This window comes from Macaca nemestrina, chromosome 3 (assembly GCF_043159975.1).
Source record: "Macaca nemestrina isolate mMacNem1 chromosome 3, mMacNem.hap1, whole genome shotgun sequence".
Lineage (NCBI taxonomy): Eukaryota > Metazoa > Chordata > Mammalia > Primates > Cercopithecidae > Macaca > Macaca nemestrina.
The window spans coordinates 81,381,978-81,526,156 of record NC_092127.1 but is presented as its reverse complement, the minus strand read 5'-3'; the positions used below and the strand labels follow the sequence as shown (position 1 = coordinate 81,526,156).

The 144,179-nt window shown below is 38.4% G+C and overlaps 1 protein-coding gene across 2 annotated transcripts; it reads right to left on the bottom strand.

The window, feature by feature from the left end:
• Positions 1-39,911: 39,911 nt before the first annotated feature.
• LOC105486294 (3'-phosphoadenosine 5'-phosphosulfate synthase 1) lies at positions 39,912-143,840 on the bottom strand. 2 transcript variants are annotated; one of them, XM_011749114.2, is made up of 12 exons: positions 143,686-143,840; positions 124,710-124,824; positions 117,308-117,543; positions 110,585-110,723; positions 105,870-105,988; positions 89,709-89,822; positions 86,640-86,751; positions 84,515-84,720; positions 83,314-83,449; positions 74,540-74,808; positions 57,942-58,171; positions 39,912-40,631 (listed from the first exon to the last, which is right to left on the bottom strand). In XM_011749114.2, the coding sequence occupies exons 1-12, from the start codon at positions 143,743-143,745 to the stop codon at positions 40,493-40,495; spliced, it is 1,875 nt and encodes a 624-aa protein (XP_011747416.1). In that variant the 5' UTR covers positions 143,746-143,840; the 3' UTR covers positions 39,912-40,492. The 2 variants fall into 2 exon arrangements, with proteins under 2 accessions (XP_011747416.1, XP_070949327.1); XM_071093226.1 differs by lacking the exon at positions 143,686-143,840 and adding an exon at positions 143,413-143,539.
• Between the last annotated feature and the right edge of the window lie 339 nt (positions 143,841-144,179).

Here is a 144,179-nt window from a genome sequence, read left to right as displayed (position 1 = left end):
GTCTTCAGAGGGCGCATGGCCATGCCAACACCTTGATTCAGACTTCTGGCCTCCAGAACTATAAGAGAATACATTTCTGTTTTAAACCACCAAGTTTATAATAAGTTGTTAATGTATCACTAAGAAACCAATACAGCACTTAAGATATAACTTGGCTGAATGTAAAAACACTTATCTCTCATTCTTCTTGAGTTCTCCAGAGTGTTGCTCAACTGTTACCTTATTTTGATAAATCTGATATCAATTTAATTTTTTAATAATTTGGACCTGAGGATCTTGAATTAGTCTTTAGAATTTAGACTAGAATTTATTTAGAATTTAGACTAGAGTTATTTAAACTTTACTAGAGTTTATTATTTCAAATCAGTTTTCCCAGGTTCACCACAGGCCCTTTCAATATTTAGTTTTAAGTTATCCCTCATTTTTATAAAGTTTTCTTGGATTACAGCTTTAAATATTAGTTCTATTTCATTGTTATTTCATTTTAGTTTTTCAGCAACTCCAATTATACTTAAAATTGGATTTTCATTGACTTTTTAATTTAATCACCCTTTACTTTCTTTTTTTCTATCATTTTCTCTTAGCTGTTTTTCTGTCTTCTTAAAGTGCCTCTTATTGAATTGCCATCTGAGTCTACTCCCCATTGGGTACCTTGCTATTTAATCTTCATTTCTGAGATAGTTTTTACCCCTTTAATTTATTTCCCAATTTCAATCAACCCTCATTACATTTCTCACTTTTTTAAAACAATTTCTGTTATTATTATTTGAATTTTTATGCTAAGTTCATTTTTATAATAGTTCCAAATGTTTACTCAATTATATTAAATTCACTGTAGAGTATGATTCAGTTTACTGATTAATTCTTTGGTGAGAATTTTCATCAGCTGAAGTACTTTATTTTCATTTTCTATTTTCTTTTTATAGTACCATTTATGGAGTTAGTCTGATTTTTCTGTGTTAGACATAAGAATTTCTAGTTCAATATCACCCTCTTCCATCATAATAGTGAATCACAGTTTCTATAATGAATAATATTAGTTGTTGGGAGTGTTAAACCAACTTTAGCCTAAAGTTGTCTCCTTACTTTTTAAGTAAGGACTTTTTTCTTAAGTTCTGCCTAAATGTTTTTCTGTACATCATGAACTATAACAAGTGGAGGTGTAAACAGACCATAGCCTACACTTGTGCCAATCACTGAGTTTTGGCCAATCAAATGTAGCCAACTGTTCAAACCATGTTCAAATAAGGTAAACATCAAGTTGTAACCAGTCTGGCTGTTTCTTTACCTCACTTTCCTGTTCTATACATCACTTCCTTTTTCTGTCCATAAATCTTCTTATACCACGTTGCTGTGCTGGAGTCTTTGAGCCTACTCTGGCTCAGATGGCTGCCCAATTCACAAGTCATTCGTTACTCAATTAAACTCCTTTAAATTTAATTTGGCTGAAGTTTTTCTATCAGGAGGAAGGGAAGAGCTGGTGTGTCTCATTTTTCTTTTCATTTATGTATTATTCTTAATTTTCTCCTTACTGCTTTATTTTCCTTCCATGTTACTTCTCCAGAGGAAAATCTCTTTTTCTATGTACCTGCTTTTCCCCCAAAAGGAATGCTTCTCTTAGCCTGCAACCTCCAGTTTCACTCACATTCCAGACTCCCCTTTGTAGCTGGTGCTGTGAACTAAGTCCCAGACCTCAATTTAATAAGTTAGGACTTTTTTGTATGGTAGATTTTTGTTTTGTTTTTTTTATTTAATCTATGCTACATCTACGGCCTCCATGTTCCTCTCTCCCACCATGGGCACCCATAGACCAGCTGAAGCAGTGGGAACTGCAATGGTAACTCCATTTAAATTTGGTGATTAGGTTTTGACATATAAATCTGGTAGGACACAAACTTTGAAACCATAACAGTACTCATTCTCAGCTATCACTATTATATATTTAGGATACTCAACTCTAGCTCTCATTCCTATAGCACCTACAACCTAAACTTCTCTTCTACTGCAGATGTCAAAATCCCAGACCCCAGCCATTTAAACCTTCATCTACTTCCTGTAACTCCATCATCCAATTTAATTTCATCTCCCACACACCCCTTTAATTTTGTGGATTTCTTTTGATTCTGGCTTGACTATGTGTCAAAAAATGTTATATTTTATAATAATGATAATAATAAATTATAAAAGATTTATAGCACTTTTCATAGCATCCATTTGAAACCCAAGATAATTGTCTTTTCCATCCATATCTGGTAAGAAATTCCCTGAAGCAGCACTTAGGACTTAGCTTGAAAGTTGCCCAGTGGAATTATAATCTGTACAAACTCTGAGCGTGTGTCTGGCCCCTGTCTTTCCCGTTCTTTTTGAATAATCCCTTTGCAATACCCTAGAATAGTCTAAGTTCCAAAGGAGTAGGTGAAACTCTTGACAGCTGCACGGGGGATTAGGGGGAACCCTCTCACTCCCACATGTGTGTAGAATCAGCTTAAGTACTTTCAATATTCTTGTTTATACTATAATTTTGGCTGACTATACAAAAAGCACTTTAAGAAAGAGAAGTTCACACTCACATTCCCTTTAGAGAAATTATTTTAGCTTTTTTGAAACATGAAAACAAGTCATTTGCACCAAATAATTGATAAAAATAAATTGGCATCAAACGGAAGGTAAGAAAAAAAGAGAGAGTAGAGAAAGGAAAAGACCACTTCCAACATACTACAGTGTAAGTATCAGAGAAAAGGTATCATATCTATTTTGGTCAACAAACTTCACTGTAAAACCTTTTTCTTAAGCCTATTGATCAAAATCAGTCAGGTTGCCAGATAAAAAAGAAACCTACTATGAATAATGTGGAGAAGAAAAAGAGGCATCAAAAAAAACAGCGCTAGCACTGGGCAAAAGATAAGGGAAAAGATGATGCTGGAGGCCAGGGGTCTGAAGGAAACAAACATTGGAGCTATTGTAATAGGGATGCATAAAGTGAAATGCAAAATAATAAGAAAACTATCACAAAATATGCTTGGATTTTTTTGTGTGAAATCTAGTAAAAAGACTGAGTTTTGCATCAAAGCTTACACAAAGCTAAAACTAATCCCATGTAGATAGGGAGAAATTTCTACATCTTGGTTATGGTAGAAATTGAGTCTCTTAAAAGGTTATAATAGACATTGTGTCTTGATACAATAAAAATTTTAACATATGCAGTGGGAGGAAATAAATGTTTTATGCAAGAAAAGATGAAAAATCTAGAAAACAACATTACAAAATGTTGCTGTTATTGTGCTTAACCAGGGCCTCTTTTCATAGTTCCCCCAGTGGCTTCAGCTAGGGATATTGGCCCTGAGACACTTTTGATAGGTATTGAAACTATTGGTTCCATCTCCTGGGACCACCATCAGTAGGAATAGAATTAATCCTTGCTAATCAGCCAAGCATTGTATTGCCTTAAGCAGTACAGGTGGCCACATCTAGATGAAATGCAGAAATCACATATCCCTTCTATTCCTGTGTGTTCTTGCCTAGTAATCTGTAATTCTCCTGGCTATAAACTGTTCCTTCCTAGCAACAACATACCATAATTTCCCTGGCCATTCTTATTCATTAATACCAGCTGCTTAGCTGTGCCTGAAGGCATCAGAAGAAATATGTGTAGATGGTTTTACCATATGGTTGTTAAAAGCTGATAAAGCCCTTTCATGTAAAGCTGGGGTTGGCCAGACACCATATGCATGAAACAAAGGCCAGCAATATGAAATGAGGATCAAGGCTTGCTACAAAAGAAGAGTTCTTTTCTCTTTTTCACTTCTGACTTATGATCTTCTTTGTACCAAGGCATTAAGAATAACTACAAATATCTAAAGCACTTTCACCACTGTGAATTTACAAGTTGTGTTTCGCAGATCACACTTTATTGAAAGCATTGAAAATAAAGGCACAGGGTATGATAAATCAATAAAAATGAAATCTGTTACAAAGTTGTTTCAGGTTAACGGTCTGACAAGTAGACACTGTTCTGATCACAGTAAGGGTACTGGACTTTATGCTGAGGCCAATGGGAAGCAATGGAAATAGGGGAGTGACTTGATCAGGTACACATCTTCAAACCGTCACTCTGGCAATAGATGGAAAATGTACTAAAGAGGAGGAAGAATGGATGAGTTGCTGATGGTCTGGGCTAGACAGTAGCTGTGAGGATGGAGAAACATTGCAATCCTCTGAAGTGTGGGAACAACACATTTCATGTCAGTTCCCAGGCACTGATTTCTCAGTTCTGCCAAACATCTCCAACCCTGAAACCACAGCCATTATTCATCTCATTCTCTGTCCTAAAATGGCCCTGCCAGGTACCAGCCACCATGGCTACTGATAATAAAAAGACCAGAGCCTCAGCTGCAGCTGCCAGAGCGAATGGAACTAAAGCAGATGAAGGCAAGGCCTAAAGGAACAGGATTATGATACTTACTGTAGGATCAGAACAGAGATGACAGCAGCAGAGAGGAAAGGAATCCATGGAACAAAGAATCAGCAGGGCACCAGTAGCCGCTTAATCTGTTCCCCAAACAGTGACAAGAAGAGCATTCCTTTGATCATTGTACACCAAGGAAGCCCTACACAGCCAGATTTCCTCCTGCAAAATAGGTCTTAAAGCCTTATTGAATTTGATTATCTGAAAAACACTCTCTGTTATAAAGATCTAAGAAACAAAGTACAAAAAAAAAAAAAAAAATCAACAATCAAAACAATCCAAAAAGCTTCTTTGGGAAGCCATTTAAGTGTGGCAGCTGGATATAGGACCAATCCCAAGACTAAGTGAAGACTTTCCATTTGATGAAAGAGCTAACCCTGCATATCATGCAGAGACCTAGACTCAGGCCATCTCATGGTATTCTGTGAACATTATTGATTAACATTGAATGGCAAGACAAAATTATGAACAGCAGTCCTGTAATTCAGTCAACCTTTAAGGGTAGAAGCAATGTTCACCTGTATATAATTCTCTTGGACAAGACAGGTGGAAGCTGGCTGACAACAGGAAATCTATACAGATGCTTGAAAGTTAAAACACGTTGATGTTAAACTGAAAAAATATTTTAGTATAATGAAGCACAAATCAGATGAGCACACCTATCTGTACAGCAACATGAAAAATGCAGATACACCCAGCTTATGCACTGCTTATAGAAACTGATGAGTTTTTGTTAACATGGGATTATTAATTATTTTTGTAAGAAAAAAATCAGCATGATGCTGAATGTTACAGTATCAAAAAAAGTTTAATTAAAAAACAAACCCAATCACTTAAGCTTCCCTAACTAAACAAGAAATCTAAACAATCATTACATATTCAGAAATAAAGCAGCACCTATATGCATGCAGTATGGAGAGAACTTCTAGCTAGAATTTAATGTTCTCAGTCATTTAAGAACCATGAAAATAACCACATCAAACGGTATTTGCTTTTCTAATGAAAGTCAATCCTAGGTTAAGTTCCTCCTCAAGTTGAAATTCCCCAGTACAGTTTAGACAATACCAAAAGCATTATATTTTCTTGTCATTTCTTGGTCTCAAGACAGGAAATTAAAATTATTGGTCAGGTATAGGCATGTGTTTTTACATTTTCACTGATTGCAATTAGCAAATGTGTCACTCTACAGAGTAGCTGTGGAAAACAAAAAATAGCCACAAATGTTCTGAATTTCTTCCCATCCATTCCACTTCCTTTTAAATCTATGCAGGCTAATTGCATGAATCAATAGATCATAGAAGGAGTGACACTGGGCTAGTCTTTATGTCTAAAGGACATGGAAACTTCCTGAGATTGCCATGCTGTGAGAAACCTCAAGCTAGTCATGTGTAGATGCTCACTGAAGAGAGAGGTACCTGGCTAATCCCTAGCTATTCCAGTCAAACCAGCCCATGCACATGACATGGAATAAAAAACTATTTGGACATCAGTTCAATTGACCTATCAGATGATGCCATCCTCATTTGACATGTGACTGCAACCACATGAGGGAGCCTAGGTGAGAATTGCTCAGCTAGAGAAGTACACTCAACCCACAGAATCATGAATAATAACAATAAATTGCTATTTTAAGCCATTAAGTTTGGGACAATTTGTTATAGTAATAAATAGCAAGAATGGGTCAAGCACGGTGGTTCACATCTGTAATCCCAGCACTTTGGGAGGCCATGGCGAGTGGATCACGTGAGGTCAGGAGTTCGAGGCCAGCCTGACCAACATGGAGAAACCCCGTGTCTACTAAAAATACAAAAAAATTAGCCAGACGTGGTGGCGCTGCCTGTAATCTCAGCTGCTTGTGAGGCTGTGGCAGGAGAATCACTTGAACCCAGGAGGCAAAGGTTGTGGTGAGCCGAGATCATGCCATTGCACTCCAGCCTGGGCAAAAAGAGCAAAACTCTGTCCCAAAAATAAATAAATAAATTTTAAGAATGATAGCATTTTTCCAAAATCTCAGGGCAATTTTCAGAGTTAAATTCTAAACTGTTTTCACCTTAAGGTGATGTGTTATAAGTGTAAGCTGTTTTATGTCAGCTTCAGGGTAGCCATAAAGCAAAAGCCTATGAAAGATATACAAAATATAGAAAGAAAAAAATCAAAGCCTACTACTACTACAGAAAGACCATCAAACCAGAAAGGAAGAAAACAAGACAGGAAGAAGAAAATGAAAGATCTACAGAACAACTAGACAACAATTAACAAAATGGTAGGAGTAAGTCTACACCTATCAAAAACAACCTTGAATATAAATGGATTAAATTATCTAATTAAAAGATATAAAATGGCTGAATTGATTTTTTAAGACCATGACCTAACTATATTCTGCCTATAAGAGACTCACATCACCTGTAAGGACACACAGACAACATGCTCCTCAATGACCACTGGGTCAACAGAAAAATTAAGATGTAAATTTAAAAATGCTTTGAAGCAAAGAAAAATGTAAACAGAAGATACCACAACGTATGGGATACAGCAAAAGCAGTACTAAGAGGAATGTTTATAGCAATAAACATCTATGTCAAAAAAGTAGAAAGATTTTAAATAAAAAATCTAATAATGTAACTCAAGGAACTAGAAAAGCAAGAATAAATCAAATCCAAAATTAGTAGAAGGAAAAAAATAACAAAGATTAGAGTAGAAATAAATAAAATGGAGGCAAAGAATAAAAAAAGTCAACAAAATGAAAAGTTAGTTTCTTGAAAATATAAATAAAATCAAGAAGCCTTTATCTAAAGAAAAAAGAGAGAAGAATAAGTAAAATCAGAGACGAAAAAGGAGATATTACAGCTGATACCACAGAAATACAAAAGATCACTAGAGACCATTATAAACAACTATAGCCAACAAATTGAAAAACCTAAAAGAAAGAGATAAATTCCCGGACACATACAACATACCACGTCTGAATTGTAAAAAAATAGAAAACCTGACCAGATCAATAAGAAGTAACAAGATTGAATCAGGAATAAAAAAAAAATCTCACAATGATGAAAAGCCCAGGAACAGCTGGTTTCACTGCTGAATTCTGCCAAACTTCCTTTAATGAAGAACTAGTACCAATCCTTCTCAAACTATTCCAAAAAAAATTGAAGGGGAGAGAATTTATTCTAACTTGTACTACAAGGCCAACATTACCCTAATATCAAAATTAGACAAAAACACAACAAAAAAAGAAAATTACAGGCCAATATTCTTGATAAACGTAGATGCAAAAATCCTTAACAAAATACTAGCAAAGTGGATCGAACAGCCCATCAAAAGGATGATAAACCATGATCAGGTCAAGGAGGATTTATCCTAGGAATGTGGGGATGGTTTAACATATACAAATTAATAAACATAGATCACATCAACAGAATAAAGGACAAAAACCATATGAGAATCATAGTAGATGGAGAAATGTATTTGTTAAAAATTCAACATCTCTTCATGACAAAAACTATCAACAAATTAGGCATAGAAGGAACATACTTCAAAACAATAAAGGCTATATATGACAGACTCACAACTAACATGATACTAAATGGTGAAAAGTTGAAAGCCCTTCTGCTAAGATTTGGAACAAAAAAGGCTGCCCACTTTCACCACTTGTATTCAGTACAGTTCTTGAAGTCCTAGTCAGAGCAATTAGGCAAGAGAATAAAATAAAGGGCATCCAAACTGGAAAGGAAGTCAAATTGCTGCTGTTTGCAGATGACATAATCTTATATTTAGAAAAACCCAAAGAGTCCACCAAAAATCTGCTAGAACTTATAAATGAATTCAGCAAAGTTGCAGGATACAAAATCAGCATACAAAAATCAGTAGCATTTTTATATGCCAGTAGTGAACAATCTGAAAAAGAAATCAAGAAAGCAATCCCATTTATGATAGCTATAAAATAAATAAAGTGCCTAGGAATAAATGTAACCAAAGAGGTGAAAGATTTCTACAATGAAAACTGTAAAACATTGATGAAACAGATTGAAGAGGCCACCAAAATTTTTTTTAATCCTATGTTCATAGATTGCAACAACTAATATTGCTAAAATATCCATAACGCCCAAAGCAATCCACAGATTCAATGCAATTACTATTAAAACACCAATGATTCTCTTAGCAGAAATAGAAACAAATCCTAAAATTTGTATAGAACTTGAATAGCCAAGCAATCCTAAGCAAAAAGAATAAAGCTGGAGGCATCACACTACATGACTTCAAAATGTACTACAAAGCTATAATAACCAAATCAGCATGGTGCTGGTATAAAAGTAGACACACAGACCAATGGAACAGAATAGAAAATGCAGAAATAAATCCACGCATTTACAGCTAACTGATTTTCAACAAAGGAGTCAAGAACATATGTTGGAGAAAGAACAGTCTCTTCAATCAGCAGTGCTGGGAAAACTGGATATCCATATGCAGAAGAATGGAACTAGACCCCTATCTTTCACCATATACAAAAATCAACTCAAAATGGATCTGGAACTATAAAACTGCTAGAAGAAAATGGAAAATGCTTCACAATTGGTCTGGGAAGAGATTTTTTTTTTTTAGTATGACCTCAAAAGGACACACAACAAAAGGAAAAAGAGACAGATTGGAGTATATTGAATTTGAATGCTTCTGGACAGCAAAGGAAACTATCAATAGAGGAAAGAGACAATCTACATAATGGGAGAAAATATTTGCAAACTATACATCCAACAAAGGATTAATATCCAGAATATATTAATATGAAGAAATCATCCTTACCTAGCAGGGGAGATGTGATGATCAAACTACATAAGAAACTCAAACAACTTTCAACAGAAAAAAAAAAAAAATCTGATTTTTTAAATGGGACAATGATCTGAATACGAATTTCTCTAAAGAAGACACACAAATGGGCAGCACGTATACGAAAACATGCTCAACATAACTAATTATCAGGAAAATGAAAATAAAAACCACAATGAGATATAATCTCACCCAAGTTAAAATAGCTATTATCAAAAAGACAACAAAAAAAACAATGAAGATGTGGATAAAGGGAAACACTCCTACATTGCTAATGTATATTAGTGCAGCAACTATGTAAGACTGTATGGAGGTTCCTCAAAAAACTACAAAGAGAACTACCACATGACCCAGCAATCCCACTACTGGCATATATCAAAAGTAAAGGAAATCAGTACGTCAAAGAGATCTCTGCACTCCCATGTGTATTGCAGCTCTATTCACAATAACCAAGATATGGAATCATCCTAAGTGTCCATCAACAAATGAATGGATAAAGAAAATGTGGAATATATACACAATGAAATACAATTTAGCCCTAAAACAGAACCAAATTCTGTCATTCACAGGAACATGGGTGAAACTGGAGGACATTATATAGGGAAATATGTCAAGCACAGAAAGACAAATGCCACATGTTCTCACTCATATGTGGAAGCTAAAAGAGTTGATCACATAGAAACAGAGAGTAGAGTAATATAATAGTTACCAGAGCCTGGGAGGGTAGAGCTAGAGAGAGACTGGTTAATGGATATAAAATTTTAGTTAGATAAGAGGAATAAGTTTTCACGTTCTATAGGTTTTTAGGGTGACTACAGTTAACAATAATGTATCGTATATTTCAACATAGCTAGAAGAAAGGATTTTGAATGTTCACAATGCAAATAAATGGTAAATATTTGAGATGATGGATATCCCATTTACCCCGATTTGATCATTACACATTGTATGCATGTATCAAAATAGCACATATACCCCATAAAGATGTACAATTATTATATATAAATTAAAAATTTTAAATAAATAATAATGGGTTTAATTCTACAGAACTCAGTGTGAAATAGAGTAGCCCCTAGCCACATGCAGCTATATAAATTTGAATGAATTAAATTTAAATTATATTCAAAATTCAATTTCTCAGTCACACTGGCCACATTTTCAGTGCCCAGCAGCCACAGTGGCTAAAGATCACCATATCATGCAAAACAGATTATAGAATATTTTATCACAGAAAGCTTTATCAGATAGTGCTTTTATAGACCAACCCAGAGCTCTGTCCATGCTTCTCTGTAAAAGAATGAGGCTGAGAGGGAACATTTGGACAATGTATTCTGTCTTCTTAAGCATAAAACTAATTCAAAGCAGAGTACTAAGACATATATGTAACTGAACTGAGGAAAGAAATGAGAAAGTAGGTGTGGAATTTAAACAAAGCTGGTAAAACCTGTCCAGGCAGATTTTTTTAAGCACAAGTCCTAAAAAGTAAAACCTTTTTGATAATTATATTCCTCCAGCAGTAACTGATCTCATTTTGTCACTGAATATGGGAAAGATTCTTAAAAGAAAAAATCATCTCAAGCTTAACCTTGCAAACCAGGGGCAAGCATGCTGCTGTAATTGAATAGGACATTATGCAGAATTCATAAAGGCTTTTGCCTGACAGAGAATCATTAAGATAAATCAACTGGAAAAGAACGAGGTCTGATACCTTGGCATGGATCCATAAAAAATGTTGCTTTTCATTATGAGATTCCCTTTGTTTCTTGTGGGAATTGTGAATCTACATGGGTGTATATGTATATGTCTACACAGGAGAGCTACAGAAAGAGAATACACAAACCAGTTAAGAATCTGCACATATATGGGTATACCTTTAGAAAGAGGATATACTTAAGATGTCATCTTTTTAAAGGCCTTCTAGACACCTTGATGGGTTTTTTGTTTTTGTTTTTAGGTAAAGACCAAACAACAGAATTTCCAAAGTGATAGCTTTCTAATGACACTTAAGATGGGAATCAAGTTTAAGTGTGAGGTGAAGATTTATGACACACGAGAATATAAGATAAAAGGTATTTCATTTTCTCTTGCATGGTCCAAAAAAAATTCCTGTTTCTGCCTCCCCCTAGTATTTTTTGTCCTCAAGAATGCCATTTATGCTCATATAACAACAAACCTCAGCCACCAAAGACCTCTATGAGGGCAGCTTTCTCACTCTTTATTTTTTGATAAGAAGGGAAGGGTACACTTACAACTACATTTCTAGATTTTCTATGAAAAACATAATTATCTGTAGGACACCTCTGAGACCCGTTGGACAATGTGACTATCAGAACTAAATCCAGAGAGATATCTTTTCCAACATAAACACCTTAAAAGGCTATAATTATCCATATTTTCCAAGGAAAGCCACCTTTAATTTTCTAAAATAATATTACATTTGCTCCATGGGCAGGGAATGGAGGAAAAGACCATGATGAAGGCCTGAACTCCCATCTCAAGAGCCTCAGAAACAGGGCATTGTGTCCAATTCCTCACAATAATTAGTTAAACACACATCTTTCAATGCCATGGGAATCTAATCTCTAAGGATCTTTCTATTTTCTGTTTCTATGCAGAGGACTAGTTCCTGCAACAACCAAAGCATGCCAGCTAACAGCAAGTGTGGTACTCCAGTTACTTTAGGAAATGAGGTGAATGAAATGATCTTAGGTATAGGCTACAAAGGCCTTTTTATGGTTCTAGTTGAACATACAAATACCATATCCATATACTCCAATCTTTCCTTTTTTTTTTCTTCTCTCACCTATATTGAAATTAGAAGAGATATCTATGATAGCGAGAATTGCCCTGAAGCTAAAAAATAATTTTTGAAATACCTTTTAGCTTAAACCAGTCATGGAAAATTTCAAGCCGAAAGATTAAATTTGGAGAAAGTTACTAGCAGATGAGGACTAGGTCTATAATAAAAACCACATTGCAGACACTATCACATATGAGTCATTACTAAAAATGTTGTTTTATGTATATCTATATAGTAAGCTATTCATATGGTATGCTACAAGTTTATTGAGATGAGATCTAGACAATATTTTGAAAATGTTCAGTAATGTTTGCAAAGCATTTTAACGTTCATAAAAGAAAGACACTATTCTTCCCTGTAGAAGATATTCAATACGAATTTGGCACATTGAATTAAATTTAGATTTTATTATATTAGATTTTGGGATAGCCTTACCGGTGCTAATACTAAAGTTACCTTTTCTAACTACAAAGAAAAATTGATTTCCTTAGATAGTGCCAGCAAAATCCTGGAGATTAAAGTGGGCATATTTAATTTGAAAGCAATTTTTTAATTTAATAAATTATTTATGTACAAATACATGTTGTTGATAGCAAACTACTATAAAAGACAAAGTATCCATCTACATTTAGAGAATGTAGCCTTCTACTTTGTGTGTCTGAAACTTAAACTCATCTCCCTGATCTTCAATAAGGGGGAGCACTAAGAGGAGGATGATGGGACAGTGAGGGCTGGTCATCAAAATACTTTTCACTCGGCGTTACCATCCCAAATGACTAAGGCAGAGCCCTTTGCATCTAATGTAGAGACTCTTAATATAAGCCAGACACAGGAAAGGGTCCTAACACTCCAAAGCATATAAGCACCATGAACACGGGGATTTTTGTACATTTATTTATTGCTATATCCTCAACAACTATAATAGTGGCTAACATCTTATTGGTGCATTATTTATTACATTCTCCCAGGAATAATTAAGTAATACCAACATTATCATTTCACTAGGAAAGGAGCAGAGTTAAAGTTATTTTAACAGAAAGCATTTCCTTTCCTCTTGTACAAGGATATTGGCAATTCCCTTCAGCCAAAGACCACCAAGAACATCCTTGTAGCATGATGGAATTATTGATTTGTTGCAAGGAGAAAGCATGTTTATCACGAAGGACATGGGTCTTCTGATTAAGAGGGCACTTGAAAGTACAGGATTTGGGCTCAGGGTAAGTAGTTTTGAAGAGAGTTTAAGGATGTGAGACTTTGCTGAGGGTTGGGTGCTTTCAGGAAGTGAGTGGAATTTTATATTTGAGAATCTTAATGATTCTTAGCTGGAAAAATTGGAAGAAAGTAGAGGCAAAGTTGCACTGATAACGAAGTAGCAGTCCCTCATAATAAGGAGAGGAGGACATTTGGTCACTTCTCATTTTGAAAGATGTTCTTGTTCTCAAAGCATGATTCCAGAGCGGTCCTGTTTTTGTCTTGCTCCCTCATGGTCCCAGAGCAGCTTTATCTGGCATTGGTGTTCTGTGACACTGTCCATGCTCCACAGGAGAATTCCACAATCTGGCTGTAAGTACTAAGCCAGCTCCTCACCACGGGAAGGCTTAGCTGAGAGGAGGCCAGCTCTCAGGTGTGTAAGGCCATGTATCTAAATATTTCAAGTTAAAAATCAACCTAACTGTTAAATGAAGTATGTTTTATCCTCTTACTTTTACAAATATGTTCATAACAGCAAGACTGAAGAGGCTATGTAAAGCTATGGTTTTTAAATGAATGAAAGTTGGCAAAATATTTTAAAAGACAATTTAATTACTATTTTGCATATTTGGATATTCTGTTGATGAGTCCGTGATGTTTGTATGACTAATAAAAGAAATTGTGTATTTTTCATAATTTTTTTTGCCTACAACTCAGAAAAATCACTAATTATGTTGTTAGAGTGAAAATTTCTACATAATTTTGTTCTACTGACAATAGTGATCTAATACATTTAAAATAAAATATATGGTATTCACTATATATAAAATACGGATATATTTTCACCGAAAAGAAAAAAGAAAATTAAAATTATATATATTTCCAAAAACAATGATTTTCCTCTACTATATTCCATATTATAAAAATGAAAGGGCAAAATAAATATTACCATTAAATATCAAAATATCAAGTAAAATTATGTAAAGAAAACTAAAATCTAATTTAATATTTTAAAAACATGTGTAAATCTATTAAATATATTTATGAAAGTCAAACTGATACAGGAAAGGGACAGGGACAGGGAAGTGCTGGGAGGAGAAGAGTGGTGTCCCTGGTGAGGGCTCCAGCCTTGGGCCTGTTCCCACAGACCTAGGTGAGGACAGCCACACCTGTTTTCCTGCCCAAGTGTTGCATTTTCCAAGACCACCCTGGCCCGCCACGCCCCCCATCCTGTGCCTATAAAAACCCCCCGAGACTGTACTGGGCACGCACACAAGCAGCTGGACGTGGAGAGGAACACACCAGCAGAAGGGCACACAGGTGGCTGGACGTCGTGGCTGGAGAGGAGCAGAGGAGTGGAAGAACACACCAACAGGCACCGGCAGACGCCGTCAGGCCATTGATCAGCGGAACCACACAGACGCCGAGGGGAATTTGGCTGGAGTAGTCGGAGGACTTCAGCCACTGAGCAGCCCAACTCCAGGGGCTGGTCCACACATCTTACTCCACACATCTTCTGGTCCCCCATCCATCCGCTGAGAGCTACTTCCACCACTCAAGAAAGCCTTGCACTCATTCTCTAAGCCCACGTGTGATCCTATTTTTCCGGTACACCAAGGCAAGAACCCCAGAATACAGAAAGCCCTCTGTCTTTGCGGTAAGGACACAAGCTGCCTACAGATGGCAAAACTAAAAGAGCACACTATAACATGCCCACTGGGGCTTCAGGAGCTGTCAATTTTCACCCCTAGATGCTGCCGTGGGGGCAAAGTTCATGCTCCCCGCAACCTGCCTGTCTGCCTGCTCCCACTAGGGGTTTTGAGCAGCAGGGCACTGAAGAAGCAAGCCACACCCCCATCACATGCTCTGTGAGGGGGACAAGGGAACTTTTGCCATGTCAAAACCACGCATGATTCTGGCATTCGCTGTCCACCGAGTTGCCAATGCAAAGAATTGCTATCACCCTTCACCAGTATTACATCTAGACCTACATATCTAAAATGTAAGTGATAGGAAATGTAATATTGAAAAACACACCTCAGCAACCATGTACAAACTGTGGAAAATACTTTGCTTTTTTCATAAGTATCTCTAGATCCACAAATTGAAACATGAAGAGAAGAACACAGACTCTCAGCACTACTGGGAAATGATATTTCATGATGCAAGAAGCTATTGCACTTAGGCTCTCTGAGAGGAAGAGTTTGATGAGTTAATTAATTTGTCTTTTTCTCTTACTTATGCACTTTTGCCATTCAAATCCTTTTTGCTTCCTGAGGTACTTTACATCTTCAATATTGGCAGCAGTACAATCAACATCACACATGGCATATTCACCTTTTGTTCAAGGACAGTGGGAAAGCAATGTGAGAAGCATTTCTCTGGGGCCTGAAGAGTGTTAGTCAGGAGGGCAGTTGTTTATGGCCATAGGTCATGCTGCAATTGCATTGAGCTCCAGAAATCAAGGGATGGAGGTACCCATGCACTCTTTAAAAATTTTACATTTTGTGTATATATTTGTGATAAACAGGGTCCCCCAAAGCATACGGCTCGATGCAGGGTCCCCTCTTGCTCATACCATTGGGATCTTCCTCTTCTCTTTCAAAACCAGCCAAGTTTGACCAAAGGAGAGTATTCGTGAGTACCTGGCCAAAGCCAAAGCCATTGGAGTTTGCAAACTCCTGTAACAATGGGAGAAGTTTCTCAGAGGAAAGAAAACATATCAGGATTTGGGGACTGGAAGTAGAAGTCCCCAGAAAGAGGAGCAGGGATGAAAGAGAAAGAAAGCCCATTTAGGTTACTCTGCTTTCAAATGCCTAAATCAGTAAGGCATTATGTAGCACAGGGGAACGCAATGTTATAGGCATGGTTCCCTCTTCACTGAGCTGCTCTTTTTGAGGTACATCTGACCTTTTAGTAAATAACTTTTCACATCCGCCTTATAGATGGTTAGATGTTTGATATGGGGAAGTTAGAAAGTATTGGTAATAGAAAGGTAATGACCCCATTCTGGGAGACTCTGATGGAGATTGAGGACAGTTGTTGGAGAGGTTTTCACTGGTCATTAACCATAGCAAAGGGACCACAGACACAGATTAAATTCCCTGAGTTACACCGCCCCCACCGGCCCCCATAATCTATTAGCAGGAAACTCCATATGAGATAGTCCTAACCCAAGTCACTCTTGAAAGTTTCTTTAAAATATGTAATATCAACTTGTTTGCAACTGAGAACCCCAGATCCACCCCATTCCTTCCAAATATGTAAAATTTTACATTCCTAGGGGCCATATTTTTGACATTGTGGACAGCCAAGCTTGGGAAGTAGCTTCATCTACTAGAGATAAGGTTCATCAAGCAACATTGGCCTCATAACCTCCACTCCCCCTAGATCTCCATAATCTTTTTTTATTCATTTTAGGAAGATTTAACACATGGATTCTATGTGTCAGGCATTGTGATCATCTGTTGAAGTTACCTGATATGACAGTCTTCAGCCTTAAGTAGTTTAGGAGAGTCTGTCAAAAATACTATTCCTTCTATATTAAAATAATCCACTGTTTAAAACCATAGAGTAACTTAGATCTCTGGCCTTACAGGAAGCATCACTATCTATTATAATCTTTAAAAAATTGCATTAAGTGGAAGGGAAAACTATTTTAAATCATCTTGGTGTTATTGTAATAATTTATGAATTGGGGAAATTTATTCATGTATAATGATATTTCATCCTATCAAACTACTGGGTGGTTGTTGACATTGGTTGGAGGCTTTTTTGCCATGGACATGCAGATACTAACCTCAGGTAACTCCTGTGTTTGAACCTTTAGTCTTCATGGATCGATGTATTAGTCAGGGTTCCCCAGAGAAACAGAACCAACAGGACATGTTTGTGCTTTATTTCAATCTACCAACACTGGGAAATGTGATTTGTTGATGTTTGTATGCTACCATCAGTCAAATAGAGGTTTGTCCCTGAAAACCTATGTAAAATGCCATACAGCAACAGTTCCTGGTTCCATCTTTCCTCCTCAGAGTTATGTATCTAATTCTCCTCAGATACCCAAAGATGAACAAAAATACTAAAATCTCAAGACACACTGTTCCTATTTTGTGAGTAGGCTGAAGGACTCTGGGAATTAAGGAAAATGGAAGTAGAGGAAGAACTAACTCCATTATGAAATAGCACCTGCATGTCTGCAATGTAAAAATGACTGCTCCTACAAACCACCTAATGACTGTAAACATACCAATACTGGAATTTAATCAATTAATGACTATACAATTAAAATGAGTCATCTACAATCATAGCCCTCAGAACAGCTCACTGGCTAATGTTTTATGGTGGAATGTCTTTTGATATTTAGTATGCAGCTTTCATAAAATACATGTATCTTTCAGCACAAATTATTTTGGCTGATGTTTACCTAGGAAGACTTTATATTTATATCTCTAAATCTTACTACAACATATTAAATAATGTAGTCAAATTCAGTGAGTCCAAATACAACTGTTAAAATGTCAGACCTCACACGGACTTTTTTAAAAGCTGAAGAGTGCCAAAAGAGGGAAAATGCAATATATTACTGCATGCAAAGCAATTGCTTATTAACCACTACTCTTATTGTTTGGTGATCAGAAAGTCATACTGTAAGTACTTTAGCATCTATTGCTTGTATATATAAGTAATATGCATAATTACTGCTTTAGTTCCATTTAAGAAAACGGGTGGAATGGGAGTGCTACCGCATACTTTTATTTTCTATTTAAAGTAATGGGGAATGAGTTACAAGTTAGCATTTGTTTCACAGAACATGTACGATTCAGAAACAAAATACTGATGAGCAATTTGCCAGCTACGTGCAACAAAAATGAATCTTACAAATGGAAAATCAAACATGAGAACTCAGACAAAAGAACACATATGGTATGACTGCATTTATATAAAGTTTTAAAAGCAGACAAAACCAAACTCTAGTATTTAGGGATATATGCTTCAATGGTAAAACTATAAATAAAAGCAAGGAAGCAAATTCCAAAAAAACAAGATTGTGGTTTCCTTTGCAAGGAAAGAATGAAATAGTGATTGGGAGGGTGCATTAAGAGCACGTCTGGAGCAATGGTAATGTATGTAAATTGGTATTTGTTTTGTAATAAATGAGAAATGAACTATGCTTGTATGTATACAGTTTTCTGTTTATGTTCTTTATTGCATAATGTAAATGTTGGGAAAAATAATTTGTGGATATAGTTAGATGTCAAGAGTCTGTTTTAAGAAGGCTAATTCTCTGATGCACTAATTCCACCTTTACGAATCTACCTTATAGACATAATCTCTTTAAAAAAAAGTCTTATCCCTCGAGGCGGGGCGGGGGCAAGATGGCTGACTAGAAACACCTGCAGTTGGAGGCTCCCACTGAGAAGAAAGAAAACGACTAGTGAATCCTAAACCGGCAACTGAGGTATCCAGGTTCTCTCATTGGGACTTACTAGACACTTGGCTCAACACATGGACAGCGAGAAAAAGCAGAGCGAGTTATGGCTCACCAGGGAGCAGCATGGGACAAGAGGAGCTCCCATCCCCAGTCAAGGTAGGCAGTGAGTGTGTTACTCCACCCGGGAAACTATGCTTTTTCCATGCATCTGTGCAACCTGTGGATCAGGAGATCCCCTTGTGAGCCCATGCCACCAGGGCCTTGGATCCCAAGCCCACAGCTGTGCAGATTCTCAGCCGCCACTTTGCTGGAAACTGCCTAAGATTACCGAGCCTGCGGGGAGGGGCGGCCATCATCACTGCGGCTGACAGCTGCTTAAGACGACTGAGCTCCCGGGGGAGGTGCGGCAGCCATCACTGCAGCTCCAGTCTGCCATTTTCCCTGCTGGTGCCAGGGAGATTGGGTGGTTTGGACCCAGGAGGAATTCTCCACAGCACAGCAGCTGTGGTATATCATGGCCAAACTACCTTTTTAGGCCAGACCCTGATCCATCCCTCCTCACTGGGTGGGGCCTCCCTATGGGAATTTCAGCAACTCCAGCCAGGGGTTTATAGACAGAACTCTGATCTCCCTGGGATGAAGCCCCTGTGGGAAGGGGCAGCCGCCATCTCCATTAATCAACAGACTTAAATCTTTCCCTCTGCTGGCTCTGAGGGGTCTGGGCTGTCCCCGACTAGTGAGATGCCAACCTAGTGCAGCGCACCCCCTCTGCCAAAGGGCAGCCAGAGTGCTTCATGAAGTGAGTCCCTGATCCCATGCCTCTTGACTGGCTGAGACCCCACCAACAGAAGTCACCAGACACATTATACAGAGGTATTCCTGCTAGCATCAGGTTGGTGCCCCTCTGGGACAGAGCTGCCAGAGGAAGGAGCAGGCAGTCATCTTTGCTGTTCTGTAGCTTCCAGACACCTCTAGGTGCAGCATGGACCCAGGTGAATAGGGTTTGGAGTGGACCCCCAGCAAGCTGCAGCAACCCTACAGAAGAGGGGCCTTACTGTTAAAAGAAAAACAAACAAACAGAAAGCAGCAACAAAAACAGCACCAACAAAAAAGTCTCCACAAAAACCCCATCCATAGGTCAGCAGCCTCAAAGATTGAAGCTAGATTAACTCATGAAGATGAGAAAGAATCAATGAAAAAATGCTGAAAACTCAAAAAGCCAGAGTGCCTCTTCTCCTCCAAATGACTGCAACACCTCTCTAGCAAAGGCACAGAACTAGGCTGAGGCTGAGATGAACTGACAGAAATAGGCTTCAGAAGGTAGTTAATGAAATTCACTGAGCTAAAAGAGCATGTTCTAACCCAAAGCAGAGAAGCTAAGAACATGATAAAACATTATAGGAGCCATTAACCAGAATAAGAAGTTTAGAGAGGAACATACATGACCTAATGGAGCCAAAAAACACAACACGAGAACTTCACAATGCAACCACAAGTATCAATAGCTAAATAGAGCAAGCAGAGGAAAGAATTTCAGAGCTTGAAGACTACCTTGCTGACATAAAACAGACAGACAAGATTAAAGGAAAAAGAATGAACAAAACCTCTGAGAACTATGGGATTAGGTAAAAAGACTGAACCTATGACTGTTTGGGGTACCTGAAAGAGACATGGAGAAGAGAACCAAGTTGGGAAACATACTTTAGAATGTCATCCAGGAGAACTTCCTTAACCTAGCAAGACAGGCCAATATTCAAATTCAGAAAATCCAGAGAACTCCAGTAAGATACTCCATGAAAGGTCAACCCCAAGACACATAATCTTCAGATTTCTCAAGGTTGAAATGCAGGAAAAATTGTTAAGGGCAACCAGAGAGAAAGGCCAGGTTACATACAAAGGTAACCCCATCAGACTAATAGTGGGCCTCCCAGCAGAAAGTCTATAAGCCAAAAGAGATTTGGGGCCAATATTCAATATTTAACATTCCTAAAGAAAAAAATTTCTAACCCAGAATTTCATATCCAGCCAAACTAAGCTTTATTAGCAAAGAAGAAATATAATTCTTTTCAGTCAAGCGATTGCTGAGGGAATTTGTCACCACCAGCCCTGCCTTGCAAGAGCTCTTAAAGGAAGCACTAAATATGGAAAGGAAAAACCATTACCAGCTGCTACAAAAACACACTGAAATACAAACACCAATGACACTATGAAACAACTACACCAACAAGTCTGCAAAATAACCAGCTAGCATCATGATGACAGGATCAACTTCACAAAAAACAATAATAACCTTAAATGTAAATGGTCTAAATGCCCCAATTAAAAGACACAGAATGGCAAGCTCAATAAAGAGTCAATACCCATCAGCGTACTGTATTCAAGAGACCCATCTCACATGCAAAGACACACATAGACTCAAAATACAAGGATGAAAAGAAATTCACCAGGCAAATGGAAAGCAGAAAAAAAGCAGAGTTTGCAATCCTAGTTTCTGACAAAACAGACTTTAAACCAACAAAAAAATTTTTTAAAAAAAGACAAAGAAAGGCATTACATCATGGTAAATGGATCAATTCAACAAGAATTGATCTAGAATTCAACTATCCTAAATATATATGCACCCAATACCAGAGCACATAGATTCATAAAACAAGTTGTTAGAGACCTACCAAGAGACTTAGACTCCCACACATTAATAGTGGGAGACTTTAACACCTCACTGTCAATATTAGATCATTGAGACAGAAAATTAAGAAAGATATTCAGGACTTGAACTCAGTTATGGATCAAGTGAACCTGATAGATAGCTACAGAATTCTCCACACAAAAACAACAGAATATACATTCTTGGCACTACATGGCACTTACTCTAAAATCTATCACATAATTGGAAGTAAAACACTCCTCAGCAAATGCAAAAGACTGAAATAATGCCAGTCTCTCAGACCACAGCACAGTCAAATTAGAACTCAAGATTAAGAAACTCACTCAAAACCACACAACTACATGAAATTGAACAACCTGCTCCTGAAAGACTCTTCAGGAGTAAACAATGAAATTAAGGCAGAAATCAAGAAGTTCTTTGAAACTAATGAGAACAAAGAGACAACATGCCATAATCTCTGGGATGCAGGTAAAGCAGTGTTAAAGGGGAATTTATAGCACTAAATGCCCACATCGAAAAGCTAGAAAGATCTCAAATCGACACCCTAACATCACAATTCAAAGAACTAGAGAACCAAGAGCAAACAAGCCCCAAAGCTAGCAGAAGACAAAAAATAACCAATATCAGAGCAGAACTGAAGGAGATAGATACACAAAAACCCTTCAAAAAAAATCAATGAATCCAGCAGCTGGTTTTTTGAAAATATTAATAAAATAGTTAGACTGCTAGTTAGACTAATAAAGAAGAAAAGAGAGAAGAATCAAATTGACACAATAAAAAATGATAGAAGGGATATCACCACTGACCCCACAAGAATACAAACAAACATCAGAGGATAATATAAAATCTCTATGCAAATATACTAGAAAATCTAGAAGAAATGGATATTCCTGCACACATACACCCTCTCAAGACTGAACCAGCAAGAAGTTGAGTCCCTGAATATAACAAAAACAAGTTCTGAAATTTAAGCAGTAATAAATAGCCTGCCAACCAAAAAAAGTCCAGGACTAGGCAGATTTACAGGTGAATTATATCAGAGGCACAAAGAGGAGCTGGTACCATTTCTTCTGAAACTATTCCAAACAATTGAAAAGGAGGGACTCCTCCCTAACTCACTTTATGAGGCGAACATTATGCTGATACCAAAACCTAGCAGAGATACAACAAAAAAAGAAAACGTCAGGCCAATATCCTTATTGAACATTGATGCAAGAATTCTCAATAAAATGCAAGCAACCCAAATCCAGAGAGTAAATCAAAAAGCTTATCCACCACAATCAAGTCAGCTTCATCCCTGGGATGCAAGGCTGGTTCTACATACACAAATCAATAAACGTAATCCATCACATAAACAGAACTAAAGACACAAACCACATGATTATCTCAATAAATGCAGAAAAGGCCTTTGCTAAAATTCAACATGCCTTCATGTTAAAAACTCTGAATAAATTAGGTATTGATGGAACAAGCCTCAAAATAATAAGAGCATTTATGATAAATCCACAGCCAAAATTATACTGAATGGGCAAAAGCTGGAAGCATTTCCTTTGAAAACTGGCAAAAGACAACGATACCCTCTCTCAGCACTTCTATTCAACAAAGTATTGGGAAGTTCTGGCTAGTGCAGTCAGGCAAGAGAAAGAAATAAACGGTATTCAAATAGGAAGAGAGGAAGTCAAATTGTCTCTGTTTGCAGATGACATTATCGTATATTTAAAAAACCCCATCATCTTAGCCCAAGTGGTTCTTGGGCTAAGTTTCTGATGAGAAAGTTTCTGATGAGAAACTTCAGCAAAGTCTCAGGATACAAAGTCATTGTGCAAAATCATAAGCATTCCTATGCATAAGCATAGACAAGGAGAGAGCTAAATCATGAATGAACTCCCATTCACAATTGCTACAAAGAGAATTAAGTACCTAGGAATACAGCTAAGAAGGGAAGTGAAGGATCTTTTCAAAGAGACCTACAAACCACTGCTTAAAGAAATCAGAGAGGACACAAACAAATGGAAAAACATTCCATGCTCCTGGACAGGAAGAATCAATATCATGAAAATGGCCATACTTCCCAAAGTATTTTATACATTTGATGCTATTCTTATTAAAAAATCATTGACATTCTTCAGAGATTTAGAAAAAAACTATAAAATTCATATGGAATGAAAAAAGAGCCTGTGCAGCCAAGACAATCCTAAGCAAAAAGAACAAAGCTGGAAGCATCATGCTACCTGACTTCAAAATATACTACAAGGCTGCAGTAACCAAAACAGCAGAGTATTCATACAAAAACAGACATGTAGACCAGTGGAACAGAATAAAGAACTCAGAAATAAAACCACACATCTGCAACCATCTGACCTTTGACAAACCTGAAAAAAACAACCAATGGGAAATGATCCCCTTTTTAATAAATGGTGCTGGGAGAATGGGCTGTCAGACAGGGTCGTTTGCATCTGCTTTTTTTGTTTGTTTGTTTAGCTGTGCCCTTTCCCCAGAGGTGGAGTCTACAGAGACAGGCAGGCCTCCTTGAACTGCTGTGGGCTCCACCCAGTTCGAGCTTCCCAGCGGCTTTGTTTACCTACTTAAGCCTCAGCAATGGTGGGCGCCCCTCCCCCAACCTCACTGCTGCCTTGCAGTTAGATCTCAGACTGCTGTGCTAACAATGAGGGAGGCTCCATGGGCATGGGACCCTCCCGGCCAGGTGTGGGATATAATCTGGTGTGCCATTTGCTAAGACCCTTGGTAAAGCACAGTATTGAGGTGGGAGTTACCTGATTTTCCAGGTGTTGTGTGTCTCAGTTCCCCTTGCTAGGAAAAGGGATTCCCTTCCCCCTTGCACTTCCCAGGTGAGGCGATGCCTCACCCTGCTTCAGCTCTGGCTGGTTGGGCTGCAGCAGCTGACCAGCACCGATTGTCCGGCACTCCCTAGTGAGAAGAATCCGGTACCTCAGTTGAAAATGCAGAAATCTCCCATCTTCTCTGTCGCTCGCTCTGGGAGTTGGAGGCTGAAGCTGTTCCTATTCGGCCATCTTGCTCCACCCCCCAGGAATGAATTTCTTACCAGTCCATTATTATGCTAACAAAAAGGCATATATCACCAGGGACTCTTTTGTGTTTGCTTTCACAAACATTTTGTACCAGCATCTTATGTTCAGAGTAGGGAAGCTAGACAGGGTGATGACTGTAAGATTTTGTTATTCCTTGACAACTGTTCTGCTCATCCTCCAGCTAAAGTTCTCATAAAAAATGCTTATGGCCTGTACTTTCCCCCAAACATGACTCCATTAATTGTGACCAGGGTATCCTTAGATCAATGAACAGTAAATATAAAAATACTCTATTGAATAGCATGTGAAAAGAGTGAAAAGAGGCGTGGATATGGAAGATTTCAAAAGGAGTTTAGCATGAAGGCTGCTGGATATGTTGTTACCAACCCTGGGAACACAGTGACTAATACACAATTGTGCATGCCTGGCACAACCTCTGGTCTGTGACTCTATTCAGTGAGGATAATTAAGAAGTTGGTGACTTTGAAGGATTCTATATATCAAGTGAGAAAAAATGATGTCTGACCTCCTTACCTATTCAAAAAAACATACCTTCAGTCTTCATCAGTATGCTAGAAGAAGTGGATATTGAAGAAGTTTTTTTTTTTTTTTTTTTTTTTTTTTTTTTTTGAGACGGAGTCTCGCTCTGTCGCCCAGGCTGGAGTGCAGTGGCCAGGTCTCAGCTCACTGCAAGCTCCGCCTCCCGGGTTCACGCCATTCTCCTGCCTCAGCCTCCCAAGTAGCTGGGACTACAGACGCCCGCCACCTCACCCGGCTAGTTTTTTGTATTTTTTAGTAGAGACAGGGTTTCACCATGTTAGCCAGGATGGTCTCGATCTCCTGACCTCGTGATCCGCCCGTCTCGGCCTCCCAAAGTGCTGGGATTACAGGCTTGAGCCACCGCGCCCAGCCACTTGTCAATTTTTTAAGTTTAGGTATGAGAAAAGTGGTATGGGACACAGACGCATTGTTTGGCAGTAAAATCATGGAACAATGGAAACATTTCCAAACATCCAATTTTAAAATGCTTTGTTCATAGCAGGAGTTTCTTTTGAAAAGCAATTACTTTTACATTCATTGTTAAAACATTACTTTAAACTTAGGGGATGGATTAAGTGTATTTATATTTTCAAAAAACGTCTGGTGGATAGCATACTACTGACAGACACTTGTCATCACAGAAAAGAACAGAAAATCTGGAACACTTGTCTTTTCATTTAAAAAAATGCAAATTATACATCTCTAAGTTAATTATTCAGTACTTTGCCATGATAAATGCAGAGAAACTTTTATGGTAATAAAGATTTTCATGATCACTTCCCGTCTCATTGCAACATCTACTGTTTTATTTCGTTTTCGTAAAACTAAGTGCATCCGCACAGTCTGTATCACAAAGAGGGCAATATATCAGGATAGGATTGTCGTAAATGAATGAGTGGGGCGGGGCACTGTCAAGCCCACTGCTTGGTGTGATTCTCACTTGTAATAAAGCAAATAAACGACCACAAAATATCTCCTTCCTTCCATCCTTTGCAATGTGACTTTGCAGCTCCTTTCAAAGAGAGAAATTACTTCCCCTTCCCTTGAATCTGGGGTAGCCTTGCACCTTGCTTTGGCCAATGGAGCATGGCAGAAGCACCACAGAGTCCGTTTCAAATGTGGGCCACTAGACTCTTTTCCTGCTTCTGCTCTAGATTGTGGAACTCTACCACCAGGTGATCAAGCATGGGCTTCTTAGAAATATGAATCCCCACAGCACTCCTCCAGAGATTCTGATTCATTGGGTCCAGGGATTTATACTTTTATCAAGCACCAGAAGTAATTCTGATTCAGGAGGTCTTCAGATAACACCTCAGAAAACACTGCAAACCTGGATTATGGAGTGGACTCAACTCCAAGCATATTATCAGAATCAGAAAACACATATGAACTAGGGTTCACTCAGAGCAGCCTAAACTCAGTGGTAAGGTTGCATCAGTGTATGCTCCTGGTGCATGTAGGGAGTATCCCACACTGTGACAATATTGATGCAACAATTAGAAGGAGGACCTCCAGAGAAGAGGAAAAGAAGGATCCCTGGAGGTTTTCCTGTGTGTCAACTTTGCAGGATTCCTGAGCTTGACTTCAGTTCTGATTTTGTCTTTTACTAACTTCGTGATCTTGGATAATTCCCCTAACCTCTCTAAGCTTTAGCCTTCCTATCTATAAAGTGGGAATTCTAACTGTGTCATAAGTTTATTGCAAGAAGAAAATGAGGTAAGTTATAGAAAGCACTTAATACAGAACCTGGCATACAGAAGATGGTAACTATTTATTATTCGTGTTTCATTATGATATTGTTATCCTTAAAAACCTACTCCTCTTAGGATGTGAAGAAATAGGAACGCTTTTGCACTGTTGGTGGGAGTGTAAATTAGTTCAACCATTGTGGAAGACAGTGTGGGGATTCCTCAAGGATCTAGAATTAGAATTACCATCTGACCTGGCAATCCCATTACTGCGTATATGCCCAAAGGATTATAAATCATGCTGCTATAAAGACACAGGCACACGTATGTTTATTGCAGCACTATTCACAATAGCAAAGACTTGGAACCAACCCAAATGTCCATCAATGATAGACTGGATTAAGAAAATGTGGCACATATACACCATGGAATACTATGCAGCCATAAAAAGGGATGAGTTAATGTCCTTTGCAGGGACATGGATGAAGCTGGAAACCATCATTCTCAGCAAACTATCACAAGAACAGAAAACCAAACACCACATGTTCTCACTCATAGGTGGGAATTGTACAATGAGATCACTTGGACACAGGGCAGGGAACATCACACACCGGGGCCTGTCAGGGGGCTGGGGGAGGGATAGCATTAGGAGAAACACCTAATGTAAATGATTAGTTGATGGGTGCAGCAAACCAACATGGTTCATGTATACCTATGTATCAAACCTGCACGTTGTGCACATGTACCCTAGAACTTAAAGTATATTAAAAAGGAAAGTTGAGGTTTTCCCATTAATTTCCCATTAATTTAAAAAAAAGTCTACTCCTCTCAAAGGGCTAATTTGCATTTCTGGACATCTCCAAATCCCTCAATGGAAGCCTGTCTCACATATAGTCAGACTCTGGAATCAGCCACATCTTGGTTCCTGTCCTCAACTCCACCACATGTGACTTCAAGCAAGTCACTTATAAATCTCAGTGTTTTCATCTGTAAAACAGGGACAACAATATTACCTTACAGGGTTGTGAAGATTAGAAGAGTTAATGTTCAAAACCTCACACACTGCAACCCACAGCAAATATTAGTGATTAGCATTATTTCCTCAGGGCTATTCTTCATAAATTCTGAAATCCAAACTTGCAGGTTTACAAGAAGCAACCCAGAAATTCAATGGTAAGGTCACATCACTGTATGCTCCTAGCACAGGTAGGGAGAATCCCTCAGTGTGACAAGATTGATGGAACAATTAGAAAGTGGGCCTCCAGAGAAGGAGGAAAGAAGAATCCCTGGAGTTTTCCTGAGGCACAGACCCTAAAAACAGAACTATCTGGTGTTTGGAGCTGCAGCAAGAAGAATAAATTTGCTTTTGTGGGACTCATGTTGCCAAAAGCTCATCTGTGAGTGAATAATGAAGTTGAGATGTATGTGGTCACCAAAAACAGACAAACAAACACACACAAAAAGAACAGGTCAGGGCTTTGAGGCCCAGGAAGTAATTTAGGAAGATAATAAAGGCATCCTCCCATCTCTATTACCTCTTTTACTATCTAAACCAGACCCTCCTAACCCTTGGCCTGCAAAAGTGCAGGACTTTCAACTGGTCCCTCTGCATCGTGCTCTTCTGTTCCTTCCCTCCACTCAGCACACCAAAGCCCAAATTATTTACTGAAAACCCCACTTGCCTCACACCATACTCCTGGGAAAAAACCTACAGAGGGCTGGGTGTGGTGGTTCATGCCTGTAATCCCTGCACTTTGGGAGGCTGAGGAAGGTGGATCACTTGATGTCAGGGGTTCAATACCAGCCTGGCCAACATGGTGAAACCCCGTCTCTACTAAAAATACAAAAATTAGCTGGGTGTGGGGGCAGGCGCCTGTAATCCCAGCTACTTGGGAGACTGAGGCAGGAGGATCACTTGAACCTGAGAGGCAGAGGTCACAGTAAACTGAGATCACGCCATTACACTCCAGCCTGGGCAACAATAGCGAAACCAAACTCCATCTTAAAAAACAAACAAACAAACAAACAAAAAACCCTACAGAGGCCACTCCTATTGGGTCTGACATTAATACTTCATTCTCACATAGTAGGCTTCACCCTGCTGCTTGTCCATGAAATTCTTCTCATTACAGTCATAATACAGTAGTCCCCCTTTATCCAAGAGAGATACATTCCAGCACCCCCACAGTGGATTCCTGAAACCTTAGGTAGTACCAAACCCTACATATACTATGTTTTTTCCCCTACACATACATACCTATAAGGTTTAATTAAGATTAAGTTAATCTGACACAACACATTGCTGTCTATCAGAACACATTTCTGTTTATGTTTTCCATCCACAAATTTAAGGCCTTTTCCATTTTAACTAAGCACTTATTGCTTGCTGTTTGAGGTGCCACAACAAAACTAGCACTATACTACCACGACAGTAGATCTGATAACTGAGAGGACTGCAAAAGGGCAGGTAGGGTATGCAGGATCAACACACTGGCCAAAGGGATGATGCATGTCCCAGGCAGGATGGAGCAGGATGGCGTGAGATTTAATCCCAATACTTGGAACAGTGTGCAATTTAAAACAGATGAATTATTCATTTCTGGAATTTTCAGTTTAATATTTTCAGACCATGGGTAACTGAAAATGTGGAAAACAAAACTATGGATAAGGAGGGATTCCTGTAGCCTTCCAACTGCCAGAAGCAGGGGGGGTGATACTCTCCTGAACATTCTTGTAGTCCAAGTTAGAAGACAAATGTAGCAAAATTCTCCAGACTTTCACATGTTAGGTCTGATTTAATTGCATTCTAGCCAATGTTAAACAAGATTCTTTAGGTTGTTTTAATTTTGCATTCAGAATAAATCTGCTATAGCTGAACATTTTCCCATGTTGGCTTTTTCACTGGTTGTATTTTATTCTTTTTTAAAATATTTTTCTTTTATGACTTACAAATCATTTCCCATATTCTGATTTTTTATAATAAGATTTTCTCTAACCTTTTAAAATCTATTTCATTTTTAAATACGTTCTCAGAACCAGAAGTCTTGGTTCTCTTAAACGGTCACTTGCTTGGGTAGAGCTAGGATTCTGACTTCCAACCTCCCATAGTCATGCCTGTGGCTCACTTCAATATTGGAATCTTCCACAAATGATTTTTGGCAACCAAAGAGGGAATGAACTGTGTCTAGTGGCAGAGGGATGCCAGCCCTGTGAAGTGAGGCAGGGTTGCCTTGCATTCCTCAGAGCTTGAAGAAAAGTTGAGAAAAAAAAATGCTAACATTTAAAAGCTTACCTCAAGGCCTCTGATAAGGAGCATGTTTCTGAGACTGAAGTGTTCCTGTCTTTCATATTTTATAACCTTGCCGTTGCAGCAGGAGAGCCATGGAGGAAGAGAGATGGAAGCATGGAGAATGGGAGATTGGCTTAAATTGGCCCTGAAGAGAAAATGCCCGCAGTGTTACTTGTTTTCCCACGTTTTCCAGTTCAGCCGAGAGTACGAAAGGAAGCCTACAACATGTGAGACTACATGGGCCTTCCCCTTAGTGTCGGAGGCGCTTGTAAGGTAGGATCAACTTTGGGGGAATCTGGAGCTGTCTATAGAAACTTCATGATGTCTGCTAACTTAAAGGCCTGTTTAATTGATTATGAGGCTTTCAGCTAAGGAGCCTGAGCTCTCTGGAAAGTGTTCTGTCAATTCCTGCAAAAGCCTTGCATCAAGCAAACTATAAATCCTTAGAGGTAACATGGAAGCAAAAATAACATTAAAAATGTTCTTACTGCTATTGTTAGTGGTGGTCTTATTCTGTTCTAAGATTATGTGGGCTCTTAGGAACTTCAGGAATTCCTGAGAATTATTTGTGGGAAAGCAAACATTTTTAAGCCTCACTAACAAAGGAGAAACAGTTTATCAGAGCCCTAGTTCAGGAGGGGACCATCTCTGTTCTACCCCTGGCTTTAGCTGAAAAGACCGTGTTTACTCTCAACTTAAATATTCTCAAAATGTCCAAGGGATCAGGGCTTTATTCTTTGATTCTAAATAATAACTTCTCCATAAAATCCTCACTTCTGGAGCTGATAGTCAAGTCCAAATCTTATTAAAGTCTTCATTCGGAATGCATATCCAAATAAAAACATATGATAACTTTTAAAAAATTCATCTCAGATTTTATGCCACCAAATATTAAATTTTAGGGTGCATAAGAATGACACAAAGCACATATTTAAAATGCATATTCCTGGCTTCAATTCAGAAATACCAACCCAGGTGAATTTAATACAAATGGGCCAAGGCCACAATTTGAAAAACATGTCTTTAGACTTTTCTCAGTTAAATACAACCAAACAGAAATTGCTAAATGACATCCATCATGTCTTGTTGCACAGCTTGCTGAGGAAGCATTCTTGAGTCTGCCTACCAGACAGAAAAAAAAAAAAAAAAAAAGGGAATTCTTTTATGGTTAGCAGTGTCCACTCTCTTTTATGAGGAAAATAAAAGCCTCCACCCAAACAAAATTCCGTTTAGGTCTCTTGGCCCAAACCTGTCCCATGGCCTCTGATAGCCACCACAGGGCCTGAGAATGCTGGGAACAAAGCTGTCATGATTAGTCCCAGTGATCATGACCCAACACTAGGGCTTAGTATGTTGCCAACCTCAACAGAATCAGGATCCTGTCTATAAAGAACGTGGAATAAACACTAGGTAACTCCTAGTGTCTACCTGAAAAGGGAAGAAAGCAAATAAATGTTGAACTCCTACTATTATACAAAGAAAATTCTGGAACAGGTACTTTCACAGTTTAAAAAATCTCATTTAACATAACATTATAGATACTATAGATACAGTGCCTGTAAACGGAGCCCTTTGCTTTTGTCATATCTTGTCTGATGATTTTCTAAAAAGATTACCTTTAAAAGTTTCTATTTAATGTAATTTTAATCACTCAAAACTGAGTTTTCTGGCCGGGCGCGGTGGCTCAAGCCTGTAATCCCAGCACTTTGGGAGGCCGAGACGGGCGGATCACGAGGTCAGGAGATCGAGACCATCCTGGCTAACACGGTGAAACCCCGTCTCTATTAAGAAATACAAAAAACTAGCCGGGCGAGGTGGCGGGCGCCTGTAGTCCCAGCTACTCGGGAGGCTGAGGCCGGAGAATGGCGTAAACCCGGGAGGCGGAGCTTGCAGTGAGCTGAGATCCCGCCACTGCACTCCAGCCTGGGTGACAGAGCGAGACTCCGTCTCAAAAAAAAAAAAAAAAAAAAAAAAAACTCAGTTTTCAAGTGTATCTCTAAGCTATATTATACTATAGTTTTCTGTATTGAGGTCCTTTGTTCTGTTTTAGTTGTTTCAGGCAGCAAGAGAAAAATTTTTATGCAAACTTTGGGCATAATATGTTTAATTCATTTGAGATATTAATAAAAGGAACCAAATCCCTTCCCTACTTTCCCAAAGACAAAAATATTTTTAAAACCCTAAGACCTCAAATATAGCTATTATGTGGTATATGGTGATTTCCCTGAGAGATTGGGACATTAAAATTTTTCTTTTGTTCTCAATTTTTAAAAGGAAACTAAATGCAAAAAAAAAAAAAAAAAACTAATACAATGCACAAGACACCAGTTAAAACATGGGAATCAAGAAGCACAAAGGTGAATGTTCTCATAGGAACCTCAGATCATGTATCCTGTTTCTATGCATGATCTGGGTGTTTCTGCTGATAAACCTAACATTTTGTTTGTTTGTTTGTTTGTTTGTTTTGTTTTTTAAGATAGAGTTTCGTTCTTGTTACCCAGGCTGACGAGCAGTGGCATGATCTCGGCTCACTGCAACCTCTGCCTCCTGGGTTCGAGTAATTCTCCTACCTCAGTCGCCCAAGTAGCTGGGATTGCAGGCACCCACCACCATGCCCAGCTAATTTTTTGTATTTTTAGTAGAGATGGAGTTTTATCATGTTGGCCAGGCTGGTCTCGAACCCCTGACCTCAGGTGACCCACCCATCTCGGCCTCCCAAAGTGCAGGGATTACAGGCATGAGTCACCGTGCCCTGCCTAACCTGACATTCTGGTCATGAACCCTTGTAAATCTGTAACTGCCTGGACAGTCATCATATGTTTAGAAGTGAAAACAACTACTAGAATAATTGCTTATTAAATTTTGTATTTATTTTTATTCTCTGCATTGTATCTACAAACAATATAATTATCTGTATTTTTTTTTCTCTGCACTGTATCTTAAAACAATATATTTATCTGTATTTACAAGTCTTTAGTTTCCATTACCAGAATTGGGTTGATGGATCGACACAGTGCTAAAAAACTGATCTAGGCTGGGCGCAGAGGCTCACACCTGTAATGCCAGCACTTTAGGAGGCCAAGGCAGGTGGATCACGAGGTCAGGAGTTCAAGACCAGCCTGGCCAACATAGTGAAACCCTGTCTCTACTGAAAATACAAAAATTAGCTGAGCGTGGTGCACATGTCTGTAATCCCATCTACTTGGGAGGTTGGGGTAGGAGAATCGCTTGAACCCGGGAGGCGAAGGTTACAGTGAGCACTCCAGCCTGGGTGACAGAGCAAGACTCCATCTCAAATAAATAAATAAATATAAAAATTATAATCTATTCAGTAAACAGATCAGTCCACAAGGCCCCAAAATGAGTCAGACTGAATGTGTGACACTTAATTGAATTGTTTAGACATTTTATAGTCGTAGACATCCAATCTCACTCCTAGAATAGGAGGCAATTGAACAAGCACCACACAGATTTCTTTGACTTTGAGAGGTTAAATCTGCTGGAGAGTTTTGGTCTCTTCCCTTTGTCATCTCCCCCTACCCTCCTTCTTCCCTCCAAGTCAGAGAAGGGAATAGAAAGGCACAATATACAAACTAAACATTATATGTAATGCTATGTTCCCCAAGTCTGTCCCCTTCTTTTAGGTGGAAACTCTGATGTGCGAACCCCATGATGTAGAACTAATTCTTGGTTTGGAGCAGGGGTTGGCAAACTTTTTCTGTAAAGGGTTAAAGAGTAAATATTTTCAGCTTTTCAGGCTGTAAGATCTCTGTCCTAAACTCCTCACCTCTTCTGTTGGATCATGAAAGTAGCCACAGATAAAACATAAACAAATTGGCATAGCTACGTTGCAATAAAACTTTATTTACAGAACCAGGCAGTGAGCCAGGTCATTTGCCGACTGCTGGTCTACAGAAGTCTAGCTAGTTTGTTTTTTCTCATTGTATTGAGGATATATTCTATTTTAGAGTTCAGTAATTCAATGCTATTTTTTAAAAATATACACTGTTGCCTGATTCCAGTTTATTTCTTGATACTACTATTCTAATTAATCTATCAGGCATTCTTCTAATTGTAAAACTTCTAGCTCCAATTTCAGATTCCTTTAATTTTCTTTACCTTTATCACAACCCAAATTTCCCCAGCCTTCATCTGCTGATGAGTACAATCACAGCTGAGTTAGAACACATTAGCCTTATTACTTGCTTTAATTAGTGTAAGGTATCAGAATATGGCATCCCAAAATATGCCACTTTGGCATAAAAATTATTTTGAGTTGGAGGCATATGAGAATCAACAGATGTAGAAAGAAGTCATCCTGGAGCTTTCCACATCCAACTAAAAGCAGACAATTCTCAGAAGCGAGAACTGCCATGAATGTCCTCTCCTTGATGGCCAAGGAGATGGAAAGTCTGCACCAAGGGGGACCTGAACAAACAAACCTTACTCCATTTGTTTCTCCCACATATTCATCCTCCATTTGCCACTTGTCTTAGTCCATTTCGTGCTGCTGTAACAGAATACCTGAGGGTAGGCAATTTATAATGAACAGAGATCTGTTTCTTATGGTTCTAGAGGCTAGAAAGTCCAAGATTGAAGGACTGACATCTGAAGAGGGTCTTCTTGTGGCATTATCCCATCACAGAAGGTAGAAACACAAGCAGGCACTTTCGTGAGAAAGAGAAGGGGGCTGAACTCAATCTTCTATCAGGTACCTACTTTCAAGATAACACACTCCTGCATGCAGCAGCATTAATCCATGTCTGAGAGCAGAGCCCTCATGTCCTAATCACCTAGTAGGATGCTACCCCTAAACACTGTTGCCTTGGAGATTAAGTTTCCAACACATGAACTTTGGGAGGCAAATTCAAACCACAGCACCACCTTTGAAAGCCTGAAACCGTTTATCTTTGTTTTGTTTCTTTACCAATTTTTGTTTTGTTTTGTTTTGTATTTTTTTTTGTTTTTTTCATTAAAATGTTATTGGCCGGGCACAGTGTCTCACATCTGTAATCCCAGCACTTTGGGAGTCTGAGGTGGATGGATCACCTGAGGTCAGGAGTTTGAGACCAGCCTGGCCAACATAGTGAAACTCAGTGTCTACTGAAAATAAAAAAATTTATCTGGGTGGCATGCACCTGTAGTCCCAGCTACTGGGGAGGCTGAGGCAGGAAAACCGCTTGAACCTGGGAGGTTGAAGTTACAATGAGCTGAGATCGGCCCCATCTCAAAAATAAATAAATACAAATAAAACAAAAGATGCTACTTAAACCAAATTCTAGCCTTTCTTTCATTTCAACTACTCTTCAAGAGGTTTCTGCCTTGCTGTGCACTGCATCCATTAATAAACTGGTTTTCTCTTGTTAACCTTTTTTTAGTCTAATTTATAGGGCCCTTGCCAGAGAACATGAGTAGATGGAGCATATTTTTTGTCCCCTACAAAAGCTATTGCCGTATAACAAAGCAACCCAAAACTCAGTGTCTTAAGGCAACTATGTAGTATCTTTTCGTGAGTCGTTGGGTCAGATGGTTTAAGTCTCTCCTCACTTTTTCATCATAACGTTCTCAGCAGTTCTTGGTATTTATTATTCCAAATGAACTAATAAAATAATATCCTCTAATTTCCAAAATAAATTATTGAGATTTTAATTGCAATTTCCCCATTTCTTTATTTTAGAAAGATTGACGTTTTTATGATATGTTTTTTCACCTAAAACCATGATATACCCTTCCATTTTTTCAGACCTTGTTTTCTGTCTTTTCCTAAAATTTTCCAGTTGTATTCAAACAGGCCCTGGTTTTTTTTCTTAATTTTGCTCATAAGCATTTTACAAGTTGTATGGCTATCATTGGGGCATTTTCATTTGTAGTCAATTATTGTTAATACAGAGAATTTTGATTTTTATACATTTATCTTATGCCGACCCTCTTTACTAAAGTCAAATTTGTTTTAAATTTCCCTTTCTACAAAATTATATTGTACTTTTCATTTTTCTTTCAATTCTCGATTTAGAACTCTTGTTTCTTCTTACTCCTTTCTTACTATTCCTTACTATGTGCCCAGTGTTGTTACAAGCATTAAATAAAATAGCATATGCAAAGCACTTTGCACAATGGCTGGTGAAAAGAGCAGTAAGCACTCAGTAAATGTTAGCCATTATTAAGAATTTGCTGTTTATTCAAGATGAATTTAAACCTTATGCTATACTTTGGTCATCATCCTAGTCATAGTCATGAGATCTTTTGAATACATGAAGTGGGAAAAAAATATATGTGTGGAAAACTCTGGGAAACAGTATACAATTCTATTTCATATTCCCATATTCCTAATACCTGTTAATATCCAGACTATATAAATAATGAGCTAACACATGAAATACCATTTTAGTTAATTCAGTTCTAAAGATTAAATGTAAGATTTTGTGCTTTAATGAGAAGTATCAAATTGAATTTTTTATATGAAAATTATAATGCTTATGAAATGCAGCTTTAATATAACCAATGAACACAATTAAAGCAGACCTTCCTAATTAAATATAATGTTGAGAATAATCTATGTTTCTAATTCTGATATTCCACTACCTATATTGAAAGACACTTGATTCTGCTTTCCCAAAGTGCTATTTTTTAAATTTTTTTCTACTACATTTGAATTTATCTATGCTTGCTTTAGACAAATGTTTCCACTTTTCTGCTTTTTCCCCTTGTAAAAATACACTTTTTAAAAAAAATCTAAGAAACACAAGAGAAGTTGGACACAAGGAAAAAGAAGTGCGGCTGAACCAAGAATACTGTGTTTTGACTGCCTTTGGATTTGTATCTACCATGTATCACTACAGTCATGTGCACCATAAGGATGTTTCAGTAAACAACAGACTACATTCCTAGACCGACTACATACCTACAGAGGGTAGTCCCATAAGATCATAATGCTGTATTTTTACTGTACCATTTCTATGTTTACATATACAAATATTTACCATTGTACTACAACTGCCTATAGTATTCAGCACAGTAACATGCTGTTCAGGTTTGTAGCCTAGGAGCAACAGACTATACCATATAGCCTAGGTGTGTAGCAGGCTGTATCATCTAGGATTAAGTCAACTTTATGATGTTTGCACAATGACAAAATCACCTAAGGGCACATTTCTCAGAATGTATCCCTGTCATTATATTTAGTCACTTGGCTCAGTGGGCTATGTACCACTTGGCTGAGTGGTACTACGAAGCAAAGATTCCAAGGTCTAGTCTTGTCAATTTTGGTATCACTGTATTTCTTGGCCAAAAGACTGTATTTTAAAAGTAAATAAATATTAATAAAAGCAACAGTTTTTGAATGCAGTATTTCATTTAATTCCTGACTATAACTTTTGCTTCACAAACAAGGAAACTGAGGCCCAATAAAGCTGAAAGTCAAAAGCCAAGGAGGAATTAGTGGTTTGACTTCAGAATCTGAATTCTTAATCACAAAACTATACTCTCTTAAACTTTTGTCTTCTGTTTTGCCAAAACATTTTCTCCTAAGTAACTAAACTTTTAACCGATTTCTTACTCAAAATTCTTTATTGCTACGATGTAGTAGAAAAGAAAAGCGCATTTTTTTGAGGACAAAGCTTGCACTGTGCACCTGGAAAAGCCACAGAGATGATTTAGGGTATCTGAAGGGAGAAATTTCTAAGCAGCAAAGCATTCAAGAGGTGACTTGGGTGCTGTTAAGAGCATTCCATTTTAAAATGCAAAATTCTTTTGCATTTTTCATCAATTCTGTAAAATACCTAGTAGCCTTCCCATGATTTCTCTTGCTGCCTAAATTATCTGGAGTAAGTTTCTATCATTTGCTACCAAGAACCCTGATCATAACAGGTGGCACGTGAAAAAAAAAAAAAAAAAAAGCGTACTTTTCATAAAATTCTTGATACTGCTATCAAGTGGGTGTTGCTGAAAAGATATCCAAAAATGTGGATGCGACTTTGGAACTGGGTAACAGGCAGAGGTTGGAACAGTTTGGATGGCTTAGAAGAAGACACCAAAATGTGGGAAAGTTTAGAATCTCTTACAAGATTATTGAATGGCTTTGACAAAAATGCTGATACTGATAAGGTCCAGGCTGAGGTGGTCTCAGATGGAGATGAGGAACTTGTTGGGAACTGGAGCAAAGGTGACTCTTGTTATGTTTTAGCAAAGAGAATGGTGGCATTTTGTCCCTACCCTAAGAGATTTGTGGAACTTTGGACTTGAGAGAGATGATTTAGGGTGAGAGAGATGATTTAGGGTATCCGGAGGGAGAAATTTCTAAGCAGCAAAGCATTCAAGAGGTGACGTGGGTGCTGTTAAGAGCATTCCATTTTAAAAGGAAAACAGAGCATAAAAGTTCAGAAAAATTGCAGCCTGACGATGCAATAGAAAAGAAAAGCACATTTTTTGAGGACAAAGCTTGCACTGTGCACCTGGAAAAGCCACAGACGGTCTTAAAGCCAGTCAGTTAAAGAAGCCAGGTGGTGGCTATACCCCACAAAGTCACAGGGGCAGATCTGCCCAAGACTCTGGGAAACTACTTCTTGCATCAGCATGACCTGGAGTCAAAGAAGATCATTTTGGAGCTTTAAAATTGACTGCCCCGCTGGATTTCGGACTTACATGGGCCCTGTAACCCCTTTGTTTTGGCCAATGTCTCCCATTTGGGATGGCTGTATTTACCCAATACCTGTACCCCCATTGTATCTAGGAATAACTAGGTTGCTTTTGATTTTACAGGCTCACAGGTGTAAGGAACTTCCTTGTCTCAGATGAGACTTTGGACTGTGGACTTTTGGATTAATGCTGCAATGAGTAAAGACTTGGGGGACTGTTGAGAAGGCATGATTGGTTTTGAAATGTGAGGACATGAGATTTGGAGGGGCCAGGGGCAGAGTGATATGGTTTGGCTCTGTGTCCCCACCCAAATCTCATCTTGAATTGTACTCCCATAATTCCCACGTGTTGTGGGAGGGACCTGGTGGGAGATAATTTAAATCATGGGGGCGGTTTCCCCCATACTGTTCTCATGGTAGTGAATAAGTCTCACGAGATCTGATGGTTTTATCAGGGGTTTCCACTTTTGCGTCTTCCCCATTTTCTCTTGCTGCCAACCATGTAAGAAGTGCCTTTCACCTCCCACCATGATTCTGAGGCTTCCCCAGTCATGTGGAACTGTAAGCCCAATCACACCTTTTTTCCTTCCCAGTCTCAGGTATGTCTTTAATCAGCAGCGTGAAAACGGACTAATACAAGAAACGTATCCCTACTCCCCAATTCCAAATATAGAGAACAGAATGGCAACTTTGGTACTTACTCACAACTCATGGTCACCAATATTCCCAGTCTACTTGTCTTCCTATACCCACAGAAGTCTGCATTTCCTAACCCTCCTTACACGTGAGTGGGGCCGTGTGAACTGTTTTGCCCGATGAACTAGCAGGTGATGTGTGTCACTTCTGATTCAAAACACTGAAGAGTTGGTGTGTAATTTTTATGCTCTTTCCCTCTAAAACCTCCCTTTGACATAGGAACATAAGGTGGAAGAATTTCACCCTGAATGACTAAGGTGAACAGAATGTCAACCTGTATGATCAAATGGCACAAATTTAGAGATGTGTTTCTACAGCATAGTTTTTCCTAACTAAAGCAGTATGTACCCATCTATGTTCCAAATCCTTGGAAACTGTTATACAGGTGTTTTAAGAATATTAGAGAAATATTCAAAGAAACTTTTTTCTGGATGGACTAAGACTGCCTCATTATTTTCCCACTTAAATAATGGAACATAAGCTCCTGCTGTCAAAAATTTCACCGTAATACAATATTCGAAACTAAGTATTGGATTCCAGTAATAAGAGATGCCTGCATTTTCCCTCTTCCATCAGAAACTTTTTCACAAGGAGGAAAGGGTATGTGGAAACAAAGCAATATAAAATGTATCACATAAGTAAGAAGCCAAAAAGTTAATTTTATTGAGTAAAGTTCATTCAGAGCTTACACAGATCATAAGAATACTTTAGATTGTAACAGCTGAAAAGATCAATAGCTGACTGGAAAGAAGAAAGGAGGCAGTTTCTACTTTCAATGTAGAAAAAAAAAAATCTAATTGCTACAGATGTCTTGTAAAATCCTCAAAACAAGGTCTAGCCAAGTTTATTGTTTGGTAATTTTTTTTTTTTCAAGGGGAAAAAAAGCAAGATTCAATGTGTGTACTACTGGTTACAACTAATACAACAGCTTGAAAAAATCATGAGACAAAAGCATAAATATAATATAAAACGACAAAATTTTAAAATTGTATTGTAGGAATATAACTATAATAAGTGGAAAAGATACATTAAAACCATCAGTGTGTTACACTTGTTCAAAACAGAACTCACAAGGCAGACGAAAACTGATGCAAGTTAAGGAAAATGGTCTGTTTTTAGGAAGCATGTCCAGACAGACACCACAAAGAAATGCCAACAGAGACTGTGGTCCCCTCTTGTTACTAGTAACGTGTGAAAGGTGGAGTGACTGGGTTAACAGCCTAAGCTTTCTCCAAGGATTTGTAGTATTCCATCAGCACAGTCCAAGCCTTGGGAGCCATGAAACCTTCAGGTGGTTTCTGGCCTTCTCGAGCAAGTTTGCGCATTCGTGTTCCTGAAATAAATTCAAAGTCTTCATGGCTAAAGGAGAGGAAAAAAAGAAAATTATTTCATAATTTTAGAAACTTATATTTTTAAAAAGCATTTGTTCCTTCTGTTCATATTAGATAAGCTTAATGAAAAAAATACTGAACATAGTACTTGTGAATATAAATCTGATTTCAAATTTGTCAGAACCAGAAAAAAAAAAACAGTATGGAAATTTTTATTAAGACCATTGTAGAGTCACACGAAATTTTAAGAAATAATATAGCCAGTCACCATTGTACCCTTCATCCAGTTTCCTCCCAAAGGTAACATCTTGCAAAATTACAGCATATCACAGCCAGGGTATCAGTGTGGAAACAATCTACCAATCTTACTCAGACTTTCCTAATTTTACTTGTACTCATTTTTCTTATACACTTAATACTATACTTTATCACATGTGTAGGTTCATGTAGCCACCACAGTGAAGTTACAGAACACTTCCAAAACCACGTCCATCCCACGGGTTGCCCTTTTATAGTCATACCTGCCTCGCCCCTCTGCCCTCTCCTCCCCAGCTCCTGGCAGTCACTAATCTAGAATTAGATTTCTGTTTTTTTTTTTTTCAAGAAAACACTAAATCTAATTTAGCTAGCACAAATTGAAAACTTTTAAGGAAGTTACAACCTGAAAGGCTAAATTAATGCTGAAATATTAAAATTGAATTTTTTTTTTTCTGGAACAGCAAGTAAATAGCAATAATCAATACTATTTAATTGACAAGACACAACAGAGGTAGCGTTGATAGTTTTTCTCATCTTCACACATACAAAAACACACAAAAGCCCTCAAATCACTAAGCACAGAGCACATATAGGTATGGCATATATTGCTTACCTTAAATTCATCCTCTTCTTTCAAACATGGGAATCAACCTAGATGGCCAACTATGACTCAGCAAGCATTCAGAATTGCTCAGGTCACCAGATCATGAGCCTGTTTACTTCTAGTTGGTAGTTCTATGTTCCTTCCTCTCTTCATTATTTATAGACTTAACCTGAGAACCCAGTGCAATCATAAACTACCAAGTGGCCCTGGCTTCTGGAGGTATGCCAAGTATGTTTTAACTAATAATCACACTTCTACAAACCTAAAAGGAAATAATTGGAGGCAGACAAATATTATGCCTAAGACAGCTATGTGAAAGTCATTTTACAATAGCAAAATACTATAAATAACCTAAAGGCCAAAAGATCCTAAATAAGTTACAGTACAGTCCTAAGTAGAATATTACATAGTCATTAAAGTAAGGATGGGATAAGATGCTCATGATGTGATTAATGATAAATAAAATAACCAGGACACAAAACTATATACAAACATTGCTATGAACTCATAGGTGGAACCTTAGGGAAGTAATTAGAATTAAATGAGGCCAAAAGGGTAGGCCCCCCAAGATGGGATTAATCCCCTTATAAGAAAAGAAAGAGACAGGAGATTCTTGCTCTTTCCTCTACGTGAGGACACAGCAAGAAGGCAGCCATCCACAACCAGGAAAAAGGGTCCTCACCAGACACTGCATCTGCTGGCACCTTGATCTTGGACTTCCCAACCTCTAGAACTGTGAGAAATAAATGTTTATCATCTAAGCCTTCCAGGTTATGGTATTTTTTTATAGCAGCCTGAACTCAGACAAATATCACTGCTATTTTGAGAAAATACAGAGAGAGAGAGGAGAGAGAGAATGAATGAGCACATAAAGAAATATACCCTATGTACTCATTGTGGGGGTTTAAAAAAAAGAAGAAATAGGCCCAAATGTTAACAGTGTTTATCTCTGGGAAGTGGTCTTACAAGTGCTTTTTATTTTGTTCATGTTTTCTGCAGTTTTCTACAATGATCATTTTATCAATTATTAATATTATCAAAATCAAACAAAAATATCAATTATTATCAATAATCTTATACTGAGTAAAAACTTATTTTAAAAATCTCTATCCAAAGTGATCATTCTGGCCCCACAACAATTATAATGGCTATTAACACACCTGTAAATGACAGACATTAGCAGTAAAAAAAATCTGAATGGTGCTAAGGACATCAAATATATTCATATTCAATAAGTATTAACTAACCAGTGATAAGGTGGTTTATTATCTAAGTAGGAGCTCAGTAAATATTTGGTGAAATATGAAGGGATAAATAGGTACATGTATAGGAAAATGTATTGGTTCAATATAGCACCATTCATAGCCCTCAGTGACTAATCTTTATACTGTGGCAAAAAGGGGAATTTAGCTTTACTGAATACTGTGGTCAATTTGGGCCACTCCTTTGTTTTTTGAAAGACATTAATGTTTTATTCAAATGTAACAAATTAAGAATGGGTCCTAGAAGTGGGTGGCAGAGGGTCTTAAGACAAGAAACTAACATGCATTAAGATGGGATAGGAGTGCTGATATAAATAAGTGAACACATAAATACATAATATAAGAAATGTCAGTTACTGAAGTTTGGGCTACTTCTTCATTCCCTTTTATCTAAATCTGGACTATTCATATTAGAAGTTTCAGCACGCCCTTCATAATGATCTCATCAATAATCCTCTTCAGATCTGTCTTCTCTCTGACCTCACTTACCTCCACACTAGTCAGCTTTCCACCATCTTCCTTATCACAGTTCACTGAATCTAGCTATGAGCTTGTGGGCTATCCACTCACTAAGGTGGGCTCTAGAACAAGAAAGAAGTATTATTATTTCCTTAGTGATCTAGGTGGTATATCAAGCTTCTGGTTTCTTCTGTTTGATGTTTGTTATCTGTGTGCTCAATGACTCAACCGCTCATAGGGTTTATATGAGTCTTGGGCTTGTTTTTTTTTTTTTTTTTTAACACCAGTCTCCAAGCATCTCCTGTACCTGACCTACCCCTCTGTCTGACCACTGCTGTCAGTTCGTACAATCAACTTGACACTTGGTTCCTGGTCTAGTTCTACCTCTTAGCTTCACTACTGGCTCCAATTCTGGCCTTTCCAACTTGCCAGTGAGGAACCAGGATTTTAACAAATGCTCCATTCCCCTTTGAAACATGTCTAAGAGTTTTATTCTGGAATGCTATACATATATAATATGAATATAAACTAGTGTGACTCATTTAATCAGTCACAAGAAAAATCAGTGTCAGTGTTTTATAATCTCCTTCCTATTAAGCAGAAAGGTACTACTACTTTAATTCAGATATGTGACATCCTCCCCTAGTCATCCTGTCTATTCTCCCTATTCTCTGCATTACCAGGAAGTAGACATAACAAGAAGTAGACATTCAACTCAGTATTTCAACTCTCATCTTCTTAGGTAAAACACATTTTACATGTCTACACCAAATTATTAAAGATGATGGATAAACATTAACAGATGAAAGATTAACAGATACTGCTTCAAAACAAGATGGTTTGATTCAGAGAGTTTGTAAACGTAGGGAGTATCTCCCACCTCTATCATATTCAATGTGCAAGAAATGTCAAGTGGACCATGATATACGGGCCCATGCAGATGGGCTAGTTACTATAGTTCAAAATAAAGTAAACTATCATCTTTATATTACATAAAGGACTATGACTTAAGGGGAGAAAAACAAAGTTACTGCATGTGAAATGAGCCTAGGAAAATAAGCAAGGCTATGAGAGAAGAGATTTCAAAAACAATCAGGAGAGCTGGAGTTAGAAACAATTTGTAAGTGTATCAAAACTAAAATAAAAACTGAGTTTGAGAAAATGGGGAAGCTCTCCAAAGAAAGAAAACTCACCAAAAGGCAAAGCATTTGTCAAAAAGGTAGAAAGAGAACCAAGATGATTATATGTAGTCATAGAAGAAGGGAAACTTAAAAATGGTAAGGTCACAGAGGGCTTAGGAAGATGACCACAGTAGGGAACAAAATACTGAATTTACAAATCAGAATTTAAATCTTCCTTAATAGAGGAGTTTTAATAGATGATGAAAGAAAGAGATGGAGCGGTGAAATGGCAGAGATACACAATGGAGTTAAAATGTGATTTTTTTTTTTTTAAGGAAACCAGAGAAGGCTTAACAAGTTATATAGGCAGGAGAAAATAAGTGGCAAGAATGAGAAAGGGGAGGAGGATGAGCGCCAGGAAAAGAAACAAGAGAAACATAGGTTGGAGAAGGAAGGCCAGGATGAAGACACAGGGAGAGGGGCTTTGACAAGGAGGAGGGTCAGGAGTGATGAAAAGAGGAAAGAGAAGGTGGGGGCAGGGTGGAGAGAGAGAGAGAAATGATTTGGTGCTAGAAAAAGATGTGGTGGTTAATGCAAGACGGTCTTAATTTTCTCAATAAAGATGTCAGGTTGCCTTCTGAGGGTGTGGAGAATCTGCGTGCGAATGAATATATAAAATAATCCATCAATGCAGTTAGTTGACTTTATCTCCAGGCCAGAGAGGTTACATCTCAGGACAAGACTTAGCGAGCAGAGCCTAGACAGGAAGTTAAGGGAGTTGAGTAGCTATGGAGGGGGTCCAGATAGCTTTTCAACTATATCCAAAAATGCTTGCTCTAGCCAGATGTAAAATTAAAAACCGGTTTGGTCAAGAATAATTTAACAAAATACTGACTGAATGTGCTTCAGTTTCATAGGAGGTTCACTTATCGGCTCCCTAAATAAACTTCATTTTGAAAAATTATGATGCTAGAGCTTTCGGGTCATGTACATTTTAAACTCTGGTTTCAAAAAAGAAAAACTTATCACTTGCATAAAGTGCTTGTTCTTGAAGGCAAAGAAAAAGAAGACAGCAGCTTGCTGGATGGCTCTGCCTAACTGTTTGGAAAAAAACCAGACAAATTAAAGTCCTTTCTTTCCCCAGAATGCCAAACTGTCTGAAATCCAGAAGTCTGCTTGCATTCCTTCTGAAATTGCAATTTGAAAGCAAGGTCCCTGGGTACCTCTTGTCCTGAAGCTATTTCACACTCCATCTGCCCTGCATGCCACAAGCATTTGTTCATCACACGAAATGGGAGTTTCCGCTTCCACATGGTGATGGTTCCACTCCACCCTGGCTACGGAAAACACATTTTCCTCTGCCTCATACTTACATTTCTATCTCTGGCACATAAGGATTTTAACTTTTTATCAGAATGTAGGTTCAAGGAGTTGACTCAAGAGTCACCATAATCAAATCATACTTTTCACAAGTACATCTTCATTCAAATGGACACTATTTTACAGAAATAACTAAATTTAAAAAAAAAAAACTGAAGAATTTCTGGAATGGGCTAAAATTATCTCTGAACTTCACCTGTGAGTAATCAGGAATCTGCCAGTAGCAGGAAAGGCTACTAAATATGGGACCTTAGGTTTTCACTACAAATAAATTCTAATTTGGGCCATTTCATTATACTAGTTAACCAATCTTCTATGGCACCTGGAAAAAGGAATACAAGTATGTTTGCTTTTTTCCTTCTCAAAACCACTTGGTTACAGATTCTTATAATCTACAGCAGACAGAATGCTAGCTCTTAAAAGAGAAGAGGTTAGAACAGCAAGGAGGGGGAAAAAAACCCAAATGAGCAGAATATGTGAAACCCTTCATAGCATACTAACCACATGTGGCCAGCATCTTGACTAACTCCAAAGTGGAAATGACTCTCGGCCACTTGTTGAAGATTTTAAATCTTTACAACCATCTGCTGTTTCTTACTCCACATACATGGCCATCACAGCCACCATTACAAGTTGCTCACATGGACAAGAGCTAGGGTCAGCAGATGGCCCTTCATGCGTATCTTTTCAAGGTTCATATTCAATTAGACCAACTTTTTAAAAGTGCTAACTAGGCAACAAGCAATTCAGAGAAGCAAAAGGGAATTTCTTCTTTGATAGGATGAAAAATAATAGTGGTAACTTATAAGTGAATCTATTTTGAGTCTAATTAACTTTTTAATCTAACTTGAAAGTGGGTTACATCAAACACAGTATACATCAAAACACTAAGCATTTTTAAGACTGGGGTTAAAAATTCTCTTCAAAATCAGATAAACATTTACAGCTTTCTTTTTAGGGACTAAAAAGCACTGTTTGATATCATACATGACAAATTTAACAATTTTCATTTTCAAACCAAAGACCAACTGAAAGACATGAAAAATTGAATTATCTAAAATCTAATTAATAAAAGCCACTCATTTGTCATGTTTTCCTCCCCACACTCCAGTCTTCTACATAAAGGCCAGAGTGCAGCACCTATTAAATATTCAGCCAAATGGACTTCCAGGGCTGTCCTAAAGTGTACTGCAAAATCAACTCAATTTCTCAACAAAGATGATTTTTGCCATCCTCTTCCCCTTCCCCAGGGCAAACATCCCACAATGCATAGGACAGCCTCTCCAGAACAAAGCATTATCTGGCCCAAAAGGCCAATACTCCTGAGATTGAGAAACCCTGCTAATGGGTATAATAAGAAAGCAAGCTTGGGTTGATAGTTTTATAAAATATAAATTACACCCTCGCCCTAAAGGGGCAGAAAAGAAAAATGAAATCTCAAAGTCACAGGAAAAAAGAAAAGCAGGTAACAGAACAAAACATCACTATATAAGACATAGAGCTTTATAGTTATTTCCTCCTAGACCTCTTTACGGTAAGAAAGAAGGTCAATGACTGGACACAGCTCAGGTCTACAGCCTAAGGCAACATCATGTCCGGATCTCAGTGGCATCTGATGGTACAGACACAGAAAAACTATACTCTGTGTTTTTAAGAGGAGTGGGAAGAAATGGGACAAGGAGATGGATGCTACCTGCCCACAGTGATACCTAAGGACATGAGTGTGTGATGAGGAAGCCTTTTCCAGAGTAGGGGGGAGCCTTCATAAACTTCTTTATTCAACTACAACCAGTGAGACTTATGGCATAGTATGGTACCAGATACTGACAAAGAGCCATTAAAATGATTACAAAGAACTTCTAGTAGCATGGAACAATGCTCATGAAAAGTAAATTAAAAAGCAGGACATAAAACTCTATTATATTATAAACTCAACTATGCACAACTGTGTTAGATGAATGTATAAAGAGAATAAAAGCAAACCACACAAAAAGTATTGGTGACATAGGTGTTATTTTTCTCTTTTTAAATGCTCTCATAATTTTTCTCAAACATATTTTCAACTGGTTGACCTCTTAGGGAGCACTTATTCCATTTACCGCTTATTCACCCAAGAATGCACTGAAATCAGGGCACCCCACTTAGCCACAAAGAAGAAACTTTCTAGGAAGAGAGGTTTTTCAGAGTGAGCACAAATGACTGGGACCTATTTTCCTTCCACTGGAGGACAAGGGTACCTGTATGGGGAGACCTGGACTGCTCTACATAAGCACTAGGGAAAATACTCTTTCGGGAACTGTCTCATTTGCTCTTTTTACTTTTCTTTGGTACTGATACTTTACAAGAGTGGTCAAACCTGCTCAGGGCTTTAGAGAGAGAGAAAATGACCTTTGTCCTGCTTTGGGTTCAAAGCTACTTTGGCTTCCTGGCATTTAAAAAAATGTCTTCAACGTAGTCGATTCCAGCTCATTAGAATTCTACACTGGGGGCAAAGCCCAAGAGTACTGCTCTGTTTCAATTGCTGTTTACTGCTCCATGCATATCTCCCCTTCTCCCTCCCTTCTTTCTCCCAGATACTATGGTTGATTAAAAGCAGCATATGGGTATTGCTGGGTTTTATACCAAAAATATCATAATAACATCTCTTTAATGGTGTCATCTGTCATTCCTAGTATTAACCACTAAGGGTAAAAAAATCACTTCTATTTTGTTTCCAGAAAATGTAAGCTTCTCACCTCTCTAGAATGGTTTCAAGAGAGGGGCTATTGAAAGGATAAAACAAATAATGCATATTTCCATGTCATCTGTTTCATTATTGATTAAAGAAAGTTTGCCATCTTCTATTGTTAGATAAAATATTCTGAAGAGAGCAAAATACAAAAAATCTTTTATTAACTGCTTTACGAAATGTAGAAGCAGACTCTTGCCATCCGAACACGTTTGGAATCAAAAGATTTGCTGTACAGAAAACTTAAAATTGTACACAATAACAATGGTGTGTGAAACACGAACTCTTCACTAATTCCATCACACTTTCATACCTACAGTTCTTTCTGTTAAAACTCTGCCCATTACCTGTGGAATTACAAAGGAGGACACTGAACTAAAGTGCTTGTCTGTTTTGAAAGGGGGGAGGTGAGTAGATTTATGTATTTGATAAGAAAAAACAAAACAGCCTTCATTTAATATAACAGTTACACTACAAGTCCTACTGACTGTGCCTCCTGAAGATGCTTCGAAGTCAAGCCACTTCCTTCAATTTGCCCACTGCAACCCACCCATATGATACTGATACATGCCTACACACTCACCTCCCTGTCTTTCTTTCTCTTTTCTAAACTCCTAGGTCACTTTTATAACTTTTATGTTCCATGTGGATACTTTCACACTTGTCCTTGGTTTTACAAACACTACAAGTATGGTGATTTTATAACCTATATCTGGTAATTCTAACGTGAAGCCTCTGCAGGTCTGCTTCTGCTGACTATAGTTTCCATTTTTTTCTTGCTTATGGTACTTTGTTTCCTTGAATCCTTTGTCATTTTTGACTAAAACTGTTCATTAAGTATATATAAACATTAATAGGAGGAAGTCGAGACCTAGGACGCTGATGTGCTGCTCTAAGAAGAGTTTATGTTTGCTTCTGTTGAATGCTTACAGGCCTGCCTAGTCAAGAACCACAAAAAACTAACTTCATGACTTGAGGGTTTTTTGTTTGTTTTAATATCACCCAGGTAATGTAAGTTTGGCCCATATGAGGAGAGATTCCAGCTTTCGAGCTTAAAGCAGAATGTCCTGCTCACAGTCTCCTAGAACAGGGGAAGGAATCGGGTTCACTTCAGGTTCTCCCTTACACTTAATTAAGGTAGGAGGGAGTCTCAACTGAATGGGAGTGTCTCCTGTTGGGCTCTCCACCTTGATCATGACCAGAGTTGTATTTTCTGTCCCCATCCATACTACGAGGCATTGAAAATCAATACTCTCAAGTTTGCTAGGTTTAACAGGGCAAAAGCAGCTTCAGCACTCAGCTTATCTGACTTTTCAGCATTCACTTACTGGTTTTGGCCTCACAGTTCTTATCATCATCTTGTCAGATCCACAATACTTTTATGAAAATGTTTTATTTAATTCAGCATTTTTAATTTCTTCAGAAAGGCAATCTGTAAATCTAACCTACCTCTTTACCAGAAACCTGAATTTTTAATAACCAATCCACAGTCACACCACAGCCAACAGACACATGAAAAAATGCTCATCATCACTGGCCATCAGAGAAATGCAAATCAAAACCACAATGAGATACCATCTCACACCAGTTAGAATGGCAATCATTAAAAAGTCAGGAAACAACAGGTGCTGGAGACGATGTGGAGAAATAGGAACACTTTTACACTGTTGGTGGGATTGTAAACTAGTTCAACCATTATGGAAAACAGAATGGCAATTCCTCAAGGATCTAGAACTAGATGTACCATATGACCCAGCCATCCCATTACTGGGTATATACCCAAAGGATTATAAATCATGCTGCTATAAAGACACATGCACACGTATGTTTATTGCGGCACTATTCACAATAGCAAAGACTTGGAATCAACCCAAACGTCCATCAGTGACAGACTGGATTAAGAAAATGTGGCACATATACACCATGGAATACTATGCAGCCATCAAAAAGGATGAGTTTGTGTCCTTTGTAGGGACATGGATGCAGCTGGAAACCATCATTCTTAGCAAACTATCACAAGAACAGAAAACCAAACACCTCATGTTCTCACTCATAGGTGGGAACTGAACAATGAGATCACTTGGACTCGGGAAGGGGAACATCACACACCAGGGCCTATCATGGGGAGGGGGGAGCGGGGAGGGATTGCATTGGGAGTTATACCTGATGTAAATGACGAGTTGATGGGTGCTGACGAGTTGATGGGTTCAGCACAGCAACATGGCACAAGTATACATATGTAACAAACCTGCACGTTATGCACATGTACCCTAGAACTTAAAGTATAATAATAAAAAATAATTAAAAAAAAAAATTCTTATCAACTCCAGCTCCTACCTTTCAAGAACTGCCTTATCTGGGCCCCGAATATCTCATCATCCTCCTTTGACTCTGTTCTACCTCACTCAGTTCAACCCTCTATGATCCTTCTCACCCAGACCTTGACATGCACAGATCCTTTTGTCCAGAATACTATTATTCCCTTCTTCATCAAAGGAGTGCCGACTCATCTTCTGGAGCTCAGCACAAACATCACTTACTCCAGGAACCTATCCCCGGTACCTCAGACTTACTCAAACAAGTGCTGAGTTTTCCAAAGTCCTCTGCCAAGTACTTACCATCCTTAACTGTGTGGTCAGTGGTTTACTATCTGTCTTCTTTCCTAGAATTTAAGTTCCATAAGGGCGATGACAATATCTGCCTGTTTCCAACTATAATGCCTACAACCTAGCAATGGCTTGCAAATAGTAAAGGCTCCAGAAGAAGTTAATAAATGAATAATGCAAAGTGAAGTCAAAGTTTTTACTAATTTCAATAGAATATATTGACCTCAATACAAGATCTAGTATATGTAAAATATATAATTTGCTTTTCAAAAATATACATAGTTATACTATACCTAATTATAATTCAAATGCATACTAGAAGACAACATGATAAGAGTTTAAACTAGGTCTTATCTATTAATGATCATGAAGCAACTCCCTACAATAAAGTATGTGCAAAATTGACAAATACAGGATGAGACTCATTGGTAAATTCATGCAGTTATAGTCGGACTCTACATGTATTCAGAAGAAACATCAAAATTAATAAAAACAAAGCATTTTATGATCGTTTCCCAATACTCTAACAGAAATACTTGTGTATTGCAAAGACTGTGGCAAGAAAGGGAAAGGAAAGCATTCACACAAGAAATATTTCAGTGGTCAACCTGATAAGACTTGGCTATGAAGAGTGAGGGAAAAGGATAAAGGACTTGAAGGTTCTATATAGTGCGAATAAGAAGTAACTAAAGAAATGTAGGATTTGGGGATATTATGAGGGTAAAGGTAAAGCTGGTTTTGGTCATTTTAAGGAATGGCCAAAGAAGAAATAAATTTAAAAAGAAATCAAAGAAGCAAGAAATTTAAGTAGAAATGTTCACTAGTGTGGCAGGCAGAATTCTAACATGGCCCCAATGACCTTTGCCCCCAGTGTTATTACCATCCTATGTTATCGCATGGCAAAAGAGATTTTGCATATATAATTAAAGTTACTCATCAGTTGACCTTAAGATAGCAAAATTATCTGGGTGGCCCTAAGCTAATCACTCAAATTTTCCTGTCTTGTAGCAGAAGGGAAGTCAGAGAGACATGAGGCATGACAGGGATGCAACATGAGGGAGGATCTACTGCTGAGAGGGAGGGGTCCACAAAAAAAGACCAAAAGTAGCCTCTAGGAGCAGACAGCAATCCTCAGCCAATAGCCAGTAAGAAGATAAGGACTTCAGTTCTGTAACTAGAAGGAACTGAACTCTGCTAATATCAAGGTTCAACTTGACAGTGGATTCTTTTCAGAGCCTTCAGATAAGAACCCAAGCTGGTCAGAGAACCCTGTCAAGCACACCCAGTCTTCTGCCCTAAAGAACCATGCATGAGGTAATAAATGGGTGTTATTTTTAGTGGTGCTTTGTTATACAACAAAAAACTAGAATGACTGGGAAACACTGATGTACAGGTTTAAAAATCACCCCCACAGAAACCACAGGAACAGATGAGCTCTCCCATGGAAAGTATATCTGAAAAAGCCTCGAAGGATGCCTACAGTCAGTGTTTTTTAAAAATGACACTAATAGTACATGATTTAAAGTATACTCTGGCATCAAACACGAAAGAAATACTGTATTGAAAATGTGGAAATAACCAGACAACAGGCATTTATGTCCACCTACCCAGTCATTTACAAATTTCCACAAGGCACTCTCACTTGTGTGTACTCTGCTTTTTGAGTTTACTATTTCACTAATCTGAATAATTCTGTATCTATCTACCCTAATACAAAGACTTACTTTATAATAGAGGAAAAAAATATAAATAATTGAATTACCTCTAAAAGTTTATTTGCAATATCTGAAAGACTGGACTTTAATCTTGTAGTTCTAAAACTAAATTTCCTTTAGTCCCTATTACAACTAATTTGAACCTCCTTAACTTTCTAAATATAAACAGATGATTTTTGTCATAATTCCTATTAACAATGTTTTGCCTGAAATCTTCATGAAGTTTGTTTCTTTTCTCCTAAGACTTGTCTTACATTGGTATTGAATCAAATAAAAAACAAAACAAATTCATTAATTACATAAAAGCTGGCGCTAAGTAACATCCATTAATCAAACAAAAGACAACCTCATCTGTGCATAATTAATAACTCTTTTCTCACTACATCAAAGGCTATCGCCTTTCCACAAAATTTTAATCACTTTCCAACGTATTACCATCAACTTAATTACTTTTGAACACAAACACAAAAAGTTAGAAAACTAAGGCAGTTTTAAAGCTTCCCCAGTTATTACCTATTAAGATTTGGTAACTCCCCAAAAATTCCAAGAAAATGAGCCACTCATGCAACTAATATAGAATTCATCTTTGGAAAATCTTATGAGACTGATGTAATTATTTAGCTTCTGAATGATTAAAAGAGAAACTTAAAGCAATACTACACAGTTATTTAACCAAATATCAAAGTTATCAAAGGCTTACCAGCACATCAGTCAACTACATACAGATGGGGTTTAGGGTCCTGCGTATGATTAAACCAACTGATCATGCAGAGACCACAGTAATGAAACATTTCGGCACAAGTAAGTGTAAAAAAAAGCTCTACTCTTTTTAGTTTGGTTTTGTTTTCATAACTCATCAAAATGGATATTCATCTAAGTTTTAAGCATTTAGCCACTAGCAGAATAATTTTATTTCTCTCTCCTTTCTCTCCCTTGCCACTATATTAGCAACTTAAGGAAGTTAATCCTAACTCTCAGAAAAGATTGTGTTCATAATCCCTTATACAAAAACTAAATAAATTTTATGCTAGGTGAGAAGCAAAAGGTTTCTGGGCCCAGCATTTCACCTGACATTGTATGTTTTATAGATCTGTAGGAAGGCACTTCTACCCTTTTTTAGTGGTTTTAGGGTAGGGAGCTTTTAAAAGAACTACAAATTATAAGGCCTCTCCCCAGACTAAGTAAATCAGCACTTTTGACAATGGCCTACCATAAAAGGGCAGAACTGTACCCAAAACTTTTTTACTTCCCTTAATAATCAATTTATATTTTAAAGTTTTAATCCCTTTTGTGGTAAAACAGTTCAAAGTTTATTATAATTTATTTTTATTCTTTTTTTTTTTTTCTTAAAAAAATTTTAAGGCATCCTTTGGTAGAAAAGGCCCATTGGTAGAAAAAATCCTTTTACAACTCTCAGCACACCACTTTTACAGTTGCACTTTTTAGACAGTGAAATCATACTAGGTGTACATATATAGTATATATGCCATACATATACATATACATATTTCTTTTAAAGGCAAAAAAACTCCACGATTTAGAACTATTTCTAAATGTTTACAAACCTAATTTTGTACAAGGGTAAAAATGTTCTAGTTTGTTGCAAATTTTTCTCTTGGTGTGGTTCAGAAGTATACTAGAATCTGGGCCACATTTCAGATCTTCAGAAAATATAAACTAGAATATCTCCTGTCTTGAATTATATAGGGAACAGTCAGGAGTCCTTTTACACTTGCCTGCCCCAGTTAGGAAAGCCTTTTCTGTTCATTCACTCTCATAAGACTTTCCTGTATTTTAGCTACAGTTCACCTCTCAGAAAAGTCTGCTATTATCTAAAAGTATGCATTGTCTCCAGAATTATTTCTGTCATTAATGAGAAACCTAACATTCCCCAATTTCCACTGGTAATAATAGTACTTCTTTCTCCAGACAACTTATCATTTATTTCAAATAAATCAAATGACAACAAACTTTACATCCATTTTAGAAACAAGAGAATGTTGTTTTAATTTTTTAAAGGTTTCTTTTTCTCTTCTGTCTCCATTATTACAAAATGAGCCACACAAATGAGGGCACAGGGTCTGGGCTGCATTATTCCTAAATGGGGAACCAACTATGAAGTATCACGGCAAAGGATGGCAGCTTTCAGATTAATGGTTACTAGGCCATAGTCAATTTCCAATTAGTTCATATCAGTAGAGCTGACACTGATAAAAATGTAAATTAAAAAAATTACCTGTTTTGCTTGCTGAATTATCTGTTTGCTTGCTGAATGTGGATTGTGATTTGTACTAAAAGAGCAGGTATACTAAATAAAGGTCAAGCACTAAACAATTCATATGTACAAGTACCTACTAAGGTATAAAAATGACTAGGTGCTCTAGATAATGCAAAGAGCTATACCTTTTGGGCTAAGAGTGAATCACCCTGTCCACTGCCTTTATTCCAGAGACATGGAAACAGGGCAGAGAAGACAGGACTCTCAAGTCACATAGCAAGGACAGAGCTACCTACCTGTCACACTACCACTTTAAACTTACAGAGTGTACTACCTATAGATGAAAGTTAATACAATTCTGTCAAAGAGAGACAGATACAACGGGTCTCCAAAAGGTTCATGGAAAATGTTCATCATGAAAAAAAGCTATGCATGTATTTCAATTTTTCACCAAAATAAACTCACACTAACTGATTATAACATGTCTGAACGGGATCCAGTTTGAGGCACTAGGAAGGATAAGACATCAGTTTGAAAAGAGCCCCTATCAGGGCAATATGAATTCTGCTAAAACTGAAGCAAGAACAAACATCAACTTTATAGTGAAGCTTGGGTAAAAGAATGGTGAAATCATGCTTCAGGAAAAGTTTATGGGGATAATGTCCCAAAGAAATCAGCAGTTTACATTTAAGAAGAGACAAAATGATGTTGGAGATGATGCCCATAGTGGCAGACCACATAAATTTTCCAGGAAGAAGTTAATCTTGTCCATACGCAAGACCAACAACTAACAGTAGAAACAAAAGCCAACACCATAGACATCTCGATTGGTGTGGCTTACACGATTCTGACTGTAAAATTAAAGTTAAATTAAAGTTAAAATTAAAGTTAAGCAAACTTTCCACTTGACTGGTGCCAAACCCAGATCAGCTGCAGAAGATCCTGGTAAGAATTGAGGGAGGAGACCAAACGTGGCTTTACGAGTACAATCCTGAAAATAAAGCACAACCAAGCAATAACTACCAAGAGGCAGAAGTGGTCCAGTCGAAGCAAAAGTGAACCAGTCAAGAGCACAGGTCGTGGAAACAGTTTTTTGGGATGCTCAAGGCATTTTGCTTGTTGACTTTCTGGAGGGCCAAAGAACAATAACATCTACTTATTATGAGAATGTTTTGAGAAAGTTAGCCAAAGCTTTAGCAGAAAAATGCCCAGGAAAGCTTCACCAGAGAGTCCTTCTCCACCATGGCAATGCTCCTGCTCATTCCTCTCATCAAACAAGGGCAATTTTACAGGAATTTCAACGGGACACTATTAGGCATCCATCTCTAAGGTCCTAATTTGGCTCTTTCTGGCTTCATTTCCTAATCTTAAAAAATCTTTAAGGGGCATCCATTTTTCTTCAGTCAAAAAAGACTACATTGACATGGTTAAATTCCCAGGACGCTTGGTTCTTTTTTATCCCTAGTCTCCAGATCTCCAGATACCCTCCTCCTTCAGGAATGGATGAAATGACTGGTATCATCACTCACAAAAGTGTCCTGATCTTGATGGAGCTTATGTTGAGAAATAAGGTTTACATTTTTTAGTTGTATGTTTTAATTTCATTTTCCATAAACTTTTTGAAGTCCCCTCACGTATGTTTGATATAGTTTGGCTCTGTGTCCCCAACCAAATTCCATCTTGAATTGTAATCCCCACGTCAGGGGAGGAACCTGGTGGAAGGTGATTAGCTTATGGGGGCAGTTTCCCCCATGCTGTTCTCATGATAGTGAGTTCTCATGGATCTGATGGTTTAGAAGTGTGGCACTTCCCCGCTTTGTTCTCTTTCCTGGGGCCATGTAAATTGTGCTTTGCTTCCCCTTTACCTCCCCAGCCATGCAGAACTGTGACTCAATTAAACCTCTTTTCTTTATAAATTATCCAGTCTCATGTAGTTTTTTATAATACTGTGAAAATGGACAAATACAATGTTCAATACTACCAATAATTTGTACTAAAAGCTTGGGGTTTTTTGCTCTTCCTAAGATCTTTGAAGACAGAAGTTGTGCTGTTAATGATTAAGAGCACAGACTCTACAACCAGACTGCCTGGCTTCATATGCTGAGCTACCATTTACTAGTCCTGTGACCTTATACAAGCTATTTGGCCTTTGTATGCCTCAGGATACTCACCTATAAAATGGAGGTAACAGCACCTACTTTAGAGATTGTTACAGAATATACAAGTTGAGCACTCCAATCCAGAATCCAAAATACTCCAAAATCTGAAAATTTATGAGCACCAACAGGACAAAAGTGGAAAATTCCATCTCTGACACCTTTGCTTTCTGATGGCTCAATGTACACAAATTGTTTCACACACAAAATTATGTAAAATACTGTATAAAATTACCTCCAGGCTATACATATAAGGGTATATTTGAAACATAAATGAATTTCATGTTTAGAATTGAGTCCCATCCCCAAGGTACCTCATTCAAATATTCAAATATTTCAAAATCTGAAGGAATCCAAAATCAAAACCACTTCTGGCCCCAAGCATTTCATACAAGAGATACACAACTTGTAAACAATTTAATACTCATAAATAATTAGGACACTGCCTGTCACATAGTGATTGCACAAATATTAGCTAAACTCTCTCTCTATACATAGATTCCCTGGGCTTACCAGAGTAATCATCACTAAGTCCTCAAACTACTTATGCTCAGTAAGCTACAGCAGACACAGTAGGCAGAGAAATAACAATACTGTCCTTACAGACTTCAAAACAAAATTCCTGAAACCATGAAACTAGATTCAAGTTTTATTTCTACTTCTAATTTCCAGAATATTGGGAAATTAGTTTCTGGGTTTACCTTTCTCTGACATGGGTACAACAAAGCCTGTCATCAGTACAGTTGTAAAGATTAGACAACAAGCTAAATCCCTGGGTGCAGCTAGACCACAAAGTACTTCAAAGATTTGTATAAAGAATGTAAGACTTACTGTTCAGAGTCATAGTAGTCCATACGCTTCTTTTTCTTGTTGTAAGCCGCCACTCGAAAGGGAACTATTTCCAAAGTGATTAAACCAGGGGCCATCGTCAGCACTTTGGCACCATGACTTGGCTCATAAAGATCTTTCCCTGTTTCTGGATGAGGCATGCCAGCAGGGTCTCGTCCAACAATGTAAAAGTTGGCTCCTGCAACCATCCGTGCTCTGCAATGCCACTGGACCTAGAATAAAAGTTTCATTTTGGATAACTTTGCTTTTATGACTATGTACTTAGAAGTAGTAAGTGGATAATAAATGCATATGCTTTTTACATAATCATTATCAGTATAAAATCTCAACAAATTTAGATGTATAATCATGGGAAGCCAGAAACAAAACAAACAAAAAACAACAACAAATCTCCCCCAAACCAAAAGATTAAAAGCATAAATATTTATGGATATATATGTATATATATTTATGTATTACTTATATGTAAATGTACATGTGTCTAGATGTTTGATTTTACACAACTACCAGATGCCATTTACACAGCTCAAAATCTAATCTCTGAGGTTAGAAGTCAGGATAATGGCTGATCCCTGGAGGGAGGCAACTGCAAGGAGCTTCTGGAATCATGGTAATGCTCTGTTTCTTGATCCAGTATCTAGGTTCTGGTAATTAGGGTGTGCTCACTGTAAAAGTTCATTGAGATATATACACACTTATAATTTATGAACTTTTCTGTATATTATACTTTAACAGGTTAAGAAAAAAAACCCTGTTGGATAAAAAAAGACATGTAAGTACTTACAAAAACTCGTACTGAGAAAATCATATAATATATAACTAATCTTGTAACATATGCCCAATACTAGCTAAAAAAAAAAAAAAAAAAAAAAAAAAAAAAAAAAAAAAAAAAAAAGATTGGTTGTGAGTAAACGGCCATGCTTGCATTCAAAACTAGCCTTGAAGCCTCTAGTTTCAGACCTAGTAAGATCTATTATTAAAAAACCAAAATTAGTCTAACACCTGGAATAATGAAACCTTAGAACTTAAAGTGACAGTAAAAGATCATCTCTAGTTCAACAGTCTCCTTAAGATTTGAAGAAAGTGAAGGTTATGTGACTGATCAATAAAGTTTAGGATAAACTCAGGCCTAGAAATTTGGTCTTAGCTCCCTTTCAGTGTAAGGCTCTATTATTTAGTAATTTATAAAACCATCACTGTTCCATATTAAAATAAGGTATAAATGATGACCACTACACATAAATAACCAAATCATCTTTTATGGTTTTGTTTTCATTTTATGTCTCCCGATAATTTCCTGCATACCAGGTACTTATCTATTTACCAACATAGTTTAGAAAGTGCAACAGTAAGAGGGCAATTCCATACCTCACACCTGAATTGTTCACCCTGAGGGGTTTTAACTTTTTCAGTTGTTTCTACTGATGTTTGCCTGCATGTTTTCAAACAGCATGCTTACACTTTGTTTTGACTGTTTAATTTTACATAATATATAACATAGACCTTATTTCCACCTCACTTAGATTTTCTACCACATTTGAGTATTTAATGAGGTTCTTATTCTCCAACGGGTACAGTGATATCAATATTTTTGGTGAAATCAATATTCATTTGTAAAGTGAGGATTATAATAGTATTTATCTCATAGAAGTTTTAAGAAAATTAATAAATGAAACATGTGAGGGCTTAGAATAACACCTGGCACACAGTAAGCATACAATAAATGTTCGCCACTATTATATTTTAATCCCCTTTTTGTACAACTGCTTTTCCTAGAGTTAAAGATTGCCTTGATTTTTTTCCACTTGCATAGTTTTCCCAGGTTTCTGTGTACCTTGCTCTAACCTTCTTCATGAGCACACAGTTTAACATAATTCCCATGTTCCTTGCAGTGTGGCCATATGACTGAGTACTGACCAAAGGAATGACTGCCAAAGTGATATGCAGTTCTTCCAATTGTGGCCCATTAAAAAGCCCCCTGGCACTTTCCTAGTTCCTAGAACTAGGAAGGAACTATCATAGTTCTGAATGAACAATACAGCAAAGTATGATGCTGACAGATGTTTGTTCCATATATATATATATGGAACATATATATATGCTACTACTTCTTCCACCCACCCTCAGATTCAGCTCTTCACAACAATTCTGATCATTCCCCTCAGTCCCTACACAGTAGATAGACATACGACCTCTCAGTTCAGACTCCTGTAATCAAGGGATCAATCAGAATTTTATCTTCAATTAATTGCTCTGCAACTCCACTTAAATGGAAAATCTTTTCTGCCTCATGCAAATTAGAAGCTACTTATATGGAGTGAAATTAAAAGGGCAGTTTAAGTTCTCTGAACTTCAGTAAACCTAATTTGCCTATTAAATATCTATGTCTATCACATTCAAGTACCCAAAGGTCAATAATCTGGAAATGTTTGACTTAGTTTTAATATGTAAGGAAGCTCAGATAATTTAACCCAATTCCTTTTGTCCTTTTAAAATCAGAGAGGAAACTGAAGCTCAGAAAAATTAAGCACCTTACCAGGGGGTAGAGCATTATTGGTGGCAGTGGCCAGTTCTAATTTCTAGTCTTGTACAATTACTAGAAAATTTAATTGCTTCTTTGATTTCCTCTAGAGGTTATATGAGTAAATTAAAACCATGAGTCAACATTCTCTTGCAGGTGACTTGAATGATTTTCATTTACATTTTACTGAATGGTTCTCCAATGAGAATACTTTTAAATTTTGAATAAACATGAATAAACAGAACACATGAAGCTCTTCCAAGAATACCTGTTGTGAGTCAACTTATAACCTACTTTAAATTTATTATACTTTGTAGTCAAGAGAATGTAAGTCAGCCTTCATCAATGGTATATCTGGTTAAGAATACAGACCTTAAGAGTCAGGCTATCCTAGATTTGAGTCCTAGCTTTGCCCCTTACTGACTGAGTGTCCTTAAGTAAGTTCCTTACATAAATGCAGTCTTTTAATTTATAAAAATGAGAATAATGCTTAACACCAAAGGTTAATAGAAGATTTGGAAGCACTCAAGATAGCACCTGGCCCTCAAGAAATACAGCCACACACACTGATGCTGTTACTATTACTCAGTGAAACATTTCCTGCGAAACTCAGCTGAATGAATTGCTTCCTAACCAGAGTTTCTAAAGAAAATTCACCCTCTGAAAAAGATGACATGCTGCCTATAAAATGGGCACTGAGAACCAGTGAGAGTTTCCTGCTTATCTCCCTGACAGACTTAGGTCAAGATGTATTATTTCCTGGGGTTTTTTGTTGTTGTTGTTATTGTTGTTGTTAAACAGTTTTCATTCTTCTGAGATTCCCCATCCATAGGACTATGTATTTTTTTTAAAGGCATTAATGCTCTTATTCCAACAGCATCATCTCAGGTATGTCTTTAGTAACAGTTTTTACTCTAGATTATAAATCACATTTTGCTGCTGCTTCTAGTAATTTGCTATTGTATGCTTCCAGTAATTTGTTATTGTATGCTGGACTTGTGGACGATTTAAGGAGTCTGCATTGTATTGTTTTCCTTCAGAGTGTGAAGACTTGATTTTAGCAGGCAGGTTATTTACAGGCACTTCTTCCGTTTTTGAGGCTTGGCATTAGACCCTGTGGGGCAGGTCTAGTCTAGCCTTCTGTGTTAGTCATCAATCTTTTGCCTCTCAATTCCAAATCCACCCTCAGTACCTATTCTGCGATAATGGATTAAACTCCTTTAAGCATTTTCCCTTTACAGTGAGCATAGCATTAAGTTCTATCAGTTCAGGACTTTAGAAAGACACTGTAGAAGAAAGAGGGTTCTCTTCCTGGTCCTGATAAGCTACATTTTGCTTTCTTGTTCCTGCTGTATAATCTGTCAGTGGCAACTGTGTATGGGAATACCTGGCGGCACTCTGTTCCAGCAGCAAGCACAATGCACACAGTTCTTCACCCATCTCAAAGCCATGGTCTGAGCCCAGTGACCACTTCACTGTGGCCCTCCTAATGCAGACACTAGTGCACTCCTGTTGCCCTTCCACTCCTGTAAACACTCAGCATGTCTGCTTCAGCAGCTCCAAAATCTCTGCTTCCTTAGCTTAACAGGACCACTGTCCTCTACTTGGGTTCCAACTGCACATGCTGAGCTCTGGAAATTGTCTCCAGGCAGAGAACCAGGGTAAAGATGGGGTCTATTTTGTGTGTTTTCCATCTCTCAGGGATCATTTTCCTGCACTGCCTATTTTCCAATTCTTTTAAACAGGCGTTTTACATACTTAATTTTATTACTATTTTCAGCAAGAAGGCAAGTCCAACGTATGAGGGCAAAGCCAAGTATCAGTTACTCCATCACAACCATGGCAGAATTCAAATATATTTTGAAAGAGGCGGCAGCAGCATTTTTGTAGATAGATCAGGCATGGAGTATAACAGAAAGAGAGGAGTCAATCATGATTCCAAGATTTTTCAGTGACGATTCCAAGATTTTTCAAAGTACAGTAATCAATTTAGATGGGGAGGGGCTATAGATAAACCAGATATGAAAGGGGTAAAATGAGGCAGTTAACATTTTAAATAAGTTTGAACTATTTGATAATTCAAGTCTCAGGTGGCTGGATCTATGGGTTTGAAGTTTAGAAAAGAGATGTGAATTAGAGATAGATACTTAAGCAAAATAAGCAATAGAGAAAGTATTTAAAGCCAGGAGATGAGACAAGATCATCACAAGGGTAGTATACAGAGAACAGAATCATCATACTGAGATGTAGGACACGAAGAGATCTGATTATTTCCTTAAGAAAAAGGATAGCCAAAAACCATTCAATTTTAACACTTTAGCTACACATTATCAAATCACCTCCCCCAAAAGGTGATAACTGTCAAATAACTTGCAGATCATTTCAGTTTTATCACTCAGAGTGTGAGAGTGTAAACTGATACAATCTTTTTTAAAAATAATTTTATGTTACCATTTCAAGTTGGATATTTGCATTTCACAGGATCCAGAAATTCCATTCCTAGAAGAAACTTTGCTCACATGCACAAAAACAATATAAAACAAAAATAGAACACACCCAATAAAAAAGGAAATAACATAAATACTTAACAATGGGAAACAGATAAATTGTGGCATATTTTCAGAATGAAATACTATGTCACATATATGACATATATGTCATACATAAGCACATGAATCTTAGTAACATAAATGTTCCCATAAGTGCCATAAGCAATGAAAGCAAGTCCCAAAACACAAAGTTGGAAGCAAGTAAAATGAAACAATATATCATTTAAGCATATGTACATGAAATAAAACTGTGTGTGTAAGTGTGTAAAGATAAGGGAAAAAATACAAAATTCAGGACAGAGATTATCTGGGCGGTGGGGGGGCAGTAGATGATGGGAATGGCAGTGTGAGAAGGGGATTGGTAGGAGTACCTGTTAGACATAAGTCATATTTATCAGGTTAGCAGCAATTCTATGTTGTTCATTATATAGTCTGTTTATTGGTTTTGAGACAGGGTCTCACTCTGTCACCCAGGCTGGAGTGCAGTGGTACAAAAATGGTATATTGCAGGTTCAGTCTCCCAGGCTCAGCAATCCTCCCATCTCAGCCTCCCAAGTAGCTAGGACCACAGGGATGAGCCACCATGCCCGGCTATTTTTTTATTTTTTGTAGAGACAAGGTCTTGCCGTGTTCTCCAGGCTAGTCTCGAACTCCTGTGCTGAAATGACCCTCCCACCTCAGCCTCCCAAAGTGCTGGGATTACAGGTGTGAGCCACCATGCCTGGCCATTAAACAGTTTTTAAAAATAACAAATACATACATCATCAAAATTAAAAAGAGTAATTAATTCAGAGGCTAATGACAAGGCATCACGTACCACAGATTACGATTAATCCAATTCTGTGCATTTGCGGTCCATTCAAGATATTTTTAGGAAGTAATATTAATTTACATTCCTACCATGTTTTACTTTTTCCAAGTAAATGGGGGAACATTTTATTAAGCTTCAAATTTACCGACATAATTAACAAGATATGTTATCTACACATCATTTAAAATAAACGCAAACAAAGAAATACATTTCTTAAAACGTAGTTCATATTTTACCTAATTTGGTGCATAGGGTTCCTAACTCACACTGCTTAAATGTATTGCAAAGTATATGAACCATAAGATTTTGTATACATTACACAAGTTGGAAAAAAAATTAAAAGATGGCTAAATTTAAGAAAAATATTCACAAGATCCAAAATTTCTACACTATTTTAGACATATGTATATATTTGAGACGGGGTCTCGCTCTGTCACCCAGGCTGGAGTGCAGTGATATAATCTCGGTTCACTGCAAGCTCCGCCTCCCGGGTTCACACCATTCTCCTGCCTCAGCCTCCAGAGTAGCTGGAACTAAGGAACCCGCCACCACGCCCAGCTAATTTCTTTGTATTTTTAGTAGAGATGGGGTTTCACCGTGTCAGCCAGGATGGTCTCGATCTCCTGACCTCGTGATTCACCCGCCTCGGCCTCCCAAAGTGCTGGGATTACAGACGTGAGCCAATGCGCCCAGCCTATTCTAGACGTATTTTTAAAGTTTTTCTAAAATGTTTTATTTTTCCTTCTTTTTTATATTCTATTGGCGTTGACTAAAACATGAATACACTTCCTTAGATAGACTTCATCAATTTCCAGTTCCTTGACCAGAGAAACCTACTGTCTGAAAAAGACATGTTCCCTAAAGATGACTGCTAAAAACAAAAAGTGAGAGAAAAAATTTGAGGGAAAAAAAAATCTAATCTTTCATACCGTATTTTATTCCCAAGCATTAATATGGTATACACTTGCTGATGTTTTTTCACTAGGGTACAGTTTAAAATAAACATAAGAATTAAAGAGAAAAGTATCTCCACAAATATGATTCTTTTTGTTATCAACAAAGCCAAGAAGATGCTCATCCAACACGTCAATTCAATGACCTCTGCATTTAAAAGCAGGCCAATAATTAAAGGAAACAGGTGGAGCAAATAAGGACTGTTTTCCTCTACATACTTCCAATCTCCTACAAACTGTTTTTTATGATAAAGTGAGGCAATTATAGGAAACAAAAAGGAGAAACAATAGGAGGTGACCAGTGAGTTAACATTTTAAAAATAAAACCACTAACATAAATTTATATGCTGGTAATAACCCTACAGAAAGAATAATCTACATGCTGGGACCATGAAACTAAAAAATTACATAATAAACATTACTTTATAAAGACTTTAAAATATTCTTATCGCCCAAAATAGCACAACAGTTGCATTTTCTGGAAGCTGTGGTATTTCATGGACTTGGTGACATAGGTACACAGAGACCCCGGCTTAGTAAGTGTGCTTCTCTGTTTATCTTGTCAGTCACAAACTTTCAAGCTTCCAGCATTTCAAAGTCAGTGACAAAGCAGGTGTGTGAGTGCACAGTGACTACCTTTTTAAACAGTATTATACTACTTTGCTCTGCTTATGTGAAAGAAAACTGGGTATAAGACATCTGAAAGGCAAGATTTTGATAATATGTCAAAAACCCCAAGCAATTTCAATTTCAGAAATATTGTGAGGCAAATATGCAAAAAGGTTCACTTTAGGATTCATTACAGGTTGTCAAAAGACAGAAACTAATCCAAAGATCCTTCAATTGGGTGTTGTTATTGAATTAAATTCCTAAACAGCAGGGAACTGTGCCATCATTTCAAAAAAGATCAATATCTAAATTAACATAAGAAGATATTTATAATATAGGAAGTTTAAGAAGCAGTTTTACAATACAAAATACATATTAGAAACGTTGTGGAGAAACGAAACAAACATTCTAGGCCTTGATCTCTATCACAATCATCATGCCCTAGAGAATCTGATTTTGGAAAATCACTCACTGAATTCGCTTACTAGTAAAACGACAGCAGAAGCGTGCAACTCAAGCAAAAGGAGGAATGAGAGTGATGAGAAGTATGAATTCGAAGAGACCAAATGGGTAACACTCTGGAGTGTAAGGCAGGGCTTACACTCTGGAAACAGAATAATGACATCCCCAGTGTGGACCTGATTCACGATGTGGTACAAAATTTCCACACTGCCTTATTCAAGAAAATGAAAAAGCAGGGGAGGCCAGGAGGACCAAATTCAAGTAAATAATACTTAGGTTCAACAATTATCTCATTTCACCTTTAGATAGGATTTGAGAATTGTCTTATCAAAATGGAAGGCAGAATATGGCTTACTAAAAATAAATAACTATAATTAAAATAAACAGATATTTGTTTCAAAATTTCCTTCCCAAGGACATTTGTGGAGCTAAGGTTTACTCAAATTTTTACTTAATTTCCATACTGTGAGTCATACCAGTAAGAATTAGTTAAGTTTACTATCCAATAGTGAGAATAGGAAAGTAGTTTCTGATCCAAATTATAGTCAATGCTTTAAAAAATTTATCTATGAAAATTTTAATTCTATAATGGCTTCTCCTTGCCATCCATCATAGGTTAAGATACCACATGACTAATAAGTCAATGATTGCTGATAGATAAGAACCTCAGTTACGTATCTCCACACACAACATTTACAATATAAAATCCTTCAGAGTTAGAATAGTTCTAGATTCATCCCAATATGGCACGTTATTGAGAAGAGTTTCTTAACCTTTTAATTCATGCCCCTTTTTATAAACCTGATGTTTATATACATTCCAAATCCATTTGAAAATAGTGTCTATCACTTATCTCCCCACTTCCAAACCTGGCAAAGACTTTGGTAAATTTTATTTTCAGTAGTTTTTAAAACAAAAACAAATTAAAAACATACTTTTCAAATTTAAAGTTACATTATAAAATTATAAAATGGACTATACCGCTTACATATAATACCACTACCACTAAACCATTCTCTCCCCACACCTAACGGTTGAGAAATTTCACTGTTCCAGAAATCTGGCAGATTAGATATATGACATTTTCAATTTTTCTGAATTAAAAATACTGAGAATAATGAATTGAACAATTAAATTTTAAGTCCCACTTAAGTAGTTTATTTCTTTGTATCTTCACACCAAAATCTGCATTTATTTAAGTGTAATAAATTTTATTAAAGTCAACATTCTCTAAGGCCAACTTTATATACTCAAAGGGTTTATAAAAGAACATCAGGCACAGAAACTTTTTTTTAGTAAATGTTTGAATATTATTTTCTAGACTGTCAGAAATGTATAAAAATTCCTTAGGAAGTCAAATGCATTACCTAATTTTGCTGTGTAAAAAATCTATACCTTAATTAATCTGATGAGTTTGATATTAAAATATCCCTAATCTTGGTTGTACATTATCTAGCATTAATACATTTTCTTGAAATTCCCGAATCATAGTGGCCTGCCTCTTGATTTTCCAGAGATTGGAATTATTTTAAACTCTTCAAGCTGACTGGGAGAATCTAGACAGGCAAGTGAAAGGCAACGCTCATCCTCCCAGCATACAGATTCCTGATACTGTGGCTTTTGATCTTCTTTGTATTAATACAACTGATATTCTAAGTGCCTCTATTAAGTTCTATTACTCTGTACTGATACTGAACAGTTGCCTCATGAGAGTCACATTTCTAGTTTGCAATGCAAAAATTATGAAAGTTACTTAGACGTTTCATTCTTCATCTTGTAGGAGAGAATTAAACATACCTTACAAAAACTCTCAAACAATTTTAAGGGCTGAAAGGGAGTCTAGATTATGGAGTCTGAATTATTTATTTCATATATGAGGTCCAATACAACATATACAGAATTTCCCCCAAATTTCCTTTATCTTTAAGAATAATGTCTCAATCTCCAAAAAGATATACATCAAATGTAAGAGCTGCATTTTTTTCAGAACAATCAGCAACCAAACTACTTTTATTCTTGGAAGTGACCTTGCCCTGGCTGAGCCCAGGCCCCCAGTCAGGTGAGGACAGTATCAGCCCTCCCAGAGTGGGGGCTCAGAGTAGAGACAGCAAGCCCGGAAACGCTCAGCCTTCACCTCTTCTTCCTGCCCCTCAAACCCAGGGGCCCTCAAGAGGCTCTCTGCCCTCCCACTGATTATTATTCTAAGAAAATAGAGGAAGGCAACCATGGTGATAAGGCACTGGAAAATATTTCATGAGGTCCTTCATTAGGGTGAGAAGAGGAAATTAAACTAGGTAACAATTAACAAGCTCTTCCTAATATGCCAGTCACTGTACAAAATGTTTTATAAATATTATTTAACGTTTAAAGCAAATCAATAAGGTAGTTATTATTCCTGTTTTACAAATAAGAAAACAGGGACTTGGAGAATTCAAATAACATATCCTAGCTGCAAAATGAACTAGTGAAGGATCAAGTCTTTGGACCTGGGTCTGTGAGATCCCAAAACCCACACATTCATATTCATACTGAGCTACTGACACTGTGTCAAGTACACTTAGGGAGGAAGCTGTATAGATTACCTACCTGGGAAATCAGAAAACCTGAAAAATCAGACTAACAGACAAATCTGAATTTGATACTGCTTTAGTAAGAAACAAGCAAGAACAAATTCTGAACTGAAACTCTATTAAGAGAAAAAAAAAATGACATTTTTCCCCTATGAAAAGCAACCTATAACACCTGCAAAATCTGATGTTTCCTAATGAAATAAGTTCAGTTCTCAAGACATAGATAAGCCAAAAGTATATAAAAAAGACTACAGGGGCCGGGCGCGGTGGCTCAAGCCTGTAATCCCAGCACTTTGGGAGGCCGAGACGGGCGGATCACGAGTTCGGGAGATCGAGACCATCCTGGCTAACATGGTGAAACCCCGTCTCTACTAAAAAATACAAAAAACTAGCCGGGCGAGGTGGCGGGCGCCTGTAGTCCCAGCTACTCGGGAGGCTGAGGCAGGAGAATGGCGTAAACCCGGGAGGCGGAGCTTGCAGTGAGCTGAGATCCGGCCACTGCACTCCAGCCTGGGCGGCAGAGCGAGACTCCGTCTCAAAAAAAAAAAAAAAAAAAAAGACTACAGGGATCCCCAAAATTACTTTCAAAGTAAATCAACACACTCTAAATGTATTTGTGGTACAGGCCCACAATTGCTTATCGAAACTTCTGAAATCTAAAAACCTAGTTTTGTAACTCACTTGGTAGCAAAACCTGATCAAAACTGAGGAAGTTTCAATCAGCCTTTTTGCCGACCCTATTTGTGAGAAAAATCATTCACTTTGCTACAGGAATATTAATGTGCTTTAACATGGGGGTACCATCCCAGACCCATCAGGAGAAATAAGTAATACATAATCCTAAAGATTTTGGAAAAGAGATTGTGAACAATATCATACTACTCAAGAAACTTTGGAACAAGATAAATGAGAAGACAAAATTAAGAAAGACCCCCAAAGAGAGTCAAAGGTACAAGTAAAACTTAGGTGTCTATGGCTTATATAATTAGACTCAGATCTCAAGAAGTAACATCAGTTGCTAGAGCTCTTGGAAGTGTGTAGAGGGAAGAACAAGTTTATATCCTAACAGACACCCTACTCATTGCTCCAAATACTGTTGTAAAGCATGGACTAATTAAACAAGCACACTGGCATCCATGTCATAGTATGTTCTACTGTCCCTGGTGAAGGGTATCCACTCGCTTACACAGAATCAGTTTCTTTTAAAGAGTTATTTACCAGTGCATGGGTAATTTTCACGGCAAAGGATAATCTCTACCTCCAACTGCATTTTCCCCCAAATTCAACTGGTAATCCTCATTAAAACTTCATAAACCAAGGGTATATCTGTTAGTAACATATATCCACATTCTCAAAAACATCTTACTTTTGACACTTTCATGTCACAGGTCTTAGAAAGTATTATTTATCCTTCACAAAAATGGACTTAGTATTTAGTGAGATGAGACAAACAGAATTTCCTACATAGTCAATTAATACCTCAGAAAGACAAAATGTGTATCTATAACACCATTTTAGCATTAGAAAGTTAACACTCCCTCCACATCCTCGCCTCCTCCATTCCTGAAATGGAATTTAGGATTCAAGCCATAAAATCTTTACAGACTGGAAAATCAGGAACATCCTGTTGATAACCAAATAGGCTTAACAGCTGCTCATGGTTCTGAAAAGCATTTGTGCTAAGGAAACAAGTCTGGTACCAATGCCTTCTAAATGACCTACAGAAAACGATTAAAGGAAGAGTCATTGTTTTTATTTTATTATTATTAGCTGGCAAATAAGCATTACTGACAGACTTTTTCCTGATGTCAATGGAAAAGCTACAAAAATGAGGGTGTTTTTTTTATTACAAAAAAATTCTTCACTTATGGCTGCAAATAAGCCAAATAAGTCAAACACACAAGTTAGGTCCTTGAGAAAAAGAGATACTTTTCCTAAGCAGCGCAATCCAACAGCCTAAATACTGCCAGTCCAAAAACATTAAAACACTTCATGGTCTGAAATATTAAGATGTTTACTAGAATTTCTAAAGCTTATTCTTCACAAACTCAGAAGTTAAAAAACCACCTTTTGCTCAGGCATCAGAGCTGGGCCTTCCTGAAAAGAACCACATCTCTTACGCTCACAATTCACACTCCAGACAGAGATGTAGAGGCAGACACAGCTTTAACGTGCCTCTTAGTCTCCCTAGAAAACCTGGGAGCTCTGTAGGCACCCAGAACAACTAACTTCTTGGCCTTCCCTCCAAATGCCAAAGCCCAAAGTTACTTTGAGGCTTCCTGGCAGCAAGGAGCCCTAGAAGAAAAAAAAATAGGCCCAAGTTTCAGTTCCAGTTCTGCGTCTCTCCTAGACAGACACTAACTAGTCAGGCTCCTCTGAGCCCTCTAAGCCTTGACCTTTGGTGTCCATCCTTATCAGGCCTGCATTGCCCAACTGTAGCAAAAATCTTGTCAAGTTTGTTTATTGAGAATCCTCTATTCTCAGTATCTGCTCACCCTCATTATCTGATCAAATTCCTTATCTTCCACCCACTTCCCAGGTACCTGATGATCCTGGCCTGCCTTCAGCAAAAATCCCACTTATCCCAGAATCCCCTGCTTCCAATGTTTCCTCTCAGTAGTTTTCCATCCACTTACCTCCACCCTGTCCTTGGCTATCAATCCCCACCTGTCTATGCTGTATTCAGAGTTGAGCCCAGTTCTACACTGAGGTCTTTATTCTCCTGTTGCAATACTTCCTGAATAAAGTTCTGTTTTTATTACTTTAATCACTGTACAGCTCTGGTCTTCTTTGACAGACTACAGTTAAGTCACTTAGCCTCTCTGTGCTTCAGTAATCTCACTGGTAAAACAAGAATAAAACCTTCCTCACCAAGTTGTGGGGTAACCTAATGCATGCAAAGCAGCTATTCAGTGAGTGACACATGCATAGGCACTCATAAAATGGGTATTTTCAATTTCTTTATATTAGCTTTATACATTATTAAACACCAAAGGATATCCCAAATCAGGGCTAAGACACACGCTCTGACATGAAACCTGTTAGGCAGTAGGTCATCCCAGGCTCCCTGTCATAATCAAACTCTAGGACTTCATAGACTTATGAAGCAGCCTAGAGATATAGACAGTTCCTTGGATGTGGGGCCAGAATCCTAGAAATGCTGAGAATTTGCAGCAAAGCAGTTTTTTAAAGGAAGCCCAATTGCCACATATTGTCATGAGCCAGGCAATGTGTTACATGATTTACATTGATCCTATTTGCTCCTCTCAACAACAGAAATATAGGCAGATAATACCAATATCACGAGTCAGGTATTGTAAGAATACAAAGATTAAGAATACATATTATACAAAGAATATCACAACCCACAACTCTAGGCTCTGAAAAAAAAATAAGTTTGTTTGGAGATTCCACCTCTAACGAATGTTGCTAGGGCCATCCTAACTCACTATTTTGGAACTCTTATAGGATATTATAAGAATTTATTTCTAGTCTTTTCAAAAAAGATGTGGCTACACATTTTTAAAAATATCTTAATGTTATATAATAATATTAAAAATTATGTGAAATTATAGTACATAGCTCTGGAGCCAGATTACTTAGGTTTAGATTTTATCTCTACCATTTACTACTACTATGTGATCTCGAACATAGTTTAACCTCCCTACTTCAGGTTCCTCAGCTGTGAATTGTGAATAACAATAGTACCTACCCTCTTATAAGGATTAATCCTTATAACATAAGTTATAAAACCTAACATAAAACTTAAAACAAATAACTTATAAGTTATACATTAGCAATCTTTATAAGGATTTAGTTAACATATGTAAAGCATTCAGAATATTGTCTGAAAAATATAGTAAGAAATCAATAAAATATGGACTATCATTATATTCTATTTCTCAATCCTTTATAACTACAACGCATTTACTAACACTCCATTTCAGTGAAGCTGGTTCAATGAGGAGATTTTTTGAGGCTGGTTAAGAAGTAGGAAAAGTATTACAGAGTGCTTGGCTAAGTAATCAGGACTAAAGGACCAAAATGGCTAAAATGAAAAGGATACTCAAGTACTGATGAGGCAATACACTGCTGATGGGAGTGTAAACTGGTACAACCACATCAAAAAACTGACTGGCAGAATCTACTAACACTGAACAAATACATATCCCAGGACCTAGCAATTCTCCTCCCTGGTATAACTAACAGAAATGTCCACAAAAACACATGCACTTAACTCTTCACGCCAGCACTATTCTTAAGAGCAAAAATCTGTAAAGTGCCCAAATGCCCATCAACAATATTGGGTATAATCACACAACGAAACACCACACAGCCCCAAGAATGAACAATCTGCCACTAATTACATAACAATAGAGGTGAGTTTCACAAGCACAATGTAAAGTGAAAGAAGCCAGACACAAAAGAGCATATGTGGTATGATTTGAATTACAGAAATATTAAAAACCAGCTGGACTTAACGCTGTGATGCAATACTCAGGCCTTCTGCAGGAAGGGAGCGGGCTCTCCAGGTTCTCGGCTGCCAACAGACACCCAGCAGCTGTCACCCCGCTCAGAAATTGCTTCTATTGAAAGGAGAAGCAGCACCCAAAGGTAAGCCCCCTCCCATGGGCAGCCAACCCCTGGAAACACTGAGGTATAATGCTTATTTCCCATGCAACTTTGGACATCTCTGAAGGGCCTTTCCAGAGCTCCCCATGGACTCAACTAAAGCCTCCACTGAGACTGACTTGTAGCTCGACCTCCCCCTCTACAGAATCCTGCTCCCTTCCTTTCTCTTCCCTTCCAGAGGTGTTGATCCCAAGAGTTCTCCCTAAGAGACCTCCTGAACTCTCACCTCACTCTCAGAGTCTGCTCCCAGGGTATCCAATCTTAAAGACAAGCTAATTGGGCCTATGATGTTAATGTGAGGGTACTGATGACTCCTATGGGGAGGACAAGTAGTGAACAGAAAGGGGCAAGAAGAAAAACTTCTGGGTGCTGATAAAATTTTTTTTTAATCTGGAAGCTGATTGTATGCCGCTGTTCCAATGGGAAAAATTCATTTACTTGCATCTATGAAAGATGTGCTTTTTCTTTTAATACGTCTGCAACTCAAATCATATATACTTTTTCATGTATACTTTCTCGTGTGTGTGTGTGTGTGTGTGTGTGTGTATACGTCAATGTGAAGTTAAAAGAAAATAAGACAAATTAGGAACTGATCAGAATGGGACAGAATCTTAAAGAACCCTTAGTCCTACCTATTCCACTTACTGTGCACTTAAACATAGTCTAGAGAGGTCTCAAGAAGTCTAATGTGAGATTACAAACCAGCTGGTGGCAACCCAGGCCCAGAACTGTGCCTGGACTGCTCGGCAACAGTCTTGTATTATTTCCACTAGACCATGCTCTTGCAGGTAGTGAGCAGAGTTGAATCTGAGGCCAGGGAAGGAGTTGCTGCAGCTAGCATACTGATACGGTTCAGGACACACTACTCCAAAATATGGCACCTTGGCATTTGAGAAAACAGCAGAAAAAACCAAGCCACTCTCACCTTCCCCTAAGGCAGTCATAAAAATGTAGCAGATCTTCCCCTGAAGTAGGTCAAAAGACCCTCATTCCAGAGGTGCCCATCCTATACCTAGAGGAAAGGAATGTGCCTATCTCTGAAAACACAAGGACACAGAGAAGAATATAAACAAAAAGGCTTTGCCCAGCTCCCCTCTTTAACAAAGACCTAGAACTTTGGTAACGGGACAAGATCAGTGTTGTTGTTGTGTCTGCAATGTGGCCAGCAATTACAAGAGGAGCTTGTGGCATAACTTCCCAAACACACCCAGCCCTGTTTGCAGGGAACATCCCCTCCTTCACAACTGGCACTAAGACCCACAAGAGCAAGTGAAACCTCTCCCCACCTTTCCTTTCTCAAGGCTGTCCCTAACATCCAGGGAACATCCCTAATGAGCAGGAGAGGATGTCATGTATGCTAAATGTTTGGAACAGGCCTACACAGCAGAGAAAAAGCAATTGGATGGTGACACTAGCTGTGTTGGTAAGAGTGGCTTTAACACTGCTGCAGTGAAAATCTTACAAGCAGTCTACCTCTGTTGGTCCGGCATACATCATGGGAGATGGGAAGATGGCCACCACTGTCGTCTCAGGATTCAGAACTCCTTCTTCCAACACTGCAGCATGCTGCTTCATACGCCACATCAAAGGAACGTCATCATCCTTTGTCCAGCCACCCAGAGGGTGGAGGAGGAGGACGGGGCGCCGGTAGCCCCTCTCTAGAAGTTGCTTATGGGTATCTTGCATTAACAGGGCATGTCCATTGTGCACTGGGTTGCGTAATTGAAATGCAAAGACAGCATCTGAAAAGAGAATTTCCAGAGTTAAGAATAGCACGCTTCTAACAGATTACCTTCCAAAGGATACGCAATTTTTCTTAAAACTTGATACTCAGGATTAAGCAAACATATGCAAACTCAGAAATCAGAAAACTGGTAAAAAAAAAAAAAAATGTACTGCTCTGACCATTTACTCTAGGATAACATGACCTATACTTCTACTATACAATATTAAGTAAATCATACTTATCTGAGGATATGTAATATAGCAATCATGGATTTATAAGAATTACTTTCTTGCATTCATGGGAAATGAGAGCAATCATCAGACTTTCTGATTCTAACATCGTGGATCCACTGCTTACCACAGATATAAATTTTTGGTCTGTGCCTCAGTTACCCATCAGATCAATCCCTCCAAAGGACCTAAGATAATGCTTTACTAAGGGAGACAGAAAGGTAGAGACATATATTTGTAGTTTCAAAAATTTACTTACTGTCCAAACATGCTCACTTACGATTACTCTGCTCGACTAGAACCATATTTTGTTTTATGATCGAAGGTCTGAATTCTAGATTATAGTTTAGCAACAACAATATCCCGTAAAACAATGAAAACTACTAGACAGATGAAACTGGTTAACTCCTTATCTCCTGCTTACAACCCTGGCTTCATTCCTACCTGGTGCTTGCTAGCAGGAGACCTTTCTAATCCGGTTAGAGGAGCTCTGTATTTCGCCGCCCTCACAATACCTGACAAAGCATCATGCCATGCTGATCCAAGGTCGACTCAGAGAGAGGAACAGCCTCTCTCCTCTAACAATCTGTAAGCCAAATAGTACATTTTCTCCAATTTACTCTCAATTCTGACCCTCTTCTATCACCATAACAAAAAGGTATCACAGGAAGACTGTGGCATCCTACTTAACTGGAATTTTTTGTTTTTGTTTTGCCACATCATGTAAAATCCAAGATTTACAGCATGATCACTACTCTTGGAAGTTCCTCACGTTACCTTTATACATGAACAGAACAGGGCTGGTTTTCACAAAGGAAACAGCTGATACGACATTAGGTACAAAAGACAGAAAAGTCTTGATATACAAGCATTTAAAATTATTTTGCTTTGGGATGGGAGGAGGGAAATAGACCTCACATTTTTCTATCCTTCTCAATGTACTTCAAATTTTGTTTTACATATGGACCTAACATTTTTCTATCCTTCTCAATGGATATAGACCTAACATTTTTTTCTATCCTTCTCAATGTACTTCAAAGTTTGTTTTACATATGGACCTAACATTTTTCTATCCTTCTCAATGGATATAGACCTAACATTTTTCTATCCTTTTCAATGTACTTCAAATTTTGTTATACATATGGACATAAAAGATCCCAAAATATCCGTTTTGACCACTAGAACTACAGATATACACACACACACACCTCTTCATTTTATCCTTTTTTTTCTTTTTTTTTTGTAGGACCATCGTTTGGTCCCACAAACAGTGACTACCCAGTGGCAAGAAGCAAAACAAAAGCCCAAATTTTACGTTCTAAATACCATTCCCCACTTAAATAAACAAGAGCTCCTTGGCAAATGGCAGCTTTTAGCTGGGGCAAGGAAAGTACAACACGAGCTGGAACACCTTTTTGTACCACTAAGAAGGGAAGTGCTCAAAGAATAACAGGGACATCTCATGAAGGCTCATCTGACAGACCACAGTCTACACACTAGTGAATAAAGCCACACTATGACAACAGCAAGGACAGGCGCCGCCCTCCCCGTCAAGCCCCTCCCAACTCTGCTCTCAGGTGCCTGAGGTCACTGAGCAGAGCCCTAGGTACTAGTGATTTACAAACTGTGTCTTCTGACCAGAACTCTACCCAAACTCAGACTACTGTCTCCTCAACCGCCTCTTAGTGCTCCACAGGCACCTCACCAGCAATTCACCATTACCCACCTTAGAGGCTCAGCTTCCTTTCTTGCCCCGTCCTCCACATGTAATGAGTCCCTTCTGTTCCCTACATCTCATTTGCAGCACACTAATTACCAGCACACTCAGCCTTCCTCATCTCTTCACAAGATCTATCTTCAAACAGGTCTTCTTCCCCTATCCAACTTTACACAACAGCCAGTGACAGGGAAGAAATCCACCAGGGACAGGATGCAAATGCAGTTGGAGACATGCTGAGCCTGAGGAAGTAGTGAAATTGGCCTGCCCTCCAGGGGCTTGCAGTCTAGTCAGAGCAGGGGAGCACAGACGTTACCTAAAAGAGTAAATACACATTAAAAGGAATATAGTTCCCTCAACTCCAGTAGGACATGACAAGATTCCTTCGCTTACTCCTCCACACTATTACCACAAGACTGGTGACGGCACTACCACAGTGTGGAGGAGAGAGTGAGGGAAGGAAAGAATGGGTGTCTTCACCTATACATGAGACTGCTGGACTGGATTCATTGATTCAACCAATTCCTTGCTGTTCCATCAACAGTGAGGATGAAACGTGAGCCAAATTCAAACGGCACTTTCCTGATTTAAGTGGTCCTTACCTCTCTACTGACTGACATAAAAATCTACACCACTTAAGGCCTTCTAACTGTGGCACCAACCTCACCAACCTTTTATATCTCATCTGCCTCTCTATGCTTTTTTTAAAGTAAAAACCATGAAACCCAATAAAATTTGATGAGAAAATCATCCATAAACACACTGTCCTGAAAGCATGGTCTTTTGTTTTGTGCAATCTTCTAGTTTTTCTCTTTGTTGCACACATTTTTACACAGCTATAATCAAACATATAACACGTCTATTCCGCTTGGCTATTCTGGTCTAACCACCTGTTTCTGACATCTTGTGGTTCTCTTGGAGCCACAAGGCTTACTGCTGGGCCCTGTGAAATTCCTTCTTGACAGACTCATTCAGGAAGCTTACCCCCACACCTGGGTTCAATTACTGCACACATACAGATGGCTTCTCTTAGCCACATCTCTAAGTCCTTCCTTCCGGTTCACCGGACAGACGCATTACAAAAACTATTTCAATATACATTGCTCATTACCTACCCCTTTCCCTCAATTCTTCTACCTTTCCTATTACTGTCACATCTCAAGCCAAATTTGGGTCTGGTCCCCAAAGCCTATTCCTTCTCCTGTACTGCATGTCTACGTGAAGGAACTTGCCAGTAGAGCAAGTTCTCTCCCTTTCCTCTGGATTTCCTATCATCTAGTCCAGGAGCCAACACACTAAGGAAACAAGTGAAGTCTGATCCCTTTCCTTCCAGCAGGTAGAAGAGGAAGAAGAAAGTGAAGAAGGTTTTCCTGAGCACATATGTGTGACAAGGAAGGAAATGAAGATATCAGCATTCCCTGAAAACATGTAGGACAAGCCACAGACTGCTTCACCTAGAGGCATTGCCAGCAAGGACTGTTGTGGCACGGTGCAGAGCAACCCAGACTCTACTCTTTCCAAGCTGAGTATCCAAAGACATCTGAAGCTCAGCAAATAAATGAATGAGATGATGAGCAAGACAGTGCTCCTAAATCCTAGTCACCCTTCCTCAGACTTTCCAGAACTGTGCTTCACATCCCAGCCCACAGCCAGAGCCCCAGTATCCACCCCAACCACTGAACACAGAATTACAAATCTTCTCGCTTCTTTCCTCTTAACTTCACTGTAAGATCTTAACTTCACTGTAAGACTGCACTGCATAGAGCAGTAATTAATAATTCCTTTCTTCCCTCCCACCCAAGGTTTCTATCTGCCTCTCTACCCCAAAGCTCCAAGAACAGACATTTCTGTTTTTCCCTAAATCAATACAGTAGCTAAACAAGACAATGGAACGGGTTGCCAGAGTTGTGTGTGTGTTTAATGTTTGTTTTTGTGGGAGTTTTTGTGAAGGGACCTGGAAGAACAAAGCAATCTGATCTCTCCTCCTTCCTTGGGATTATCATAAACTCACAGTCTTTCTTTTACTCAAACTGCTTGAGAGAGGGGGGAGAAATAAAGGAATGAGAGATGGACCCCTTGAACAAATATAAAGATATTAGAATTTTTCACAAACTGGTAAATTCATACTCTAAAGCATGGCAGCAATGAACTATTTTCTATTCTCATGACTAAAAATGCTTCCAAATTAAAGTAAGATGTTGACTATAAAGCTTTGTGCCAGTATATAAAGTTCTGTGCTGCTTATTTGCCATTCCCCTCCCCATCTATTCTCTGGTGTCCTGGGGCAGGGAGTGCAGGGGTCCCTCAGGGCTTCTCCTAGATGGGGCTGTTGTCCTCCTGCCTCGAGGGTGGAGGCATTAGCAGGCAACCAGAGGATGGACGGAGAAAAGTTTTGGGGGAGCTCTTCTCCCCACTATCAACTGCCTCAGCACTGTGATTCTGGCTGTGCCGGTGACCCTTCAAACAGCTTCTGCCCAGCGGCCCTCCCACAGCTACAGCTCCCACCTGGCTTCAGAAACACAGATTCCTGCTCTCACCCCTTTGGGACTGGCTAACGCTGCTTAATGCCACTAGTCCCTGGACATCTCAGCAACTCCTTGTAGGTTCCCTTAACTCTGACCATCCTTCTTTAAATACTCGCTTCATTGAATTATGCTCAAAGCCTCATCTGAGTGTGTCTTCTGCTTCCTGCTGGGAGCTGACTGACACAGGTTCCCCTCACCCAATCTCAGCTCTCTGGCTTGCTGCCACTTATCACTGAGATCCACTATCCACTTCAGAGCCAAACATAGATCTGCTTCTGACTCAGCTTTCTCATGTACCATCCCTAACTTTACTTAAAACACCCTTCTGATGTCTCCATTTACTCACTTAAAATGTAGTTTGTAATTCAGCAACTCTATAAAGCTTTCTCAGATTTATTCAACACTGTACTACCACACACTAGTCTGAAAGAAATTATGTCAACTCTTCCCTTTGCAATCAGCAGGACACCAATATTCTATGTTTAATAAACACTAACAGGCTCTGACTTGGCATAAGTGAAACGCATTCTTCCCCTCCAGGACATTGGTCAATCATCGGTAATTCAAAGAACTTGCCATCTGGAAATATATCACCTTGCAATCACTGATGTGGGTATTAAAGACTTCTCAATCCTTCCCAGCTACAGAGTGGTCTAAGAACAGTCACACTGATAGTGCTGTGCACAGGACAGTAGCCCAGATGTGGTAATCAAAGTACTTCTAAGATGAGGGGAGGAGGAGGAGGAAGAGGTAAGAAAAGAAATCCTAGATTAAGAAAATAAATAAATAAATTCTCTGCTTTCTCTCCCCTGAACACATCAGAACTGACTTGTTATTGGCTTCCTAAAAGAGTGAACAAGAACTACAAAGTAAACTCCTTGGTCTGTTGCTTATTTGCCTCAGTATAAAAATGGAAAAATAAAATAACACTCCAATTTGTGTTGTTTGATGTATGGCTAATAACTGGCTCTCAGCTACTTTAAACAAAGTTGCAATCATTCATTATGCAACACATTCTCTAAATGACTTAAAATGGTTGGCTCACAAAGAAGAGTGCGAAACAGATGTAATATGAAAGTCCCTAATTATGAACAATTCCTTGATAAGACCCTTTCAACAATGCCAACAACTAATTTACTAACATCAGTTCCAGATATGAATTCAATTTTTGGCAAAAATTTAAATAACATGGTCACAGCAAGTCCTCCATTAAACATGTTTCTGTTCACCAGCAGAAAACAGAAGAGTACAGATAATAAACTACCAGATGCTTCTGGTTGCAAATCACAGAAAACCCAACTAGAAGTATCTTAAATAATTTGAATATATGCTATCTCTTTGAATAAGAAATCTGGAGATAAATGATTCCCTGGTTGGATGAGAAACTCACAGTATAAGGACAAAAGTTAGCATATTTGGAATTTTCATGAATATAAAATGGTTGCAGGAACTCCAAACATCCAAAACAGGAAGAAAGAGAAGGGTGAAAAAAACAGAATTTGTTTGGCATAAACCAAACTGTCGGAAAGAGAATCTTTCCTGAAAACCCTCTTCCTTAGAGCTCAATGGCCAGAAATGACTTAATGCACTGACCCTTAAATCACACACTGACAAAAAAGAGTGGGACATCATTATTAACTTATATCAGTCATTATTCATTCCTGTATATTGGGCCTAAAACATGTTAGCCAAAAAGAAGAGAAATGAGCTGTTATACAGGCAGCACTAAGTACAGCACTCAAAGAAGTTTCTGTATGAGTAATTTAAGCCAAATATTTGCTTCAAATTCAGGAGTAAAGCATAAAAGGGTAAAAAGGGATACCACACTCAAAAACCCTAAAGGAGCCAAGAAAGAAATGTGAATGAGTTAAGCAGACTAGGTAGGAACTACGGAGCACTGAAGAGTGGGTGGCCCATCTGAGGCCTCCAGTTCTTAACCCATTTTATTAAATTCATAACACTTCAAATTTCAGCAGTCTACAGCAGAGCTTAGGTATAAACAGATATTCTTGCTCTAACCTTCACATGAATAATGTCTAGCTTCAGTTCACACAACAAAAATTAAGGCACCTGTATTACCATGCTGCTCTGAAGAAATGCCCAAGACCGGGTAACTTATAAAGAAAAGAGGTTTAATTGACTCACAGTTCCACACAGCTGGGGAGGCCTCAGGAAACTTACAATCATGGTGGAAGGGGAAGCAAACACATCCTTCTTCACATGGTGGCAGGAGAGAGAATGAGAACCAAGCAAAAGGGGAAGCCCCTTATAAAACCATCAGACCTTTTGAGAACTTACTGTCATGGAGGAAACAACCCCTATGATTCAACTACCTCCCACTGGGTCCCTCCCATGACAGATGCGGATTATGGGAACTACAATTCAAGATGAGATTTGGGAGGACAGCCAAACCATATCAACAACTTAATCTCTTACTACATAACAGTACAGTTTAAAGTCCCTTACACATCTTATCTCATTTCACTTTTTAAAGTAAAATGTTATGCTTTAGGTACCATCAATATCCTCATCAATTGTCCATGAGCCTTAGAGAGAAAAGTAATTTCCCCACAAACACATAACTGCTAGGTGGTGAAGCAGAGTCTGAACACAGAACTCTGAATGCCTACCAGGAGCATTCTGGAGTTCACTGACACTAACACAAACACAAATGAAATGCCTGCTCTTTGCCAGTTGTTCTGCAGTTGCTTGGAATGAGGGTTTCTGGTTCACAAACACGGCTTGGTGGCCACCTATATACCCCAAAAAGGCAAACACATTCACCTGCCCTTTCTCAGCCACATCCGATTTCTACACAGAAAATATGAAAGAGAGCAGCACCAGTGCTTAGGGCCAAACCATCTCTGCAGTGGGTGGGAATTAATTAGGAGCACAACTGCAGGATGCTTCAAATTTTAAGGCTTAAAAAAGCCTCCCCAAATCTACAGTGAATGCTGTTCCCTGATACAGAATCTTCAATTTGCAGGTATAGAAAGAGTATGGGTGCATCAAGGTAAGCACATCATTTACCCACCTCTGTGTCAAAGACCTAATAGCAGGAAGTTTGATATAAAAATCCTGTCCTGGAGTGCTTTATAATCTAGAAAGCAGTATTATAAAGAACAGCATCTGCAGCTTCTCTATTCTCCTCTTAAACAACTTTTTCTGTTATTGTTTAATGTCTCTCTCTTCTATACCATAAGCTCCTAGAGTACTTATTTATGGATCCTCAGCACATGGCATACTGGTATATAAAGATCCACAAACATTTTTTAAATGAAGTGGACATGGTAAAAGTTCCATTGTTCTATTATTTGCTGCGATACATGACATTCATATATTGGAAGTACACAGTGTATATCTGGTGATGTTAGGCTTAACCAGCTGATTCTTCCTTGTTAAGTTTCTTTTACTTCTGTAGTTCTATACCAAAAATTTGTACCCAAAGACAGTTTGATGAATTGTTTTGAGAATAATTTCTACATACAGTGTTGTTTCTTTTAATTTTTGCTTTAAACAACTTTCTCTATTGTTTAAATCATGGTCATGTTTCATTGGTACAATGGTATGATACAATGCTCATATATCATTATTTGCTGTGATACATCACCATATATACACTGTGCACTTCCAATATATGAATGTCACATAAAACATTCTGAGATACATGACATTCATATATATATATGTGTGTGTGTATATATATATGTCACGTAAAACATTCTGACATAAAAAGCATATTTATATGAGTGAATTATTCAAATAATATTCTATAGTTCCATTCAGTTTTAACATGTGAGTTTTATAATAAACGAAAGGTAAATTCTATATTAGCATCTAGCTTCCAGGGTATTCAAAATAATGTCAAATCAAGTTATACCACTATAATGAAACTACACAGGTTTTGATTGACTACCTTTCTTTACATATTCCACTGCTATATTTACCTGTACTCATCATTGTTTTACATTTTAGTAAGCACTAGAAAAAATCTTCTAGAACTTTCTCTCCAAGCCGACCCCTATTAGGTAATTAAATCCATGTCTTACCAGCATTCATATCTTTAAATTTCTGCTTTAGCTCAGTAGGAGTAAGACGATACTGATCAAGACCATCATTCCAATAAACTCGATCCAAGACTTGAAGATCTCCTCCAATCAGCCAATCTCCTTGTTCCATAACCATCTAATAGGAAGGAAAAAAAATTTAATGGAAACGGAGATCAAAATAAGTAAAAACATTTCTCTCATATAAGCTAAACACAGTCATTGTAAGCTACTCTCATCTTAAATGAGGTAAATCTGACTTATCAACTAAATTGGCATTAGAAATGCTATAAAATTATAATCGATTTTGTGATTTCCCAAAAAACTTGTGAAATAACTATCTTTACATATGAAAGGCAAACAAAAGCAACGTGAATAATTATACCTTTTCAAGTAACAAAAACATTCTTTTCATTATTATTGTACATTGATTAACAGAACAATTTGTAGCCCTCGGTCATCCCACACTCTGTGTTCTCCAATCCTAACCTTTTGAAGAATTAATGATCATTGAGTTAGATAAAAATTCATGCCTTCCAGTCTCCACACCACCTCAAATTTCTTACAATTTTACTACTTTCTTTCCCTGCATCTGAAAGGAGGAGCTATTACCCTCCAGGACCTGTTCATTTTTGCAAGGCAGCTCCAGCCCTCCTTTTCCCCATGAGGCTTTGGCTCATGTGCCAACAACGTGCCCAGCTTCTTTCTCAGTCCACCTTAACACACCTAACAACTGACAGAAATTTGACTTCAATAACATTCCACATACAACATACACATATAATAAATGAGGTACTTTGATGAGAAATTATATTTCACTGCTTTCACAAACCACCCTGGTGAGGGCTCCCTTAGCCTCTACCTCACATGCTCATTATAAGTACATGCCTAAGCATACGACAAGACTGTATACTCCAAGAGCTGAAACACTGTGCCGGTGGTGTCCCTGGCCCTGCATTCCCAGCATCAGCACCTAGCTCAGTGCCATGTATATAATAGAGATTTAAAATATGTTTGCTGAATAAATATTTATCTGGACCAAAATGACAAGAGCATAAACACTCATCACACTAATCTAAGGTCCACTCTCTATTCTGCAAAATATTAACAATTCCAATGAAAAGTCAATACACAGAAAATGCCCACATTTCAGCACAAACGTCACTGGCAAATCAGGATAAAATGCGCGAGGTTATTTCAGCACCTTAATGTAGGGGTGGTTCCTGCATGTTGTTCCCCACTGTCTGGCACAGCGCTCCTCTTTCCTGTGCTCAAAAAACTCTGGATTGCGAAGAATGGCCACACGGCGGCCCTCATACATCAGAGCAAATGCTGTACAGCCATCCAGCCTCTCTTTATCTTCATGAGTAGCAGTCAGAACTATAGGTACTGACAAGTTAATGACACCTCCTGCAGAGCACAAAAGAACATGAAGCACACAGCTTGGATTACTCAACAGGCTTTACTTATATCCACCTTTCACTTCAGGGGACACTTTTCAAATAATAAAAGGTTGTGGGTCCAGTGACAGTATTCAACTGGTACCTGGCACAGAAAAACGAAAGACAGAACAAGCTATAAGGAACAGGGAGAATAAGCAATGAGCTCAGAAGTTAAAAAAAAAGCAAAAATTAAAAGAATCAAATTGTCTTTGGGTACATTTTGGCATAGAATTACATAAGTAAAACAAACTGTTTAACAAGAAAGAATCAGCTGGTTAAGCCTAAAATCACTAAATATATATTGTGCACTTCCAATTTTCCAATATATGAAACAGACAAAGAACTACGATTCTGGGCCTTTTCAGGAAAAATTTACATCCTTGTTGATAACAGGATGACATAATAACTATAATTTATGTGACAAGCTGATTAAGTATACTTGAGTATCCTTGAGATAGGAAGACAGAACTATCCAAAAAGTCTTTTTTTAATACAGTCAAATTCAAACTGATATCAGCTATCACTAACCAAGAAATAAAGACAGTAATGGTTGCATTTAAACCAAAATGTGTTGTCAGTGATACTAAAGGCACGGTCTCAGCATGCAACCTTGCAAGCTGTAAAAATCTTTTTTCTACTCATCATCTATAGGTTAGAAAAATAAAAAAATGTGCTCTCATATTCACATCTGGACTATTTATATACTAAAGAAATCATATTTTTGGACATTCTTTGAACAAAGTATGTCAACCAGAGTAATGAAAACTGCTTGGCTGCTTTTTAAATTACTACCACTAGGTAAAGTGTAACATGGAAAATGAATAGGTAGATTTGCACCAAGTCCAAGACTAAATCATTATAAAGGAGGTAGTCCACAAGACTTTGCAATTAGTTCCAAGGAAGAAAATCAAAATGTATTATTTAATCTTTATGTTCTTGTGATAAAGTTTCTTGAGAAGAATGATTAGGAATTATGTTTTCTAATATCTATTTCACCACCCAGTTAAAAGAAGTCACAAAACAAAAAAACTTGGTAGCAATTATAGTAGGGTTCTGTGACATTTAAAAATATTTTCATGAGGTAGTAAATTAATCTTACCAACAGTATACAACACAAAATTAAAGGCTGCTGGATTATAATGATAATACGTTGGACATCTTTTTTTTTTTTTTTTTTTGAGACAGAGTCTCGTCCTTTCGCCCAGGCTGGAATACAGTGGCACCATGATCTTGGCTCACCACACCCTCCACTTCCTAGATTCAAGCGATTCTCCTGCCTCAGCCTCCCAAGTAGCTGGGATTAGAGGCACAAACCACCACCTCAGGTGATCCACTCTTCTCCAGTGATCCACTCGCCTCAGCCTCTCAAAGTGCTGAGATTACAGGCGTGAGCCACCGTGCCTGGCCAACATCAACTTCTTTGACAATTTTTTGTTAATGTTTTAAAAGAATAGAAAGGACCACATTTTTAGCCACATATTTCAGAATTCCTTAACTAGGACTCCACAATTCCTCATTAGAAGGCTCAAGCATGAGCTTCAGTACCACAAAAAGCAGCACACACATGCCCTGGGTGGGAAGCAGCTTTCCACAGTGATCAGGCAAAAACAGCATAGAATAACTGTATGTGTTTTACAATCCATCCTCAGCCCTGATCCCTAGATTTCCCTCTCTCTCTAAAATAAGTAAGAGTCAGGAAAGGGAAAAACAAAAATGAGGTATCACGATTCACTTAAATAAAGTGTTCGGTACTGATATAACTTAGTCTTATAAAGCTACCTCTACTAAGATGTTTCCCTACTACTATTTGTAAACAGTGACAAATCTCTGCCAACTACACAATTTCTCTGCCATATATAATATAATTTTGAATGTAAAATGTCTTACCATCCAGAAGACAATCAAAATGAAGGCACTGCAAGTACTCCCTCTCTCTCATAAAGCCATTCAATGGGGTTGCCCAACCTTCTGCCAAAACCTGCACCCACTGCATATCCACCTAGTAAATTTGAAAGTAAAGCAAAATTTTCTATTGCATGTATATATGAGCAAAAGCAGTGATGATCTTCAGGAATTTAATTTTGAAAGCAATGGAAACAGTGTAAGGATGAGTATAGATTATACCAAACTAACAAAGAATAAGGGCACTAGGAAAACATTTCCTTTTCCTATTAAATTTAAATAACATTAGGCCTCCAAGTATTTCTAATAAGGACAGCCTCTCCTAAACTCGTGGTTCTCAACCTTTACCTCAAACCCCTGGAAAGCTTGCTAAAATGATGATTGCTTCACCTGCAGAGTTTGATTCAGTCAGCTTGCTGTGGAGACCAAGAATCTGTATTTCTAAAATGTTCCCAGAAAATGCTAACAGTGATGATCTAACACTTTGATAACCACTGTCCTTAACCAAGAGAAACTTTATGGCCAGATGAGGTGGCTCACGCCAGTAATTCCAGCACTTTGGAGGCCAAAGCAGGCAGATCACCTGACATCAGGAGCTCAAGACCAGCCTGGCCAACATGATGAAACCCAGTCTCTACTAAAAATACAAACAATTAGCCAGGTGTGGTGGTGCATGCCTGTAGTCCCAGCTACTTGGGAGGCTGAGGCATGAGAATCGCTTGAGCCAGGAATCGCTTGAGCCCAGTAGGTAGAGGTTGCAGTGAGCTGAGATCACACCACTGCACTCCAGCCTGGGCAGTAGACTGACACTATGTCTCAAAAAAAAAAAAAAAAAAAAAGGCCTTAGGAGACAAGGAAACTCAAATGACCAATAAATGTATGCAAAAGATGGTTGTGCTCATAAATCATCAGGGAAATGTAAAATGATGGCATAATCATTTCACAGAGAAGACTTCGACTTTATCTATAAAGCTGCATTTTATTTGACAGTTTGGTACCTCTACAGTGCACCCAAGCACACGGCTTATGATCTCCAAAAGGAACTAGGGCTGGTTGGAGAAAAGGCTGAGTCCAATTATAGGACTAGAGGGTACAAAGTGAGCCTGGAACATCTTGCTGAGCCAGGAAGCAAGGAATCTTTCCAAGATTAACAAAATCTTGTTGGAAAGACACAGGCATCACCCCACTGGCCAGCTAAGACCATTTAAACTTCAAAACGGAAATATTGGCTGAGGTCACTTGACATACAATAAATAAGAAGAGCCTTGGTCCATCAAGTGACTCGCAAAAAAAGTGACCATAAAGTACTGTATTCTCTGTATTCTAAAAAAAGGTGTATAGAATTAAGTACCTTCTGTTCTGTGGTCTTGTTAGGAAAAAAAAAAAAAAAAAAGGGAAGCCACTGTACTCCAGTCTGGGCAACACAGCGAGACTCTGTCTCCAAAAAAAAAAAAAAGGAGAAAATTTAAATAAAATATTTTCCAAGAAAAGTCTCTTTTACCCATGACAGAGTACTCTTCATTTTGCAAGACTATTATTTCTTGAACTTTGAGATTTTTAGCATATCCCATCAGAAAATTAAAGGACCAATGAACAATGTACTTATCGTTAACGTAAGCTGGATATGCTCATTTTTTAACTGGGCATACAGCAGTGGCTCTCCATTGAGAAAGATAAAGCACCTGGCCGAGTGGTGTGCAGTAAAATGCAGCCTACTCTTTACTCCCGGAGTATGTTTGCCAATGTGTTCCACTGCAAAATCAAATACTGGTAAAGTACTCTCCTGCTTCAATTCACAGGAAAAAAATTGTATTCATGGAGAAATTTTTTTTTCCAAAACCTTTGATGGTGGCTACTACTTGTTTCTACTGGAATTCAATTCTAGATGGTATCTGTTAGGGGTTGAACGTCTGTGTCCTCTCAAAATTCCTATATTGAAGCCCTAACTCCAATGCTACCATACTTAGAAACAGGGCATGTGAGGAGGTACAAAGAATGGCAGTGTGCCTTCCAGATGCTCTGCCAACTGAAGAAATTTGAGAACCAATGAATTGAAAAAAACATTCCATTTAGAAAAATCTACTGTCTTTCTGGATTCTAGAATCTGACATGTAAATTTATAGTCATTCATTCTCCTTCTCTCTGCCTTTGTCTGTGTGTATTCACTCCATGCAGTCTGTAAACAATAAATTCTGTTGTTCTTTTGTAACAGTTCACTTCCTGAGCTGCTCTGCTCTGTGGTTCTCCCTTCTTGTCATTCCCTGGGATGTCCTGGTTTCTGGTCAGAGACCCAATCACACACACAAAGTGCACCAATATAATTTACTCCCATCAGGGATTTCGGTAACAACTTAAAGAGTCTTTCTTCAAGCCTAGAAGTTTTGTTTTGTTTTCCTTTCTCCTTACTTTCAGATGTGGCACTTCCCTGGGTATTTTGGGTTTTTACTATATTAAAAGAAAGGATGGGGAATCCAGCTTCCAGTCCAAATACTTTTAATCTCCCTTTTTTTAAAGTATACATAAATTATAAAACTTAAAATTCTCTAAGATTTGAAAATGATATAGTTTCCATTCTCATCATGCTTAACTAAGCAGTTGTTTTGGGAAAGACAGCTAATGATATCATCAGAGCTAAGATACACAATAAAATTATTCTTAACAATATAAGATGGAGAGAGTCAAGTTTTGGCAAGGGATTAGAAAATATGTCTGAAGGGGAGAATGTTTACTTAATAACTATGGATTAGTATTTCTTGACCTTTTAGGACACATTATTTCTGATATGCCTAAAGATCTCATATAATATTTGTTCTTTGATAGTTCAAAATAAATAAATATTATTACTCAAAGCAAATCAAAATCACGGTAATTTGGGAACGTGGTTGCACAAATTAAACACATTCCCCATCCTTAGAAATTGTGATATATACCACAACATCTTTGCCCCCCAGCTAATACCACCCCAGGCCTCAAATACTGCTGTAAGTCACAAATTTAACAAACTACTGTACATAAGGCTGTATCACTTGGTGTGAAAAGCAACAAAGAACTTACTTTGTTAATTTTCAGTGCTGGTAATGTTTCCGCATCTGTTTTTGCCAAATGAAGTTTATTTTCTGGCACATATAGTTCTTTTACTTCATAAGATGCATCCACAGGTACAATATCCTACATAACAACAGGAGTACAATTTAAATGTTTGGTTCAAGAATTTAGAGTTCACCAAAGGTATCTTAATGAAGAAAATCTCTCAAAATGAAACCAAAAAGTAGTATAAAAGAAGGCTGTGAGGCCGGGCGCGGTGGCTCAAGCCTGTAATCCCAGCACTTTGGGAGGCTGAGGCGGGCGGATCACAAGGTCAGGAGATCGAGACCACAGTGAAACCCCGTCTCTACTAAAAATACAAAAAAAAAAAAAATTAGCCGGGCGCGGTGGTGGGCGCCTGTAGTCCCAGCTACTCAGGAGGCTGAGGCAGGAGAATGGCGGGAACCCGGGAGGCGGAGCTTGCAGTGAGCCGAGATTGCGCCACTGCACTCCAGCCTGGGCAACAGCGTGAGACTCCGTCTCAAAAAAAAAAAAAAAAAAAAAGAAGGCTGTGAGTGCTATGTTCCCCTCAATCAATACTCTCAAGCAGATAGTATCCCACATACAAGAAGTAATTAAGCACAATGTCCCATTAACTACTGGGAAATAATAAATTCCTAAAATATACTACATATGTCAAAATCAGGCAACTACAAATGAGAGTGGTCTCAAGTAAGAGGTAACAACAAAAAGAATTTGGAAACAAGCAAACAAAAACCACCTGAACCATCACACTTATTATCTTTACCATATCATGAAACCATTTTATTCCAGCTTTTATATATACCTTTATCACCACTGTCAGGAAAGCCACCTTTTACCCACACAACACAGTATTCTAGAATGTCAGCTTTACTTCCACCACTGTGGTTTGAAAATCAGAACTTTTTGATCCCACATGAAATGCAGCCTGGAATTTTTATCCAAGCTCCATGTACTCATTTATAAAACACTGGGATGGTGTTTTTCCCCATTTATACTACAAGTACTTATTTGTGAAAACAACATAACCATTTACATACTGCTCATTAGGAGCTCTTTACAAGGTTTGTTCACAACACTTGACATATCCCTAAGCATAATTACTAAATGTGTCTAATCACTTTAAACACATCTGTCAGGTAACCTCTACAACCATGAAAAACTGGCACTGATGGAGGGCTTTTCATAGATGTGTCCAACACTTTGTTATTCGAAATAAAGTAATTCTCAGAAGAATAAGAAGATAAGCCAAAGACTGGGAGAAAAATATGCTCAAAAGGCTTATCTTTAGATAAAGGATTGTTATCCAAAAATATACAAAATAAACAATTAAAACTCACCAATAAGAAAATGAACAACCGAAATTTAAAACTGGGCAAAAGACCTGAATAGACATCTCACCAAAGAAGATACAGATTATAAATAAGCATATGAAAAGATGTTCAACATCATTAGGAAATTGCAAATCAAAACAAGACAGCACAATACACCTATCAGAATAGCCAAAATCCAAAACACTGACAACATCTAATGTTGCCAAGGATATGGAGCAATAGGAACCCTCGTTCATAGCTGGTGGGGATGCAAAATGGTACAGCCACTTTGGAAAACATTTTGCCAGTTTGTTACAAAACTAAATATACTCTTACCAGCAATTTCACTCCTTGAAATTCACCCAAATGAGATGAAATCGTACCTCCACTCAAAAATCTGCACAGGGTGTTTAAAGCAGCTCTGTTCAGAATTGCCAAAAGTTGACAGCAACAATGTGTCTTTAGTAGGTGAATAAACAAACTGTAGAACATCTAGACAATGCAATATTAGTCAACACTAAGAAGAAATGAGCTCCATGAAAACATGGAAGAACCTTAAGTGAGAACTGCTAAGTGAAAGCAGCCAATCTGAAAAGGGTACGGACTATATGATTCCAACTACATGACATCAATTTTGCTGTGAACCTGAAACTTCTCTTTAAAAAAGTCTGCTTTTTTAAAAAACAATACAAAACAACAAAAAATTAATTCAAGATGAAAGAACTGGATTTTTAAGGACACTCTCCACTATTTTTCCTGAGGAATAGATGTTCTTTAGAAAGAAACTTCAATTTATATTTGGTCTTACATGATATGTTCAGTAGGGAAAAAAAGGCAGATATGTCGATCAAAGCCACATGACTTCATGAAAGACCTAGGTGCTACCACTCAACCAATCAACAACTATGGGTTCTGAAAACCTAAAAAGAACTATTCTCTTACATTTCTCCTAGTTTCTCACACATCCTGTTTCCTCAAAGACAGAACAAGAGACAGTTCAGCAGTGGCTAAATATGTGCCAAAATCAGGCTCCTCCTACTGGTAAATTCAAAGTCTCTGTCCTGTCTAATAATTAAAAAATAAATAAATAAAAGAAGAACAAACATCAAGGAAAAGAAAAAGAAATGTTAAAATCAAAAGACAGACAAGAAATAAACACTGCTACACACAATAGCAAATTCAGCCAGCTGCGCTGCTCCTCGGGTGCAGACATGAACGGCATTTTCTGGAGGCCCCTTGTCCCTCCAGGGTCTCACTGTTCACAGGAGGAAAGCAGAAAAGTGTGTGAGGCACAAACCCAGCACAGCATTAGACACTTCATATACCTGCCAAATCTTCTGCAATTAAGCTTCCAGCAGGCACCCATAGCCGAAAGCTAACTATTGTGTTTACTGAGGGTAAATAACACATGAGGGCATTAAAAAATAATGGTGAAAGAAGAACGCTCCACCAGTTGCTTCTGTGTGCTCTTTGTAGATACAAATATGAATGATACAACCAGGTACTAATGGGGCAGATTATTTCTAATGAACCCACACTATAGAGGGCATGTCTTAAATTTTGCCAAGGAGTTCAAAGCAGTGACAAGTAAATATACATAGTTTATACATAATACCAGGAGGAGAAATCACATATAGAAGAAAAAAAGGACTCTTCCTTAAATCCAGCATGAGATACAGCTTATCTTCCAACTCCAGAATTATTTTAATACATTTATTTTAAATTATAAAATAGCAGCAAAGAGAACTTGGGAATGAGAAAAACAAATCACCCTGTATCCCAGATATGGTTATCATTGCCATTTTTCTATCTTCCCTTTGATCTGGTCTCCATCCATAGGCACATCACAGGACAAATGGTAGTTTAGCAGTCTGTACAAAGCCTATTATTTCAAGTAGAAAATAATAATTTAGAGTCAATTTTTCCTGGAATGACAATATGATGCACATTAAGTGAACTACACATACATTCCGTATGTTCAATTAGCTTCTTGGATATGTAAAGCCTCCAAAGATGCCTTGAGGCATACAGATTCTCTGCAGCTACAAAGTAAAGAATTGAAATCCTCTATACTAGGGGGAGAAAACACTAAACATAACAAGTTACACAAAAAGTCAGGCACTCATTAGGACTTTTGTGAGGAAGAGTATGATACGGTTTCACTCGACATTTACATATTTACATAATCACAAAGCTTCAGGGGCATAACATCTTCAAAACCAACAAGATACAAAAAGCAACAGGGGTCTATAGGTCAGTTATTTCCAATATTCTTATCACTAAGAATATGAAGTAAAAAAAGAGGGCAGAGGCTGTTTATATTTAAGATCTGAGTTCCAATTCTAAGAGTGCAATCTTAAGCATCTTACAACGTGTCTCCCCAGTTGTTTAAAAAAAAAAAAATACAGAAAGATACACACATACATGTTACAGGGCTGTTGTGACAATCTAGTGACTCAAAGTACCTGAACAGTGGAGGATAACATTAGTGAGAACTGACTACACCACCAGACATTGTTCTAAGGGCTTCATGTGAATTTTAATCCATTAATCTTCACACAGTCCTACTTACGAAGGCAGAAGAAACTACTGCTATCCCCTCTTTACAGAGGAAATCGAGGCCCAAGAGAGGTCAATGACTTGACCCAAATCCCTGCAATACTGTCTTTCAATGGACTTAACACAAAAAGAATACTCACTAATTAGACTACATTTGCTACATGCCAGGAACTGTTTAAGCACTCGGCATATATCAACTCATAGAATCCTCTGCACAATCCTGAGACAGGCACTTTAATTATTTCCCATTTCACAGACAAGTGAATTGAAGCCCAAGAAACTAGACTATATCTTCCAAGGTCATATAGTTGAGAAATATTGAAAACTAAGGTATTAAGTATTTTGTCACACAAATTTTTCTTATTTTCATGATTTTATTAAACATAATTCCCAAGTTTTTAATCAGCATGTGATCTTTCAATGCGTTGCCAAGGTTCTAGAGAAAAATAAAAGATATTCAATATTCCAGTTAGGCCTAAACAGTTCTACTAAAGACAAGTAAGCAATTTGCAATCGACTGTTCCAAACCCTGCCACTGTGAATAATCAAGAACCTCCATTTCCACTACTGAGTATCCCTTAGCAGGACACGCAGCCTGGGAACAAATGACAAAGGACTCCAGAGAAGAGAAGAATCTCATTCTCAACTTCAATGATAAGAAAAACTCTATATAAAACTTTCTTTGCCATCTCTGAAATGTATATTATTGTAAGGATGCGATATCTTTTTGTACGCTGACTATGGGGCTTGACTAGTCTTCCCTAGGTTTACTGCTGAAAATTGTCACAATCCTAGAGAAGCAGAGGAAAGCATGCAGCAGACACATCTTCTGATTTTTACTGGCTACAACAAGGCATGTTTAGCTGGTTTCCTAAACCAGCATCCCTAGTTCAGCTCACAAAGACTGAAGACCAGCAGCAGTGTGCATGGCCCAACGCAATGCTCCAGGCACAGGGCTGGGGCTATTCTCTTCCCTCCACCCCGAAGCCCCCACAACACCCAGAGCACACTCAGGTGCGTCTCTGCTTCCTCTGAAGAGATGTCCCAAATAAGAACTCTGCACTAACGAATATTTCCATAGATGATGTCTAGATGTCTACCATTACCTTCCAACTACATCCCCAAGTTAAAAAAAAAAAAATGTACAAATAATTTGCGATCAAATCTGTCTCCAAGGTAACTATTTTGAACACGAAAAGGACAATATCTATACTGTAAGCCCCATCAAATTACTGAAATGTTTTGTGCACTAATAAAGTTATTCATAATTGAGCATAAATTTTTTATTAATGTGCTACTTTACATGTATTAACAAAGGTTATAACCACTTTCTTTTCAAGAAAGGAAATTTTTTCATTATTTTGTTTTTGAGTCAAAATAACGTTTTCATTAGAAGCATTTCATGAAACTCTTCCCTTTTCAAAATTCACACCAACAATATTTTTAAATTGATTTTAGCCTCACAACTTCAATACAAAATTCTTCTCATACCTAACCAATGCCAAAATAAACATTCAAAAGGTTGCTACTGTTTTTCTCTTCTAAAAAAGATACATAGAGTGAATGTTTTGGGAATTAATGCAAAAATAGCATGAATCAAGAGGAACTGGGAGCATCTGCTCAGTCTGTGGAAATGTGTTATACACAGATTCTATGTGTAAAGACAAAAGGACTCAGTCTCTAACAGGAATATAAAAAGAATCTTAAACATGCAGATGCTGCCAGCTTCTAGCACATTCCAGTGACAAATCTCAGTTTCCAAAACCACTACTAAACATCTGAAAGGAGCAAAACCACCTCAAAGTGAGACAAGATATCTGGACAACAGAAAGTTGAAGTCCCTGCCACATGACCTATCCACTTTATTTGGGATTCATTAGGATTTCCACAGACAGAGCTATTAGAAACAACGTGCTCTTCTTCAATTTGTACATATAAAACCCTTTGTTTCATGAAATGTCCTTTAAAACACAAATAGATCCCAAGCCAGGCCAGGAAAAAGTCTGCACATACCAGGACACCTCACCTCCAATCTGAAAGCTCCAGTCACCCAGCACTGAAGGGGGCTCAGGGAGGTCCTAGGAGTCCTCCTGAGCAGGGGATCAGTAAACGACCTACACTCTACTATTAATGAGAGGTGAATTCTGTAACCTGTAAGTCTAGAGATATTATAAATTTATAAGTATTAATTTAATTTTAAAATGTAACACAGGGTACCCAGAACGTTTTTTGTTTGACTTTGACAGTCTAAGATCTAACATATGTTGTATCTAGAAACAGACAACTGTTTTTGTTTTCACCTGGAAACTGGCAGGCAGGGCAAACAACCCGCACTACATGAAAGTGGTAGCTCTCGCCTCTCATTTTAATCTTCCTAAAGAACTCTGAACATGTTAATACAATGATTCCACATTTTAAGTTTTCCTTTAAATACTTTCTGTACTTTTTTCTTGAGCCAAATCTGCCCAACAGATTTGAACACAAGGGCACATTCATATTTTTATGTAACTATTAAATTTCTATTATCTAAACTACATGCATCCAAAGCATGAACACCAAACGACATTCTGGCAACACTTTAAAACTAAGCTGCAAAGTCTGGCTTTTATGTGCAGCATAAAACCCACTTAGAGCACTAAACCACCATTTCTTAAAAAGACAAACCTTTAAATAATTTATAGCACTAGTAAATCTAAAGTTCCTGGTAGATTTTAAAACAGTATTTAAAATATCACTTTAGATTAAAACCAGCAGCAAGAAGTCTACTTCCTTATGTCATAACAAGCCAAGTTAAAATGCAATACTAGCAGGCCATCTAGTGACCAATTTAGGGTCTAGGAAAATAAAAAATCCTGATTTGTTAGTGTCTTCTATTTTCTTAAATAAATACATACCAAACAAAGAAAATGAAGATGCTGTGAGAAAACGCTGAGAAATGCAGTCTTTATATGAATGACCACTTTATCTATCCCGATTATATTACATAGTCACAGTGAAAGAGAAGGCAACCCAGAAAATGACAGAGAATTCTTAACTTTATGTAAAGTACCCATGGTAACCAAAGGACCCATCATCCCATATTATCCATTGTACAGCATACTAAAAACATTTTTCTTGGACAATGAAATAAATACTGTATCTTACTGAAGACCATTAAACTCTTCCAGTTACAATTCACTTCCGAAGAGTCTCTCCAAAGGAATACAGAGCAACAGATAAAAGCAAACTCTACCTACCACGATTATTTCCATGAAGACAGTGCTTTTCAAACACTTTCATTCTCTGGGAAGTCCCAGACTATAGTACTTTCTTCTCTCTAATAAAAAGTGGTATACAATGGGAAATATATACAGTGTTTGGTCTTTGTCCTCAGTTCTTGGCACAGAGTTCCTAAAACCCTTGAAATCCCCTAAGTGATCAATGTGTCTCTGGAGTGCTGAGGAGAGGACTCTTGGCTGAAGACAGCTTCATGATGGCGGCTGGGACCAGAAAGTCCAAGTCACCATCACAGGGTTGAAACTTTCAGCCTCACTCTTCTCCCCTGACCTCTGGGGAGCAGAAAGGCATTAGAGAGATTGAGTTCAATCACCAATGGCCTATGATTTAATCAAACATGCAACTTAAAGCCTACATAAAAACCTCTAAATGATGGGGTTCAGAGAGCTTCCCGGTTGGTGAGCACACGGAGGTACTGGGTGGGGGGTGGGGTTGAAGATCATGGAGAAAGCATTGAAGCTCTGCCACCCCTTCCCTGCACATCTCTTCCATCTGGCTGTTACTGAGTCTATAAGAAACTGGGAGTAGCAAATAAAGCATTTTACTGAGTTCTGTGAGTTGTCCTAGCCAATGATCAAAACCTGGTGTGGGGACAAGGTAGGGAGGTAGGAAACCTTGGATTCATAATCAGCCAGGCAAGAAAGTGGGTAGCCTGGGCACCCCATTTGGGCTGGGATCTAAAACAGGGCAGTGTATAGGAGTGAGCCCTTAACCTGTGAGGGCTGAGCTAACTCCAGATAGCTAGAGTCAAAATTAAATTGAATCACTGGATACCAGATGATATCAGAGATTAAACAAACTGGTTATTGTGAGGAAAAAAGTCTTCAAAAGTCTTACAAAACTAAGCTTGAAAAGGGGATAAAATGTACTTAGCTTATTTTAGAAATAAAGTTGTCATTATATATAGTATAACCCTTTACCACTTAGATTTACGTTTTAGGACTTACATAAATCATAATTCACTAGGCAAAATGTGCCTCTTTCCAAGGAAAATTAGATAACCCACAAACACCTTTCTTATTGCACTTACACAGAACAAGCATTTCATACTAGCTGGGCACAGGTATGAGCAGTTTATTTCTTTAATGAACATTCTTTCCAACCCAGATAGTGTTGTCTTTGATCTGTTCAAGTACTTTAAAAGTACTCAAGAAATAATCTTTCTAAGGTCAACAAAATGCCCATGCCGCTTCCATTTCTTAATCCCAACTACAGTTAGGGAACAACTGATCAAGGAATGTGAAAGAGAGTCAGAGAAAAGATTCTATTTCAGAAATAAACTAGAAATGGAAAGAATCTGGATACTAGTAAGGGCAGTGTAGTAGAAACATGAGTGTGTAGGCTGCAGAATCAATCAGAACTGTGTGCAAACCTCACTCTCTCTAACTGAACTATCTGGGAGAAATAACTTCACCTCTGGAATCTGTTTCCTCAGCAGCAAAATGAAGATAATTATAAATACTTATCAGTTTCAATGTAAATTGGATGCAACAATGCCACTGCAGTACCTAACACAGGGCCTAACACATAGTAAGAGTTCAACTGATAAGTTACTGTTGATGGTCTCCATCTCTGCCTGTGACGGTTAATACCGTGTGTCAACTTGATTGGATGGAAAGGATACAAACTACTGATCCTGGGTGCGTCTGTGAGGGCATTGCCAAAGGAGATTAACATTTGAGTCAGTGGGCTAGGAAACGCAGACCCATTCTTATCTGAGTGGGCACCATCTAATCAGCTACAAGCATGACTAGAATATAAACAGGCAGGAAAATGTGAAAAAAGAGACTGGCCTAGCCTCCCAGCCTACACCTTTCTCCCATGCTGGATGCTTCCTGCCCTCAAACATCAGACTCCAAGTTCTTCGGTTTTAGAACTCAGACTGGCTCTCCTTGCTCCTCAGCCTGCAGATGGCCTACTGTGGGACCTTGTGATCATGCAAATTAATACTTAATAAACTCATATATATATGTGTGTGTGTATATATATGTGTGTATATATATATGTGTGTGCATATATGTGTGTATATATGTATATATATGTGTGTGTATATATATTCCATTAGTTCTGTCCCTCTAGAGAACCCTAATATACTGCCCATGGCATTCTCTTTCAGCACACACGTTTATATATTCTTTTACACAATGCTGGTTAATCTAGGACCCCTAACCTTCACCTCCCTACTCCAAACACATACTCTAAAGCTGCATAGATTTAGTTATTATTCCTTGCTTTAAAGCAACATGGTATGTGATATATTCACCCCCTTCACCTCCCCATCTATATTTAGATTGTACTATGTGTCCTCCCATAGCCCACCTTTGGAAAACCTAGCAAATGTCTTTGTGATAACAATGAAGTTGAATGAACTGAATTTGCTACCCCTGGATAGAGGGAGTTCGATATGAAAAGTACACATTATAGCAAGTCACTTTGCAATGAAGTACAGTGGGCAAATGCACAACTGGCATCTCTAAGGATAAACTTTGAGCTGAATGTCAGGTATTCACTGGTTTCTCCATGTGCCCTAATGCCCACTGGGATTCAACTTAGTGAGAAAAACAACCAAAAGAAAATAAATGCCAGATATAGTTGTGTGTATATGTGTATTTCTTCCTTCAATTGCATTTTAAAATTCTACATCATAGTATAACAGAAGAGAAATAAATGAATCTATATATGGTCATTCTAGTCTATACACTATAAACAAAATAACAGTGGTGAAGACCAAACATTAAGGTCCATGAGGCCGGAATGTTTATTGCTTAATTCACTGCCACATCTCCAGCGTTCACAAAAGTGCCTACCACATATAGCGCCATCGATTAAATTAACTAAAAAAATCAACTAAGTACAACAGAGAAATACGCATGCTTTCATTGGGAAGTGAAGTCATTTATTCAGAAAACCATGTAACAAATATTGAAAAGGAGGGTGACACCAAAAGAAAGCTATCAAATTAAGTAGGCATTTGCATTTCTTCTTTTGTCACCACCCACCTTTAAGATAAAAATTAACAGTTTTTCAAAAGAAAATTTCTCTCTCCTAAATGAACACAATCAGAATCCCTAACTGGATGTAGATTTAATTACATCTCACTTAAGCGTAAGGAGAACACTCCTGAAAGTAAAAGCCAGAGGTGAAAGAAAATGACTGAAATTCTAGATGCAGAATCCAACATGTCCATGAACAAGTTTCTTCATTTCTCTGAACCACCTCAAATGTTTACTGTATGAATAAAATTAAACAACATATGAAAAGAGCTTAACACAAAGACCATTTGGAAAACTACCACAGTAATTCAGGTGAGAGATAGTTGGAAGCTAAATTAGGAAAAAAGGCCATTTCTCCAACTGAAATAAACAGAACAAGTTATTTTAAAAGACAACATACTACATATATATATCCCTTATAATAAGGACTCAGCAAATGTTAATTTCTTATCTATCCTTCTTTTTCAATGAAACTGTCCAATCATCAGATTGTCTAGCAGGCATAATATAGATTAGTATCCATATGAAAGGAAGAACAATTAGCATAATCATTAATTAGGTACAAATAAATTAGGAGAAAGGCATTAACTAAGACCACAGAGATAAGACAAGCAATAGCACTAAACTATGAAGAATTGTGAACACAAATCATCTCTCCTCTTTATTTTATCTTATTTTCAGTGATGTATTTTATTTTATTTCATTTTTTTATTTCAGACAGGGTCTCACTCTGTCATCCAGGCTGGAGGGCAGTGGCACAATCATAGCTCTCTGCAGCCTCAAACTCCTGGGCTCAAGAGATCCTCCGGCCTCAGCCTCCTGAGTGGCTGGGACATGCCACCACACCTGACTACTTTTTAAAAAAAATTTTCGGAGACAGAGACAGGATCTCACTATGTTGCCCAGGCTGGTCTGGAACTCCTGGCCTCAAGCAATCTTCCTGCTTCAGTTTCCCAAAGTGCTGGGATTACAAGTGTGAACCACCACACCTGGCATACAAATTGTCTCAATTCCATAAACAATGGGAAAATCAATAAGTGTTTTAGAGCAAAAAAGGGAAATGCTTCGACTACACTTTAGAAAGATGATTTTGTGAATATCATAGGATGGACAAAAGGGCACACAGAACTGGAGGTGTGATAACCAGTTAGCGGAATATGGGATAGTATGATCCTAAAATCACAGTGTCAATTTACCTTCAGTTTTTAAACCATCAGAGAAAAAAAGCAAGATGCAAAGTCCTGTGCATCACAAATACCACAGGAATCTGTATTTTCATTATACAGAATTATAGTTAAAAACCAACTGAACCCTGAATACAATGTGGAATCCTGGATTGAATCCTGGAACAGGAAGAACGTTAGTGAAAAAATAAGTGAAGAGCTGCAAAATTTTCTCAAAACCAAGTTTTGTTTTGTTTTGTTTCAAGAAAAACTTAAAATTATCCTCCTCCCTGAAGAAAAAAAAAGAGCTTATACATAGGGAAAGTGTCAAACCCAAAGGATACTACTCTAAATAGGGCCCCAAAGAAGTGATTACGAATTTAAAGTGAGAAAGATGGGAAGAAGGTGGGAGAAACCTGTGGCATCCAACACAAATCAAGCTTAATAATCCCATAAACATGTCTGAACTATCTGGAATTTATAGTCAACGATTAATAAGCCCCATAAAATTATATAAAATGGTATCTATTAAATATGTACATTTTTCTGAGATTTTATAAAACACGAATCACTAGATATTTTAAAAATCAAAACAAATAATAAAACTGTATAGCCATCCCTCAGTATCTGAGGGGAATTGGTTCCAGGACCCCTTGAGGACACCAAAATCCACAGATGCTCAAGCGATATAAAATGGCACAACATTCATGTACAATCTACACACATCTTCCCATATACTTTACATCATCTCTGCATTACTTATAATATCTAATACAATGTAAACATTATATAAGTAGTTGTTACATTGTATTCTTTTTAAAATTTGTATTCTTTTTCATTGTTGTATTAATTTTCCTGAATATTCTCAATCCATGGTTGTTTGAATCCACAAATGTGGAACCCACAGATATAGAACCCCAGATACAGAGAGTCAACTTTGTAACACTGATATGGCAAATTTCAAATTAAAAAAAGATAGGCTCAGTATACAAAAAAACTCAAACAAAACTACAATCAAAATGAAAAGGAAAAATACTAGAACTATAGTTTCAATAAAAATGAAATGGATTTAATATCTATGTCTAGAAATAGAATTTTATACAAATTTCTAAGAAAACAGCAACGGAGTAAAACTGAAGAGAAAGGATAAACAATGCATTGAAAACAAAACAGATTTCAAAAGAGAGCATCACCTAACAAATGAAAAGGCCAGCCAATCTACAATCATAAACTTTCTTGAGCCCATTGCAGAACTGAGGTGAAAAAAAGCAGTGAGATGAACTGCTTCCAAGTGACAAGTCCCACCAAGAAAAGACCAGGCACATGAACTGCTTACCTTTAGCAGAACTTGGGAGGAAGAGGTGGCTACAATAAAGGCAGGTAAGAGGAAAAGAGCTAAAATGTCTTTAAAACTTTTAAAGGCTGAGTGTGAACTAGTGTGACAGGCTTAGTACAATTGAGGACCAGGGGTACCAGACACAAGGGGTCCTGAACTCACTCACAAGCACGCCTATGGCAGGTGCTCAGAACACAAATCAGGAGGAGGTCTAGAGACTAAAAAGAGTCTTCCTCAGTGGGGCACAGGCAAAAACCTATGCTCACTCACCAGACCCTTCTTTCATAACCACAAAAGCCTTAAGCTAATGAAAAAGGAAAGGAAACCCTCAAACCTTCCCAGGGTCTTCTGTTTCTGGGGGAGGGGTGGAAGCAAATATGGTCTGCCAAAAAGAAGGAGATGAAGGAAATCCTTTTGGGCCCAAGATCCGGCATTCATACAAACCAGGTAGCCAGTACAAAACAGATACAAAACATGCTAATGCATGTGAGGAAAAGAAAACTCCCTTCCAAGCCTCCCAGGGTGAAAGCAGAGATTAGCTGTTACGCAGGGAGAGGAAGAAGCACTGAGGAAAAACCCACCTCAAGACTCAGGAGCACACAGGTCGCGCCTTAGACTGAAGTTGGGCCAGGAAACTGAGAATCATCACCACTTCCCAGTCATGAGCCTACCACCAAGTGATAAGCCACAGCAGTATGCTGCTGAGAGACGAACAGGAAGAAGACTCCTTCTGTGGTACAGGTATACAGGGAACACTGAGGATGAAGGAGGAACACTAAGAAAAACCCAAGAGCAGGCCAGGCCCCACGCTAATTACAAGGTAGAAGAGCCCACCACTGCAGAAATTTGAAGCCTGTGATGCAGTAAGAATAACTTCATAAGGAATAAGGACTGCCAAATCCAGCTGAGGGCTAAATCAACCTACTACAATAACAGTATGACAGAAAATGAAACATGCCCATGACATAAACACTACCTCAATCTCTACTGTACATCTAGACACAATGTGCAGTATTCACAAAACATTACAAGATACACCAAAAAGCAAGAAAAACTACCCTCTGTCGAGAGATATGACAAAGAAATCTCAACAAAATGAGATTCAGAAATAACACACATGTTCAAACCATAAGGCAGGATTTTTTTTTTTTTCTTTGAGGCAGAGTCTCACTCTGTCACCCAGGCTGGACTGCAGTGGTGTAATCTCAGCTCACTGCAACCTCCACCTCCCAGGTTCAAGCAATCCTCAATCTAGTACTTTTTAACTGGGATTAAGTTAAAGGATCTAATGAAAAAGTGGACAGCATGCATGGAGAGATGGAGAATTTCAACAGAAAAATGAATACTGTCAAAAAAAAAAAAAGTCAAATAATGAGAATTGTTTTTTAATGATTATCAGAATTTAAAAATTCCTTCTATGAGCATATGAATAGATTGGATACAGTTAAGGAATCAGCAAACTTAAAAATCAGTTATTAGAAATTCTCAAAGCTAAAATGTTAACAGAAAAGGGATGAAAGAAACACAGCATCTAAAAACTGTGGGACAATATATTATTTAACATATGGGTAACTAGAGTACCAGAAGAAGAGTGAAAAAGGCAAAGGAAATACTTAACATGATAATGGCCAAGAGTTTCCAAAAACTAATGAAAAAAATATGTATCTACCCAAGCAGGTTGGGGAATTCTAAACAGGAAGAAAAAAGACTTAATTAAATACAAGACCTAGACACATGATATTAAACCCACTAAAATCCAAGGAGTAACAGAAAATCTTAAATTCAAACACGCAAAAAAAAATCACACAGAGGAACAAAGAAAAGAATTACATTATACTTCTCATCAGAAATGAAGCAAACAAAAAAAAAGGAACATCTTTAAAGCACTAAAAGAAAAAAAAAAATCTGTCAATGCAGAATTCTATGCCCAGTAAAAGTATTTTCTAAAAATGAACAAACAGATGAGAAAGACTGATAAAAAGCCTTTCCAAATTCATTCCCCTGTGCCTCCCAGTATGCCATGGACATAACTGAAATCATGATTTCTAACACACTTCCGAGGAGTTAAACACTCTTATGTCTGTTTCTATCACTTATAATGTAAATCCCTCAAGGATGGAGACACTGCTGATAAATCTTTGCATTACTAGCGCCTAGGACTGTAAAATCTACAGTGGTGGGCTTTTAATCAGTGTGTGGTTGATGATGGATGATGAAAGAATGGACGCTGGGACAGCTTTGGAGAGATGAGAAGGAAGCTAAAAGTAGAACAATAGGATTAGAACAAGAGTGCAGAAGTCATTTAAAAAGAAACCTAGAAGGCAGAGATGACGAAGCATAAAACCTCCTGGGATGTCTCAGTGACCTGCAAATAATGATATCTGAACAGTAAATACAGAGAAAAACATCAGAATATATCGATTTACATTATTTATATTTATTCAGCTACAATGTTTAGATAAAATAAAATAGGAAGCAAAGTCCCACATTATCTACCTGGTAGATATAATGTGGAAAAAATCAAAGGCTAAATGTTTATAATATATTCAGACAAAGAAATTTCTTTAAAGTTGTATGTCGAATATATCCAGTAAGACAGACTAGATGAAAGAGGTTTATGAGATACACTAGATGAAAGAGGTTTATTACAGGATTTTGTAGACTAAGAGGAGGTTCAAACTCCAAAACCCACAGTTAGGACAGAATGAGGAAAGATGGTACCTCATTTTCTGTGTACCCCTAGGTCAGGACTGAACAGCAAAGGGTGGATGCATGACAAGATGACAGGGTAATCACTGACCCAAGACCTCTACCCACACAGAGGCCAGATCCTCTCCAACTACAGTGAACTATGTGACCCTCTAACGAAAAGGGGAAAGGGGACTGAAGGTAGTATGGACAAAGCACAAGGGAAAGAAAACTTCTAAAAACCCAGACAAAAGTCTGAAGGAACCCTGCACTTGTTAGTGGGCCTGAGTACCCTGGAGAACATCAAGCCTCTTCATGCCTCCATATGTCCAGGCACCCAAAGGTCCTTATGTCCTAGAAACTTACATCCTCCACAGGTCCCTCTCTAGAATCCACCCATAAGGAGATCAGCATGTTATCACAAGGAAAATGTGGGCGCTCTAAATGTCTAAGAAAACTTAACTACTTTGTATACCTCAAATTGAAAAATATAACACTATCAAGTTACAGGACTGAATAATCATGGCTGGATTTTCTGTTAGGTATTTTTCTGTGGTAAAATTACTGGTAAAGTACAAGACTGTTTGACTCCTAAGCCTCCTGAGGTTTATACTGATGGGGATATTTCATATACCGCACATTCACGGTGTTCCCCACAACACCTCACACTGACATACAGACACAGAACACCGCTGGCATTTCAAAGCATTTAAAATATAAACGTTACTCAACATTAACACCACCATTTTTTTTTTGGAGGGGGAAGATTATGAGAGAGATGCAATTTTTCTCTGATGATTCCTTCTTTCATCTTCTCTTACCCGTTCCTGTAGAAGTTCCACAACTTGCTGGACACAGTCATTTACATCACAGGAGTCTGTTTTCAGCACCAACTCAGGGGCTTCTGGCTTTTCATATTCAGAATCGATCCCAGTGAAACCTGTGAAAGGTACCAGATAACAGAGTAGGGTGGAAAATAAAATTAAAATTGCTTTGTTTTCTCAGCGCAGACCTCTGCTACACTGAAGTTAGTATCTGCGCTGTCCTCCAAGTCACAGGATTATAGTAATGAAGTGTCTTTCTTGGAAGATTTCTAATTAAACTTTTTTTTTTCCTATACTGGGGGCCATTTTAAACTGCAAAACTACCCAAAATAGCATAAAAATGTAAAAAATCTGGCACCAAATAGGCTGCACAAAGAAAAACTGCTTATGGTTTGAGAACTAAACCCAGAAGGTAAAGTGCTGCCTCGTCGATTTTCGCTGGGAACTGTGTCAGGTGTGTCGGACGTGCTGCACTGACCGTGAAAGTGCCAGGAGTATTGATGTGGAGATTACAAATAAATTTTGTCAAGTAGGCAAATTCATAAATATCGAATCCACAAATAGTAAGAATCAATTCTACTACTTTTGTCACCTTTTTTCTTTCTTTTTTGTCTTAAAAAAATGCCCAAGTTGCCTGTGAAGATGTACGGAATTAATACCAGGTGATTCAAAGCATCTCAATTTCTCTACAGGACATGGACATAAAACCAAACCTGACAAGATTATTTTCTTCTCAGTGCAAAAACAAACACTAAGTCAATCTGTCCAGTATATTCATAAGAATTATCCGTGGACAAATTGAAGCTCTGCAGGCTTCTTCTGCCATCAGATAACAAGTGTTAAGTCAAATCAACTACTAGCTGCTTAAACTAGACACAAATAAGGATAGTAAATAGATCACAAAATAAATTACACAATCAAATATAATTTTAGTAATAACCACTATTTAGATTTTTCCTATGGTATATGTGTTACCATATAACTGCTAAGAAAAGAGCAAATAGATGACAATTTCCCAGAGAGGGTTAGCCGAGTTAAAGATAGGCTATTCCTATCTTATACCCCTGACCTTACCTCACACCTAAGTCATTCAAGGCTTGTCTATCTTGGAAAGCCTAGGTCACTCTTAGGTTAGAATGGTATGCATGAATTTAAAATCATTACCATTAATATTAAGAAATGCAGCTAGCAAAAGAGTTCAATAATATATACTACAAACCTACAGCGCACTTATTTCATTTTTTTCTATTTCCTATTTCTAAGCATCCCCTGCAGTCCTGAACTCAAGAAAAAATTTCTGCATTACCAGTATTCCCATTTAGCAGTGGGTCACAAGAAAACGGCTGGGGAAAAAAAAAAAATCCGGTTAAGAACACTAATTGTTAAGCTCTGATTCTTAAATGCGACGATATACTGGAATTACCAGGTCCCACCCCATGAGATTCTTATTTCACTGGTCTGGAGTACAGCCTTGGCACTGGATTTTTAAAAGTTCCCAAGGAAATGCTTACATGCAGCAAAGCTTGACAAGCACTGGGTTAGAAGAGGTGGCTTAACATTTTAGAAGCCCTGGAGTTCTCCTACTAGATAATTTATCCATAAGTGATTAAAATGATAAATGTAAATTCTGAGGAAAAACATTTAAGTAGGTAATAAAAACTATCTTAAGTAGTCATCATGAAAATAATTGAGATAACATAATGAATGACACAAGGATATACTGACTGTCCAATAAATGTCATGTAAAGGTCTGTAACAGCCTGAGGCCCTGTGAATATACACAATCTTGTCTGTCCTGGAATGTTTACCATTACAGCTTTGAAACAGAGTTGATAGGGAACTTGTTAAGCACCATTTACAAGTAAAAGCTTTTTAAAAAAATAAGTGACTCTACAATCAGGAACTCCAGCACCACGGGAAACCTAAATATCAGTGTATGCATACAGACACACACACACACATTAACCTAAGGAACATTTTATCAACCTCTACTCAGGGGAATACAGTCAATAACTGAGAAAGTAAACAAGAAACTGGACTAATACAAACACACTCCCAGTTATACAGTACAAACTGTAAGAGACTCAAGAGCATTGTGGACAAGGTCTTATTCATCTTTGAATACCTGGCACCAAATATATACCTTGCAAATAGAAAGCTGAGGACTAAACTCTCATTTTTTATCTTGCCCCAATTCCTATCTAAGGGGCCTGGGAAGTCATGCCCTACAAACCATAAATTTTCATCAGATAGGTTTTATTTAACCCTATATATCATGACTTCTTTTCCAACCTGACTCTGGCATAACATTGCAAGACAAGAAGAAAATCAAAACATTTTCCCCAAAACATGTTTCTTTGTCATATTTTGAAATGGCCCTGCAAAGCTGTTTTTTGTGGGGGGAAATTTGTATCTTTAAAGAATCGTGATTAACAAAACCGTTTTTTTTTCTTCCAGACCCTCCCAAGAGAGATTAAGATCTGAACAGGAAACATCTGTCATCTGTTGGCTCTAAGGGTAGCCACTGTAAGACTTCAAAAGAACTTTGGTCTCCACAATCTTTATCTTAACCTGAACATTCTCTTTCTATCAATCCCAGGTCTTTAGACAAACCCAATCAATTGTCAACCAGAAAACGTTTAAATTCACCTATATCCTAGAAGCCCCCCGACAACCTGGCTTTGAGTTGTCCCACCTTTCTGGACCAAACAAGTGTATTTCTTTTATGTATTTGATTGATGTCTCATGCCTCTCTAAAATGTATAAAACCAAGCTATGCCCTGACCACCTTGGGCACATGTTCTCAGGACCTCCTGAGGGCTGTGTCATGGGCCACAGTCAATCGTATTTGGTTCAGAATAAATCTCTTCAGATATTTTACAAGAATTCAACTCTTTTCGTCACCAAAGCATTGGCAAATGTGTATTGAATATTCCACTCCCACTCCACCTTCTTATCCATCCAACAAGCATTAACTGTGTGTGTCACAGGTATATGCTTTGGGTGATGTACTGTGCTAAATTCTAAACACACAAAAATGTTCACTATGATCTCCCTGCTCACAAGCAGCTTACTCCAGCCAGGATGACAAACCTTCCCTCACCAATCCATTCGTGCAAAAACAACAAAACCAACTACAATTAAAATAAGTAAAAAGTTTAGACTTTATTTAGGATCCACCATTTTGCTTTTCTGTGCCAAATTTCTACACAAAGACTGATCTGAAAACTGGCCATTGAGAGAGTAATATGGGAGTTGAAGGGTTAAACAGGTTTTCCTCCAATTGTCCTAAATTATTCTGGTCAAGCAGCCTGCTCTTTCTGGGTCAAGAAAGTAACAGCTTAATGGGGTAGAGGGTTGACAGGCAGGAGTCCCCATCAAGGAACTGATTCTCCATAGTCACATTACCGGAGGTCAGCCTTGCCCATGGAACTAATGTTACCACAGCAGATGGAACTTGACCCAACTGCCAAAGCATTCCCAGGTCCAAATACAGAAGAACCCAGAATAACTACCATTTTCCTTCCCACTCTATCTTATTCTTTTCAGGGCCAAAAACTGAATGCCAAAATCTATCATCGAGAGAGTTCCTGGGAGTTCCTGTGACAGTCTCAGGCTATCACATTACCTGCTGGGAAGGCAAACTTAAAAGTTACCTGCAGGACTCACTGATTCCTAAACAATGCTATCTTTAGTTGTTTGTTGTTTTTTTTTTTTTAATCCAGCAAGTCCTTTGTTTCTGTTAATAATAATAGAACAGAACAAGTCAAGGAATGTCTACAAGATAAATACTATGATTGATATCAAAGGCCAGAGCAGAGCTGGGTTCTAAATTTCTCCCTCAATGTCTAAATGTCCACCACAGTTGAAACTCTGGGAAGCGGACCATAAAACCTAAAAAGCGAGGTGTAGAGCTGTCCCTTGGTAATCATGTGGATTTGTTCCAGGACTTCCTGTGAATACCAAAATGTGAGGATGTGCAAGTCCCTTACATAAAATGGTGTACTATTTGCATATAACCTATGTTCATTCTCTTATATACTTTAAATCATCTCTAGATTACTCATACCTAGTACAATGTAAATGTTATATAAATAGATGTTATACTATATTTGTTATTTATACTATTTTTTAATTGCTGTATTATTTTATATTATTTCTTCTGGAATATTTGCAATTCATGCTTGGTTGAAACTACACACGTGGAACCCACAGATGTGCAGGGTCAGCTGTATATATTTTAATAGAATCAGTGATACATTAATTCAATCTAATTCAACAATGGTACATGAAATGAATAAGGGACCATTCCAAGGATTGTAATAAAGTACAAGGCATTATCCTCGTCATTAAGACGTTTATCATTCAGGCATTTTTTCCAATAGCTATGGGATTTCCTCCATTTTCCCTGGAACAAAGAAAGTAGAATTGGTGGCAGCAGGCAACTGACGTTCAACTTAATATTAAGCACCTAATTTTCTCAAGTAGGTTTTCACCAACTCCCGAGCCCCAACTCTGGCTACTGAACAGGATTCCAAAAGGATCAACAAGACTCATTTAGCCCAGCACCAGGCACTGCTGCTATGCCTGAGAGATGGAATAGTGTAATAAGACTACATTCTCTCCTCAAGAAGCTCCAAGTTACTCTAACACTTCCAATCTCTTAGAAAATATCCTAAGCAAAGTGAAACTGGGAAGAAAGTATTACTGACCTTTAATTTCTCCTGCCCGGGCTTTTTTGTAGAGTCCTTTGACATCCCTCTGTTCACAAACATGCAGAGGAGCATCAACAAATACTTCAAAAAACGGTAAACTTGCACCCTCATGAATCTGCCTTGCATTGTTGCGATCCTTAAAAAAATAAAAAATAAAAATAAATTAAAAATGATCACACAAATCAAAAAGGTACTATGTTAATACTACAAATGAGTAAAAAGTGCTTCTCATCTAATTTAGTGGGAAATAGACAAAATTTATGTTTTTAAATATAAACTGAAAAAAACTCCAAGAAATTATTAGGTTAATTCCTATTACTCGTGACAATTTTAAAAGGCATACTGTTCTACTAACCCAGAATACTGGGGAGTTACAGAAGGAAAACAATGAATGCACCACAAACTCTTTCACCCAAATTCTATATGGATCCTGAGCCAAAGCCCAGCTTGAATGCAGGTGTCATCAGGCTTCTCTCTAATGTCACATTCAAACCCAGCCTAAGCTGGCAAGAAAACAACTGCACAAGAAAGATTCATTCAGAATCCTGAGGCTAGTTTCTTTGCCAATAGAAGCCCCCTGCAGCCACTTCTCCTCTCTAACACTCCTAAAACTTAACTTTTCTGCTCCTAACTCCCAAATCTCTAGTAACCACCCTTGTAGTTCCCTCTAAACCCTCCCCACTCTGTCCTTTGGAACAATGTTTCCTTCCTAAGTCAATCTTTTCTTCTTTCTGGTCTTCAAAACCTAATTCTCCCTTTGTTCCACATTTATACTCCATTAACCAAAGAGTAGTTGCCAATATTTTCAAAGTTGGTGCCTGCAATTTCTACCATCCTTTTTCCACACAGCTCATTTTAGCATTTGCCACCTTCCTTGGTCCCTCTGACAATCCTTACCTACTTCCACTCTGACCAGATGGCCATACTTCATGTTTCAAAAAAAATAAATAAATAAATCCCCAAGCATAAGTTCTCAATCTCTTCTCTTTCAAGCAAAATCTCGTCTCTGCCATACAAAATCTCTTCTCTGTCATACAAATTTATCTACATACTAATGATCCTTTTCTCCCTGCCACTTCTACCTTCACATATTGGGAATTCCCTTCCCTTTCATGGCCTCCTACAGGACCTCATTCAACCCAATCTCTCTACTCCACTTGAAATCTTCAGCATTCCCCCTTTGCTGGGTTCCCTGCTCCCCAGTAACAAACAAGTACAAGTACCTTCATCCATTTAAAACAAATGAATGACTAAGGGAAGTGGTGCAGCATGCTTATAGTCCCAGCCACTTGGGGAGGCTGAGGCAGGAGGATCACTTGAGCCCAGGGGTTCCAGGCTGTAACACACTACGACTGTACCTGTGAATAGTCACTACACTCCAGTCTCAGTGACAGAGTGAGATCTTGTCTCCAAAAAAAATTTTTAGCATAACAAACTAACAAATCATATAAAAACTTTTCCTTAACAACAGGTACTTTTCAGTATTTAAAATACCAGGCCTCTTTGCTGCTTTCCCACTGTTATGCCTATGGATGCCTATAATGTTATTCCCTGATCTTTCCCAGGCAGACTCCACCTGGGCTCCTCCTACTTCACCCATCCCTTAACACTGGAGTTGCCCACACTCCCGCCACAGCCCACTGCTCACCTTACATAGTTCTTGCGCATTTCTCTCAAGTGCCTTCACAGTATAAACTACAACACATATATCAACACTGAAGCTTGAACCCTGAACTCTGTCCTGAAATTAAACACACATGTCCAATTCTTCCTATGTCCACCTGCATATACCACAGGTGCCAAAAACTAAGCATGTCCAAAACTAAATCCAGTCCCTTTTCTCTCAAGTTTGCATTCTCTCGTATACTTCCCAAATCAAGGAAGACCACACTCCACACCCACAATACTATACTGGTTCCTTCCCTTTCCCATACATTAATTCAGTCACAAAGTCCTACAGATGTTACTTCTAAATATTACACCAATCCAGTTTGCAATCTTTCCCTATTCCCTAGTTCAACCTCAAATCTCTTGTCTGAACAACCTCAACGTATTACTGGTCTTCTGGCTTCTAACTTGGATATGCTCAAAGCCACAGTCTACACTGTGGCAAAGGATGCAAATTTGACCATCTTACTCAACTCTTCAGAGACTCCCTGCCACCACTGGGGTAAAATCCAAGTTTCTTAAAGTGAGGCATCAGCCCTATACCTGGCACCACCATTCTCAGTCTTGCACTTGATGCTCTATTAATAATACTTGCTTGGTCAGGCTGTTTCTACCTTAGGCCTCCCCACGCCACAATCCCACCCCTACCAGCAAATACTCAACCCCTCTCTTCTGGATAAACCAATGTGCTTCCTCACAGCACATCTCCATGGTGACCTCCTCCAGGAAGCCTTCCCTGCATGCTCAGGCTGATGAGGCCCCTTGCTTTCTCGGGGTTCTCAGAATACTCACTATATATGATCATAGATCTTATTCCAGTATATTAAAATCATCTCATTAGCTTTACAATGTCAGTGTCAGGAACAGCAATTAAGCTATGATCTTACTATTCTAACTATTCTTTTAAAGGAAAGTGTCACCGAGTTTCTATCCATGGCTCTCATCTTATTATATACTCTTCTGTATCTAATCATCCTCATCTAGGTTTCAACTAATAAAGTTAATGATTCCTAAATCTAGATCTCAATCCTACACAACTTTCCTAAACTCTAAAACCAATTTCCTAGATGGCCCAGTGGTAATCTCCACTTAGACACTCCACTAGCACTTCAAACATAATCCACCAAAAATGAAATACGCATGTCCTCCCCTCCTATCCTATACTTCATAACTCAATCATACCAGAAAGCACCATACTTCATTCTGCGTCTCCCCCCGCCCCCCCCCCGCCCCCGCACCCACAATCAGCAATCAAGCAGGAACCAGGTTTTGCTGATGCTACTTAAGCCTCAAGAGCCCTTAAATATGCTCCCATAGTTACCAGTCCCATTGCTGCTGCTCGAGTTCACACCCTCTTCCCTGAAGGAGCTGGTGCTACCATAAGCCTCCTGGTTAGTCTCTTACCTCCAGACCATTCTCATTCCAGGCTTCAAGGATGACCTCACTCAAATGCAAACCCAGTGACACCAACCTCTGTTATAATCTCAAACTATTAACTCCTTTGGGGGCAAAATTCTTTCTGAACAGTCCAGAAGTCACCACCTAGCCTCTGCAAATCGATCAGCTCCATCTCCCCTCACAATCATCTTTCATAGCAGTCACAGCAACTTACCTACAGTTTCCCAAAAAAACAAACTGTTCACATTCCATTGAGCATACTGTACTGTCTCCTCTGTCTGAAATAGTTTTCTCCCTCTGGTCTAACTAGTATACTCTGATTCATTCTTCATGACTCATTTCTAGCAGCAGCTCCTCTGTGAATCTTCCATAACACCTTTTATATATATCTACTTCATCACTTGCCTCAAGATACTGTAACTCTTCACATCTCTGCATTCCCACCAGACTACCAACTCAAGAATAGGAACTATCAGGTTTATTTTTAGAACCAATATGCCCAGTTCAGTGGTTGACGTGGAAATACCCAATAAACATCTCTTGAATGAACAAATATAATCGTGACTGTACAGAAAAATACACATGTCCTATATATATTACATGTTTCAATCCAAATATTTTCATGGATTTTCAGATGCCCTAAACATAGTCCAAACCTCATTATTAGTGCCTTTACAGATGAGGTCAACAAAGATTTTGCTCCATACTATGCAATCAAGGAGGCCACAAAGCAGATCAGCACACACTCTTAGAGACCCAGGTGTCTGCTGACAGCTCTCCATAACGGGTATTATAGACCTCCCCCTTTCCGAGAGCTGCAAGATTCCCACCAGAAGGTATAAGAATGCCAATATCATATTTTTATGAAAACTGTGTATATCCAAGGATTCAGGAACTCTAAATAACTCTTACTATGCTTCTATTAATTAAACACTTTAAACTGACATATTGGCAATGATCCAAGCGTTTCAAGAAATGGTTTTTAAAGAATGTTTTAGGACCCCTGCCATGGTTCAATTAAGTGAACCTGCGTAAATAATACTCAATCTAACACTTATCCATAATTCTTACAGGTCAAATCTTGTTTTTTTTAAAAAAAAGTCCAAGTAACCATCAAAATGTATGATACAGTACTAGAATTGTGCTAATATAATTTATTACATTTATTGAATAGTTATTACATGCCAGGCACTGTGCTAAGGCTTTAAATACATGACTTACCTAATCTTCAGAGCAACCCTATGTTGCAGGCATTACTTGAACTGAGGGAGGTTAAGCGTGCTGGCCAAGGCCACAGCAGCAATAACTGGCAGAGCTGAGATTTCAGCCCCTTTGTTTCTTTGGAGTTTCAACTCCAAAGACCCTGCCTCTCACCTCTATACTAACTCACTTATTCACTGATATCAGGGCTTCCCAAGGGAGTATGCTATTGTCCAACAAACGCTAATCATATAGTATGGTCCAAGAGCCAGGTTTGGCATCAAGATTACAAAGCAAGTAAGACGCGGTCCCAGCTGTCAAGGAGACAGTGGAGTTTTGAGGCAGCATAGCATCTAAGCTCAGGAGATGCACTATCTGGGTGCAAACCCTTGCTCTTCTACAAGTATAGTGTGTGATCTTGGGCAATGCACACCTTGTTTCCTTGTCTCCCCACTAGGAGACAAGAATTACTTTAGTTAATTCACAGAAAAGCACTCTAGCAATTACCAGAACACAGTAAAGTGTTCAATAAATGTTAATATTATTATCACTACAGCTACTATGAGTATCACCAGTGAACTGAGTTTTTAAAAATAACATATGCATACCTACAACCATCTGATATTTGACAAACCTGACAAAAACAAGTAGTGGGAAAGGATTCCCTATTTAATAAATGGTGCTAGGTGAACTGGCTTGCCATATGCAGAATATTGAAACTGGACCCTTTCCTTACACCATATGCAAAAATTAACTCAAGATGGATTAAAGGCTTAAATATGAAACCCAAAACTATAAAAACCCTAGACGAAAATCTAGGCAATACTACTCAGGACACAGGCGCAGGCAAAATATTTCATGACAAAAACATAAAAAGTAATTGCAATAAAAGCAAAATTTGACAAATGGGATCTAATTAAACTAAAGAGCTTCTGCACAGAAAAAGAAACTATCATCACAGTGAACAGACAACCTACAGAATGGGATCAACAAGGAACTTAAGCAAATTTACAAGGAAAAAAAAAACATTAAAAAGTGGGCAAAGGATATATGAACAGACACTTCTCTTAAGAAGACATACATGCAGCCAACCAAAATGAAAAAAAGCTCAACATCACTGATCATTAGACAAATGCAAATCAAAACCACAATGAGATACCATCTCACACTAGTTGGAATGGCTGTTATTAGAAAGTCAAGAAACAACAGATCTTGGTGAGCTAGTGGAGAAAAAGGAATGCTTTTACATTGTAGATGGGAGTGTAAACTAGTTCAACCATTGTGGAAGACAGTGTGGTGAATCCTCAAAGACCTAGAGGCAGAAATACCATTTGACCCAGCAATCCCATTACTGGGTATATACCCAAGGGAATATAAATCACTCTATTGCAAAGATACATGCATAAGTATGTTCACTGCAGCACTATTCACAATAGCAAAGACATGGAATCAACCTAAATGCCCATCAATGATAGACTGGATAAAGAAAATGTGGTACATATACATCATGGAATACTATGTAGCTAAAAAAGGAATGATATCATGTCCTTTCCAGGGACTTGGTGGAGGTGGAAGCCATTATCCTCAGCAAACTAACACAGAAACAGAAAATCAAACACTATATGTTCTCACTAATAAGTGGGAGCTGAATAATGAGAACACATGGACACATCGGGGGAACAACACACACTGGTGACTATTGTGGGTAGGGATGGAGAACATCAGGAAGAATAGCTAATGGATGCTGGGCTTAATACTTAGGTGACAGGATGATCTGCGTAGCAAACCACCATAGCACACGTTTACTGATTTAACAAACCTGCACATATAGTCCTGAACTCAAAATAAAAGTTGAAGAAAATAAAATAAAGTGTTAAGGTACCTAACCTAAGTCTCAATGTATGGCTAGAAGTCAGCTGACAATGTGAGGGAGAAGAGTGCTTTCCAGGCAGGGAGGAAACAAAAATCCTGATATAAGAAATGACATAATTTTTTCAGAGAAATACACAAACATGGTTTGTTGTTGCTGCAATCTCTAAAATAAGAGGAACTATGATGCAAGCTAAGAACAACGAATTCTGAGCAAAGAAGCCATGGTAGGGCACATGTTAAGAAACTTAGATTTTCTTCGGAGTATGACATCTGTGAAGCATTCACTATAGGTTTATTAAGTCGAAAAGTCGAGCTTGAAATAATTTGGTCATTGGCTTGAATTCAACCACTGTGTCAGGGCTTTTTTAAAAGCAGGTTTTATCAAAACCGGATTTACTTAGAATGTCACAGCATAGAAATGTTTTAGGTTATTTTAATCCTATGTTTGAGGAACAAAGAGATGGTAGCTGGGGAGAAGCAGTTAGCCTCAAAGCACACACCAATGTTTAAAGTATGTGCTTTGCCTGATATCATATTTTTAGTAAATGTAATCAGAAAGGCAATGGCACAAAAACCACATACCTGAGTATAAGGTGATATGAAACTTGTGATGCACACTAAGCCAGCATCTGCAAACAGTTTAGCAACTTCTGCAATGCGTCGAACATTCTCTTCTCTGTCTTCAGGACTAAAGCCAAGATTTTTATTGAGACCTTGACGAATATTGTCACCATCCAGAGTGTAGCATGGAATACCATGGCAAACCAGGTACTCCTCCAAAGCCATGCTCACAGTAGTCTTTCCTGCTCCAGACAAGCCTAAAATTAAACAGTCCAAACAGATTCCATGTGTAAAGTTAGAAGCATAACTATGTAGTAAAACTTTTTTTTTTTTCCAGAAACAGGGTCTCGCTCTGCCACCCAGGCTGGAGTGCAGAGGCTGCATAGCTCACTGCCGCCTCAAACTCCTGCACTCAAGAGATCATGCCTCAGCCTTCTGAATAGCTGGGACAACAGGCACATGCCACCACATCCAACTTATTTTATTATTCGTAGAGACAGAATTCTCAATATGTTGCTCCAGCTGGTCTCAAACTCCTGGTCTCAAGAGATATAAAAAATTTTAATCACAGGACTAAATACATTCATTATGCACAGCAATCTCTCAGTAATGTTCTTATCTAATATTTCTATTTAAGATTTACCTCTTACCTAGGAAAACACCTACAGTTTAAACATAATAAGAGTTTGTTTTAATGAAATATCTATGAGCAAAGGTATCAGAAATCACTGATAAACTTCAGAAAGGCTTAACTAACTTTATTAGCAGACATGGTTGGGAATTCACTTTGTCCTCTCGTTACCACTTTTCTAAAGCAGCATGCCAAATTTTAAAACAAAGTCATATGCCCAAATTATTTCTGGTGAGGGAAGAAAAAGAAAGGACAAAAGTAAGAAATGTTACAAAGGTACCTCCATTTTCCTAGATCATCAGCACTCACAAACCACCTTGATACAACTATCTGAGAGTCCAATTTATAATATAATTAATCTTAATAGAACACCCTCATTTCAACTCACCTTCCTATACTAACAGTGTTTACTCAGTAAACAAGGGGGAGAAGGAAAGAGTACATTTATGCACAATTATTTGCCAACTTGGCGAGTGTTGTAACCAAGTCTAATGTACCAATGCTCTTGAAAGAATTCATGGTAGTACAGAAGGCTAACTGGAATAAAAAAAAAAATAGAGGGCTCTTTTTTGGTTCCATATGAAATTTAAAGTACTTTATTTCTAATTCTGTAAGAATATCAAATGATAGTCTGATGGGAATAGCATTGAGTCCATAGATTACTTTGGGCAGTATGGCCATTTTCACGATACTGATTCTTCCTATCCATGAGGTTGGAATGTTTTTCCATTTGTTTGTGTCCTCTATTATTTCCCTCAGCAGTGGTCTGTAGTTCTCCTTGTCCTTCACATCCCTTGCAAGTTGTATTCGTAGGTATTTTATTCTCTTTGTAGCAATTGTGAATGGGAGTTTATTCATGATTTGGCTCTCTGCTTGTCTATTGTTGGTGTATAAGAAGGCTTGTGATTTTTGCACATTGATTTTGTATCCTGAGACTTCACTGAAATTATTTATCAGCTTAAGGAGTTTTGGGACTGAGACTATGGGGCTTTCTAAATATAGAATCATGTCATCTGCAAACAGAGACAATTTGACTTCCTCTCTTCCTATCTGAATACACTTTATTCATTTTTCTTGCCTGATTGCCCCGGCCAGAAATTCCAATACTATGTTGACTAGAAGTGATGAGAAAGGGCATCTTTGTCTTTTGCTGGTTTTCAAAGGGAATGCTTCTGGCTTTTGTCCATTCAGTAAGATATTGGCTATACGTCTGTCAAAAATAGCTCTTATCATTTTGAGATATGTTCCATCAATACCTAGTTTATTGAGAGTTTTTAACATAGATGTTGAATTTTATCAAAGGCCCTTCCTGTGTCTATTGAGATATTCATGTGGTTTCTGTCATTGGTTCTGTTTATGTGATGGAATAACATTTACTGATTTGCGTATGTGGAGAAAATTTTTGCAATCTACCATCTGACAAAGGTCTAACATCCAGAATCTATAAGGAACTTAATACACAAGAAACAACTCCATCAAAAAGTGGGCAAAGGATATGAACAGACACTTCTCAAAAGAAGATATTTATGTGGCCAACAAACATATGAAAAAAAGCTCAGCATCACTGATCAATAGAGAAATGCAAATCAAAACCACAATGAGATATCATCTCATGCCAGTCAGAATGGCTATTACTAAAATGTCAAGAAACAACAGATGCTGGAGAGGCTGTGGAGAAACAGGAACGCTTTTACACTGTTGGTAGGAAATGTAAATTAGTTCCACCATTGTGGAAGACAGTGTGATGATTCCTCAAGGACCTAGTACCAGAAATACCATTTGACCCAGGAATCCCATCACTGGGTATATACCCAAAGGAATATAAATCATTCTACTATAAAGACACATGCACATGTATGTTTATTGCAGCACTATTTACAACAGCAAAAACATGGAACCAACCCAAATGCCCATCAATGATAGACTGGATAAAGAAAATGTCGTACATATACACCATGGAATACTATGCCAGCCATAAAAAGGAACGAGATCATGTCCTTTGCAGGGACACGGATGGAGCTGGAAGCCATCATCCTCAGCAAACTAGCACAGGAACAGAAAACCAAACATCGCATGTTCTCCCTCATAAGCGGGAGCTGAACATATGGACACAGGGAGGGGAACAACATACACTGGGGCTTGTCATCGGGAGGGCGGGGGGGTGGGAAGGGGAGGGGAGGGAAAGCATCAAGATACATAGCTATGCATGTGGGGCTTAAAACCCAGATGACAGGTTAAAAAGGGCAGCGAACCACCATGCCAATGCATGTAACAAACCTGCACGTTCTACACATGCATCCCAGACCTTAAAGTAAAATTTAAAAAAAAAAAAAGAAGAGGAGGATATTTTGAGAGCATCAATATAGTGTCAGTTGCTTTATACATTAAAAACCGATATTAATGACTGTAGCCAGCTGCATTTTCCAAAGATGGCTGCAACTGAATATCCCATCCTACAAGTGTCTACAATGTGGCTTTACTACTGTCACATCAAGAGGTACTAATTCCCTGCCCTGAAATGTGGGCTGGCTTTAGGGCTTACCTGTAGCCAAAAGAATGTAGTGAAATAGTGACACGATGTGTGACTACTAAGGCTAGGTCAGAAAATGCTATGCAGCTTTTCTTTGGTCACTTAATTTGGGAGATGCCAGTGACTCAATCCCTCGAGACCACTATGCTAACGTGATCCCAAGCAGGTATACCAGCCAGTCTCAGCCCACTAACCTCCCAGCTGACAACCAGCAGCATCTGAGTAAGTCATCTTGGATATCCAGCCCAGCTGAAACTTCAGATGGCTGTGGCCCAGGCCAGCATGACAACAACCAAGCAAGACCTAAGCAAAGCTGCCTATCTGAGCCCTCTTACATCCCTTACCTTCAAAATGGTAAGCAAAGTTAAATGCCGATTGTTTTACAACACTAGGTTTTAGGCAAATTGTTACACAGTAACAGTAAGTGGAACAAAGGGACTGTGGCTGGGTGAAAGAGGCTGTTCTAGATTTCTTCTGAATTGTTTTTAACCACCAATTGAGCACCAAGTATCAGGGAAAAAAAATCTGAAACTCTAAACTTTTATACAACAAAAACAACCTAAATTATAATAAACGTGTCTGTTCATACATACATGTTTATTTATATGTTTTAAGTGCATATTTAATTTGAAACAAAGAATAAGCACTGTTGAAATTGAATTACTGACATAAACAGTTTCAGTTAATAATTACAGTCAACAGAGCAGTCAGAGGAAATTGGTAATACAAGATAAGCAATCCAAATCTAAGATACGGATAACTGGTATACCTGAAGAATAGAAACCAGTTCTACTGGGTTGAATAGTGTTCCCCAAATATTCATGTCCACCCAGAACCTCAGAAGGTGACTTTATCTGAAAATAGAGTCTTTACAAACACAATCAAAGTTAAATTAAGAGAAGGTCATACTGGATTAGGGTGGACCCTAAATCCAACAGCTGGTGTTATTACAAGGCTATAAGACAAAAGTAGAGATTGGAGTGATCCGTCCACACACCAAGGACTGCCAGCCACCAGCAGAAGCTAAGAGGGGAACAGAACAGATTCTCCCTTAGCACTTACCAGAGGAATCAACCTCACCACAAACTTAATTTCAAACTTCTAGCCTCTAGAACTGTGGGAGAATAAATTTCTCCCTCCCATTTTGTGGTTAATTTGTTATGAGAGCCCTGGGAAGTTAACATACCAACCAATGTAGAAACACAAAACAACAAAATTTCCCTAAAATAAAATCTGATAAAAAGTGAACCATGTCTAGCAAAACAGTATAAAAAATCACTCAATACCTTGGGCAGATCCAGGTTAAGCACCTGAATTGCAAGAAAAAAACAAATCTTGACTTCCATGTCCAACATCATTATCAAAAAACATATACATATGAAGGCTACAGAAGATTTGACACCACAACTGACAAGTTTAATCTATTATACAGAATACTGCATACAACAGGGGAATACATATTCTTTTCAAATACACGTTTACGAAAACTACAAGTTTTCCAGGTCCACATGGAAGGAGCTTGAAAGTCACCATTACATCCGAACAAGTAAAAACCTGAACAGAATAACTCTTCTTGGATCCGTCAATGAGGGTAGGACAAGGGGCAAACCACTGCCCCCATGAATGGGGAGACAGGCAAATGCAGGGAGTGATGATTGACTGGAGGAGAAACTCACTGTGGGGAAAAGTGCTGGGGGAACTAGGGTCACACAGAAAAACCTAAACTATAATTGATGAATGAATTAAGGCTCAGTGTGGACAAGTCTGAGAGTTAAAAATTTCAAAGGAACCTAGTTACAGGGAGGTCCCCACAACACTGAGAGTTTCACCTCCAGGAGCTCAATCAGGTTCTCACAGTAAGTACTGAAGAAAAATCCCCAAGTGCGTCCATTCTGAAATATACCAGAGCACCAGATTTTTTTTAACAAGGACTGAACTCAGGAGAAACTATTTAACCAAAGCCTAAACTGCTGAGGTTTTATTGGAACCTAACTGACCTGGGGGAAGGGAAATACCAACTCCAGCCAACTGTAGCCATCCTGTCCCAATTGAAGAAGGCATAGGGTCAGGGCAAGGTGATGACTGAAAACTTATTACATAGTAGACCATAGAGTAAGTACCAAAAAATCAGATAAGCTTTATTTATAAGTATCATTAGTGATGAAATAAATGGAAAATACCATGTTTAAGAAAAAGAGTACCCAATATTCTAAAGATCAATTTTCCCCAAAAATTTACCTTAGATACAATGCAATCCCAAACTAAATAACAACAGAGTTCTGGGGAATTGGTTAAATCTATTACAAGATTCACACAACACTAACAGTCAGAAAAAAAAAAAAAAAAAAGGAAGTCACAATGGAAAAAAAAAAGGCAACACTGCTGATGAAGAACAAGGTAAGAGGACTTACTCCACTGTATTTCAAGACTTATAAAAATATAGTAACTAAGAAATGTGGCATTAACAGAGGAACAGACAAATATATCAGTGGGACAGAGCAGAGGGCCCACACGTAAGTGGAGACCTGATAACAGAGCAGACACTGCAGATCAGATAAAAAAGATACCCTCATCAATCTATGTTCTTGGGACAAGTGATCAGTCACATGGAAAAAAATGAAAATGAATCTGTACCTCACACTATACACAAAAATCAACTGCAGATAAGGACCTAATTGAGAAAGACAAAAGCCTCTATTTCCCTGTATTTTTACAGGGAAATAAATAATTCCTTAATCATCCAGATGAAAAAAGGAAAGCTCCTAAAAAGAAAAAGCTTATTAGACTCACACTTCTTCAAAAACATTTAATGCCAGAAGACAACAGAGTACTGTTTTTAAAATTCCAAGACCAAGAAAGTATGAACCAAATATATATTTTACCCAGCCAAGTTGGCATAAAAGATAGTCAGACTTTCTCAAACATAAAACCTCCAGGAGTTCAGAACCTAATGGAAGGCCACCTTGCAAAAATTATTTAACAAGGAAATACAGACAATTAAGACCATTCAAATAAAGAGCTTGTGAGTGAATATGTCATAGTAAAAGAACCAATGGTGAGCTACCAACTACTGACCCATTAAGTACTATAAACCTTGGCAATAAAAGTGTAACAATTTAACAACTGTCTGGAATGAAGAATGAAGAAATGGGAAGAATGTGAGAGTGTATCTGCTTTCATACAAAAACAAACAGACCTGTCTAAAAATGCAACATGATTTAAAAAACAGTAACTTTTTTGCCAATCAGCACAAATTTTTAAGAACTGGTAACAACCACTGTTGACAAAGACACTGGGAAATAAACACCCTCCCATACTGCTGGTAGGAGAGTAAATTGGGATAAAATTTTAGTGGGCAATGTGGCAAAATGTATCAAAATTTTAAATATAATTCATAGAAGTGAAAGCATCCATCATTTTTAAAGCTACTTCAAAATCTGTATCAATTCAGTCACTCACCAGCCTGCTATGACTAGACCAAAGGACAGACTCTATGGAAACCAACACAATAGAAACAATCAAAGGCCAAACAAAAGCTGAATAATAGAAATTCACTTTGTGAAAATTCTTACCACTCATTTTTTCTGGTTATACCATGCTATGGTTTGAATGTGTCTCTCAGAGTTCACATGTTGGAAACTTAATCCTCAATGCAACAGTGTTGAATGATGCGGTCTAATGAAGGTGTTTAAGTCATGAGGGCTCCACCCTCATTAATGGAATAATCCATCTATAAAAGGGATTGAGGCTGTGAATTCAATCTTTTGCTCTTTCTCACCATGTGACTCCTTCTGCCATATTATAGACATGGCAAGAAGGCCCTCGCCAGATGCTAGTCCCTCAATCTTGGACTTCTCAGCCTCCAGAACTATCAGAAATAAATTTCTATTCATATAAATTACCCAGTCTCTGGTATTCTGTTATAACAGCATAAAATAAACTAAGACGTATACGGTTTTCACTGTTAGCTTCTTAGAGCAGAATCTGGATCTTATTTGCACTCAGAAGTGTGTAGAATGTAATGTAGTATCTATGAAAAAGTAGTTTTAAGGTGCATTGTGGTTTTTACCTTTATTTAACAGCAATCCTATAAAAGAACAAAAAAAATTACAAGAAATGTTATTAAGCAACTATGTCAGTTATACGTCATGATGCTCCAAATACGAGAACAGAGCTCGAAATTTAAATATGCCTATGCCTAGTCCAAGGTTACCTATACGCACTATTTTTAATATAAATTGCTTTATCTCTCTTGACCATACCTGTTAGCCAAACTGTGCAACCACGAAAGCCACCTCTGGTCCCCACCACCTGACCTCTCTTGTTCCTGCTGACATGATGGGCTTGGTAGGTGACGTTGGTTGCTCTCTGCATTCCCTAGAAAAAAAAGAAAAAAAAAATTCTAGTTTACATGAGTCCTTTAAAAGGCAAACACATATTCCTTGCAAACACACAAAACTCCATGCAACATGCCAAAAGCAAAGAAAAATATAAAACAGTTTTTTTTTTTCCTTAGAGTACTGGCATTGTGTTTACTGCTTTACACATGCCAACTGATTTAATCCTCACAGCAACCCAATGACATAAGTACTCTTCCTACTAAGGTTTCACAGATGAAGATTTTAAATCCGAGAAACAGTAAATAACTTGCTCGAGATTCCAAAACTAGTGAGTGGCAGACTCCAGAGCCTAGTCTTTTCACACATTCATTTATTCATTCATCCATCAGACAGTATCTACTGAGGCCCTACTAGTATGCCAAGTGAGCAAAACAAGACCACTATCCTCAATTAGCCTACATCCCACTGGGGAACAACGTAAACCAATAAAACTTAATTACAACATCAGAGAGTGGTAAGCGCACTGCAGAAAAATAAAATAGGGTAAAAAAGCAAACAGAGATGGGGAAAGAGTGCCTCTTTAGAGAGGACGATCAAGAAATGCTAAGAAGGTGATATTTGAGTAGACTCCCAAAGAAAGTGTGAAAGAGATGCCTATGGGTATCATGAGATAGCTACTTCTGACATGAATAAAGTAGAATGCACTGGTTGTAACTTCATGTTCTCCCAAAGCTGCTTAAAAAAAAAAAAAAAGCATAAAATTACATAGGCCTCAAAGTATCTGAACAGGCTTTCCTCCAAAGAAGATATACAAATGGTCAATAAGCCACATTATTTAAATAATATTCAACATCATTAGCCACCAGGGAAATGCAAACCAAAACCACAATAAGATACCACTTCACACCCACTAGGATAACTGTAATAAAGACAGATAATAACAAGTACTGGTGAGGATATGGAAATATTGGAATCCTCATACATTGGTTGTTGGGAATATAAAACAGTACAGTCATTTTAGAAAATGACAGCCCCTCAAAATGCTCAATATAGAGTTATCATATGACCAAACAATCCCACGCCTACATTATACTCATAAGAAATGAAAACATATGACCACATAAAACTTGTATATACATGTCCATAGCAGCATTTTCAGAAATACATTGTTATTATCATTACCATGTTATACAATAGATCTTTCAAATTTATTCCTTGTATCTAAATAAAATTTTGTACCCTCTAATCAACATCTCCTCCAACCATCCTCCTCGACCCCCACTCCACCCCAAACCTCACAGTCCCTGATAAACACCATTCACTCTCTACTTCTACAGGTTCAACTTTTTCAGATTCCACATGTAAGTGAGATCATATGGTATTTCTCTTTCTGTGCCTGGCTTATTTCACTTAATATTTTGTCATCCATGTGGTGATAAACAAAAGGATTTTTATCAAGACTGAATAGTATCCCACTGTGTAAATATACCACTTTTTTTATCCATTTACCAACTGATGAGCACTTAGGCTGATTTCATATCTTGACTATGGCAAATAGTGCTGCAATTTGCAATTAACATGAGAATGCAAATATCTACTCCACATACTGATTTCACATCCTTTCATTATATACCTAGTACTGGGATTGCTGGATCATATGGTAGTTCTACTTCTAATTTTTTTAGGAACCTCCATATTGATTTCCATAATGGCTATACTAATATTCCTGCAACAGCATACTAGGATTTTCTTTTCTCACATCCTCACCAACACTTTTGTCTTTTTTATAATAGCCATTCTAACAGGTGTGAGGTGGTAGTTCATTGTGGTTTTAATTGCACTTCCCTGATGATTAGAGAAGTTGAGCCAATGATTAGAGAAGGTGAGCCTTTTTTCATATACATGTTGGCTATTTGTCTATCTTCTTTTTAGGAATGTCTATTCAGATCCTTTGCCCATTTTTTAATTGCATTGTTTTCTTGCCATTGAGTTGTTTGGCTTCCTATTCTGGATATTAATCCCCATCAGATGTATGGTTTGGAAATATATTCTCCCATTCTGTAGGTTGTCTCTTCACTCTGTTGATTGCTTCCTTTGCTGTACAGCTGATTTTTAGTTTGATGTACTCCCATCTGTCTATTTTCATGTTTGTTGCCTGTACTTTTGGAGTCATATCCAAAAAAAAAAAAAAAAAAAAACACTGCCTAAATTAGTGTCATAAAACTTTTTCCCTACTTTTCGCTAGCAATTTCAGAGTTTCTGGTCTTACATGTAAATCTTTAATTCACTTTGAGTTTTTTTTTTTTAAATATGAGGTGAGATAAGGGTCTAAGTTCATTCTTCTTCATGCAGATATCCAGTTTTCCCAACACCATTTATTGGAGACTGTCCTCTCCCCATCATGTATCCTTGGCACCTTTGCCAAAAATCAATTAAATATAAATCCATATATTTGTATCTGGGCTTTCTGCTCTGTTCTATGGTTTATATGTCTGTTTTTACGACTGTATCATGCTGTTTTGATTACTACCGCTTCAGAGTATGTTTTAAAGTCAAGTAATGTAATAATGCCTCCCACTTTGTTATGTTTGCTCAATTGCTTTGGTTATCTGGGATCTTTTGTTCCATACAGATTTTTACAATTGCTTTCCATATAAATTTTAGAATTGCTTTTTCTATTTCTGTGAAGAATCCTTGGACTTTTTATGGGGATTGCATTGAATCTGTAGATCCCTTTAAGTAGTATGGACATTTTAACAATATTAATTCTTTCAATCCATGAACACATATAATGTTTCCATTTATTTCTGTCTTCAATTTTTTTCATCAATGTTTTACAGTTTTCAGTATACAGGTATCTTACTTCCTTGGTTAAATGTATTCCCAAGTATTTTATTTTTCTGGTAGCTACTATAAATTAGTTTGTTTTCTTTCTTTTATAGGTACTTCATTGTTAGTATATAAAAACATTACTGGTTTTCTAATGTTGACTTTGTGTTCTGTGTCTTCACTGAATTTATTTATTCTAACAGTCTTTTGGTGAAATCTTTAGGGTTTTCCACATATTTAAAACCATGTCATTTGCAAACAGGAACAATTTAACTTCTACTTTTCCATTTGGATGCCTTTGATTTATTTCTCTTGTCTAAGTGCTCTGTCTAGGACCTCCAGTACTATGCTGAACAGAAGTGGTAAGAGTGGGCACCCTTGCTGTGTTCCTGATCTTAGAGGGAAAGCTTTCAACTTTTTCTGTTTTTCCATTGAGTATGATGTCAGTTGTGGGCTTGAAATATATAGTCCTTACTGCACTGAAGTACATTCCTTCTTTTCCTAATTTGTTGAGTTTTTATCATAAGAGGTTAATGAATTCTTTCAAATAATTTTTCTGCATCTATTGAGATGATCATAGGTTTGTCGCTCTACATTCTGTTAGTGTGGTGCATCACCTTTATTAATCTGCATATGTTAGCCAGGCATGGTGGCTCACACCACTAATCCCAGCACTTTGGAGGCTGAGGCAGGTGGATCACCTGAGGTCAGGAGTTTGAGACCAGCCAGGTCAATGTGGAGAAACCCCATCTCTACTAAAAATACAAAAATTAGCCAGGCATGGTTAGCGCATGGTGGCATGCACCTGTAGTCCCAGCTACTCAGAAGGCTGAGGCAGGAGAATTGCTTGAACCCAGGAGGTGGAGGTTGCAGCGAGCCAAGATCATGCCATTGCACTCCAGCCTGGGTGACAAAAGCAAAACTCCATCTCAAAAAAAAAAAAAAAAAAAAATTGCTTATGTTGAACCATCCTTGCATCCCTGAAATAAATCCCACTTGGTAACAAGGAATGATCCTTTAATCTGCCATATAATTCAGTGTGCTACTATGTGTTCAGGATTTCTGCATCTATGTTCATCAGGGATGCTGGCCTGTGATTTTCTTTTCTTCTAGTGTCCTTTTGTGGCTTTGATATCAGGGTAATGTTGGCCTCATAAAATAAATTTGGAAGTATTTCCTCTTCAGTTTTTTGGAAGATTTTAAGAAAAAATGGTGATATGGTTTGGCTATGTGTCCCCACACAAATCTCATCTCAAACTGTAATCTCCATGTGTGGAGGGAGCAACATTGAAGGTGGTGATTGGATCATGGGGGCGCTTCCTCCCATGCTGCTCTCATGATAGTGAGTTCTCACAAGATTTGATAGTTCAAAAGTGTGGCACTTCCGCCCTTGTTCTCTCTCTCCTGCCACCATGTAAGATGTGCCCTGCTTCCTCTTCACCTTCTGCCATGTTTGTAAGTTTCCTGGGGCCTCCCCAGCCATGCAGAACTGTGAGGCAATTAAACCTGTTTTCTTTATAATTTACCCAGTCTCAGGGAGTTCTTTATAGCAGTGTGAAAACAGACTAACACAGACTGGCATTAATCCTTCTTTAAACGTTTGATAGAACTCGACAGTGAAGACATCCCTTAACAAATTATTGTCACTATTGTTAATAGTCTTTTAATGTTCACACTAGAGAGATAAATTATTGACACGACAATTACAGTATTAATTCCGAACTTGACTGTGGATTTTCTTTTTAACAGTGAGTTTTATACTTTCTTGTTACTAATTAGCATCCTTTTATTTCAGCTTGGAGAACTCCCTTTAATGTTTCTTTTGAGACATGTCTGGTAGTGATGAACTCCCTTAGCGTTGTCTGGGCAAGTCTTTATGTTTCTCTTTGTGAATTACAGCATTGTTGAATACAGTATTCTTGGATGACCGGGTTTTTTTCCTTCAACACTTTGAACATGTCACCCCACTCTCTCCTGGACGATAAAGTTTCTGCTGAAAAGTCTGCTGCTAGCATTTTTGGAACTCCCTTATATGTGATTTGCTTCTTTTCTCTAGCTGCTTTCAGAATCCTCTTTTATTTTTGACAGTTTAACTATATGTCCTGATATAGTCTTGTTTGGATTGAATATGATTAGAACGTTTGATCTTCCTGTACTTATTTATACCTTTCCCCAGATTTGGAAAGTTTTCTGTTGTTATTTATTTAAATAAGCTTTGTAACCCTTTGGTTTTCTCTTCTCCTTGAACTCCTATACCTCGACTTTTTGTACTTTTGATACTGTCCTATAAATCCTGTAAGCTTTCTCCATTACTTTTCATTCTTCTTTCTCCTCCTCTATGTAAGAAATCTGTCTTCAAGTACAGATTACTTTGCTTGATCAGTTCTTCTATGGATGCTCTCTATTGTATTTTTCATTTTATTCATTACATTTTTCAGCTTTATAATTTTTTATTTTTTAAATAATTTCAATCTGTTAAATTTCTCATGTTGCTCATCTACTGTTTTCCAGAGTACATTGAATTATTTCTATTTTATTGAGGTTTGCTAGCTTCCTTAAACAATTATTTTTTAATTCTTTTTTAGGCAGTTCATGTATCTCCATTTCTTTTGAGTCAGCCACTGAAAGGTCAGTGATACTTTTGGTAGTATTAAGTCTCCTTGTTTTTTCACATTTCTTGTTGTCTTATACCAATATCTGTACAATGAAGAGATAGGAACTTATTCCAGTCTTTGTAGGCTGGCTTCATCTGGGAAGCACTTCACCAGTCAGCCTGTCCAGAGAATTTGGGGAGGCCATCTGGCATGGTGCACAAGCAGGCTTGCTGCTGGAGTCCTCTGGGAAGCTGGCCTGGTATCTGGGTCAGCAGGTAGGCAGAGCTCAGCTGGTGCTGGAGCAGATGTGGAGGCCTAGGTCTACAGGGGTTGGTCTGAAGCCTACCTAGAATCATAGGACCTGCTCTGAAGCCAAGGGGGCTGGCCTAGATGCTCGGCATGTGGGTGCTGGCCTGGAACCTGGGTCCACAGAAATGGTCCTACAGCCTGGGTCCATGGGGGCTGGTCCAGTGCTGAGATGTATTGGGATGGTACTGAAACCCTGGGTCTCTCAAGTATGGGGTTGCAGTAGCCGGCCTGGAGGGTGGGGCCACAGGGAATGGCCTTGTATTGGGGCAGACCTGACACCCAGGGCTGTGTGGGCCAACCTGGCTCTCAGCTGGTCTGAAACCTGGAAAAGGCCTGAAGCTGGGACAGCTTGGAGCCTGTATCCACAGGTGCCTACCTGCGGGAGCCAACCTGGTACTAAAGGGAGCTCTGAGCCCAGGGACACTGGGGCCAGCCTGGCCCTAAGACAAGTCTAAAACTTGAGTCCATTGGGTCTGGCCTGGTGGTGGGGGTCGGAGGAGCTGGAACCTGGGGCTGCAGAATCCTGCTTAGTACCAGTCTAGGCTTGGAGGCTCAATCCATGGGTAGAAGCCTGGAGTCTGGGGTTGTGGGGACCTGCCTGGCACTGGGTTTCACTGGGGTGGGCCTGGTATTGGGTTCCGAGACAAAATCTTATGCTCACTGCCCTCTCCCTCCTCTAAGCAAAGGGTGTCTTTCTCCACATTGTGCTGCCTGACGTGGCAGGCTGGGGGCAGTGATATAGATCATGTAAAACTGTTCTTTCTACTCTCTTCGATGTGTTTTTTCTGATTTCTCTGCTACATGCAGGTGCTGTCATCTCTCACCTGGCTTCCTTAGCTCTTATTAAGGTATTTTTGTGCAAGAATAGTTGTTCAATTAATGTTTATTTGGGAAGACAAGCACTGGGAAGTCCCATTCTATCATTTTGCTGACCTCCACCAAAACAGAGATTTGATTTTTAAGGAATTAAATTTCTATCCAAATCTTCAACTTCCATGAGATTAAGGGTCTCTTTTCCTATCTTCCCCTTCACAATCCTGTACAGCAGGAATGCCATCTCCCACACATCTGAATCTTATTATCATTACCAGTGCCTAAAAAATCCTCTGGGACCAAAGGGATAATCTGACAATTCTTTCAATAGGTATGCCACAAAAGCTGCACCCCTTTCCATCTACTCATCTCATTAACAATAATTATTTATACAATTATTAATACTTTATTTCCAATAAAATACTTTTACATATTTAATAATCGCTTACAAAAAACTGTAATATGAGTCTCTAGATTCATTTCTTTTCAATAAACTGATGAAGCAAATACAACTTACCAGTTCTACACTTCCAAGAACTTAAAAAAAAGGGCTTCAGAAGTAGACATTTGTGTATCTTGAGAAGCAGTGGCACCTCTTTAGTTTTAGCTCCCATCAATACTGGCTAAGGAAGAAAAGGGAGCTAAGGTCTCTGCTAAAAGGGAACTAAGGAAGGTGCTATACACATTTTGCTGCCTATACTGGTAGAACTTGTTTGGTTTGGTCGTTTTGTTTGAGGATTTTTCCAAGTTACTTTGCTCTTTAGACAAGAAGAAACATGTATCTAATGAATTTTAATTGATTTTGGTCCTGTAAAATATCTTCTGCTTTTCTTATCAAATCAAGCTAGAATGTATAAAAATTATCTGTCAAACTATAACTGCTGAGAATATGGTTGAGAAAAAATACAGACAGGATAAGTAGAGACCGTCTGTTTTAATCTCTAAAAAGAATGCTCCCTCAGTTTCTTGCCTCCTACATTTAAAAAGATTCTGGCAGCAAACGTAGTACTCTGGATATAAGGAGATTTTTTTGTTTATGTATGTTTGATATTGTTAAATCAAGTTAAAGCTAACGCTTCCTCTTTACATATTTTAAGTTCAGCCCAAAGGTTTCTCCATATGTAGTAAACTGTAACCTAGCTGGAGATAATAAACAGACTGTAGCCACACTTGCGCCAATCACTGAGTTTTGGCCAATCAAATGTGGCCAATTGCTCAAAGCATGTTCAAATAAGCCAAATGCTGAGCTATAACCAATCCAGTTGTTTCTGGACCTCACTTCCATTTTCTGTACACCACTTTCCTCCTTCTGTCCATAAATCTTCCACCATGCCAGCCGCACCAACTCAGGAGGCTGCCTAATTCACAAATCATTCTTTGCTCAAACTCTTTTAATTTGGCTAAAGTTTTTAACGGTATTTTTCATATTAAAAAATAAACTTTAAAAAATTGCCACATTGTCCTACCTTCCAGTTTTTCAGAGTAAATCAAACAGCACTTTTATAAAACTACCGGAATTGAAACAGCCTTTGAAAAATTGTGAGAAAATTGTAACAGTGAAAAAGACCTGATCTAACCAACCCCCATCTTGCCTTGAACCTCCAAACTGCCCTTAGGTATTGCTGGGTTTGGGCCAAGCTAACTTTGGGAGAAATTTAGTTTTTAGTTTAAATGATAATAGTACTTCCCCAAAAGTAAACCATCTTTTAAAGCTAATAAAAGACCACCAGGTTAGGAGATGAGAGGAGCCTGAATTCTCCTAACGTGTAAACATAAATGATTACCAGTCACTGTTTCAGAAGTCACAAGATTTTCAACTTCCCCAGTTACTCCTGCAGATAACATCACTACTGTAGAATCTAAGATTGGCCTTTTGAGATGTCTTTTCAGGTTTTTGCATTTCTGACTACCAATGGCTCCACCTGGACCTACCAACCACCTGTGTGCTCCCACCCAGAAGCGGACTTAACACAGTAGGACTATTTTCCACACCCCTATGATTACATCCCCAACGAATTAGCTGCACCCATTCCCTTGCCAGCCAAACTATCCTTAAAAAACCCTGGCCTCCAAATTTTGAGGGAGGCTGATTTGTTCAATAATAAAAGTCTTCTGTTCAGCTGGCTCTGCATGAATTAAACTCTTTCTCTACTGAAATTACCCTGTCTTGATAAATTTGCCTGTGGGCAGCAGGCAAAAGGAACACATTGGGTGGTTACAGAATTGCAAAGTGGTAGACTTATGACTGAATTTATAGACTCTGCATGGCACTTCTACTTCTACTTCCCCTTTCCTTCCTTCTGCATCCACTTCAGCCAAATCCTTTCTATAATTCTGCTGAGGAAACATGACATTAATGACTCATTAAGGGTTGAGAGTGACTGAGTTCCCTTCACCTCTAAATTTCTATTCTTGGCTCTCTGGGTTGAAATTTTTTTTAAAAAGTATATTTCTATACTGAGTCTTCTTTGCCCTAGTTTCCACACACAGGAGAAACCAAGCTTACTGCTTAATAGTCTGGGTGCTTTGTAGAAATATACATACACACACACGTATATATACACACATATATACATATACATATACACACATAAATGTGTGTGTGTGTGTGTGTGTGTGTATATATATATATAATCTGGCTCGGTGTAAGTATGTGTACCTAGGAAGTCCCTGTAACATTTACTGCCCATATCATTCTTTTGTTATTTATGTACCATTAATACATTCAGGTATCTTCTTGTGCCTATATATTTTTACTTCCTCAGGAAAGTAGGTCAAGGACTATGAGTGTCCTGCTTGGGGTCAGGTTCCAGTTCATGCTGAGGTCCAAAGGGAGTAAGTGGATGAGCAGATAGCTGACAGAACACTCAGGGGCATAGGGAGGTGGAAGGTAGTTTTATTCAGCAGCTCTCTCATCAGCAGCCCACTCACATTAGCTCTCTCACACTGTTTGCCTTGTCTCGACTGCTTAGTCCAGCAGCTCCCACACACAGCTACGCGGCCAGCTCTCCCTTCAGGGTCAGCATCTTAAATCTCTCTCTCTCTCTGGGTGTGAGCAAGCCGAGCTGTGTCCTGGCTCACTCCTATCCATCTGCAAAGATGGACAGCTCCAGCTCTCTCCTTCTCTGGGGGCAAGTGCACCCATACAATGTCAGTAGGGCACTTATACCTTTTACAGACAATAGTGGCTTAGAGCCAAATGATGAGTCTTATTATGGCACGGCTACATGACTGTGGTAACAAGCGGAGTTAAACACCTGCGCTGTAGACTCGCTGAGTCATTCTGGATGTTTACCTCGGCCTATCCTTGACCAAAGCACAGCCATGTTCTTTACATTGAGTTACAATTATCCATATTTTCCACAATGCCCAACCTCCTTTGTTTCTAGTTAGTACTCATAAATGTTAGATACAAGACATTTAAAGTATGGTTTGTTTTCTCTGTGTATCTTGCAAATGAAATGATGACTGATACTTGGAAACCTTAAATCTAGCAGAAATGGAACAATTCTTTCCAAGACCATTTAATACTTTCTACATTTAGAACTAAATGACTAACAGTCCTGTCACTAGGCTAACATTGCATGGCCTCTGATATTTGTAGTATGCATTTTTTGTACATACTACAAACTTCTGTCCTCGTCAACCACACAAGTGGCCCTTTTTGACACATCCTAATTTCCACATGGCCATTTTGTTATTTTATCCACTTGCCTATAAGGAAAATCAACTTCTCTGTGATGCTATTTAGAGAATTTCAGATTTTGTGAATTTTTCATGATTTTATAAAGAATTGTGCATTTTTAAGTGAAATTTATAAAGACACAAAGCATATACCAAATACTAAGCATAACTCTGGACTTCAACATCTTTCATCCATCCTACCACCCACCCTAAACTAACTGCTAAACAGTGTATTACTCCAATGAGAAATCCCTGAAATGGCAACAGGTACCTTTCTTTTATGTCCCAAGACACAATATGGATAAAACTGAAGAGATAGTAACAATATGGATAAGAGACTGTAGAATACAATGAAAAGAAATCTTTAGTTCACAGAGTTCTTGATAATTAAAACCTTTAGTTCACAGAATTAACTGATAACTGAAATTAATCTTGTAAATATTAATAAGTCAATGATAAAAAGCAAGTGAAGATCCTACAACCCTGGCGGATGTTGAGAAAACAACTTGAAAAGGCTACTCTTAAAACTTTGCTACTACAAAATATGTTGTGTGGCAACACTGGCATGGCCTGGCTGCTTGTTAGGAAGCAAATCTCAGGCCCTACTACAGACCTCCTGAATCAGGACTGAGTTACTAGCATGTTTATCTCATCACTACCATCTGTCATGCATACACTCTGCATACACATTACGGCTCTCCAACTATTCTGTTGAAAATTAAAGAACTTTTAAATATGTAATAGGTTTTTATATCCGTACCTTTAATGGAAAGGCCTTCCATTCCATTACCTTCAGCTGGGAATTTTGGCCCTAAGACACTCCTAGAAGTCAGAATGGGCCTGGGACTATCTGTTCATTCATTATTTGTTTTTTGATCCTTTCTAGACACTCAGGACACAACAAAAACAAAAACAAAAACGTTTCGTAAAAGGAACTAGATATACATAGGTAAATAAAGAAATCACTAATCTGTAACAGACCGTGTCTCCTACCACAAACACAGTGAGGCATTCACCACACATACAAGGGAGGTTCAGAGACTGGGGAACCAAAATACACTAATGTCCACCTCAAAGGTTGAAATTAACTATTAAAACCACATAAAAGTATCCACAAAAACTTATACACAAATGTTCATAGCATTTATTCATGAAAGCCAAAAAGTAGGAAAAACCTAAATGTCCACCAACTGATGAATAAAGAAGATGTGGCCGGGCATGGTGGCTCACGCCTGTAATCCCAGCACTTTGGGAGGCGGAAGCAGGTGGATCATGAGGTCAGGAGATGGAGACCATCCTGGCCAACATTGTGAAACCCTGTCTCTACTCAAAATGTAAAAATTAGCCGGGCATGGTGGCACGTGCCTTTAATCCCAGCTACCCGGAAGGCTGAGGCAGGAGAAGAGCTTGAACCAGGGATGCGAAGGCTGCAGTGGGCCGAGATTGTGCCACTGCACTCCAGCCAGGCGACAGAGCGAGACTCCATCTCGGGGCGGGAAAAAAAAAAAGATGTATTATTATCCATACAACGGGATTTTCTTCAACCATATATTGAATGAACTATTTAAAAAAAAAAATAGGAGTCTTGCTCTGTTGCCCAGGATGGAGTGCAGTGGCGTGATCTTAGCTCAGTCCAACCTTCGCCTCCTAGTTCAAGTGATTCTCCTGCCTCAGCCTCCCGAGTAGCTGGGATTACAGGTGCATGCTACCATGCATGGCTAATTTTTTTTTGTATTTTTGGTAGAGACGAGGTTTCACCATCTTGGTAAGGCTAGTTGATACATGTTGTAACACGGATGAAGCTTGAAAACATTATCCGAGGTGACAAAAGCCAGATACAAAAGGCCATAGATTATATAATTTCATTTCTAGGAAAGCCCACAACAGCATAATCCATAGAGACAGAAAGTACATTATTGGTTGTCAGGGGCTAGGAGAAAATGTAGAGCCTGGGGAACGACTACTAATGGGTATAAGGTTTCTTTTTGGGGATATGTAAATATTCTAAAATTAGATTCTGGTGATGGCTGTACAACTCTGGCTATACTAAAAACCACTGAATTGTACACTTAAAAATATGAAAGACAGGTCGGGCACAGTGATAATCCCAGCACTTTCAGAGGCTGAGGCGGGCAGATCACGAGGTCAAGAGATCAAGACCATCCTGACCAACATGGTAAAATCTCGTCTCTACTAAAAATACAAAAACTAGTTTGGCATGGTGGTACACACCTGTAGTCCCAGCTACTCGGGAGGCTGAGGCAGGAGAATCACTTGAACCAGTGAGGTGGAGGTTACAGTGAGCCAAGGTCGCACCACCACACTCTAGTCTGGCAACAGAGCAAGACTGTCTCAAACAAAAAGAAAAAAAGAAAAAAAAAATATGAAAGACAAAAGCAGAGGGAAGGTCTGCAAGCATCAACGTAACTAGAGAGAACAATAAGAGAAAACAGCCTGCGCAATGGCTGCATTCATCCAAAGACAGACACTGAATTTCTCTACACAATGTCTGGTATTTCTACCATCATTATTCAGTTAAAATTTAACTGTGTCTTTAGGAAAAGATATGTCACAGAAACGATTATCACTGGCAAGATTTCTCTCCTTGATCAAACTAGGCAGGCTCCTTCTGAACCCTTTTTCAACTGGGCCCCTATCCTTGGGCATGTCTTCAAGAGTCGAATTTTAGCAGAAATCCCCCATCCTTGATAGCTGACCGAACTCAAGCCGCACCATCCCCCAGATGATGCCTGATCACTTTGGCCTGCCTGCCTTCAGCAAGAACCCTGTTAAATCGTTTTACTCAGAATACTCCCTAATTCTTAATGTTTCCTCTCTTAGTAATTTTCCATCCACTGACCCCCATACCGCTCCCTCACCATAAATTCCCATTTTTCCTCATTGTGTTTGGAACTGAGCCCAATCTTTCTCCCCTACAGCAAAACTCCATTGCAGATGTCTCTATAGCCACTGCAACAGTCTCCCTGAGAACATTCTCTTTACTATCACTTAAATGAATACCAAAAAGAAAAGTCATTCCCTTTATTTGAACTAATTACTTAATCTCATTTCAAAACAATTCAGGATTGGGGTTTTCCTGTCTTGTTATTGGTATGCTATGAGTAACCGATCCACCTCAGAGTAAGAAATGGCAACTTCCAGGCTGATGGGGGGAAAAAAGGCCACATCAATTGGATTTTTTAATTGGATTTTACATTTGCATTTCAGATTTAAGAATTTAGACATTTAGGTTTTTTAAGAAATCTTTTCCAATAGATGTTAGAAGAATTATCCCCCTCCATACACAAGTAGAATAACCAAAAATGTCTCCAGAACTGCCAAATGCCCCCTAGGGCTGGTAAAATCTCACACGATTGAGAACCACTAAAGTTCAATGTAACACACCCAGGCTGGGAAGTATATTGACATTTCAAATCTGAAGAAGCAACTACACTAAGGGGAGGCTAATACTGCTGGACACGTTACCAGAAGCCAAGGTGCAAAACCGCCCAAAACTAAAATTTCAAAGTTCCCGTTCTTGGGAACAGAGTAAAAATACCCTAATACATAAACACACAGATAAGTAGGAAAAAAAAACTGGCAGCCATCACAAAGCTTCATCTAGATCTGTACTGTCCAACAGAGCTTCCTGAGATGATGAAAATGTTCTATACTGCGCTGTCCAATTCCTGTGGCCACTAACCACATATGCAGCTCTTGAAATGTGGTTATTGCAACTAACAAACGGAATTTTTTACTTAATGTTCATTAAATTTCAATTGCCACAAGTGGATCGTGAACTGGACAACACAGATCTAGACCTTACTATCATTTGTCTTGTTGCTGTTGTTGGTAGAAGTTTAAGTTTCCCTTTTCATCAGGCAATTTTTTAGTATCATCTTGCCAGGGTAGAGAGATAATTCTCTGTTAAACCTGGGGGTGGGGGAAATAAAAGACCAGTGCCTGCCCCTGACCACACCCAGGCAAATCCTCTGAAGGACAAGTATATTGGCTTCTTGTTTGGCTGTGTGTTCCACTTCTGTGTCCTTATTTCATTTTTGTATCACCTGAGTGTTCAGCTAAATCCACAAGGGGCTGCTGGCCTTCTATGAAAAAGATCCACATATAAGGAGACAAGCAGTTTGGGAAAGATAGAATTGGTAAAAGGGGGAATTACTTCATTCACTTATTTGGTTTAATTAACTCTCTCTCAGGTAGAACGTAATATCCATAAAACAGGACCCTTCTCTGTCTTTTTACCACTGCATCCTCAGGACCTGGAACAAAGGCACAAAGTAAATGTTAAATATTTGATGAACTAATAAATAATAAGAACAAGAACAGTACTCATGTGCCAGGAACCATAGTTTTATAAATATATTAACTTCTTTAAACCTCACTATAATCCCATATGGTATGCACCATTAGCCTCACTGTGAGGTGTTTTATTATCTCATTACAGACGAGGATATTGAGAGATGGAGGGGTTAAATAATGTTCCCAAGATCACCCAGATGGTAAGTGACAAAACTGTAATCTGAATCCTCCCACATACGGAGCTTATTCTCTTACTTAAGCTTTTTTAAGATACTAATGAATTATCTAAGGATTTCAATATCAGAGGTACCAAGCTACTTTGCATCCTGCCCCTTATCCCCAATTCTGTTATATCAGGAAAAGTTTGGTATAGATACAAAACATCTATAATGAAATATGATTACAAGATACATATTAGCAGAGAGAACGCAACATAATGCAGAAGAGCACAAACAATTCAGCCCATGAGCAAGTGAATATATGTATCTATGAGGGCCACACATTTCACACAGTTAAGGTAAAATGGTCCAAGGCTCTGAACATTTCAGCCCCTGATAGAGGGTAACAGGCATCCCAGGGAGAAGGAAAGGCTTGTGTAAAACCATGAGGATGTATGATATGGATGGAAAGTTGGGCTGGAGCTATGGAAATTCAGGGAGTTGTAAGAGGGGAATGGAAAAGCAAACCAGAGAGAGACTGTATATGCTTCTTAATGTCGTGCCCGGTTTCAAAAACCTCTCTTAGCACCCTACTCCACTGTAAGGCAGATCCAACAAGGGACTCAGCCCAATATGATTCTACAAAATGGGTAAATGACATCTGGGCCTGAACTGAGTGTCCCAAACTTCCCTCGGTCCAACTAACACATCCCCAAGGGCAGATGAAAACTGGTCCCACTGGAGAAAGATTCAATTGGATAGAAAATGATATTCATTATGTCTGATGCTTTATCAGACTGAAGTAAGAGGCAGCTCCAAGAGTAAGTCAATTTCTTAGTTTTTCTTCACTATTCCCACAGGTATATGGACAACTTTAACTTTCTATAATTCTAACCGTTTCCCAGAGCTGAAAGACTACATTTTCCCATCTCTTTGCCTATTGTCTCCCATGAGTACATTTCCTTTACCTAATCCTTAACAGGAGCTATTACTCAAAGCTTAATATTTGGTCTCACATTTATTTTCCTAATACTCTTTAACTCAAATTTAACCATGAAACCTTTACTTCCAACCTCAGCACAACTCAATTTCTGTAACTATGTTATCCACATGTCCCTACTATTTGAAATGTGGATAGTATGAAGTGAAATGTGTACTAACTGTAAAAAAAAAAGAAACTCCATACTTTTATAACTTTTTATTAATTATGATAGTGTTGAACTTACACTAACATTGAAAAGCATACTGAAATGATAGTATTTGGGATACAGTAGATTAAACATATTACTGAAATTTATTTCACCTGTTACTTTATACTTTTTAATGTGGTATCTAGTAAATGCTGAATTATACACATGGCTCATATTTCCTCTAAAACTATCTCTACTAAGGCTGTCCCTAAAATGCAACAGGTTTAAAATGGGTCCACCACTAACAAGCTCCATGACATCTCTGTGCCTCAGTTTTGTCATCTATAAAATGGAAATACTAATTGTAATAGAGGATGATAATAGTAAGAGCTAAGTCTAATTGTCACAGTATCTCTGTGAGGCTATCATTTTCATTTTATAGCTGAGCACACAGAGGCACAGAGAAATTAAGTGACCAGCCAAAAGTTACATAGTTAATAAATAGTGGAGTCCAGATGTCAGCCCAGGCAGTCAGCTCCACGGTCCAGCTTTTAATCACTGTCTCTCATGATATTCACCCTCAGAAATGTAACAAAAACTCAATGGGTTAATATAGGTAAAACATTTCAAACCGTTCCTGGCACACACTAAACTGTCCTTTGTGTTTAACTAGTATCACCCTTACCCCCATGCCCAACCTACTTCCCCATTTCCACACAGGTAACAACCTTTCTCCCCACTTCCCAGACCAAAACTTCAGGTTCATCTTTCAACATTTCTCCCTTTTTCATCTCCTATATCTAGTCGGTCCTCTCTACTCTTCCTTAAATGTTTTTAATGCAGCTACTCCTCTAGTTCCACTGCCACCTTACCCCAGCCCTTCAGCCCCTCACACTGGATGAATTAACAAGAACATAAATAGTGCTCATGGGCCAGGCAGGCTTCAAATCTATTAATTCATTTAAACCTTACTATAACCTTGTCTGGTCTCCAGGGCTTCCCCATCTGGGTCCTACCGGGTCTAGATTTCTTCAGCAGAACATTCTTCCTGGATTACCAATTTTATCCTGTGATAGGAATTTTAAAGGTGTATGGGTTCTTCACACTTGTGCCTATTAAGCTGATTTAAGTATGAGAGAGGGAGAGACGACGGGTGTTTCATGAGGGAGAGAAAAAATTTACAAGGATCAGAAAATTTAAAATTCTAGCCCCATCAAAAATCTCCCATGGAATTAAGTCTTCTCTGCAGCCAAACATAAGAGCATCACATAGCCCCAGCCTCCCTATTCAACCTTACCTCTACTTCCCAACAAAAACTCTCCAGAGCAGTCAAACAAGTTTCGTCAATGTTCCTGGAGTAAAAAAATAGTAATTTTTATTCCCAACACTTCTCCACGAAGTTCCCCTCTGACTCAGAAATCTGAGCTCCTCCATAAACCCTCCCAAAACGCCCAGGCGAAACTAATCTCTCCTCTAAATTGCAATAAAACTTCTGTCTTACGCCACTCACTGTGGACCACAAAGACATATTCACCAGTTGGCAAATGTCACAACCCCAACACAGACCATGAACTACCAGAAGGCAAGCAGTTTAAGTCCCACATTTTTCACCACATGTCTAGCACAAGTCTCTACATAGAATACGCACCATGTGGCAAATGTTAATAAATAAATGAGTAAATAAATGGACAATGTAACAGAAATTATCTGTAAATACCCCAAGTTAGTCAACCTTATTTCCCTAACCATGAAATACCTTAAGGTAACAGGAGCGAAACTGAGTCTCAGTTTCAAGGCAGTGGTTTCACTGCACTTTCAAATTCATGATCTGTCTTCTTTGTTCATCAGAACAACCCCGTGAAGTACATACTATTATACCCTTAAGTCAACTGAGGTTCGAATAAGTAGTGACTTTCTTCAAGATCACACAGTCAGTAAATGGCAAAGCTGGGAAGAGAGACCAGGCCAGGAGTCCAGTGCTCTTTCCACGGTTCTAATTCATATTTTAAATCTCCTTCCCCTCCTTACCATCTATAGAGTTAAATAAAAGGAGAGAGGAACCAGCAGACAATTCTTGATAACAATAACAACAGATGTGGTAAATTAATGTTCCAAAGAACATTTGCCTGAAATTGCTTTTTTTTTTTTTTTCTTTGATTCATCAAGGGCAAGTAACGTTTTGGGAGACATTGCATTTAAACCTCATTATTTCATTGGACTGTGAAATTACATTTCCATCTAAACCTAAAACCTTTCCAGACTCCAAAGATGGGTCCTCCCCTGCTCCACACTTACAAAGAAAGATAAGGCTGTTTCTCATCACAGAGAAATTAACGAAGTAAGCAACGTTATGAGGATACAGCACTTTACAAAGTCAACTGGCAGTCGTTACTAAACGTTATAAAGGACTGGTCCCACACCTGACTGTCACCAGGAATGGAGTCTTTAAAACTCCTACTTGTTAAACATTCCGATTTAACACAGAGACACAAAGAACCTCAGTTCAGGGCAGTCTCAACCCATGAATGACCACATTGTTGGGTACTCTCCCTTCACACTGAAACTCAGAAATGGAAAGACATGGAGATGGACCCAAACCTGGGCCAACCGCACTGGCAAAGCCAAGAAAAACCAAGAACGCGTCGAAGGCGCCCGCCTCCGCCTCCTCTGCAGATCTTCAGGCCACTCCAAGGGATGCAGGAAGCTCCACTTTCTGCAGCCGCAGGTTTCAGCGCCCGGAGATTTCAGCAGCCGCCAGCTCACGTGTGAAGGATTTTCCTGGGGGTCTTACCTGAGTGCAGGCGCTGGGGAGGGGAGGCGTTCTTCCCAAGAACGGTGGCCCGAACAGCACGCTGCGCCAAGCCAGGGCGAGACCCCCACCCTGCGCCGGGCCCCTCTGCCTCACAACCACTCATGGGCCCAGTCCGGAGGCGCCGCGGTCCCGGCACCCACCTCCGCGCTCCTGGAAGGATGCGGAGGAGGCGAGAGAGAGGCGGCGGCTCCATAATGAGCTGCTCCCACAGCCTCTCCGCTCCTCGCCGTCTCGCCCTCCTCCCCCACTTACCCAGTTCTGCGCGTTATTGCTCAGCTTGACTTTCTTGCACAGGCTCCCAGGGATCTCCATGACCGTGGAGCGCGCTGGGCAGCCGGGGTTCTCTCTGTGCCGGGAGGGTAGCAGAAGGAGGCAGGCCAGCGAGCGGGGCGGGGCTGGAGGGCGGGGCCTCCTCGCGTCGGGGCGGGCGCGCGCTGACGTGCGCACGCGCCCGTGCTCGTGGCCTGGGTTGCGCGGCGCATGCGGCGCGCCTCGGAAATGGGTCCGGGGCAGAGGTCTGCGGGGAAGGGCGAAGCGCCGGGATAGAACCAGAGGTAGAAGCTGGGGGCGGAGCTTCAGCGTTCGCGCCGGCGCGAGCGCGCACGGCGCTCCTCCTTCCAGATCGCGATGAAAGGGCGGGGCCTGGGATGCAGTCGTGAAACTGCACGCACCTCTGCGGCTCCCAACCTATCTCTGAGCTAGCGCAGATCTCTAAGAGCGAGTACCAGCAGCCAGGAGAGCGGCAT

Excerpts from the sequence above, each read along its gene's own strand:
- LOC105486294 (XM_011749114.2), bottom strand. The coding sequence starts at position 143,745 with ATGGAGATCCCTGGGAGCCTGTGCAAGAAAGTCAAGCTGAGCAATAAC. Across the intron at positions 124,825-143,685 it reads GCAATAACGCGCAGAACTGG|GGAATGCAGAGAGCAACCAA; the intron begins GTAAGTGGGGGA and ends TTTTTTTTCTAG. Across the intron at positions 74,809-83,313 it reads ATTTAAAGATATGAATGCTG|ATGCTGTCTTTGCATTTCAA; the intron begins GTAAGACATGGA and ends TTCTCTTTTCAG.